At 39.4% G+C, this 144179-nt stretch overlaps 2 protein-coding genes across 6 annotated transcripts; both read left to right on the top strand.

Annotated features, from left to right (window-relative positions):
* The first annotated feature begins 4062 nt into the window (after positions 1-4062).
* On the top strand, positions 4063-7920 carry COX7A2 (cytochrome c oxidase subunit 7A2). Its single transcript, XM_068937568.1, has 4 exons — positions 4063-4259; positions 5161-5250; positions 6757-6841; positions 7705-7920. Exons 1-4 carry the CDS (start codon positions 4242-4244, stop codon positions 7755-7757), a joined length of 246 nt encoding a protein of 81 aa, XP_068793669.1. The 5' UTR covers positions 4063-4241; the 3' UTR covers positions 7758-7920.
* Positions 7921-27465: 19545 nt separating this feature from the next.
* Positions 27466-133749, top strand: COL12A1 (collagen type XII alpha 1 chain). 5 transcript variants are annotated; one of them, XM_068937562.1, is made up of 66 exons: positions 27466-27742; positions 30145-30252; positions 38930-39046; positions 39807-39950; positions 40817-40873; positions 41566-41829; positions 41941-42105; positions 42553-42726; positions 43538-43828; positions 44053-44655; positions 46111-46383; positions 48727-48999; positions 51276-51548; positions 62239-62508; positions 64407-64673; positions 65979-66171; positions 66840-66961; positions 69690-69839; positions 69919-70038; positions 70595-70759; positions 70941-71087; positions 71694-71833; positions 73020-73149; positions 73869-74014; positions 74297-74426; positions 75322-75461; positions 76224-76353; positions 78046-78185; positions 78452-78584; positions 78686-78712; positions 79029-79171; positions 81715-81844; positions 82692-82831; positions 84123-84252; positions 84969-85111; positions 86123-86252; positions 87148-87290; positions 88824-88953; positions 89152-89271; positions 89906-90052; positions 90856-90972; positions 91459-91605; positions 92080-92154; positions 92700-92839; positions 94809-94932; positions 95136-95279; positions 97819-97983; positions 98830-98868; positions 98970-99108; positions 101367-101509; positions 101887-101996; positions 109095-109244; positions 110408-110485; positions 111109-111195; positions 112221-112274; positions 112777-112872; positions 114355-114408; positions 116056-116109; positions 117290-117343; positions 118241-118312; positions 126224-126259; positions 126360-126426; positions 128064-128252; positions 129017-129085; positions 130122-130292; positions 132649-133749. In XM_068937562.1, the coding sequence occupies exons 2-66, from the start codon at positions 30180-30182 to the stop codon at positions 132828-132830; spliced, it is 9369 nt and encodes a 3122-aa protein (XP_068793663.1). In that variant the 5' UTR covers positions 27466-27742; positions 30145-30179; the 3' UTR covers positions 132831-133749. The 5 variants fall into 5 exon arrangements, with proteins under 5 accessions (XP_068793663.1, XP_068793665.1, XP_068793666.1 ...); XM_068937564.1 differs by having other exon boundaries at positions 131434-133749; XM_068937565.1 differs by lacking the exon at positions 132649-133749 and adding an exon at positions 130659-130792.
* The last annotated feature ends 10430 nt before the right edge of the window (positions 133750-144179 follow it).

The following is a 144179-nucleotide window of genomic DNA, read 5'->3' as shown; positions in this document are numbered from 1 at the left end:
GATTAGCATTTGGGCTGGCTTCAACAGCAGGCGTTACTGTGCTTTTCTCTCTGCGCTGCTTGCAGAGGGAAGATGAGGATTGCAGTGTATGTAGACACACGCGTGTCCAAGATTCAGTTGAAATGAGCATCTAGTGGAAAGACGTGATTAAGCCTAAAGCTGAACGTACATAGTTACTTTAAAAAAAAAAAAATGGGGGGGAGGAGGTTACTGATTGTAATGCAACCACTGAAGACAAAGAACAAGTTGTAACCATACAGCAATCTGGAGGTACTGCAAATGGCCCTGATCTTCAAAGTTTCTGGAACAAGAGTATAATTTCTGCTCCTCTTTCTTGAAAAAATAAAATCAAACCAATCTCATAAGGGTTTTGGATTGTGCATTGACCTAATCAGTGAGGGTTTAAAAAAAAAAAAAAAAAAAAAGTTCCACGTAAGTCTGAGTTGGAGACAGGCGGGAAGTGCAATGAAATAAATAGACTGAGTTTCTCAAATAGGAGCACAGAAATGGCTATCTGGTATTATCTGTGCTGAAAAGCCTTCTAGAAATTCTCGTGTTGCAAGTTAGAGGAAAAAAGTAAAAAATTCTATGCCAGTTTTGTTCCTGGCTCTCCTCTTCAGCAGCATGGTCAGTTTATGAAAGAGGCTTACATCCTAGTGCTTCTAACAGCATGAAAATGGAAACTAAGGCAGGAAGCCTGTTTCAGTGCCATGATCCTGACTTGGTGGCAAAATGTATTTCTTTTTCAGTATTAACTTTTCCTCAGATCAGCAGAGGTATTTTCATGTAAAAAGACCATAAACTCTAGCTCACAGAATCTGTTCTGATCAGCATAATTCTGTCCATGCCTAAATGTGAAGTCCAACCTTACTTGAAAGTTTTGATTTAGGCAGAAGTCCATTAAGGTATGGTCTGGTAAGAACTAGCAGCCTTATATGAGCTGAGTCACAAGCAAGAAACCACCTTCTTCTGAGCCTCCCACTTCAAACTCACTCAACCTGTGTTTTGAAATAAAGTAATACTGTAGGTTACTCTTGCCCATCATTTGAGTTTATGCCAACTGCTACTGCAAAAGTCCGAGATTGCTGTCAAAAATGATCTATTTCACTTCCTTTTGGAAATAAAATGAGTAGGTATAAAAGCGTGAGTCAATAATTATTGAAGCTCAGGAAGGTTTAAAAAAAAGTTTTAACTGATTTGAAACAAAGTGGGTGGAGATCTCTATTGCTGGGCCATGCTAGTGGAGAACTAAGTGACTGATTGCTCAGCATTGTTTAGACTTGGGCTGTTCTGGGCTTGGGAAAACACCTTAGAATTCCTAGTCAGCTGGTAAAGTCAAGGTCCTTTAATGTTAGGATGCGGCTGTGTAGTCTATGCAACTTGGTACTGCGGTAATACAGAGATTCTAGTTAGCTGCAGGTTACCCTCTTCAGAGCCACATCTAGCCGAGAGCAGACAGCTGCTTGCTGTTTTTTCAGCATGCTAACTCTGAAACAGCTGGACACTGAAAGCAGGCTGCCTGGGGCAAAATCCCAGAAGCCTGCTGCTTTTCTGTGTCTAGGCAATGTTTAAAGTAGTCTTTCCAAGGAAGCTATGGACTTGGTGTAACAATGTGGGAAATGCTGGGCATAAGTCCAAAACCCCCAAACGTTGAGGCTTACACTGTGATAAAAAGATAATATTGGCAAATTCTTTTATTGCAATGTTAGTATGTTAAACAACTCAAAATTACCTGGAAGCTGATTACACTAAGATAAAACATGGTATGTTTTCTTTCTTCACACACAATGCAGCCTTTAACTGGGGTAGTTAATTTTTTCTTGTGAACAAAGTATCAGTGGGCAGGCAAGGCTGAGGAGGAACCTTTAAAGAAAAAAACAAAGTCATTCTAACTCTTCCTGCTCTGCCTGAGGTTTCCGACTCCACGTTTGGGTTGAATGTTGACTCTGTTGTGTGGTTTTTTTCTGGCAGAGGATTCATCTACTTTCCTATGATCATTTTAAGAGGTAAAACCAATTTTTTTTTGGTGACACCTGGTTATTAGCTTACAGATTAACAGTCGCATTTTCATTCTTACTTGGACAAAACTGTTTGACAACCAGATTTTGATTAACAATTTCATTAATTTTCAATAAAATACATGCAAAAGTTACTCTAGCCTGTTAGGAACAGTAGCTGGTTTTCGCATCTTAGCTGAAATATTCTCACCCTGAGGTTGCAAGTTGTCATTTCTCTTCCTTTCCCTCAAGCTCACCTATTCATAAAATACTCAACGCTGAAGACACCAGCTGTGATTGCTCTGAACAGCCCTTTTGTAGCTTTGAAAACCCACATATTAAGCTTAAAGTAAGGCCTTTCTGATGTATTTTGAAAGGCAATAGCACTGAAGCACAGATTTGGACATAGCTGCGTATTGTCTACGCAGCAAAAATTATTAATTATTTCTCTCAGGGTTATGATCCGTTATTAGTAGTGTTTATAAATAACAGTATATGAAGATCAAAATATGAATATTGTATACATTCATAAGATGAATGCTTTGCAGAGTAATGAATGGAGAACTATTTTACAGTAGTAGTAATGTATTCTGTGTTACTCTATAATAGTACTGCTAGAGTGTTTGGAAACTATTTGTTAAACAATGAGTCCATGCTCCTCCTTTGTGACAGAACATCATTTTTCTCTACACTTATGCTTTCTAAATGGTATTTTTAATACTCCACTCAGCTAAGACTACACCTGTATACCTTTCTATCTTTGTGTTTTTAATTGCTTTCTTTTTAGGGCAGCTCATCAGACTGAAAAGTGCTGTGCTTTGAGATACGATTCTGGTTATTTCCGTACTAGGCTGAGCACTAATTTGCTGTGTTTGACACGTTTTTCACCATGAGGTTTGGCACCAGTGCAAAAGCAGTGCAATGTCAAAAACTTGAGTGTATTGCAACTGCAGCAAAGCCAGGAAATACCGTTCCTGACAGTGTCATATTTCAGTATGAAGCTGAAGCATGAGAAGATGCAATTATGGGGCTGGATCTGCAATGCAGAAGAAAAACAGGTTTCTCAAAACACTATTGCAAAGGTCAAATAGATTCTTCAAATAGGCCTGCATTTCATACAAATCTAGCACTACCTCACTGTCTGTTATCATAAATTGTCAATCATAAAATTGAAGTTAAGACTTTTTTTTCCCTTTCGTAGAGTATTAAGTATTCTTGTTAGAGAATGTGTTAGTTCCTTCTGTGTAGTGGCTCAGCAGGGGCTACCACATCTATCCCAAAGGATGTAAGAACCGCTCTACTGGATCAGCTCAAGGGTTGATCTAGCTTAGTGTCGTGCCTCCAGGCATGGCCAAAAGCGCTGTCAGTACAAAAAGAGCAAGCACATGGTTGTGCTTTCCTTGGCTACCCTTCCAGCCATCAGCAGGCCTGAAACTTTTAACCAAAGCAGATTTTTTTTAATCTTTAATAGCTTCGAGGGATATCTTTTTCATGAATTTGTCCAACAGCCCTTTAGGCCCGGTGGCAGTAGCTGGTATCTTCAATAACCCGTGGTGACAAGTTCCACGGTTGAGGCTAGTGGGAGGAGGAGGAGGAAATGCCTGTTCTGACCTGCCACTAGCTGACTTCGTTAGGGCCCTGCGCTTCTTGTTGCGTGAGGCAGTCACTGCTCCGGCCTCACCGCCTGCTGCCTTCCTGCGCTGGGGCTGGCAGCTGCAGCTAGCGGGGACTACGCGTCCCTCTGCGAGGATGCTTGTCTTCAGCATCTGTCCCAGGACTGAACTCAGAGCAGACCCGCAGCAAAGGGCGCTCAGACCCGAGGGGCTGCAGCCGAGGTTTCCTCACAGGAAGGTGCCGATTTGAAGCCTCCTTCTCCCGGCCCTGCCGTCATTACGGGGTTGGGGGGGGGGGGCCTCTTCCGACCTGGGGCGCTGGCTGTAATCACTATTTTACGGGGGAAAAAAAAAAACAGCGGAAAAACACAGAGGGGCTTCCACGCCCCCGCCCGCTCCTCTCTGAGGCAGCTACGCGCCGCCCGCCGCCGCCATCTTCCCCGGGGCCGGGCGGGGCCGGGCGGGGCCAGCCCCCTCCGCCGGAGGACCGACACGCCCCGCGGGGCGGCGCTCTAGGCGCGCCGCGCGGCCGCGTCACTGGTAGCAGCAGAAGGAGCGGGAGGGGGAGGGCTTCCGCTTCCGCTTCCTGTGCCCTTGCTGCCGGCGGGAGGTGACGGGACCAAGAGCCGCGATGTGGCCAAGGCTGCTGGTGGGAAGCGGGTCGGGGCGGGAGAGCGGTGCGTGTGCGCCGGGGGGGGGGGGCCCGCGGCCGCCCCCCGCGGCGCTGCCCCCCGGGGAGGGCGCGGTGGTGGCGGCGGCGGCGGCGACCTGCTCGGGGGGGGCTTTTCGGTTCTTGGCCCGGTTGCTGCGCGCAGTGATGGGTTTTAAGTACGTGGAGTGACGGGGGGGGTGGTAGTTTATCCCTGCGTCGGGGGTGTTAGTGTAACGTAAATTTGTTTCGTGTTCCTAAGTGTGGAGGGAGAATTTTTACAGCTTTTTTTTTTTTTTCCTTGCGGGGGGCAGAAGTGGGGGGAGATGACGCCTTATTCCGTTATTTGCGACCAGCATTTTCTGGAAGTGTATCCCGTTGTGGCGTTTTATTGGAGATAATTTTGGAATAAAAACATTTCCGTGAATGAGGGTCTTGACAGCTTAGAGGTACGGTTGATACTGAATTTCTGAGACATTAGGAACTACGTGTTTTTGGAGGCCTGTCCTGCGATAAAGAGTACCTCTGGGAGCTGACTACCGAAACAGATTCTAGCTTAGCATACAGCAGAATATCTTTATATGTTTTTTGTTATTGTTGTTGGGGCTTTTTTGGATCTGTTATGCTGCAGATTCGTAAATCTGCCCTTTCATATTGAAAGGAGTTTTTTTTTTTTTCCGTATTAGGCAACCAGACAATCAGTCTCTTATGCATCTGTTGGAAGATTGGTTTAAATTGAATCAATGTTGTTTTCTGAATTCTTTTGAAGAATCTCCCTTCTTTCTGTACTCTCTTTTTCCATCTTAATTTTGAAAGAAAATATTTTTGTTTTTACTGTCAGAAATATTAAATTACTGTTATTAAATTACTCGTCAGAAACACTATTTATCTTTTGTTTTAGGCCCTTCGCCAGATTTCCCAGAGGACCATAAGCACTGCTTCACGCAGGCAAATTGAAAACAGAGTTCCTGAGAAGCAGAAGCTTTTTCAGGTATTGAGTGAACACTGATAATGGAACATCAGTAGAGTAGTAAGGTTTGGTAGAACCTAATTGTGTGTTTTCTTTATTTAAAAAAGAAAACTACTGAAAGCTTGCTTCATGTCTTTGTCGAATTCTTGAATCAGTTGTATGACTACAGTGTTTGAAATCAGCAAAGCAAATTATTTTGTACAGAAATTAATAGTATTTGAAAATGCGTAACTTGTCCACTCTTTAGGGACTTTTACTCTGCGAGATGATTTAGTACCTGATTTTCTTATGAGCAGATGGTACTGTGCAAAGATACAGATTAAGTACTTCGAAGTGGGATGGGAGCTTATTTTCTAAGAACAAACAGAGAAAAACAGCAAGTGAGAGGATAGAAGTACAGTGAAAAATCAAACCTGCTGTCTAACAGATATGTTCATAGCTGATAGATGAACCTCATAATTCTTAATGAGAAGGTAGCAGTATTATATAGTTCTCAGTTATAAAAATAATAACGATCTTAAGAGATTGGATTCACTCCTAGAAAAATAATGAATCTTTAAAAATAATTTTTGAGACATCTCTTCCTAATTTGTAGGTTATCTCATGAGAACTGGTGGTTCTTCATATGCTAGAATGCTCAAGAGCATACTCAACAGCTGTAAGCCTTAGCCTGGAGCAGTAGCTTCCTACTGAGGATGGAGTAGGCTGGGCTTCAGCAAAGGGAAGGGGAAAAATGTGTTACAAGCCTTAGTTGAATAGGTTTTATGTCTTGTTGCTTTCCTTTCCCCTGAAAGAGAAGGCCAGTCTTCTTTAGATGCTACCTAAAGAGCACAGTGTTCATTGTGAGCTAACGGGGAGCAGGATACTGGCTATAGGTGAGGTCAGAGGTTCTTTTTCTGCCAGCAGGGTTCTCTTTGCGTATCTCTGGCTGACCACAAACTGTTTCTTCCTCTTGTCCCTTTCTTGTGTGATAGCAAGTTAAGCTGGGTCAGGACGCAGATCACCAGCACTAGACCCAGCCTTGAATTTCAGGGCAACCTAAGCTTGCTGGCAAGGGTAAAGATCATGTGGATCTAGTGTTTAGAGTGTTTAACTTGAGGTGGAGTGAAACAATTTTCTGTATGATACCAGGAAACTGGTGACAGCAGAGGCCCTTCCCCTTGCTGCCACAATTTTGTGTAGTAAGGGCTGGCTGTGCTGGAGACTGGGAAGTTTCTAGGGATAGTAATTACGCAGTGTGCACCTGTGGGGGCTGGCAACTGATGTCAGAAATGTTTAAGCATCCACCACATGCTGGTTTATAGTGCTGTTACTATACTTCCATAGCAAGTGGTCACCTGATACTGGAACAAAAACTTGAAAGACAAGGCTGAATCTCAAGTGAGGTTTTCAAGATTTTCAGTCTTTTGCGAGAAGGGAAGATAATTCTGGGAAGTAACTCTTGTTCAGGGTAGCTCCAGTTACATACAGTCAATATTGCAAGTACTGCATTTAAATACCATGGTTTTTTTCACTTGTTTCCATTAGGAGGATAATGGCATTCCAGTGCATCTTAAAGGTGGGGTAATGGATGCTTTGTTGTACAGAATCACCATGGGTATTACAGTTCTTGGTAAGGCTAATACCATAATGTTTATTATTTGGTGCAATCTCCAACATGCTGCTATTAAAATATTTACTCTTTGGTACATTTCTTCTCGAAATCACTTAGCCAATGCCTTCAGTCTGTTCCTTAGAACATGAAAAATGCTTTTTGTAGACAGAAATAAAGGACTGTGGACATTCTGTACTTTTTTTTTTTTTTTTAATTTAGCTTCTCATCTGAAGCCTTTTCTTCCCTGGCTGGTTGTACTATGCACTGAGTGCTCCTTCAGAATTCATATAGTATGTTAGGCAAAGCTAGAATTACTTAAGTAGTTTATTCTGAAAAGAGGTAAAATGTAATAATGTCACCTGTGCATCACCAGCCTGATTCTTCCTAGTGCAAGCTGAAGCTTTTATTACTAAAACTTTTTGTTGCTAACAGAATATATCCAAACTTTGTGATGTTTTCTGTTTAACACTTAGGTTGCTTATTATATGGATTTGTAATTGTCTCTAACATAACTATGTTGCTATAATGGATTTTGTTCGGTTACCTTAGGAATGAACAAACAATACTTCTGTGATTATCTGTGTAGCTTCTGTAAACATGAATTCACCCCTCTCCTCTCTTTTATTTTATTTTTTATTTTTTTCATGTTTAAGGCCTGTCTTTATTTTCACCTAGTCTACAGAGAGTTACTTAAGGTTTTCATTCCCTAAAAGCCAGTAAATGACTAAAAATAGTTGAGACGTGACTGTGGAAATATGTTGTGTCTGAATTACAGCTGCTTATTATCAATATTTCTTCAATGACAGACTGGGAAATGAATGTTGAGTAGAAACAAACAGTGTTTACCATTCTGAAAATATCTCTTCTGTCTCCTGCTTCAGGAACAGGCTATGTTCTGTATGAGCTGACTGTAGCTTCAATGCCCAAGAAATAGAAATGATTCCAGTCCAAGATGTCTTGGTGACTAGCTTCTCTTCGTCCAATTCCATGTGACTACGGTCGTGGCTTATACTTCTTACAAGCAGCTGACTTAATGTTTGGAATCACTATTTAACTGTAACATGTTAACTGCAATTAATAAAGCAGTTTTGACATTGCTTTGTGGTGGTCTGGATTGTATCAAATGTGTTCTACATTAGAGTGCGTTTTACTTTCATTAAACATATTGAACTGATCAACATGTAGATCTCTTAATTGTAGATACTGGCAAGAGCCTCTTTTCTTTGTATGTGGTTTATGTTAATTCCTCAAAAGTGAGTTGAATGCCCTGAATCCTCGTCAGAAGGTGATACTTTGTCTTTATTATAGTGACTTTATCTTCTAGCTTTAGTGGGGCAAACTGATCTTAAAATAACGATGGCAATTAGGTTAAACCTGCATCGAAATGAAGAATCCTCAGATGCTGAGGACATAATGATTATGCTGCATTGTTGCTGACAACTTCAGTTGCTGGAAGTTGACTGTAATATGCCTAGAAATAGAGGAATCTGCTTCCAGACCACCATGCCAAGGTGGCACTGCTGTTCTTTGCAGCTTCAGGGACTCAGAAGTATTCTCATTTGGACTCGGCACTTTCACCTATTGGATTTTTTTCAGTGGCTTTTGTCTAGTACAGCTTAATGGAATCTTGTTTTTGCTACAGAGAATGAGAACTTCGGAGTATGAAGGTATGTTTAGGTGAATGTTCATGTGTTTATCTGGCTGCGCATGAAATTGACATATGTATGTTTATCGTCTGTAAGTGTTAGTAATCTTCCAACATTGGTTCGTGTTTCAGAAGGCCAAAGCTGGGTTGTTTGTACTCGTTAGGGTAAGGAAAGCGATCAACTCTTTAGCATGAGACATGAAAGAAAGTCATAACTGGGAGAATTAGCGAGTCTTTTAGAGCAAATACTGAAATGGAGGAGAGGCACAGTATGTGTTAATTCTAGTTGTACAAGTGCAGTGCTAGAATTCTTCTGCCAGTTGAAAAGGTTTACGGTGAATCTATTAACTAGACAAATATTCTGGCAGTTGACTGCTTATTTGAGCTAGTCTGAATTAGGTGCTGTTAAACCAGAAAAACTGAAGATATTGAAAGCAATGCTTACTGAAACTCCAAATTTCTATTGAGCATTTTCTTCAGCTAATTTTTAATGCTCTCTTGGAGGAATTTTCTCCAGAATTCTCTGCCTCTGAAGAGAATGGCGGATAGGCTAAATCCTTAGAAAGAGCGCCTTTTTTGTCTACAAATTTTGGTCCTCTTCTGTGCTTTGGGAATGGGATTGTTCCATATCTGTAGGGCAGGAGTGGATCTAGCTGATTACTTCACTTAGCCTCGTGTATAGTTGGTTTCAAACAATCGTAGAGTAATTAAGGTTGGGAGGGACCTCTGAAAGTCAACTGGTCCAACCTTCTGTTCAAAGCAGAGTCACTTCAGATTTACACTGGGTTGCCCAGGGCCTTGGCCAGGCAAGTTTGGAATATCTCCAAGGATGGATATTTTACAACTTTGGTACAACTTGTTGCAATGTTTGACCATCCTTTCTGTGAAGAATATTTTTCCTCTTCTGAGTTACAGGAATACTTGCAGTTGTTAACATTTCTGTTACCACTTTAAAGAAAGTTACAATTAAATTTGACTAATTTGACTGAGACAGCCAAAAATTTTACAAACTGTAAATGAAAAGCGGGTATCTTTCAAACTGTCTAGTGTTCTAAGACCTTTCACAAAAAAATAGACAAAAGCTGCAGGCATGGCTGAGTTTATTTAGACTGTTGCTACTCCTTCATTTCTCTCTGTCAAAGACTGCTGCTCCCAAAGCTCAGTCAACACTATGGTTTGTATGAGTTCTCCTGTCTGCTCCAATGTAAATTTTGCTGGATCACTTCAAACACTTTGGCAGCAATGTGAACTATGTAGTTTATGCTAGGTTACTTGCCTTAGCAATGAAATGGTTAAGGAGCGCTTGCGTTGTCCATTTTACCAGCCCAGCTGTACCACAGCCCTCTGCATCTACCTAGGCACAGCACACAGCTGATAAAGCTAATAGTTGAACTGCAGATACGGTCAGTCATCCGCTTTCAGTGGCTGGGATGTGTTTATAGGCTTGCTAAGATACTGAGAACCACAAATGCAACTGGAGATCGGTCAGTGTGTTAACAAATAAATAAGAACTGGTGGTGGCCCAGAATTGGCCAGGGATACCTAGCGACAGCTATAAGCTGCTATCATGTATTTAGGAACAGTCCTTCTTTCTGAAGTAGATAATGATGTCAGTGAAAACGCCCACTGTATAAATCTGCTTCTAGGAAACATCTTTAAGTTGGTGGGTAGCACGGTGGGTATCGTTTGTAAACACACTTGTCATTAGCTACCGAGATGCCTCTGCTTCTTATCTTACTATTGGTTTGACTATTCCAATTACTGAGGAAGAGCATCTTCTGACAGAGAAGCAGTGTCTTTGTAGCCTTCCTCCCAAATTGCCATTTGGCGCTTCATTGTGTGCGGTTCAACTTGCTTTACTTCCATCAGTCACAGAAGTAATGGCTGGAGAAGCATTTGAAGGGGATTTCAATCTATCCCACACCATTAGATGCAAAGAAATGTTGGATCATGTTCCACAGGGTACATCTTGGAAACGCCATCCCTGTAGCCGTACACAGGATTTCCCCTGAGGTTGCTGTAGCAATTCTACAGATGGAAGTTTTTTTCTGGTGCAGGGAGGTTAGAGACATGTCAGGGTGGAATCGTGTATTTCAAATCAGTGTCTCCCTTTCTTTACTGTAATCTACAACAACAAAACAGTTATCTCTCCACTTTATCTCCTGGTTAGTCTGGTGTTGATTGCGGAGTCATGACAAATTAAAAACAGATCTTCCTTTAAAAAAAAAAAAAAAATTACCGAAATTGTGCTTTTTCTTTCTCCTCTCAAAGGAACGATGGGTTCTCCAAGATGTGAAAATAAGCAACAAATGCTAGCTTCTCACTGCAGTGCTATTTTAAGCCCCTTCTGGATTAAATTTTTTCTTTTATTTTTTAAATTTTTCGTTGCCATCCTGGTTAGCCCAAGTGTACCTACCTGTTCAAGTTGTGAGACAAAGTGGAAGGAAACTGCAAATGTACTGAAGAATTGTAGTAGAATTAAAAATCTTCAAAAGATGAGAATGGGGGAATATAACAGTAATTTCTGTGCATTGGTGGGACTAGCCAACTGCATGACTAAAAGAGTAAGAACTGCCTAGATAGATGTCTTCAGCAAAACATGTGGGACTCTTACGGTTTTTCATTGTAAGATGAACACTGATACCTACAAGAAAGAGAAGCCTCACAAACTGCACGTGAAGGAGTCTTTTTGTTCTCTGCAGCATTGGTAAGGCTTTTACTACTACAGCGTGTCCAGGGTTAGTAGCAAGATGCGGACCAAGTGGTGCGGATCTGGAAGGCAGCATCAGGAACGATCAGAGCCTTTAAAAAGCATGCATCCTTTCCCACTCACAGGAACTGAGGAATATTGTAAGAATAGCAATTGCTTTAGCAGTCTAGAATACATAAATCCTATGATGAGAAAGGCAGTAAAATGTGAATTTCTGCATGTGAGCTAAGCAGGGCATGCAGCTATCCTAGTTCTTATTTAGTAAGTCAAATCTCAGAGTCTGATATCTCATATGTGGCAACAGCTGTGAGCTGTGCTGCAGACAACAACCTTGGCAGGATGCTACGTGGGGTAAGTGCAAAACATGCTGGGCAAGAACAGGAAGATCTCAATAAGACAAAGTTACCAGAATATACAGATAGAGCCTTCTAATGTTCTTTAGGTAAAGCTAGACTTCATCAGAAGTCTTCAGATGACAAAAAGTTGCTTTGGAAAAGGTAAAGCTAGTAAACCCAAAACGTTTCCCCTTGAATCTTCTGCAGAGTGTGAGACTAGACCTGAGGTGGGCGGGAGAGCCGCTCGCACTGGCACGCTGTAGTTCAGCTATGTGATCACGGGGCGGCGTACGCAAACCGTGCTTGTGCTGCTGCTTCTGCCTTTTCCACTGCAGGAGCAGTAGGAGAGTGAAGTTAAACAAGACCCATGGTCAGCTGCTCAGCACTGTTTTCTAGGATTGCTCTACAAAGCTAAGGGAGGTACCTATCCCCTCTTTGGTCTGTAGATGTAAGTTATTGCAGGTGTACCCACATCGCAAGCTGCCAGAAGATGTAAACTCTGTGTGTATACTTCTCTAGGAAAGCAAGCAAAAAGAGAGCTATGCATCTTCTTCAGGGCTAGGAAATGGAAAGTGTTTGAAAATATCTGAAGGACTTACTTTCAGTGTTCCTATAGGTATTTCATGACTAGAAGACATTTAAGTAAGCAACATCTATTACTCCCTGCTAACTTGAAAAACGATAAATTTTAAAGAATAAAATGGTCAAGAATATGAAGTCACAAGTTTTTAACAATCAAATGCACTGTTATCAAAAATATAAAATTATCTATTCTGTTTATTTTTTTCTATTACTGTAGTGCGTAATTGCTAACCTTGAGCCTTTTCTTGAGTTAGGTATTGTACTGATGTAAACTATTGTTACCTTATGCAGGAAAGGTTTCTGACCTGTGCTTAGGCAATAGATGTATTTTTTTTCTCCCAAAGAGAGTGTGTCTGGTTTATGTAAACTTTATTTTTCACTTTCTATCATTAGTAATGGTAGCTGTAATTTTTGTGATGTTAGGCTTTAAATGTTGTGAAACCCTCTTGGTAGTGAAGTATGGGAATGCTCTCCTGGGGTCTCCTGAGCTTGATTGTTCTAAGTGTCACCCCTAAAATGAGGAGGAGATTTTCTGCATGATGGATTACTAGTACTCCCATCTATCCCACTTCCCTTGCCATCCTGTTTTTCCACTGTTTAACCTTTTAAACTTGCACAGCTTTCAGGTTAACAGAGAAAGCTTACTGGTGGGCCAGCTCTGGCGGAATGAAAAACATTGGTCATATCACTGTAAAAGAAGTGATTATCTGAATAACAAACAGACCTTAAAGAGATGAAAATGAAATGCTAACTATTGTAGTTATAGGTTAAACAATCCTTTCTGAGACCTCAGATGTACAGACCATGTTTTGCTTTCTCCATTAGGCAGGTAGCGCAGAACCATCTACTCTTTGAACAGTGCCCTGGGCTACATCTTCTTGGCTGCTGAATGTAACTGCAGTTCCAATTAGTCTGACACAGAAGAATTTTCTCAGTAAAAGTCTGAGGACAATAATAATATATAATATCGCAGCATCAGCTTCCTAAAAGAAACCTGAAAAAAGCTCACAACTCTCCTAAGTGACATGGAAAAAACAGAGAGAACTGTAAGCATATAATCTTATCTGTACTTGTTTTCTTTTCTCATATCTCAGAGTGAAAATGCTACTTTTCTGATGTTGCTCGTCTTGGTTATTGCTACTCTGAACAAGGAGAAGGAAGGCATGCTGAATTTATTTTGCCGTCTTTCTCGTTCAGCTCTCCTTCCTTACCTCCCCCAATCTTTCCTAATTTTGTTACATATCAGAGAGCATTGAGCAGGTTGACCTTCATAGTTGCTAATGTGAATCAGACTTCCAAAGACAGACAAAATCAATCTAATCAACCTGACCTGACCCTAAATAAGCTGTTTAGCTGATGAGTAAGTCAGAACCAACATATCTTTTCATGTGCCTGCTTGTGCAACCGTTTTTTTTTTTAAAGACGTTCCTTTTAGTAATAGCACCTTTTCTAGCCCAACTTGCCTGAGCTTTTTAATTTGTTTTTTCAGTCTTCAGTCAGTTCTACTGTAAAAATGGTGGCTTGTGCAGAAAAATCTGAAAAGAATCTCTTTTGGCTGTGCTGTACTATTCTTCTGAATGTGTGTATCAAGTCTTCAAATTCAAGGGGCAGAGCAGACAATCTGTGAGATGTTTGTGGTCTTGTCTCAATATTTCTCCAGATTTGCTCTTGCTATTTGCAGGTTTTCTATTAGACTAGCTTATCACGTTTCCCTGAGAAACATGCTAGGTTAAGCACACTCATATCTATTTTCTCAATAAAATATGTCCTTGCAAAAATAATTGGTCGAGGTTTATGTTTACAAATTTTGAGACAAGCTAAATTCACCTGGAGGGGCTGCTGATATGCTAGATAGAAGGATGCTGCATCACAGAATATCTGATCAGGCACTCTTGGTATCACTTCCACAGGGAATATCAGTATCCATACACAGTTCACTCAGTTCACAAAATATTCACTCCCATAGCTCATTGCCTGCCAGATCCCCTAGGGAAAATTGCCACAGAGGGATGAATCTATCTTTTGTGAATGTGTTTCTTTCTTTGAGTTCCCAGTTCACTAATTTGATTTTTAGAAAGGTAAGGGGTTTTTTTTTTGCCCCCTTCTGTCTGGTTTTGGCAGTGCATGTAATTCTCTTGTCTCTGCTTCCCATAATATTTTCTCACTATGGCCAGCTTTGGTATTTTCACTGGTGCAACTGTGTTACCAGCCTGTCTGTCCCTTGCCTTCTCAGGTCTTCGCTGGTTGCAGAAGAGACAAGATACTGTATGGTGGACATGGAAATAAAATGGAAAGTGATGATCAGATAAAATCAAATAATGTTTATGCTTTACATAGAGCAAAAGGTGGAAAGACCTACAGTAGGAAAGATAATACTGAAAAGGCTTGGAGGTTCAGGGTTGTTTAAATTAAGCCTTCCTAAATAGAATTATTACAAAATAAGTATGAAATAACCAACGTCACAGTACTATTTTAAAAGTATATTGCAGAACAGGTACTTGTTTCTCTCTGTGATCAACTGTTATTTAAATTTCTAAAGGAGAGGTAAAACAGAGATGAGTTGGATGTCTTGGGATATCTCACTGTAATAAAATGGTATCCTTATACTTAGAGCTTTATTAAGGAATATCTCTTCTTGAGGCTGGCTACGCAGTTCACCTGCAGATGCAGTTCCCTGTGATTTCACCAGGAGTAGCACAGAAGAGAGTTTTCCTTGAAAATAACGCTTCGGTATTCAATTCAGATACTTTAAATGTGCTCATGCAAAAGTGCTTCATCTGCCACAAAGATCCAGAAGCAACTCTCTCAATTTTTCTTTGGACTAAAAATTTTATAGAGCACTTTTCAGGGCCAAGAGGGCCAAGACCTGAAACATCAGCAAAAAATTAAATGATTGTAGGTGTCCACCTTTCATTTTGCACGGAGTTTTTCCCTTTTAACAAAGACAACTGGTAAGTTCTGGGCTGTGCAAGAACACAAATTTTTGATCTGGCCATAATGTTCTCACACCCAGGCTAAGATTCCTCTAAGAGTTTTTATGCGAATGTTCAGGTATCATTCTCACCACTGAGACTGTAACCTTATGCATAGATACTGAGAAATACTTTTTTTTTTTTTTGGGGGGGGGGGGGGAAGAGTGGGGAGATTCAGTCCTGCTAGAGCTTGTCTCAACTGTTGAGACAGGTTACTCCCAAGAATAGCTTCTCTTCCTGCCAGAAGTTCAAGGAATCGGTTCTGATGGCATCAAGACCTTTAAACAAGAACTTTAAACTACCATTCTTTAGCCAACTGGATTATATATGCTTGTTTAATACCAAAATGCTTCCATGTTGTTTCATCTCAATGTGAGCAATTATTCAGGATGACTAATGCCTTGGGACCTGAAGTTTATAATGGAAAGGCTGACACACACGTGCAATCTTATCTATCATAACACTATGCAAAAGGGATTTATATAATTAAAACATTTTAATGATCCCAGGGCAGAGTGGGAAAACTACACATTCCAAAGCAGTCAGGCCAACTTTGTTATCAAGGTTTATTCAGTGATCTCTTAGGAGCAGTAGGGCACGTTTTGCTAAATATAGTGTGGTGTGCTAATACGTGCTATGTGTGGAGCATTACATTGGGACCACTGCTTCGCAGAGCCACAGTGCAGTGACCTGGGACGTTGGTACACCTCCTTTTGGCTGAGAGTTTCAGAAATGACTGCCTAAACTTAGATTCCTAAATTCAAATTTAGGCATTTACATAAATAGCCTAACTTTTTAGAAGAACAATACCAAGAAACCCTCTTTTATGAAAATTACATAAATAATACAAAAAAATCCTATTACAAAAAGGAAAGACTAGTAGGACTTTATTACTTGCAGAAATAGTACTCAAAATATGTCTAGATTTTTGGGAAAAGAAGAGGGGAACGGTAACCTCTAGTTGCCCCACCTTAATTATGGGATGTAAATGCAATCTGTAAAAGGAAGTCACAAAACTCAAGAATCATGCAGGAGAGAGATTATCTGTCTGGACAATAAAGCTACATGTGATGTATTTTATCAAGCTAGATAGGGACCTCTGCCACAGTCTTTATCTCTCTGTTGGGGTCCGAGATCCAAAAGCAGATTGGCAGCGAGTAGAAGTCACTGTCATCAAAATGGCTTTTGGTCAATATCAGAAACGTTTGCTGGTTTCCTTCTGGTTCCCAGGAAATAGGTATTTATGTGAATAAACAGCAAAGCTTGGCACTAGCAGAGGACTTGGCTGGTAGAAATACCAGGAATAAATTAGTGTGAGAAAAAAGTACAAGTGCTCAAGTCATTTACCAAAACTTGGGCAGCTAGCACCGTCGCAGGCTATGTGATGCATTTGTGTGAGGCTGGTAAATGCAACACAGGACCTGCTGGAGACTCACAGCAGGGGCCAGGCAGGATGCCCGCGGCACCTCAGAGGACCCTAGGTGAGCGTGGCCCACTGAGTGCGTTCACTAGCTCTTCATCGACTGTTGTGGGAGTTTAGGCACTAGGCTCGCATGGACCTACTTCAGCGTGAGTATCTTAATCTGGAGCTGAACGCTGCCCGAGGTGACCATGCATGACAGAGCAATGGGCACAGCGGGCACGCTCAAGCAGCAAAGCTGCAGTGGCAGGGCACATGCCAGGGCGTGCACCCTCCATCTGCTTCTAATCTGTGGAGATTAGAGAAGGAGCTTCTGCCTTTTTCATTAGAAATAAAGGTCCCAACTTCTATGCCTAACGTAAAGAAAGGGACCTTATCCTGCAACCTCTGCTGCTCCCACCTGGGGAAGAAGATCATGAGGCAGCAAAGCCCTGTGTTGTGATGTCCTCAAGCAGCAGAGCACTTGGCCGAGGACTGACATGTGAGGTTTCCTAACTGAGCGTTTACACCCTAGGACAAGCAACAGTGAAGGATGGAAAGAAGCAGACAGTGGTGTTTCCAAATACAATTTGTGCCTAAAAAGCTATCTATTTGCTTAAAAATACTACACAGATGTTCTTCTTTGCTGTTTGTAAAACAGGTAAGAGACACTGAAGCTAGCAGCAAGCACATTTCTGCAGACAAGAATACGTTACAACAGAAGTCGAGACAATGCCAGAAACGAGGCATGTTCAATAAACGAGAGTGGCTAAAAACTAACAGAGTGGTGAGGCCAAATGGAAAGCATCCAAGAGAGTAGAGGAAAGGGCATATGAGAAGGGACATTTTAACAGCTTCCTGTGAAATCTCTCTGCAAAGCATAGAGGTGTTGATGCATGAGACACTCTAAGCTCCAGCAGGTGAAAGAGGCTGCCAGCAAAGAGTAGGTAGAAGCTTTCAAGTAACCTTGAAAAGCAAAACCTAAAAACAATTGTTTTCTGTTTACACAACAGAGTGCTTCTGATACTGAAGCACAGGGCAACATCTATTTATAATCCAAATAAATCTTATGTTCTGGTATTTGGAACTGTCAGCTTTCAACATATTGGGAAGTAGCAACCACAAGGCTGCCTTAAAAAATATTGAGTTAACTCTATATTGTTTCGTTCTGTGTATTTTTCACTTCATAGTCACTAGCCAGTTACAGTTTGTGTAAAAGAAACAAGTTTCTTTCTTAAGGGTTAGCTCATGCAGAGTTCACAAGTGTCCAGACAGCTGATGCCTAGGCAGGGCTTTTAATGTCTGCTAGTGAAGCTCAGGCCTGACTCTTTTTTTCAGAAACACCTGGAATTTCCATGCACATCAACAGCAATTTCCTGTGATATGTGATACATGCAAATAGAGCCCTGTAGGTCTTTGGAGAGCATATCTAGCCCAGGTTACCCAACTCCATGGGCCTGATGTGCCTCCTAGCTGTGTCCTGACCCAAGTTTTGCCTCTTGTGCATGCTCTTTTGTTCTTCTGATGCATGCCCAAAACTGCCAATCTGGATAACAAGACACTAGGGCGGGGGGGGGGAGCAGGGGGCACCAGGGTGTGCACTCACCCTGCAGTTTAGAACGGCCAAAAAATGTCATGACTGCAAGTGAGGATGTACTGTAGCAGCAAAGGGGTTTTTAGCAAGACTGGTGGGTAAACTGGTAGTAGTAACATGCAGGAAGCATTCTCCCAGTCCTGATTCTTTGCTCTCAGGCTTTGAGTTTGCAATGATGACAGTTAAGCTATCAATTTATTTTTCCTATTAAACTCACACTATTTTTTGTGGAACCATCAAAAGGTAGAGGCTTCTCTAGTGTTTTTTTTGCTAGATCATTTTTTCTTTCACTTCACAATACACTTTTTCTGGTTGCTGCGCTTATAGTCCAAATACGGACAAGACAAGAGTTACCTTAGACAAGTTTTGTCAGCCACTAGGAAGTGACTTCTGAAAATATATATGAGGTATATAGCATAAAGGGTTTACAGTGCACACCTCTGAAGTCTTGGTGTACTTTAAAAAATTGAGGATGGACTAAACTGCCTCTCAAGATCTTTTCCATGCTCATTTACTGTGGTCCTATGCATTCCTAATGGAATCACTTGTGAGGGTGTTTAAGTCACCGAATGTTTGTCTCACTGAACTGATAGGAAATTTTGGGTTGCCCTTTACACCTTCTAAACCTTCCAGGAAAGGTGCATATCAGGACCTCAGCAGAAGCTAAGTTCTCCTGCTCAGCAGCTGCTCTCTGACTTGCTCCTCAGCCAGGGGAATCATAGCACCCCCCTGCACTCAGAGCCTTTGATACTTGGAGAGAGAACAGCACCAGCATTCAACCTAATGAAGGAATTCAGCTTAGCTTCAGCTTAGCATAAGTGCCTAAAGTAGATGAAGCCTGCAGGCCTCAAGGTTGAACTGTCAAAGAACTTGAGAAACATCGCAGACGATGTGACATTGCTGATGACGTAACTGCAAAACCAACTGAAACTAGCTAACAAAGGTACAAAACTAGCTAATGAGGATACAAAGTAGAATGCAGGAAACAAGATGGGATGCACCCGGGTTGTGGTTGACCTTTGGAGAAGATAAGGGACTACGGGAAACAAGGACATGGCAAGCAGCTGGGGATGCAGGCCAGGACCTGTCAGAAGGAGACAGACACCAATCAGAAGGAAAGAGACACTGATCATAAAGAAAGAGACCACTGACTCAGTAAAAAAGATTGGAGGAGACCTTCACTGGCAGGAGGAGAAATAAATCTGCGAAGGGTATAATTACCCCAGAATAACTTGGTCTGGGGTCCCTCCCTGGAGGCGCCCAGCTCGAGCTGTTACTACGCTGTACTGTCATTTAAATAAATAATTAATTTTACTGTTACACATGCATAAGACTCTGCTCCTTGGAAACCTAGGGTCAAACTGTTTCCAGAACATTTGTTCAGTCTTAAAATCCCCTCTGCACCATAATTATTCCACTGTCTGCAAAAATGCATTCAGATCATTTATTAGCTAACAGAGGTTGAACTTTTAACGCCCTGTTAGAACTGGTTCTCCACTCAGGCATAAGCTTATCTTCTCCGTAAGTCTGCCTACCATACGCAGATCCTGCTGTCATAATAGATATTGATATTTTTTGATATTAGAAGTACTGATTCATGAAAGAGAATCTGCAAAATGTTCATATTCAGAACTTGGCATTGCATCATTTTAGATTTTGTTGCAAATTAATAGTGTGCTTCTTTGCAGGGAGTGACTATGCTTGAAGAGTTGAAGGATTACCAAACATAAGGCAACTGATGGCTTTTAACATTTTATCATGTGTTGAATGAAATTAGGTACTTAGAGGCTACTGCATTATAACATTCTGCAAGTAGCAGGTGGTGCCCAGTGACTCTTTTAAAGATTTTTTTTTAAACGGTCAGTTTCCTTGGTGGATCATCATTCTATCAGCAAGGAACCTTTACCTGTGAGGAGAGAAGTAACGCTTAGACCTGCATCCACAAGTTTCCGTGGCTGCTCCGTTACTGTGACTGGAACTGGAACTGTTAAGACGTAATGCGGTACTTGATAAATATATAGGATCTCTATTTGAGGTTAATTTCTTTTATTGCATTCCTTAATAAAGCAAAAGTTGCGCTGGCTTCACTGAGGAGTGTTTCCTAAATAGGAAGATCAGGATCGATTGTCTCTCTGAAATGCCTGTACACCAATGCACGCAGTATGGGGAATAAGCAGGAAGAGTTAGAGATCTGTGTGCGGTCGCAGGGCCATGATCTCATTGCGGTTACAGAGATATGGTGGGATAGTTCACATGACTGGGATGCTGTCATGGATGGCTATGTGCTTTTTAGGAAAGACAGGCCAGGAAGGCGAGGTGGTGGAGTTGCTCTTTATGTGAGGGAGCAACTCGAATGTATGGAGCTCTGCCTCGGGGTGGATGAAGAGCAAGTGGAGAGCTTATGGGTAAGGATTAAAGGGCAGGCTAACATGGGTGACACTGTTGTGGGGGTCTACTACAGGCCACCTGACCAGGAAGAGGAAGCCAATCAGGGCTTCTACAGACAGCTGGAAGTAGCCTCACGATCACAGGCTCTGGTTCTCATGGGAGACTTCAACCACCCTGACATCTGTTGGCAAGACAGCACAGCTAGGCACAAACAGTCAAAGAGGTTCCTGCAGAGCACTCATGGTAATTTCTTGACCCAGGTGGTGGAGAGGCCAACGAGGAGAGGTGCAATGCTAGACCTTGTACTAACGAACAAAGAAGGTCTAGTTGGAGAGGTGAAGGTTGGGGACAGCCTTGACTGCAGTGACTGCAGCGGCTGCAGGGTGGGGTTCAGGATCCTATGAGGAGGGAGCAGGGCAATGAGTAGGATTGCAACGCTGGACTTCAGGAGAGCTAACTTTGGCCTCTTCAGGGACCTACTTGAAGGAATGTCAGGGGGTAGGGCCCTAGAAGGAAGAGGGGTCCAAGAAAGCTGGTTAATCTTCAAGTATCACCTCCTCCAGGCTCAAGATCAAGTGCATCCCTCTGAGGAAGAAGTCCAGCAAAGCGGGCAGGAGACCTGCATGGATGAACAAGGAACTCCTGGCAAAACTCCAGCAGAAGAAGGAAGTCCACAGAATGTGGAAAAGGGGAGAGGCCACTTGGGAGGAATACAGGGACGTTGCCAGAGTGTGCAGGGATGCGACAAGGAAGGCTAGAGCCCAGTTGGAATTAAATCTGGCAAGAGATGTCCAGGACAACAAGAAGGGCTTCTTCAAATACATCATCAATAGCAAAAGGAAGACTAGGGAAAACGTGGGCCCGCTGCTGAATGGGGCGGGTGCCCTGGTAACAACGGATAGAGAGAAGGCAGAGTTATTGAATGCTGCCTTTGCTCCAGTCTTCACTGCTAAGGCCAGTCCTCAGGAATTCCAGACCTGGGGACAAGAGAGGAAGGCTGCAGAAAGGAAGACTCTCCCTTAGTGGAGGAGGATCAGGTTAGAGATCATTTGTCCAAACTTGACATCCACAAGTCCATGGGCCTTGACAGGATGCACCCACGAGTGCCGAGGGAGCTGGCGGATGTTATTGCTAGGCCACTCTCCATCATCTTGGAAAGGTCCTGGAGATCAGGAGAGGTGCCTGAGGCCGGGAAGAAAGCCAATGTCACCCCAGTCTTCCAAAAGGGCAAGAAGGAGGAGCCAGGAAACTCCAGGCCTGTCAGTCTCACCTCCATCCCGGGAAAGGGGATGGAACAGCTCCTCCTGGAGGTCCTCACTAAGCATCTGGAGGACAAGAAGGTGATCAGGAGTAGTCAGCATGGATTCCCCAAAAGGCAATCATGCTTGACCAATCTAATAGCCTTCTATGATGGAATGACTGGCTGGTAGATGAGGGGAGAGCAGTGGAGGTTGTCTACCTGGACTTCAGCATGGCTTTTGACACATCACATCCTCCTAGGTAAGCTCAGGAAGTGTGGGTTGGATGAGTGGACAGTGAGGTGGCTTGAGAACTAGCTGGATGAGCTCTGGCAGAGCTCAGAGGGTTGTGGTGAGTGGCACAGAGTCTAGTTGGAGGCCTGTGGCTAGTGGTGCCCCCCAGGGGTCAGTCCTGGGTCCAGTGTTGTTCAATATATTCATCGATGACCTGGAGGAAGGCACAGAGTGCACCCTCAGCAAGTTTGCTGATGATACTAAACTGGGGGGAGTGACTGACCCACCAGAAGACTGTGCTGCCCTTCAGAGGGACCTGGACAGGCTGGAGAGTTGGACAGAGAGGAACCTCATGAAATTCAACAAGGGGAAGTGCAGAGTTCTGCACCTAGGGAGGAATAACCCCACTCAGCAGTACAGGTTGGGGGCTGACCTGCTGGAAGGCAGCTCTGCAGGGAAGGACCTGGGAATCCTGGTGGATGACGAGTTAGGCATGAGGCAGCAATGTGCCCTTGTGGCCAAGAAGGCCAATGGTATCCTGGGGTGCATTAGGCAGAGTGTTGCCGGCAGGTGGAGGGAGGTGATCCTGCCCCTCTCCTCAGCCCTGGGGAGGCCTCCCCTGGAGTACTGTGTCCAGTTCTGGGCTCCCCAGGACAAGAGAGACATGGAGCTACCGGGGCAAGTCCAGCAGAGGGCTACAAAGATGATGAGGGGACTGGAGCATCTCTCCTCTGAAGAAAGGCTGAGAGAGCTGGGCCTGTTCAGCCTGGAGAAGAGAAGACTGAGAGGTGATCTCATCAATGTCTACAAGTATCTGAAGGGAGGATGTCAAGAGGATGATGATGCCCAGAGACAGGACAAGAGGCAACAGACACAAACTGAACCACAGGCAGTTCCATCTGAACATGAGGAGAAACTTCTTTCCTGTGAGGGTGACAGAGCACTGGCACAGGTTACCCAGAGAGGTAGTGGAGCCTCCATCCTTGGAGATATTCAGAGGCCATCTGGACACAATCCTGGTTAATGTGTCCTAAGTGACCCTGCTTGAGCAGGGAGGTTGGACTAGATGATCTCCAGAGGTCCCTTCCAACCTTGGCCATTCTGTGATTCTGTGATTCTTGTTGTGAAAAGATAAACCAGCTTATTTGAAACAAAGCAATGTAATTTATGAATGTTTTAACACAGAGCATATTTATGTGTTCATGGGAACATATAATTGCTGCCTTTAACTCTGATTTTTCCAATATTAAAGTAAAAAATGACTGCCTAAAGATTAACTGGGTTTTATAAGACTCCCAAATCACATTAGAAGACCAGTTCCTTTCTATTTATATCTCTGTTCTCGAATGCTTTATTTACTTTTCCAGTTTTGGTTATTTGGAGCCATGACCATTTTTTTACTTTCAAAGCATTACATGATGGGAAAATCAGTTATAGACTTTAAAGTGTAGAAATAAACAGTTACTAAGGAAAATGCACCTGGTGAGATAGATAACCATTTCATTGCTGTAACGCTCTCCAGGGACATTGCTTCCATATCAGTTCCAGTAAATGAGTGGATTTCAGACAGAACCAGTGCTGGCTGAGCACTGTTAATATGGGAAGCCGTTCTTCATAATGAGAGGTCAAACTAGTACTGCTCTCTGAATACCAGCTCTGAAATGAAATTATCCAAATAAACACCAGACTGAGTTCTTCTCATGCCATTGACTGGAAACCTGCCACAGAAGGCAGGGCCTGAGAGAAGCAGTTTGGTGTATTTTTTCCTTTTGCATTCTGTTAGCTTTATGATTGATTTAACAAGGGAGAAAAAGCTGATCCTTCATGCTGTGAGGACAGAATAGGCCTCCTTAATGACTCTACTAAGAAAATGTCTGATTTAGATACACTGTAGTGATAGATATGCCGCAGTGATAGACGGGCAAGTACTTCCTGGGTAAATTGTAGGTGATGTACTAGCAGAAGCACAGCTTTGCCTGTATAACAGTGCTTAAAGCTAAATCCATTCGTTGTTTAATGTTTGAAGGAATGACACATTTTTGGTTTCTTCTTCTGTGTAAAGCATATATACACATGCATGTATATATGAGTAAGGAATAGACACATGAAAAGCAGATACAATTGTCAGGAAGCCACAGAGGCAAAATCTAGTGTGATATCCACATGGAAAAAGATATCCGAGCTTTCACTACGCTGAAATGCAGAATGTCCTGTTTTACTTTGCCTTAGTGATACAGCCTGAGGAAATAGAAAAAGGTAACACAAGCACTAATTAGCTTAACTTGCTTTAGACCCCCAAAGCATTCATATTTTCTAAGAAATTCCTGCAAAATTACTCTCACACATCTATAGAAGAAATGAGAAATATTATTAAAAGTATAAGCATGAATTCAAATCTTGATTTTTGTATTTAAATTCTTCATTAAAGTTTCAATTGATTCAGTTTAAATAGCAAGGAAAATTGCAGCGCTGGAGTGCATGGTCTTAATGTGTTTAACACTTGTATAAGAAACAAGCAGACAGGAGAGTGTTAGTAAATGTTTATGCATTACAGAAATGCCTTCTGCATCACATATTATGCACTTAGGCTCTGAATGTACATAGCAACAGGGCTGATTAAAAACAACCCATTTTGCCTTTTAGTTATTGTGACATATGGAAGTACACATTTTAAATGCAATTCTTCAGTGTATTTTATGTGTAAAAGATCTTAGGAGGAGAGGAAATGGTTAGAATAAATAGTTAAAGAATGAAATCTTGCTCTCCTTGAAGTCAATGAATTATTTGCTCCTGCCATCTCTAAGCCTGATTTCACTCCAAGAAATTAAGCAAAGCCAGTCAGCTATGAGGAACAGGACATAGTCCTATATTAGCACCTAAGTTTATGAGGGCAAATTTTTGTACCTCTGAGAGACCCACTGATCACAGTGAGCCTCCACTCGTGTAAATCCAGTTGCAGAATTAGTACCAAATTATTTAAATATTTTAAAATAAATTTCCCAATAATTTAACTTTTATTTTAGGATAGAACAGTATGTATTTTCTTCTGTTCTTACCATATGCATTAACTGATTTTATCAATTAAGATAAAATCTTGGTCACCCTACAACAGAGAAATCCAGAACACATTTTAAAAAATATAGTCTTAGTGCACAAGTGATGAAAATATCTCGTTTGTATTAATTCACTTGCCATGGAAGTATATTTGAATATAATCCCTGACATCTATACTTCTAAAACTGCTGTTCCAGTGATGTACCAAATTTATATTGGTGCTCTTGGTGTGTTCACTCAAGAAATTAAATTAAAATACAAATCATCAAACGTTATGTCTTAGAGATATTGCCTTCGCGTATCAGATCTGGATAGAAATAAATTAACTTCTTTGTGCCAAAATGCTGAAAGGGAAACCCAGCTCAAAAGCTGGGCAGGGGGTTAATAGGTCAAAAGAATTTGAAAGTTTATCAGTGGGGGAGGTGTTGTCTTTGGAAAGTGCGTTTTATCAATACCAGACAGCTGAAACTCTGGCATGTCCCTAAGAGTAGCTGACTCACTTCCAAAGTGTCTGGAAATGTCAGCGCACGTCTTCCGGATATCACTTGCTTTTCGGCATTTGGGTTCTCATGAAGATAGCTGGACTATGACAGACGCAAGACAGCAGGATTCAGCTTAGGAGACATAAGACCTTCTGTCAGCATGTCCTTGATCTGCAGAAACGCACGCAGGAGCTGTGCCCCAGTCATTATCAATCTCTGCCAGCAGGCATTTCCACCCGACTGGACATTGACCTGATTGCTCGGAAATTCATGGCTGTGCATGGGGTCAATATACCACTAAAACCGTCTGGACCTCTTCCAAGTGCACTGCAGTGAAGCTTTAGTCCAGTCCTAAATTTTGCACTGAGACATCTCTCAGACCCCTTGTCTGCCCATTTGCCCTGTGCTCTTTATTTATTTATACATGCATTTATCACTTTGCCCCTTTGCGGGGTCAGATTTTGCCTAGTAGCGCGTCCCGGGGCGCATACCACGAGGGACCCCCTAGGACCAGGAGCCCCGCGGAAAGCTTCGCGCGGGAGAGGCCGCCCCCGCGCAGCCCCCGCGCAGCGCCGCGCACCTGCCTGCGGCCGCGGGGCCCCGCGATACCGCCAGGGGGCGCTGCCGCACCGCGGATGGCGCCGCCGCGCTGCCCCGACGGCGCGGCCGCCCCCGGCGCTGCGGCGCTGGAGGAGGGGGACGAGCGCAGGAGGCGTGTGGCGACAACGGCGTCAGACACCTACGGCTTTTTTTTTTTCCCCCGTTTTCTTTCCTCCCCTTTACCACCCTGTGTTCTGCCTGCACGCCTCTAATTTGCTGCGCGGGGCTGAGGGAGCAGCGTGCTCAGCTGGGACAGTGAAATCCCGTATTTTAATCCGGAGAGGTCCTGGAGGGGCCTCTTCCCACGAGCGTGTCATGAATCCGTGTGTGCCACTCCCGACGGGCGCGGGAGCAACCCCCGGTCCCCCTCGTACTGCTAACCCGAGGCAAGCCCCGGCGGAGGCGGCCGCGGGGTCCCCGCTTGGCCCCTGCCCGGGGAGCTGCCTCCTCCGTCCGTCGAGGCAGAAGGGCCCGGGCCCTGCCGTGTCCCCGCCGTCTCGTCCCGCTGCGGCAGCCGGGGCGCACCAGGCGCCTTGGCCGGGCACCCCGGGGCGAGCGGCTCCCCGCCGGTGCGCACGGCAGCAAGCCGCGCTCGGGGCTCCCGTCGGGCGGGGCGCCGGTTTCGGGAGACGCACTGGCTCTTTGGGGGGCAGCCGCTGGCAGACCGGCTCTCCCCATACCGCCGGCCGCGGAGCTCGGCGCGCAGCGCGGTGCCGCGCACTTTCCCCTCCCGTTTGCAGCGCGCCGGTTGCGGGCACCGGTGCCTGCCCCGATCCAGCCCCAGTGGCGCTTTCGTGTTTGAGGGGAAACACCTATGCGGCGAGCGAGGTGGGGATTTCACGCGCGTAGGCTAGAGAGGGTGAAGGCGAAACGAAATTGAATTGTATTAAAATCACTGTATCTAATTATTTAGTGCGTCCTTTTGGGGGGGCACTCCTGTGGCCGGGCTGTTCCTGGAATACCCCCCTCCCTCCCCCCATCCCCAGCGGTACCGGGGCTCCCAGCAGGAGCTTGCCCGGTGCTTCCCTGCGAGCGCCTCGGCAGGAGCCGCGCCGGGCGAGCCCCTTTCTGCGCTGTTCTCCCGCCGTGGTCCCCCCCCGCCCCCCTTCCCCCGGTCCCACCGGGCCCTGCCGCGCCGGGAGGGCGGCGGGGTGGTCCCTGGCACGGCGGGCCGGGCCCCTGCCCTCCGGGGCGCGCTGCCGCGGCGCCCGCCCGCCTCATGCCGCAGGAATGCGCCGAGGTATGCGCCAGTTTCCAGAAGTGGATCCCCTTCCTTGCTGGAGCAGAGGAGCGCATATATCATGCGGTGGCAGCAGTCCACCTTCCCTGCAGTTTCGTAACCGCTTACGAGGGTAAATTGAGAGTTGGGAACAGCCCTCTATTAAGTAGCAGATTGAGAAGAGGCTCTTCCCACTCGGAGAAGGCAAGTCTTCCCAGACGGACCCTCACGTTGGGAGCTACAGTCACCGAGGCGTCTCCTCCGCTCGCAGCTGCTGCCGCTGCTTTCTGCGCCGCCTTGCGCCGCCGCTGCTACTCGCTGCTCCCTCCACAAGGTGCCCCCGGAGCTTCATCCTTTCTCCTCCTCCCTCCATCCAGGTCCTACGGCTGCTGCTGCTGGCGCCGCTGGAGCCGCCGCCGGAGGAGCTGCCCCGCCACCGACCCCGGCACCCCGCTGCCGCCCGCAAGGTCTGTGCGAGCCCAGGAGCGGGGCCCCCTGCCCTCCTCCGCGCCCAGCCCTCTCGCCTTTCCCTATGTACCGCGTACGCCGAGAGATGCGCTCCAGGGCGCGAGTAGTAGCGGGGTGCGTGTGCATGTGCGTGTGCGTGCCGGGTGTGCCGCAGCCGTCGGGCACGGCGGTGGCAGGTGCCCGCGGGGGAGCGCGGCCGCGGAGGCTGCGCGGGAGCGCAGCGTGGGCACCCGGCGAGGTGTGCAAGCGCTGCTCCTTCTGGCAGGAGCGCTCTCTTCCCCTCCTCTGTGTATGTGCAGCTCCTTGGAAGTTCTTTCTCCTGCTCCTGATTTTTATGGCTTTGACAGCTAGTGGGTTTTTCTTTCTTTTATTTTTTTTTCCGTTTAGGTTATTTTTCTTTTCCTTCTCGAAAGTGTTAAACGTCGCTCGCTGCGCAGTTCGGAATTGCATTGGGTAGTTTTTGTGGTTGGAATTGGTGTGAGATTGGACTGGTAGTGGCGAAAGCACGCTTTTTTTTTTTTTTTAAGTGGTCCCTTAAGATCAAAGGTAAAGTCTTTAGTCCTACTACAAAGTCTGCTTTTGTCCCAGTAAAGCCAGGAGAGGACATCTGCTCTGCCACCTCTAGGAGTTCTTTCAAACGCCCAAGTTTGAGAGAAAGAAATGAAGTGTTGGCTAGGCGGTCAAACGAATGTTTTAGCCGAGAAGTTTTATTTCAGAAAAGAAAAAATGTGTATCAGGAATGGCAGTGTTGCAACTTCTAGATGCCTTTGTGCGATGGTTCATTTCTGGTGCTCTTCAAAAGGATCAAAAGATGGCACTCCAAGCCCACACAATATTTCCGGGACAAAAGTCCTTTTAAATGTTGAGTTTAAAAAAAATCCGTGAGCTCGCTGCAGAATGCTTTAAAGTGAATGTGCTCAGGGCTTGCCATTTCCCATGCGGAGCAGTGAAATGATTTTGGAGCTCTCAGGGACCATTTAATATTAATTTCGGTCATTCTTATGTTAGAGATGGGAACCCACTACGGTCAATATCACACTTCTTGTTACTGCGGGAGGTACCATTGAACGAAAACCATAGCTCAGTTGTTCTGCCGGCTCTTGGTAATTTTACTCACTGTAAGGCAGTTGACCAAGGCAACTGTATGCAGCGGTGCGGCGGACGCCTGTGAGCTTCGGTGCCAGTGGCTGAGAAGGGTATTCTTGGAATTTGGTAGCGTCTAACGGCTACTTATGCCTTGCTGTTCAGTTCTGTACATGGCAGGAAAATATATTCGTCTTCAGCTGTTTCTGAGGACCAGTGATTTATGTATTTTTGTTTTATTTTGCTTTTGGCACCTTCCCGATGAAATTTGTTGGCTAATTGCTTGTGGAGTTCTCTTTCCTCCAGTCTAATTATGATATATGATGCATTTATTACTTTATGCAAACAAATCACCCCTCTCCTACTTGTTGAGATTAAAAAAAAAAACTTTCATGTGTACGTAATAAGAGCTGTACATATGAGCTCTTACTTAGACAAAAAAATCATATGGCAGTTTTACCGGAGTAATTTGGAGTAGTTTGTTGTGAACCTTGAGTACATATATACATATATATATATAGCTGTAAAGATATCGCTGCTTGCAATTGGGAGCCACTAAATCGGCCTAACTCCCACCTATTTTGCCAGTCAACTTGCAGTGATCGTGAGACTCATTCTCCTGCCTACTTTTTATGGTGTATTTAAAACGCATTTTCTCTCAGAACGTGTAAATGAATTATCAGATGTTGAAACGTCGTGGCTAGACAGACGTTTCAGGTTTCAGTTGTGTGTTACACACACTTCTGCATAATCTATTTCAGTCCTTCAAGAAATGAAGAATTGCACATTCGTAGGCAGAACCCCTCAAAAAAAAAAAAGTTTTATTGCAGTTTCCAAACTGCCTTGAGACCACTAAAGCACAATTTACTAAGTGCTTCAGCAGTTATGAAAAAGGAGCCGAATAAAATCCCCAGCTGAAAGAGACATTTGGTTGATTCGGGGCAGCGGTGAGCCGCCAGCGAGCCATCGAGGGGCTCGGCGCTGCGCTGGCGGAGCGGCCCCGGCCCCGGCCCCGGGCAGCTGCCGGCGTCCCCCGACGTTAGGAACAAAGGGCGCGTTATTACGAGGCCAGACTCTCCGGTTAGTCACGGCGATCTGTCATAGTTTTGGACGGCTTTTCCAGTGGGAGAGGTTTTTAACCTGGTCGCGTGGGGGGAGGTGGTTGGGGGGGGGGTGTTGGGGATAAGCGAACAAAGCGGCGGCCACCCTTCCCCTGTTTTGTGTTTCATGAACACACCCACGCCGTCCTCTAACCCGTGCGTCTCGTCTCCTTCTTCTTCCTCCCTTTTTTGTTTCCCCCCCCCTCCAATGGCTGCAGATTCATTCATGTGGCTGTGACCCGGCAGGGCAGAGATGAAGACGGAGCTGTGCGCGGCGCTGGCGGCCCTGTGCGCGGCCGCCCTCCTCTCCTGCGCAGAGGCTGAAGGTAACCTCGCCCTCCCTGCCCCTTCGCGTTGGCTGACGAGCAGACCGGCCGGCCGCACTCTCAGCCGCCGCCTCCCTCCCGCCCTCCCTCCCTCCCCGTTTTTTTTTTTTGCGTGTAACTCCTGCACTTTCTCTCCTTCTCTCCTTCAGAGAAACGCCTCTCCTTCCTTGCCCAGCTCCTTCTGTGCTCTCTTCCCTCCAGCTACTCAGACAAACCGTAGCTCCCTCTCTCTGTCTCTCTGGTGTGCTGTCCACACCGCCACGGCAGCCAGGAGGCGGGCTGCGGGCCCACGACCGGCCCGGCCCGGCCCCGCGCAGCGCCCGCGCCCGCGGAGCAGCCCGCTGCCGCCGCCGCCGCCGCCGCGGCACAGGCGGCACCGCGCTTCCCGCCCCGGGGCCGCGCAGCGCGGGCGCGCACCCTGCTGGCTGTGAATGGCACTGTACAGTAGTATTGGGTTTGATCTGATTTAGAGAGAAAAAAAAAAAAAAAACACACACACGTACATACACACACAAAACAACCTAAAGCTTTAAAATAAAATACTCCAACACAGTCCGGCTCTCTGCGCCTGTGTGGTTTGTTCAGACTGGCCCTGAGCGGAGGCGTCGCTCGGGGTCTTCGTGGGGGCGGCCGCAGGCCTGGCCCCTGCCCGAGCCCGGGGGCCGCCACCGCCACCTCGCTTGGCTCTGCTAGGAGGCTGGTGGGGCCCCCACGCTGCCCTGGGGCAATGGCACCACCGCGACCTGCTCCCCAGGGCCTGCCCTGGCCGCCGGGGCTTGGCTGAGCTCTGGCACGCGTGTGGCGCCGTCTTCCGCAGAAAGGCCATTCTTCTTCTTCTTCTTCTTCTTCTTCCTCTTCTTCTTCTTCTTCTTCTTCTTCTTCTTCCTCCTCCTCTTGTGGGGCCCTGGCCCAGTCTTGCCAGAGATTCGGGTCCCCGGCAGCATCCTGCCTTCTGCGGCGGGGACAAAGGCCGGGAGAGAGCCGCGAGGTAGGACGGTGGAGCCCACCACGTGGCATGGCGCCTGCCGCTCAAAATGTGGCTCGAAATGACCTACCCCCCGAGGCATTTGCCTCCCTGATGGATTGACAGCAAGTATGAGGGTAACCTTGTTTATCTTCTTACATGTGAGCTGAATGGCTGTGGTAACCGTAATGGTATTTTTGTTAGCAGTATGTGCCAGGGAAAAAAAAGGTATGAGGCCCATCTTCATGGCCTGCTTTGTAATGGCTATATATGACCTTTGGGGCCTGACTCCGTATTAGGGTTAATCAAGCCTCTGGGGTTGAACTCGCCTAGATTTTTTGCAAAAGCAGAAGCCAGTTTCTGATAATTCAGTTTTTCCTTTCTCTTTCTCTATTGGATTGAAGCAAGTTCTCTGATGATGGCCTGCTGGGCTCCTCTCTGTATTTGGACGTGGTCGCCTTGGCTCATGGCTGCTAAAAGCGCAGCATCTAAGAGACTCCTCTGGGGTATTTCCTCCCACAGCAGCAGTGCTTGCTTGGGGCAGACAAACTTGAAATAGATTGGCTTTTTGGAAAGTATGACATTTCCACTAGCAGTATAACATCTGGTCACCCTAGGGGAGAAGTAGCCTGCTGCCTCCCCTCTCACGCTACATTGTTGTTGGCTGAAGAACCAGAAAGGTCATTTAAAGTCATTTCAGAGTTGCATTTGAAATGCAGGACCACTGCTCTAGCGAAAGCTGAAAAAATACATGGTTTTCAGGGAAGAAGAGAGTGAGTGTATTTGTGCACGCTTCCCCATTTTAGGAAGGATCTCATTCAGAGCTAGTCGTGTTGCTGTTGCCCTGCTCCATTGCAGTATGGACTGAATTAGTAGTAGTTTGAGTATTGTTATTGAAAGCTGTGAAAATATGTTTGGAGCAGCCCACAGTTGCATTATAATCATGACGCTAGATGCATTACCAGTCAAGCTGGCTAAGTTTGTTTAATTCTCATTTTGAGGCGTGGGCCTTTGTTAAGCAAAAGAATAGGTAAAGCCTGATCTTTTGAGTTGTACAGCAGTTGCCAATAGGACTGACAATACTCCACATTCAGAAATTTCTATTTAATAAAATACTTAATCTACAGTAGTCAGCTTTCCAAAATAAATTTTTCATAGCTCAAGAGTTTTGAAGTAAGAGGAATATGACGTGCAGTGAGAAATAGTGGTGCTGAAAATAGGACATCAAAACTTGGATTACCTTAGGATTTACTCTTGCAAAAACTATAGAGCTTTCTATAGAGCTTTTTCAGGCTTTTTTTTTTTTTTTTCCCTCACTAAACTGGTCATCCTTCTGCACTGTTTTAACTTTGTTCTTCAGTTTTGCATCATTTTGTAAACTGCATGCTGGATCTTTCTTACTTTAGTTCTGGTCTCACTACAACTGAAAACCTGTCTACAGAACTGAAGTTCTCCTGTGGATGTCTGTCCCTTTAGTCTGTTACTCCAACCTTCACCTCATGCTGTGGTGCAGTCCTTTCCCCATCATTCCTGAGTCAGGCTGCTGGCGTCAATACAGATATATGACTGGTGCTTCTTTTGTGCATTTCTTCTTCCCTTTTTTTCATGACTCTCCATGTGGTTTTCACCAGAGATGCAATTTGAATTTTGTTTCCCTGAGATATAGGTAGACACTTGCTGAGATGAAAAAGGGAGAGGAGGAAAAGAAGGGAGAGGACCAGTTGATATGATAAAGGCTGTAGGTGTGGGCTGGGAAGGTGGAGTGAACGCAAAGGGAGGGAAGAACATAGATTTTCAGTTTTTCTGCCCTCCTCCAGCCTTTATTTTTCAGTCTCCCTGGGAGTAGATCTGATATTGATGCTCACAGATTCCTGAATACTCCATAATTAAACTATTTTTTCATCAGTATCACAGCTACTCTGTGGTCCTTCATGACAGCAGTGCTCTGTTGCTGTTGGCAAGGACAGTGAGCTACAGTAATGGCGACAGAGCTTTCCTACAGAAATAATCCAATGCAAGGATTTATATTTGGACATTTACTGTAGCAGTAAGGAGCATAAAACCAACCAAAGTCTGAATACTTCCATGGCATTTTGCTGGGGAAGTTGTTCATTCACCCTGGACAAGGAAGCCAATTCAGTTTTCAGGCTCTGCGTTTTGCTGTTTTCAGTGGAATTCTACTTCTTCTATTTTGCTGTCTTTCTGATTTCTGTACTTGCAGCTTTAACTTCTCGTGCATGATGCTATAGCTTATGATCTGTTTGTTTCTTGTCCCTTTAGTCCAGCACTGTAATACTCCACTGCATTCCATGTATATCTTTGTGTCAAGGATATTCTTTTTTGTCACAGTTTGTTTTCCACCTGTGATCACAAAAAGCAAGGGGAAATCTATATCCTTCAGACAGATAAGAATGCTTTCATTTTTTAGTCATAGTTAAGCCAAGTAGATTGGTATGTGAATAACCTGTTAGTTATGATCTCAAGGTAGTGCTGTTATGGTATCATGGCTTAGGTAGTGTATTGTGTTTAGTGATACAGAGGGGTTTCCAAAGGCCCAGAAAAGGAATGAGAACATTGGTTCTGAGTGACTTTTAGGCCTTCCTTTGTGCGTCTAAAATTTCTTTCCATGGCATTTTAATTAGTAACACATTCTATTTCTGATCCCACTGAACGTTTGAAAGTCTGACTCTTCAGCTTTTTAGGAAATGATTCGGACCTAGAAAAGTCTGTTTTCTAGACTGGAAGGAGAGCATCACTGAGCAAGGTATATGGCCTTTGTGTAGTTCAGGGCCTCATGTTGAAAAAATAAAATCTATCTTCAAGACATGCAATACAGTAAGTGACAAATAATTGCAGCACTGCAGTTATAGAGGAGTAAAAAGTTTTTCATGTGTTGAATACATTAATTTTCGTAGACTAAATGGTTCAGAGATTATCCAGGATAGCTGAAACTTTTCAAATTATTCACCTATTTGACTTTGGATCTGGTTGGTGGGACCTTTATTTCACTACCAGTTGATATCTGATCTCTGTCTTTTGAGAAATCAGTTGTTGATTTCCAAGTTCCTAAAGAGAGATTGACTGCCTTGCAGTGGAATCTTATAGATTTGACTGTGAAAGTACAATCTGTGTATTCATGAGGGTGATTTATAAGTCCCTGTTTTTCCTACTGCTAATTAGAAGCAAAGCGTTTGTGTGTGTGTATATAGAGACACATATGCACGTATATGCATATATATGCACAAACATGCCTAAAATTCTGTAAATATTCACGCATGCAGTGTGTGCATATATATATATACAATTGTATTGTTACATATGCCTTGATAAACATATTAAAAATGAAATGTTTTCAAAGTATACTCATGTGAGTTACCTTGTATTTTGAAGAAATTGTATATACATATATACAATTTAAAAAGTGCAAGCATACAGATAACAATGTTTTTGTGTTGTGATTGGCAATGAATATCTAACAAGGCTGAGAAGTTCCTCATTACTACGTTGCTGGGTTGCAACTCATTCTTTCTCTCAATCGGACTGGCAACACTGACGCCGAAGGAGCTTGACTGGGATGGTGATGTAGCTACTTGTGTCAACACAAATTCATGCCATATATCAAGAAAAGAGTAAATGAGGAATATTGGCATCTCTCATCCTCAGCCGGGCTTATCTCAGTGAGACCAAGAATGGGCTTATTCTTCAACTTCTGTGGTCTGCTCGCCTGTTAATTTACATACTAATTATAGCGTTTTTTTCCCAGTGATGGAATTACAGATTTTGTCTCACATAGGGATTGTGGATGGCAGCTACTTCCAAATTATATCATTTTAAAGTCTGATTTTAGATTAAAATTTCTTGATCTCCTGATCATTTTTTCTTCTATCTTATTAGATATTCATTGAGGTCCTGAAGCAGACACACTGTGTTATCTGTAAAAAGCTGTAGTTTTTTATGCATTAGGTTTGTATTACCAGTTAAGTAATACAAGCTAGTATAAGATGTACATAAGAAAAATACCTTGCTCTATATTTTTTATTTCAGAAAATATACTGCTATTATATATGTATATAATGCAAAGAGTCGCAATGAATTAAATATGTTATGTCTGTTTTTTTTTTTTTCCTTTTGTGATATATGAGATAGGATATACAATGAAGGAAATTATAATAGTTCTAAAAGCGGTGGAAGTTAATGTTATGGAAATATTGGTTACTGGTATTGTCATACAACAATTTTTCTGCTTCACTGGAAGCTTGTAGGGGAACCATACATTTCTGTGCATCATAAGTGAAATCAGTGACTTCTGTGCCTGACTTAGCTTAGTCTGTGTCCAGGCATGAAGTTCCATGACTTAAGGAAGTAAATGTGGTTTGAAGTCTGTTCTATCTCACCACTCCTAAGCAAAATGTGCATTTCCTCTCTTGCCTTCTCCCCAGCATTTTAACTCACTAGCCTCTATTTTAATGCTATAATACCACCACATGTTATAGTCGTGATCCCGTACCTTGACAAGTCCACGAGAGGTTGGTCATTGATTTTGGTGGACACAGGATCAGGATGATCAACACTATCTCTACACTGTAGGTGTATGTGCAACCTCACTTGCTTGAGCAGCCTTCCGTCAAGATTACTTGCTTGAGTAAAGCTGTGCGCATACTTAAGCCTTTGCAGAACGAGAGTTTTAAGGCTTGTGCCTTTAATGGGACAAACTGCCATCATTACCAGGGCGTTCTGTTCCTAGAAGTCTGATCTGCATCCATATTGCAGCTATATTATTTTTCCAGTGGTTCATTCGCTTGCAGAAGAAGAATTTTAATAAGGCTGAGTAACAGTTACCTGTCTGATTATCACAATAAGATTTTTATCATCTGAATATTTTGCTGTACTTCAGATTAACTTAATACTCAGTCGTGTGACCATGGTTTGATCTTGATCCTGCAGCCAGTTTCACATGGGTGAAGCCTGGTCCATGGATGTTTATGAGGCTCTGTATGAGTATGAAAAGCTCATAAGCCAGAGAAATCTCTTATCACCCGAATAGCATTCATCCAGAAGATGTTTGATGACATTGGATCCAAATCTGTTTTTTTTTACTCGGGCAAAGTTCCTTTTGGGATTTCAATGGGAGAAACATTTAGTGCTTTATTTCAATAAGCCGCAGGATGAGAACAAATGCATTTAAACTGCAGCAATGAAGATTCAGGCTAGGCGTCAGGAATACCCTTACGATGGTAGAGGAAGTGAGTCATTGGAGTAGATCCTAGGGGAAGGCGGTGGACTTTCCGACAGTGGAGGTCTTTAAGAATGATTTGAGCAAACATGTCAGGAATGACATGGGATGGCTGATCTTGTCTTGGTCATGGGATGAACTAGGGGACTTCTAAGGTCCTCTGCATCACTCTCGTTCTACAAGGCTACGAATGCATGGACGAAAGGATACATTAATTATATATCGATGTACTGTTCTTTCTAACTGCCAAGATTCACATTTGAATTTTCATAACATGGATTAAAATCCTTTAAAATGTTAAAGACTTTTCCTCACAGTCAGTTTTTCAGTTTATCTGGAATCCGGTCATTTGGATATCAACAAGTTGGGCTGCTGCTGTCCTACAGCAGTTAAAGCCTAAAGTCTCTGCTGCAACAGGTCAATTTACTTGCAAGGTTGGTGGCGCTATTTTTTCCATGTACTGAATTTTTTTTAAAGCATGCTCAGGTCAGTTGTCTCTGCCTTTGCATTAAATTTGTCCTGAGCCATTGCTACTGAAACAATATTTTATAATGATATTCTTAGTACCTAGATGTATTTTACTATTAACACCTGTTGCATGATTTTGATACTAAGTAACTACCTTGCTTTTTCTAGCAATGTGATTATAGTAAACAGAATGATGAATAAACTGTGCATGAAGCTTAATGTTCTAATCTCACTGCCTGTGTATGGACAGTAGGAAAAATAACATTTGCTCCAGTACTAGCGTATCTGTTATATCAGTATTACAAAGCCATATTATCCTATGGTTGGAAACAACAGTAAATTTAAAAGCAAAAAGAATGCCTATGCAATTTATTTTATTTTCAATTATTTTGAGCTCAACCTGACTTATTGTAATTGTACAGTGTTTTATCACAAGTACACATTCTAGCATTTGTTTCTTTATCTGCTCTTTAAATTATGTTGAAAAACAAAGCAACCAATCATATCTGAGATTTGGTGGAGATCTTCCATGAAGCAGAGAAGATCTGACTATTAAAAAATGCCTGCAAAACAGTCTAAAGTAGTTAAGGAAAGTATGGCTGAATCTAATCTTACTTTGTAGACCCATCAGTAATATATAATACACCTACCATGCACTGACAGTGAGTCAGTAAAATACTGCATGAATAAGCATGACAATTTTACAAAGAGAATATCATTATAAAATATTTATGAAACGTCTTTGTGCAATGAACCTTGTACATGGAGGCTTTTGTCCATCGTGGGAAGCTAAAAAAATAATAATCAACATTTTCTGTACATATGCATGATGCTGCAAAATAGCGTATGTAAACTATTTCTTTCTGTACTGTTCAGTTACTCCTGTCATCAGCTCCTACAAGTTTTATTTGCAGTCATTTGTTCAGATCACTGGTGCCCTCTTTGCTGTTTTCTATAAATTCTGTGAATAAATGTCCATAAATATACTTTGATGTTGTCTTTTCGTAATTAACCATTGTGTTGTATGGAACCATACTGGCATTTTATGTTAAAATGCCACTACTAGTATGGGTACACCTGCTGCAAAGGGAACATGGAAAGAGGTTTACACCTTGGAAATTGTACAGCAATTTGGTGTAAACAGGTAGAATCTTGCTTTTGTGATTTTTTGCATCGGCTCAAATATTTTAGCAAATTGCAACCATTACTAAGTATTAACCCCTTAATTCCTGAGCTCTTTGCAGCCATAAGCAAAGTATGTCACTTTAGTGGCTTCTAGGAACGAAGGGGTGGAGCTCTCAGTATTTTGAAATAAAATGATACATCAATATATCATTATTGCCAATATACATTTTACATGTATATTCATATCTGAACCCCAACAGAAATTGTTTTACTGAACATTAAATCCTCAATCATTCTCTGTATCCGTAAAAGTATTTTTCTCTGCCAAGTTTCTAGATTCAGTGAAACGTAATTGATAAGAAATATGACTACGCAGAGACTATCTTAAAAAGCTGATTTCTTTGCTGTCAAATTCTTTGCTGTCTAATTAAGAAGAGTACTGTGTCCTCAATGTTCTAAATGATCTCATGGTGTTGTAAGCAGGTTGTGATTTGGCATGCTTGTATGAATTGCACCCAGCATGTACAAAAATTCCTTTAATTGTTATGTGAAACGTTTGCATATGTGGTGATTATCTGTGAACTCATTGTACATGTATCCAAATGTGTTTTCTATTGTGCTTGATTTTGCTGGCCATTCTTGAATGTCTTGGCAACTCAAGAAACATATGTTCTGTGCTGTCCTCTGTAATGCGTATACTCTTTGATGTTTTGTCATATTTCATCAGCTTTTATTTTACTCTTTTCCAACAACATATTTGTATATTTGTTGGAAACAAATTTATGCAAAGACAATTGTAGTAAGCTTTGCTCAACATTATTTTATTTATTCATTTGCCAAAGCTTGTTCAAACTTTTAAACATCTACCCGGTATAAATCTTTTGCAGTTAATCCACCGTCAGACTTGAATTTTACAATTATAGATGAACATAATGTTCAAATGTCATGGAAAAGGCCACCTGATGCAATAGTGGGTTACAGGATAACGGTGGTCCCTACAAATGGTGAGCTCTATAAAATTCTGTTACAGTATTAAATCTTTTAAAAACATGTTTATTTTTACTTGTATCTAAGTTAGGTGTTTGAGCAGATGTTAACATCTTTCTCAGCTTTCTTATGGAGTGTGTGTAGCAGCAAAGGGCATACAGGAGGAAACTGTGGTTGTTTCAGGAAAAGAGTTTTTCTTATCAGCTTTTGCTCTTTGGAGCTGCAAGTAGTTTTGGATGCATTTCCATTGGAAGGAACAAGAAGAAGGTAGAATCATCACTTTGCTCCTCTTCTGTGCTCTTTCCTTAAAATTAGGAAATTATATTGTATTTCCTTTGAGTACTTTTCCCAAGGGAAATATTGCATATTAGGTAATGAAGCAGTGATGTCACATGCCTTCTGATAATGGTTATGTTAGACACCCATTATTCCATTACCCTTAGAGAAATAATCAGTGTAGTAGTGATACTGGATCAGAATTGGACCATGATTTGTATTAGGATAGTGCGTTTTGTATGTGCATTTTGGGTTTCAATTTCCTGGAATTTATTGAACATTTAATTCACTAATTTTGTTCATTATTGAAAACAAGTTTAGTTTTAAGTTTAATGTTTCAAAATTCATATTTTAGTGAGGAGGAAAGCATATCATTCTAAAGTTGTCATTGAGTATTTAGATAGATCGTTTTCTGTTGCTTTTTTCTGTGATTATGAGAAACTTGTCATTTATATTACTGGACTGAAACACTGCACTAACTTTTTTACATGTTTATTGTAGATGGACCTACTAAAGAATTTACTCTTTCACCTAGTACTACCCAAACTGTCCTATCAGATCTTATACCTGATATAGAGTACGTTGTATCAATAGCTTCATATGATGAGAGAGAGGAGAGTCTACCTGTTTTTGGTCAACTGACAAGTAAGTACGTGCAATAAGTTAGAAAGCCAAATAACACAACTAAGCAGTCATTCATAGAACTTAGCTTTGTTCCGGTTTCCTGACAAAATTTTGATATGTACCTAAGCGCTGATCAAATAAATGCAAAATCAGCTTTTTTTTTTTTTTTTTCCATTAAGCATAATTCCTGGTAGGAGCAAAGATAATTTATGGGAGATAAGAGGAGACTAGCAACCCATACAGAATTCTTTGCAGGAGGCCACTGGTTTTCTTGAACAAAACCTACTTTGTATGAACTGCCTCTGCTAAAGTCTAAAGAAAGGCTATAGTTGATCTCAGTAAAAAATTAATCAGCTCAGATTTCTGTGCAGAAAAAATTTAATTACTTTATCAGATGATATAATGCGACACAATATATAGGTATAATAAAATATGATATTGAAATTTGTGTGGTTCATATTTAATAATTGTAATTTAATCACAGTAGACTATCTTCAATAATACGTTTTGTTTCTGACTTTGTCTCAGACTTCTCAAACAGGAAAATTAATTATGATGAGTTTCCGTATGTGTTAGAGAGGGGTAATATTGATAGTACATCCAGGGACATTGTAATTCATTTTCAGGAAAATACTTAGAGATACATAAGCGCAGAGAATTTATTTTTAATTATTCCTTTTTCTTTATTTTGTATTGCCTTGAGTATTATGTTGTTAAATCTACAAGTATAGATGATGTAGTCATAACTTGCATTTATGTATTCACATTCTGAGGCTTGTCAGGTTTGTTTGCCTAATTCTTTGTACATTTTTCATCTTTGATGTTAATACATTTAATCTATAGTCTCATTTTCTCCATTAATCCTGTCTGTATTGTGCTTTGTACAGTTCAGACAGGTGGTCCAGGAATACCAGAGGAAAAGAAGGTTGAGACTCAGTTACAAAGTAAGATATTTTGTCTTTCACCTCACCTGACGTTTTAGATTTAATTGAGGGCTAGCTCCAAACCCCACAAAGTTCAACTCTGTCCCTGTGTTACTGAGCAATAAAATTCTATTAACTTTTAAACTTATCTAGGCTTAAGAAAACTTGAGAAGAGACTGGAATGGAAGGAATTTGTAGCTGCATTGTAGGAATGAGGTGCAAAGCTGGTAATGAAGCTTTGCAACCCCATGCAACCCCGTGAATGTCTCTGTCCTATTAACAACAGGCATTGCACTGCAGATACAAAGCACTGCAGAAGAACCCGTGCAGCTATTATGGGGCGATAAAGATGGACAGAAGAAGTGATCGCAAAATCAAGTGTTCCCATAACATCAAACTTTCACAAAATTATGTATATGAGTTGTCATCTGCTGTGGGATAACAGTTCTCATGGAATATATTAAGAGGTGTTTCAAAATTGGCTTCCTGGGTGATAGTTCTCTTTTCGTATTGGCAGCTAAAAGGCCTCTATGGGTATTTACCTAGGTGAACAGTGCTTCACCAAGTAAGATATTTCAGAAAAGAATACCAGTCTATTCAGTGTCTGTTTGTTCTGTTTTTTACTTACTAAGTTTCTGTCAGACATATCTCATAGACTTGTAAGCAGGCAATTGCTCATCTGCTAACATACATATATTTTTTTTGTGTTCCAGGATGTTCCATAAGTGCAGTGACAGATTTAGTTTTCCTGGTAGATGGTTCTTGGAGTGTAGGAAGAAATAACTTCAGATATATTGTGGACTTCATGGTTGCCCTTGTATCAGCTTTTGACATTGGGGAGGAAAAGACAAGAGTTGGAGTTGTTCAGTACAGTTCAGATACAAGAACAGAGTTCAACTTAAATCAGTATTTCAGAAGAAGTGATCTTATTGATGCAATTAAAAGGATACCTTACAAAGGTGGCAATACAATGACAGGTACAAATTTCTCACATTCGTGTTTATGCAGCATTTCATCTTATACTTGAAATTTGATTTAAAACCTGTTTATTTCATACCTAAAAACACATCTTGTGTTGTTGTTTTTAGGTGAAGCTATTGATTACCTAGTTAAAAACACCTTTACTGAGTCTGCTGGAGCAAGAAAAGGCTTTCCCAAAGTAGCAATTGTCATTACGGATGGAAAAGCTCAAGATGAAGTTGAAATCCCTGCAAGAGAGCTTCGCAACATAGGAGTTGAAGTTTTTTCTTTAGGTACGTTGAGATTTATTTAATGCTTGAAGTATTAGCATTCCTGTAGCAGTAAGTTACACATTTTGCAGATTGAGGATTTTCAGGTTTGCTTATACCACTCTTTCCATGTGTATGCCTTAAAGTGGGCCCTTTGCACTCTTCTGTGTGGAATATACCAGTTGTGTTAAATTGATAGTAATTTTGCAGCTCTTACATGGAGGATAAGAAGGAACTGGCAGACACAGTTTGACACTTGGCATTATTGAACATACCACACTAGTCCCTAGGTTGAAGGTGTAGTATATGAACTCTTTGCATTAACTTTTGTTTTTTAGTTTGGTTATTGACAATGACAGAACTGAATTCAACTCAACTTTACCGCAGGGTATTCTGATACTTTAAGAATACAATCACGAATGTCTGTGTTTTATGGCCACTTAAAACAATGCTGTTTACTGCAACTTTTAGGAATTAAAGCAGCAGATGCAAAAGAACTCAAGCTAATCGCATCTCAGCCTTCCCTGAAGCATGTTTTCAATGTGGCTAATTTTGATGGAATTACGGATATACAGAATGAAATTATCTTGCAAGTGTGCTCTGGTGTTGACGAACAGCTTGGTGAATTGGTTAGTGGAGAAGAAGGTGAGATACTTTATGCAAATGTATTTATTGACTTCAGCTTATTCAGACGCATGCATTCTTTTTTCTATTTCCGAAGTTCAATCAGTCGCCGAATTTAGCCAGTGTAGAAATCCAGTTTCAGCATTGCACATTTAAGTGTGGGAGGACAGAATGTGTGACATCATTGAGTAGATGTGGAATAGCTCCCTTATTCCACAGTTCCTAGGGCAACACAGTAATTTTCAGTTATCAGGGTCTAATACTGACAATTTGGGCATAGGCTTCACTTCTAGGGAAAAGTATACCAAAAAGAAAAATCTATTTATTTAGTGAAGGGACAGAAGATGTTAAGAATCAAGAGTGAAAAGTGGAGAATGCTGAGAAAACACAGCTGCCAAGCATGTATCTTGCAGCTTTCTGTCCCTGAAAGACTCTAAGTAACTAGTTCTTCCTTGCCCAAAACAGCAGCGGGGATAACTTCATTGTCATAGTGCTCTGCCCAGTTCTCTACTTCTCCACAATGTCTGCCATGTTACTGTGGGTGTAGCTTTCACTTCTGCTTGAAACAGTACTAGCGCAAGGCAGCTTTTCCCCTGGAACGTCTGTGACACTCTGTGGGGGGAACATATGCACTATTTATATTTCTGATATCTCCCTGCTGCCTGACCATTTGGACTCTTCTGTAATTCAGTTGTGTTTACTTATGCTAAAAATATCTGTGATTTTTAATAAAGAGAAAATAATTAAGTAAATTTATTTCTGAAAATTTTTCAGAAATAAAAAAGTGGAAGAAAATCTTTATAATTGCATTTAATATTTTGATTTCTTTCAGTGGTGGAGCCTCCTTCAAATCTAGTGGCTGCTCAGATATCCTCAAAATCTGTTAGAATCACTTGGGATCCATCTTCAAGCCAAGTAACTGGCTATAGGGTGCAGTTCATTCCAATGATAGCTGGTGGAAAACAACATGCGCTGAATGTGGGGCCTCAGACTACTGCTCTGAATGTAAAAGATCTTTCTCCAGACACAGAGTATCAAATCAATGTTTATGCAATGAAAGGACTGACCCCCAGTGAGCCAATAACTATAATGGAAAAAACACAACAAGTAAAAGTTCAAGTAGGTGAGTTAGCAACTGCTATATTATTTTCATACAGCAGCTTTTTCCTGTTTAAACCTCTGACACTTCCTTTAATATCGTGCCTTTACTGATTCTAAGGAACAACTTTACGTAGAGTGGTTTATTTACTTTATAAGTAAGTGGCTATTATTCAGGAACTGCAGGTGCAGTTGAAATGCCTTTGCTGTTGCGTACCTGTTTACAGCGGTGATTCTTTTTCTTTACAGAATGCTCACGTGGTGTGGATGTAAAAGCTGATGTTGTGTTTTTAGTGGATGGCTCCTACAGCATTGGTATCGCCAATTTTGTTAAAGTAAGAGCCTTTTTGGAAGTGTTAGTTAAAAGCTTTGAGATATCACCTCGCAAAGTACAGATAAGTCTTGTCCAGTACAGCAGAGATCCCCATATGGAGTTTTCTTTGAACAGATTCAACAGAGTGGAAGATATAATTCAGGCTATTAACACCTTCCCCTACAGAGGTGGATCTACCAACACAGGCAAAGCGATGACATATGTGAGGGAGAAAGTATTTGTTACCAGCAAAGGATCAAGACCAAATGTGCCAAGAGTCATGATTCTTATTACTGATGGAAAATCATCAGATGCTTTTAAAGAACCTGCAGTAAAGCTGAGAGATGCAGATGTAGAAATATTTGCAGTCGGTGTGAAGGATGCAGTGCGTACAGAGTTAGAGGCAATTGCTTCACCTCCTGCTGAAACCCATGTTTACACAGTGGAAGATTTTGATGCTTTCCAAAGAATATCATTTGAACTCACACAGTCTGTCTGCCTACGGATTGAACAGGAACTGGCTGCTATAAGGAAAAAATGTAAGTAACAACTATTACTTAGGGAAATGCAAAAGACGCAGAGAAAATAATTTGAACAAGGTTTTATTGTTATAGTTACATACAACAGTTGATGCTGATGAAATCGACCATGTATAAATGATAATTTTAATAGCTGGGGATCGGGTTCTCATTTTCAGTCATACTGAAAGCAATGGGGGAAGATTAGTGGAGAAATGGAGACGAAAACAATTACTGGAGAAGTATTTTTCTTTCCTCCCCTTTTAGGTGTCTAGGAAATTATTAGTGTATGTCAATCTGGAGTGACCTCAGTGGATGTGCTCTGCTTTACACTGCTGTAAAGGAGATTCAGTTATATCTTCATGAGTCAAGTGGTTACTTACTAGGGCCATTCTCCTTTAGCTGTCCAAAATGAGGTAGCTAGTCTAAGCTTGTCTTTTAGAATTTTAGAGGCAATGGAGTAAAGCTGCCACCTTGAAAGGGTAATTTGATTAATTTTTAGGGTGAAATGAAGGGCCCTCTGAAACTGGCCATCTGTCCTCATCAACTGTATAGATGGGCTTAGACAAGACAATTTTAGACGGCTAATGTGAGGTGAGATTAATCTCATCCTAACTGTAAAGTCTGAAATGAATTAGCACATGAAAGTCTTCAAAAGCTTCCAAATATAGTGGAGCTCAGTTACTGTCTAATATTTAAGGGATGTGTAGATGACTAGCTTTTGGTCAGCTAAAATTACTTATGATTAGTTGCACCCTCAGTGCCCGTACTTGCATTTAGTAGAACACTAACACTGAATAGCCCCAGCATTGAAACCCCCACTCTCTTTAAAAATAAGCCTTTTGTTTCAGGATAGCTTTGAGGAACAAACCAGCAAAGCAGCCTTTGTTTTAGAGGGCTCAAGCAGTCTTAACATCCCCACTGTTAGGCTGACTAGGCCAACCAAAACAAGCCTGGGATGTCAGGTTTGTGTTTGTGCCTCATGTCAAGTTCCTTGTTTCTCCTTCTAAATCCATTCCTGAAAAAATACTGGGATTCACTTTGTGCTATTCCTAATTTAGCTCTGCAAAAAACCAAGGATTCTGGGTTCCCACTGAGAGCATAATGTTATTGCTGTTCATGGGACATACAAAAGAGAGGAACCAACTTGATTATCAGTTTCTAAATTAAGTAAGTTTTCAGATCTGAAAAGAGCAAATTTTTTTTAGATGATCTGCTCTCATTTGATCTAGAAATTACTGAGTTGGTGCTTCTACTCATTGTTATATGATCTGAGACAACCTAGATATGATCTTCATGAAATTTGATAGCTATAAGCAAGTATGGAAAACAACTATTGTGGCACGTACAACAAAATATCTATTCATTCAGAATAAATCAAGTAATTGAGGGATGTTTTTGGCTTATTTTAGAGATTTTGTGTTAAAAAATATTCTAGCAAGTATGCCTCATCTGTGCATTTTTATTTCCATACAGCTTACATACCTGCAAAGAATATGGTATTTTCTGATGTAACATCTGACAGTTTCAAAGTGAGCTGGTCTCCAGCTGGATCTGAAGTTTTGTCTTATCTCATTAAATATAAAGTAGCTGTCGGTGGAGATGAATTCATTGTTTCCGTACCAGCTTCAAGTAGTAGCTCAGTTCTCACCAACTTACTACCTGAGACTACTTATGCAGTCAGTGTGATTGCTGAATATGAAGATGGTGATGGCCCTCCCTTGGATGGAGAGGAAACCACTTTAGAAGGTACACTTTCCATTACTCACAGACACAAAAAAATCATGCGTTTAAGGAAGAATTTCCTTAGTTGAGAGAATATGTGCACGCGGAACAACCAGCTGGTGTGGAGAAGCTGTACTGGTATGGGGGATGAGAATAAACATCACTGGCTTTGAATATGTTTAGTAAAGATACAAAATTCCAATAATAGGCCAACATTAAATTGTTAAGATTGGATTTTATTTTCCGTAAAAGTCAGCTGAATGCCGTATTTCTCTGCAGTAGCCTCTTTTCTAATGAAGTGTGGCACTGTAAATAATAAATTCATTGGCATGTATTAATATACACTTAATAATTATGAGTATCACACAGGGAATCCATGTTGACTTTAATACATTTAAAATCAAGCATGTAACTATATAGTTTGCTGTATCTACATCTGTAACTTACATTAATAGAAATTCTGTTTTTATATCCCATAGCCTTATAGGAGGCTTAGTTTTTAGTCAGCTTTTTCTCATCAGGACTTCATGGGTCAGACTCCTATAACTCTTACTGATTCAAAACTTTCAGTGACGCCAGTTGGAGTTTATGTGAGCAATGCCTATAAGTTTAGGCATGGTAGCAGGACTCTTTCTTGGAAGAGTTGCCAAGATGCACTTCCACTAATTTAAAGGAGAAGGGTCTCAGTAAATTTGATTTTCTATTTCAGTAGTTGGATACTCGGTCCAGTCTAATCCATGCTTTTTTTATTATCAATGCGTTCTTTTTCATTAGTCTATGCTGTCATTTTTGACTTTTGGTGATGTAAATGATTCCAGGGAAGCAAAAGAAATAGCGTGGAAATTTGTTAATTGGTCTTTCCTCTTAGGATTGATAAAAATACACATTTATAAAACAGCTTAGTTTGGATGGTAAGTTTGGGAGATAACGGTTTTGCTGGTGGTGTGCATATTTCCATGACTGCAGCAGTCAGAATGTTTTTGCCACACATAACTTTCCCTAAGGAAAACAGATGAGTTATTGGCTGATAGAATATGTGACTTGTAAATGTAAGGGACAGGAGAAGGAGCAGCTTTAATAACAATAAACAGTATTCCTATATTGTAACTGCTGCACATTAAATAATTGTAGGCATCTTGATCCGATGAAATCCAAATGTGTCTGAGAAGACCAACTTCTTCTAAAATCATGTAGATGTCGGCATCTCTCCATGCAGATCTGGCTAACAATTTGGGTTACTTCTTGGCAACTAATGTTGGCTTTAGGTTTTTAAAGAGTTTTAAAAGTAGCATTGTGATTGTGATCAGTGGAAAACAAAGTTATTTTCTTTAAAACTGGGATTATTAATTGCTCCACTCTTAATAGGTCCGTGACTGAACACCAAAGAACAATATTTCTAGCATATGATATTCCAATTTAATTATACTCTGTGTAGATAGGAACTATGAAAACCAAAAGCTTTTTTGCCTAAAAGATAATTCGCTTATTTCAAGGCAATTTTTAATACCTTTGATTTTGATGTATGGGGGAGGAGTTAAATCCTGCTTTGGTGTCCCCATTGAGTTCATTATGAAATGGCCTGAGCTGTAGCCATATTTTTTGTAAAGGAGCAGGCTAGGTTAAAAGGTACACCATGTTTTTTTCTTGCCCGCTAGGATAACAAGCTATTACTTGCCTTTAAGGTGGAGACTTTATTCAGAATTCTTTTTTTAAACTCATATTGCAGTGAATGTATTCTGGTTGGGAAAATTTAACTTAAAGAAATGAAATTACTTTGGAAGGTTTTTTCCTGTTGCGTTTACCTTAGTTGTTTCTTTAAAGTTGGAGGGTTGCCTGTGTGCAGTCAGATGCATCTGACAACTGTTTATAAATGGAGATGATGCAAAAGCAAATGGCCACAACGTGAAACCTCTAAGATTTCCTGTGTTCAGATGTTTCCTCACAGTGTGCCCAGATGTCCCTTATACAGTTCAGTTCTACTGTTGCTGTTAAACAATATCAGACTATCTGAGTTGCAGAAGTGGTTGTATAAACTGGGATTAATGTACTTTTGGGGACAACTTTGCTACACTGCTGCTTGTAACTCTGGCTCTAAATGTTCAGAAATGTCTAATGGTTTGACTTTACCTTAAAAACAGTGGGAGGGCACTATGATTTGCACCCCATGTCTGGTAACCAAACCCACAGAAGGTATATATTGTTGTCCATCCAAAATCTGACACTGCAGAAGTGCAAGTCACTTTTTATAACGTTAAGCTGTGGTTTTGGCGATAGGATGAATTAATAGAATGGTTAGAGTGGTTTCACTTCAGATACTGCTTGATTGAAGGCAAATATTTACAAATTATGTATGTGTATCTTTTGTAGTTAAAGGTGCTCCTCGAAACTTAAAGATAACAGATGAAACTACTGATAGCTTTATAGTTAGCTGGACTCCAGCCCCAGGGAACGTTCTGCGGTACAGGCTTGTATATCGACCGCTTACCGGAGGAGAAAGGAGACAAGTGACTGTTTCATCAAATGAAAGATCAACTACTCTACAGAACTTGATTCCAGATACAAGATATGAAGTGTCTGTGATTCCTGAGTATCAGTCTGGGCCTGGGAATTCGCTGAATGGATATGCAAAAACTGATGAAGGTACACGATCAATGCCATGAATGTAGTACGCTTGAGAAGAGCTCCCTTCATGTTGACATATTCGTACTGAAAAGAGAATAACCCCTATAGAGAGTCTCTTTTTGGCCTTACGCGTTATCGCAGCTGAACAGGGATTTACAAAATTAGTCAAGCCTAATTGAGAGGTAGCCTGGATAAAGAATCTACCATTTTGTTTAATTAATTGTCCTCATGGTTCTTCATATTGTCCCTGTAATATATTATGTTTCTTTTAGCGAGTTCAGGCCCAGTTTCCACTTTATTCTGAGTGAGAAGCAAGGAAAGAATTACACATTTAATTTACTAAAGTTATCACTCTAGTTTTGGCTTTTGCTTAGATAGAAAACATGTGGTCTAATACGGTGTTATACCATCAAAGGAAACTAATAACCAAGGTTATTCCTTTAAAAAGTATAATACCACGGTACAAGTCACTGTAAGATGCTCAGGGCATGGAGCATATTTTATTCACTGTTTGCATTTCATCATGGGTAATTGTGACCTGTTTTTGACTGGGGACCGTTATAATACAAATCATAAAAAACAAGATATGCACAAAATCGGCCTTAAGGTTCAAAACTTCAAGGTTTCTCTGTGATACGAAAGATAGTATGTCTGAGTGGAACTTAAGAGATTTCCCAGCACTGCTGAGGCTTCTCATCAAGAACTGAATACGAAGTATTACTGAAGAATTTAATTTCTTTCTTTTACTCTGTTGTATGTTTGATGTCATGATATACAGATACAGTCTTAAAATTCCAAAGCCGTCCAATACAGGATGTGCATGGACATTTGTAGAACTGCATAGCTTTTCTTTGTCTGCCTTTTTAAGTCTATTTTTTTTTTAATATTCATCTAATTACATTGTATATGCGTACATATACCCCTGTCTGTTTACCCAGATAACAGATATTACTTTTAAACCCTAACAAACAGCTATTTAACCTATTTAACCACTTGCTACTACAAACAGAGGGAAAGTGGTCTTCAAGATGTGAATCTTAAACATTTGCTAAACTAGCCAATTAAGTTGAAAAATCTCATCCTTCATAGGGTCACGCCTTATTAAAAGAGAAAGGAAATCTGTCGAGTGCAGAGACGTTACGAATGTTCTGACCATTGGTGAAACTTCATTCAGATTTTATATGTTATTAGCAACCAGAGAAACTATCATCAGAAAGAACTCTACGGAAAGCCATACTTTGTTGATTTTCCTATATTTTAGTCACTGATGGTCTTTGATTTGATTCTGCAGCCAGTGACTTCAGCATGGAACTTGGCATGTTATTCAGGTGTTAGTATCAAGGTGTTCCAGGACTGAGCCTGTAGTTTTAATAGGAAAAAAAAAGAACAGAATGACTTTGTTGGACATGTGGGCCTAAGAACGAGGGGGGAAGGAACTGTACAATCCTAAATACAGTAAAATTATACTATACTAGTGCTAGTCTGGGCTATTCAGGAATTATTTTTTCTGCATTAAGTCCTATGTTGTGGTAATTTAAAAAATAAACCACTTCATAAAATGCTTAGAAGCACTAATTTACCCTGCTCCAGAGAGGACTTTTTAAGAAGCTGATCTCAGGTGATACGAGGAAAAAACTTAATGCTATCAAGTTATTTTGTTTTGATCTGAGTGGTTAACATGAGAAGTGTTTCTTCTTTATCCAGAAGGGGTCATGCCAATGAAATCAGTAAAGCCTGGCACATTTTTTTTTTAATAAGGAGCGCTTGTAGGAGCAGAAAATATGCAATAAAAATTGCTAGCTATTTTAAGCCTAACTCCTGCTCCTAGGAATAGCAACAGTAAATGAAGTTCTTTTTTTTTCTCTCCTACTGGCTGCATAGTCAAATTAAAAGCAGGATGCACGTCCCTTAATTAAATGCCTTGGCTCAATCCTTGCAGTCCTTATTGGCACTCCAATGCAGTCCTTATTGCAGTCCAATGGCAAAACCATTGTTGACACAACTGGCAGTAAAAACTGCTGGATATTGCCCTAGACTTTTATGTGCTTTTCCCAGCAGCAGATAAGAGTTTGATGTATTTATTTTTAAACAAAATGAAATAGCTTTAGAATATTCAAAATACATTACAGAGAAGTTATTTAGTTTTTTCAGAATTTGAGTTCCTCACAGAAGCCTTTTCAAAAATTCCACAGAAAAGGTCTGACAAGATGCTATTTCTGTTACAATACTAATAATTAAAAACCAAGAAATGAAGCTTACCTCAACTTTTTTTCAACATCTTTTGACATGGGCAGTCCGAGGAAATCCGAGAAATCTGAGAGTTTCTGATGCTACAACATCAACAATGAAGCTGTCTTGGAGTGCTGCTCCTGGCAAAGTGCAGCAGTACTTTATAACCTATACACCAGTCGCAGGAGGGGAAACTAAGGAAGTGACTGTGAAAGGTGACACTACCTCTAAAGTGCTGAGAGGCTTAGACCAAGGCACTAGGTATGCGTTGACTGTGTCTGCCTTGTATGCCTCTGGAGCAGGAGATGCCCTTTCCGGAGAGGGAGAAACACTTGAAGGTAATTATTTCTTGTTTCTGTACAATCATTCATTCATTTGGTCACTGTTTAGGTGCCTTAAAGTGTACTATCTTCCTTCTTGAGAATTCTGTAAAAATAAATGTGTGAATGAAAAGTAGGCACAAAGACATTCTCCTGCTTTATAGGGATTTTCCAAAGTTAATGTCCACCACAGAAAAGACTGGGGTCCTCCACTGGCTGTGAAGGAGAATCTAGGCCTCTTGAGAAAGGGTATTATCACAAGCACCAACCTAACGTGACTGTACTTCCACAGCAGCCTCTATGAAACATTCTTTCTTGCAACTTTCAATTTCTGAGTAGTTTTAGTGGCAGACTGCTCTTAATGTAACAGAGTTCGTTAATGGAGTTAAAACACCTTGTCTATTTTGAAACCTACAGGGTTTCTACGGTACTGAAACTGAAAGGTGTTCAGGGACTGTTTTTGTATTAGAGAAGCAACATCTGGACTAGGCATAGGAGTAATGAAACATATCCTGCTTTTGAATAACAAGAGTAAGAATGTGGAACTGAACATTAACAGAACGCTGGCAAGAGCGTAAGTAGGCACCAGAGATTTTCTTATAAGGACGGGAAGCTGCTGTCATTCTGCCGTCAAGTGGGGAATTTCCCAGACTTCCACGTTGTTGTTCTCTGTGAACATTCTCATTGTCATCTGTTAATTGTCAGAGGATAGAAAAAGCTGCCTGTTAGGCCATGAAAGGAAGAGTGACTGCGCTGACCAGGTATGTATTGCTAATGTCTGATGTTCCAGCTTTGTAGGCACAGTGCTTGGAAACATCTTGCAAATGAATTATGTGGAAATAAAACTCCTCCATTGGCACTAATAGAGTTATAGTACAGATATACTTGGTTCTTAGTTCATCCATGAGTTTAACTTTTTGTTAAAAAAAACAACAAACAGAAAAACCCTTCTAAATAGAAAATTTTAGAAAGTCAATATGGTCTTTATGGATTGCATTCATCCCACTAAAATGTAGGCATCTATACACCTGTTACATCTGTAACACCTCAAGGAGGTGGTTAGTCCAATCTGAGATCTTATTTTTCCTTTGAAGGATCATATCTCTGTCCATTGACTATAGCAGGAGCAACTGAGAGTTAAGCACCAAAAAGCCCTCACCTAAGTCTCAGACCACAGGCCAGCTGACTCGCTTTCTGTGACAGCTGCACCCTGTATAAATGTGTGAGGCAATGTCAGGCAGCTCTCAATTCATACTGAAAGCGCCCTAACTCCCTAGCTTTCAGTTCCAGTAGATGCTGTCCGAGCCTTTTTCACTCTTTATGTTGAATCTGAGCCTCCAGGAATGCAAAAGTTTTGCTCTCAGAACAACAGCAGGCAAGATGGAGACTCAGGCCTTGCATGAGACTAGACAGATTTGAGACCCAGACCTTGCTTCTTGAAATCTATATACATTTTGCATTAGACTGCCGTTAGGAAAAAGAGGCCTACTAGTAGGTACCAGAAGCATAAGCCTTCTTCCCTGCTCTCAAACCAAATGCCCTAGCTATTAGTCCAGAGGCTGTCTCTCTCTTGCTTGCTTGTTTCCTGGCTGCAAAGCTAAACAGACTAAATCCCAGCTGGACAGAGGAGCCTGACATCCCCTTTTTGTGCTGGTCTCCTGAAAACATTATTCTCTGTATTAAAACTCTCTATTAAATTTTTCTTGACTAGATTAAATATTAACAAGAGTAGATACGGATGTCAGTCATTGCTTGATGATCAAAGGTAAAGAACAGAATACAAATGTCAATTTGCATAATAGCAGAGGCCTAAACCATACCCTATCATGGTGTTTCTTCATAAACACTCATCTCGTATTTCAGTAACAATCATATCTGCAGTTTCATATGATAATACAAATACTTGAATTAGACCAAGACGTTTTGGGCATGTCCATAGATGTTTTAAAAAATTGTCTAACTGATGGTAGGAAAGAATATATATTAAAATACATGTAGGGCAATATTTCACTGTATGGCCTCCTCATTGGAGGATAAGGAGACAAAACCTGTGAGGAAGAGCAGAAAATTAAGAATAAAAGGACTGTAGTTTTGGAACTGAAAGATAACATTCAGAATTCAAAGCTAAGAATAGAAGTTGAGTTGAAAAAAGAAGTCATGTTGCCTGTGAGGCTAAGATGAATATGGTGGTGAATCTGAGACTCAGCTGACAAGTTATACCAGTCATTGAAGTGAAAACTTGACTAGCCATGAGCTGAAATAACTTGTCTGACTGGTGCTGGGAATGGGACAGATCTTTACTCCTGGAGAAATAAACTTATCAACAGTAATGACAAAAAAGCTATGAAAGGAAGCATAAAAAAGTGTTTAATAATTCAGATAGTTTTTGCATGAACCATAGCTTCTGGGAAACAAAATAGTAGGGTGAATTTTTTTCATTGCCAAAAGCACTGAAGCACTGAGTAGTTAAGCATTTTCCTGTATGAGGAATCCCAGTGAGGCTTACTTGATGTCTTCACCATATGAATTCTCACCAAACCTCTTCAGTCAGTTGTGCCATGGTTGCTGGCTACTTCAGTTCCTCATCATATCAAGAGCTAGGATAGAGTTTGCCTTTCAAACTTGGACGGCTATTAGTTTTTGGAATCGATACGTAGTCTAAGAGAAATCAGTTTGGGCGTAGTGAACATTTCAGCACTAACAGAAGAGTGAGAAAAGAGACAGTAGCCTCTCCAGTGATTGTACAGTCGAGTGGCGGGAGATGAAAAATCCCAACTCTCAAACGTGTATGGAATTTTACAGAATCATCAAGTGGTCCCCTGTGAATAAGGGTATAGACAAACATTCTTACTGCCTTCAGTAAAGATTTATTTTGCACTGGATGTAGTAAGAGAGCTCACAGGGTGAGTTACTGTATCTTGGTTGCAGAGGTGGCAGCCTTCAGCAGAGAGAGAACAACTAACCCCTAGGGCCAGTAATTTATTAAACTGCTCTAACGTGATCTGCCAGAAAACGTCTGCCCAGGCTTTCAGTGCAGGTCTTTCAGTTATGTATGTTGTCTCCAAAATATTTTGGAGCAGTTACTAATTGCTCTTTGGAGTTCCTCCTCTTCCTTCCCTTTGCAGCACACAGTAGTTCTGTAGCGTTTTCAGATGGCTTGCCGATTTCAGGATACTCAGGAAAATCAGTCTGCACAAAAACAACAATCACTCTGTATAGTTGCTGTCCTTTACCAGCTAGGTACTCTCTGCTTCTCTTTTTATTTTTCTTGTATGATAAGTCAATGCTTGCCTTACTGTTTATCCTCATAAAACAGAGGGGGCAAATTTTTCCCCAAGGAACTCTGGATAATCTCTTCTATAAAATGTTTGCATAACTATCTGGTCCAGCCCAAAGATAACACATGCCAGAGGATCAGAATTTTATGAGTTATTCACAGACAGCACAATATAGAAAATTTAGCAAATGAGTAATTAGAAATTGAGAGTGCTGTTGCATACTGTACAGGTAGTTGTTATGCGGAGAGAATGGGTTTATATCTTCTTTGTCTTTGGGGAGTAGGAAAAGGAAACGATGTTCTTGCCTCCCTGTTGGAGGAAGAAACTAGTGTGCTTTACTTCTCCAGTAATCTAGATTTTAGGAAATTTATAGTGCTCTAATCTTTTGTAGAGCTTCTTTCAGCCACTAACTGACTTCGTCTGCAGTTTTGAAGTACCATCCAGAGGTGAAAGTTCTGGAGCTTTATATTTCATACTGCGTTAAACATAACTGCACACTCAAAATATGAGCTGTAGAAAACTCCCTGCTTTTATCGTCTTGCTTTCAAAAGTGCATGGTGATCCATCACTAGGCAGTTTTGGTTGGAGCCCTTCTCTAAAGGTGCCGTAGACAACTTTTCCTCAGACAGAGTTTGTTGGCTTTGATTTCTCTCAGCTCACACAAAGACATAGAAAGTGCTGAAGTAAATGAAATCAATGCAGACTGTCATTCACCATTTGACCAAACAAGGCTTGTGGCAACCGGGGGAGCTAAACAAATCAGCTCTGATCGTTATTTCTGATGGCATTAGATAAAGATTGAGGAACAAGAAACATGTACAGAAATGCCTCGAGGAAAACTCTTCTCTCTTACCCCAAACATCACAAACAACCCATTTGGCTTTCAGTTTTTTTGTCACATGATCTTATCCAAATCATCATGTAGCAGAAGTAAAATACAAGGATAGAGATGGTAAGGTCAGGAGCGGAAAGGCAACAGAGGGCTAGCCGTTTGCAAGAGCTACTGTGTTTCTAATCTGTTTTCTCCTCGGAGAGGCAGCAGTAAGAGCAAGTCTGGCCCGAATTTCATTTTCTGCCCGAAGGCATGTTCTCAGATGAAAAGAACATACTGTACGCTAGCTGCTAAGTAGATTAACTTTTATAATTTGCAGTTATGTTAAAGAAAAACAAATTCATTGTGAGATCAGTCAATCTACACAGAAATGTTTAGTCATTGTATATCATTTGGTCTGTAAACTTTGAAAGCTGTAGGTCTATTTTCTGAGTGTCCTTTTGCTGGCAGATATATATTTTCAGAACAGCCTTATTTCAATTACTGGCTCTGAGGTCACCTGCATTAGAACGCTAAAGCAGGGGAGTTCGTTACCATTTTAAACATGAATTTCAGAGAAATTCAGCAAAAAAAAGCCTTTTTTTCTCGGAACAAGATACAGTGGTCAGTTTCCCGTCTTGCTTGTACTGAGAAATTTTGAAGCATTTCCACCGGTATCAGTAAAGTTCCTGGGCTGGAGTGTAAGTAGGCACAGCTCTTTTGGAATAAATGAACCTGCTGATCTACGTTAGCAGAGATGTCATCCCATTTCATTTCTTACCTTTGCGCATTTTAGTATAAACGACAATGGTGTAGTTTACAGTATTCATGAGAGAAATTTCAGAGGGAATTATGTCATAGTCCTTTTGCCTTTAGAAAGAGAATCTTTATGTTTGAGTGATATGGGCCCCAACCTGCCATCCTATTTGACAACGAGTGGCTATTTATGCTGGGAGAATTGGGCTGTACTAAAACAATGTATTAGAGGAAAAAGTTGTCATGGACTGAGTCACTTTTTAGTTCCAAGTTATTTTCTGTTGTGTGCATTTTTTAGAGCTTAAGTTTGAGGATTTTGTGTGTGTGTATATTGGAGGGGGGGGGGGGCAAGCAGTCCCTTTTTTTGGCTAGAAAATGACTACTAGTTCTGTGGTAAATAAATGATTTCTTTTTGCTGTTTCTATAGCAACATAAGAATGCTTTAGAAAAGAATGACCTCCTACAGGCAGAACAGTACAAGGTCAAGTGACATTTTCTTACAATGAGGTTTTTAGCATATCATAGGAGCTTTACGTAATGTTCAAACTGCATAGTGCTTCTTCCGTCCAGACTGAAACAAGGCCTCAGTGTTTTCAGGAGATTTCCTACTGTTTCATGCATTTTTAAAATGATACATTCCAAAATTTTTGAGTATGACATTTGAAAGTAACCTTTGAGAATCTTTGGAATATTATCTTAGTTTTATGTAGGAAATGAAATATTTTCCAGAAAAAAAAATCAACCTGGAGGAAGATTGAATGAATAACAAAAATATGTGATGATTAACTAATTAACTGTGGAACAGATAGATAAGATATTAATGGGGTTGAATATGACCTCTTGTTGGATTTATCTTAGAGCAGGGACTCTCTGACCAAACACTCTCTGTCTTGGAATCAGAACTCTCCCGGTTGTCATCGTCTCACTTTTTGCCATTCCCAAAAGCATAAGAGCAAGAAACCTGTTCCAACAGGGTCAAGTGAGCATACACTTTGGGCAACAAGCCCTTCAGGAAACTGGACTGTTCTCTACACCACTTCCACATCCTCTCTAGCACAGAAAGTGTGACTGAAGGGCTGTTACTCCAGGAGTACTCAGCTGCTTTGCAGCCCTGCAGAGAGGGTATCAGCTGACCGAAGTGGTTGCCTCCTCTGATGCTAAGGAGAGTTTGACCACTGCAGACAATGCTGAAGCGATTCTGCCACCAGTCTCTTCTGATGAGCACACTTGGATCCTCCTCTGTGGTGATCTAGTCTGCTGACTTAATGGAGATATTCCTGATCCAGCTGTAAACAAGACAAAACTCAGGCCATAACATTTTGGTATCTTCAAGATACAAACCCTCCCTTCAAGAGAGGACTTATTTATTTAGTTGATTCTGACCTTTTAAGATACTGGCTTAGATCAATGCTGTGTTTAACCTGAATGAAATATGGCTCTGCGTGACGTTTACAGCTGCAAATTAATCTTGAAAGCTGATTTAAGAGCATATACAGAAAATTGTTTAAACTTTGGGCCCAAACTGAATGTACAGTGAAGTAAGCTGGAGTTATGTAAATGTTTCTGAGGGAAGAAGCTATTTGAATAAGGCCTTTTGATTTTTATGAATGTCAACATTTTAATTATAGCTGATTCACGGCCTTGTGTTCGGTGGCAACAGTGATTGCTGGAGGGCTATGGGAAGTGAGCCAAGTGAGCACGGGAAAACTACTTTAATATGATATTGTGTCTCTGGCATGCTATAATGGAAAAACTTAATATGGAAACAAGACACTTGCGAAGGTCCAGAACTGGGTGTAAGAGCACCTGTCTGAAAGTTACTAAATTGATTTTTTGAGAGTGTGTCTGCACTGAGTGATGGTAGAGATATACAAGTTATTGTAAACAGATTGAAATTCGGAGCTAAAGATTACGCAAGAGAATCTGATAGCCTGAAAGAGGTGACTGTCTTGCTTGCCTAGGCAGTATTTGACTTGTCTGTGCAAGAGCTTTGTTTCGTTATGTGCATACTCACCAAGGCTTATGGCTATGCTTACACCAGTTGGTTTGGTACTTCAGAGCATCACAGAACTGATGCCTAATTACCGGATAATTTTCAAAAAACATCTGCTTCCTCACATGCTGATGACGTGGGGGCTATTTGAAGTGAATGGGCATACTTTAGCTTCCATTCCAAGTCAGAAAAAACAGGATTCTTTTGAAGGTTAACCACTTACCAGCCAGACAGCCGCTACTTTTCTTTCTTACAGTGGGCATTGTCTTTCCACTTTCCGTATCCATCCTGTTTAAATAAGCAGGCAAGAAGCAGACGCGCAACAAGCATTTCTGAACATGTGCACGGAGGAACAGAATACCTATTACAGTAGTAGATATTCTGGGATACATAAGCAAAGTAACTAGGTACTTGCAAATTTTCAATTTAAATCCAAAGGAAAAATATCTCCTAGGTTTAATGATATGCTTGCTAGTCACTGCATTATACCGGTATTATTTTGGAGCTTAAATACATTTTTGACTCTGAGTGTAGAAGCTTAGATGATACTTGGTGGAATTCTAATAGTTAAGGAATTATAGTTTGTCTGCATCTTCAACACACCTGTCTCCTAATGTAAAAACACTTGTGTGAGGTTCTGGTGAAACACAAAAAAGCTGTCAGTGAACTTCCACCTCACACATGAGATGCAAATCAAGTTAGTGTGTTATGTTAAATAAATGTTCTCTGTTGCAGTATAACATATAAAAAGTCTAATTTCCCTTAGTAGGTAAGTTGTCTTGTCAGCAGTTTCCAACTATTTGAAGTCAAAAGTTTCCGTTTAGTTCTAGTGGTTTGGTAGGAATCCCAGTCCGTTTTCCCTCTCTTACCTTGCCTTATACAAAGATATATTTAGTTTCAAAGTATATTTTTTTCAAAACTACCGTATTACAATAACTGGTGTACGTTACAGTCCATTCCGAACAAATTACTTCCCTCTGTTTTTTAATGACATCAGTAATGACTTAATCAATAATGATTTTAAATACGCAGTTATTTTTGCAGTGTTTCCAACACATATCATTAGCTGTAGTGTCCAAGGACAGACTTGCAAAAAATTGCGCTGTGGTAGCAGATAGTTTAAAGCTGAAATCATGTTGTGGCAGAGCCATGTTTTAAAGTAGCCAAAATAAAGTGACTTGTATATTTATATTACATTAAAATATGGAAAGAAAGGTTTTTATTGTGAGACATCTGTGCATTCTATCAAGTTAGGTTTTCCATATTTTTTCCATTTGAATTGCCCTGATTTTTTTTTTATTATATGAAAATGCCAAGATTTGGGAGTAGAAGCTTAAGAGTAGACAGAAAAATTGGGGTAATTTACTTTTGAAGATAAATCCTTTTTCAGGCTTCCAGGAAAATTGGTCTTTGGAGTTAAGATTTTGCCCTGGCTTTCATTTAATGCAGTCACCGAATTCAATTAGACTGCATGAAGAGTGAGCTGAATTGGGCCTTTTCGTTATAGCCTTTTCACTCTATGTAACTGCTCTTTTTGTAAAATTATAAATAATTCAACTTTACCAAAAGCCTTATATCTGACAATCTTTTTTTGAAAAGAAGATGCCATAAATTGTGCTAATTTATATTATCAGGGTAGAAATCAGTATGAAGAGTAAACTTGTAAGAGCTGATGTAAAAGTTCCAGAAAAACACCATGAGACATCGCAGGATTATGGATTGGATGGAGTTAAAAAAATGAACACAACACAAAGCAATTATGTTATGTGCTCTATTAGCTATATTTGATAGGGTCAGCTAGATGATTAAAGTGGTACCCTCTGATTCTGTAATCTGTGAATGTGATGAATCTTTGTTTTATTGACATTGCTGTTGCAATGGGTTGATTCTAATTTCTATTCATCATTAAGTCAAGTGAGATTCACTGTCTCAGAGTTAATGAGGTTGTGCTGGCAACGGGATCATTTCAAAATGAAGCCTCTATATAGGTAGCCCTGATCATTCCAGTGGATTATATATGAAAGTGTTGTAGATTTGAGGTGGAGCTGAAAGACGAATATGAAAACTGGAAACGCAGTACATGACTTTAGGCAACCTGTGGCTTAGTCTTAAATTGAAACTGCTCCAGGCTTCTGAAGACAGTGGGATCTGTGCCTGAGATGAGCCTGAGCAGTGGAAATCGGGTAGGTATTCTGAATTTCTATCTGTTCAAAGCATTTTGAATCAGATCCTGTGGTTGCTGCAGTATAATATAAGGATCTATTTTTATCGGTACAGGTGAAACTTAACTGTGATGCCATGAGACCACCTCAAGTGTTTAGGTCCTCATGCTAAGCACTCTCTCAGGAATGTCCTGTACAGTAAGAAAGGCCACAGAGAATGCACACACAAAAAATAATGTTTCTGTGTGGATATGGATCTGGTTTTGCATATGTCTTTGGCAAATTTTGCTACAGTGAGGCCATTGCGTTACAACCAACAGTCAGTGCTTCTTTCCTGCCAGCAAAAGCCAGCCACTGTAACAGGAAAATGGAACATATGTTATAAGTGTATGTTAAACATTAAACGGAGGCACTGCTATTTTTGTACCACTTTAGGCCAATAAGCGGCATTTTTAAGCAGTGGAATTACTCTGGTGCATTAGATGAGGCTCACTCATCTAGCTGACAGCTTCTGTGTTTCACAAGCTAATGAGCTGTGTCCTTTTTCCAGGTTGGTTAGAGCTAACTATAGGGAGGAAAGAAATGCAAGTCTTACTACAGCAAAGGTGGGGACTGTGTTCTACTGAACCACTTTGTGCTGTAAACACGCTGCAGATCGGTTGTAAACAGATAGAATGAAATAGCTGATAGTTCTGGTAAGCAGTGTTCAGGGAGATAAGTGAGACTGGTAGGGCAGCAGCCAAACGCATAATTCTCATATGGTAGAAGGACGACAGCTGAAAGCAGCGGCACATCCCACCTGAGTGATATATGATATGGGCAAACAATGTACTGTTCTTAATTCGGGATTAGAGAAGAAGATGACATGAGGATGGCAAAGATGCACTAAAAACAACTAAAACGACTTAATTATTACATTCAGTAATGACGCATTCAGTTAGCTTTACCCCCAAGTATGCTCTCAGGTGTAGAAATTCTATTGATTACGATTAGATCTTTCTTTTTTTCTTTACAAACAAGCCCAAAATGTAAATGTTTGAATGTATTTCTCATTGATCAGTAGACTGTGGCTTATTCTTGGTAACTACAAAAATTCATCTTTTAGCTGTGGAAAAAAGCTTTAAAGATCTCTGAAGGATCTCATATGGTATACAGATTTCCGTGTATAAATGTGAGCACAGCTATTTGTGGAGGGTGTAAACATAAAGATATGTGGTATAAGAATAGTAATACTACATAAAACGATGAGATCCTCGGTGAACTTGAAAGTACTGTTTTAACTTGGATAAAAGTCTTCTTTATTTGCCTTCAGGAAAATTATACGCATCTGAGGATGAAGATGGACAAATGCAGGAAAATTATGTAATTAGGAGTTAAAACGAACCTAAGTGAGCTGCAGCACATTTAAGCACTGGCTTCCTTCTAAGTCTTTAGTTAATACTGCTTTTATTTTGCAAATTTTAAGCTAAAGGGCTGAGTATCTTGCATTGTAGGTGATAGGATTATTTATAGTTTAAAGTTATCTTTAAGTATTTTGCTGCATGAAGCCTTCAGTTTTCTCCTAGAACTACAAATGTATTTCACTGGAACTAGCGTTGATGTGAAAAGTTTGATTCCACTCTTATGATTGTTTTCTTTTCCATTTGTACTTTACTCTAACTTTTACTCTTTGTGTCTTAGTGACAGTTTATTGTTTCCTTTCTTGCAGAACGTGGTTCACCTCGTAATTTGGTTACCACAGACATAACTGACACTACAGTTGGGTTATCATGGACCCCAGCTCCAGGAACAGTTCTTGATTATAGGATAGTATGGAAATCACTTTATGATGACACAATGGGAGAGAAGAGAGTTCCTGGAAATACAGTGGATGCTGTACTGGAAGGCTTGGAGCCAGAGACTAAGTACAGGATTTCGGTGTATGCAACCTACAGCAGTGGAGAGGGAGACCCTGTAGAAGGAGAAGCTTTTACTGATGGTGAGTATTGCCATCACCTGTAACGTTCCGTTCTTGACAAAAAACCCACATATTTTATTTTTCTTTGTTTTGTGTAAGCCTCCTCCAAACAAGATCCCATCTCAAATCAAAGAATTCTGGCTTTTTATTTGGCCATTAAAAAAAAAAAAAAGGATGTCTTCTATGTCTTGTAGACTTGGATTCAGCAAGAATTACTCATATCAGTCAGTGATTTGTGCTGTGATTTTGTCTGAAAGTTAATACGAAGCCAGCCTCTCATAGATAGGGCTGCTGGAAATAATCTCTGTATGGCTGCTGGAAAGGAGGTGGAAGAAACACTATGGGTAGAGTAAGGAGGAAAGGTGGGATAAAAATTCCCATAGAATCGATTTCCTTTTCATGTTATTTTGCTTTCCACTCTTCATAGTCCTCATACAGATGCTCAGGGAGTGATTTTAATGTTTGCTATTTACCTTTCCTGCGGCTCCTCTTTTTTGTTATGTGTTAGCGCATTAGGTAGTAGTAGTCAAAGTTGGCTGAAGCGTCTCCAACAGTGCAGGCAGACTGAGAAACACTGAGAGACCAGGGGTAGCTTGTTGCTGCATAGCAAGAATCAATAAGTACAGGAGCTGGAACGAGTGATTGAAGGAAAGGTCCCAGGAGGGACCTTTGATGTTCTGCTCTTCCCTGAAGAGGGTATGTGAAGATAAAGTCTGAGGGAGTGCTCTGAGGAAGCATCATGCATACTTTATCTGTTCTTATACTCTTTCCTAGGCGTCTATTTTTGGCTACTGTTGGAGGCAGGCTTCTGGGCTAGGAGAACCTTTGTCTTTGACCCAGTGTAGACACTCTTAAGGACTCACAGGAGCAGTAATTGCTGCCATTGGTAACAGCTGTCTCCCTCTCATCCAGAGCAGACTGCTGTCCCACATACCCTCCTCCTGTCTGCAAGAACAGCAGCATTAGCTGTCCTGCCTTTTCCAAACTAAGTAGGCAGCTTAGCCATATAATCTGTTGCTTCTCTCAGTCTGCTGCCTGAGGAAACTCTGCCAGGCCTATCAATAGACCCAGACATGATTTTAACTAACATTACCTCTTTTCTGGTGCAAGCACAACTAGAAATTCTCCATTCCTAAGACTGGGAGAGGTTACTGTAGCCTGCAGAGTCTACCTTACCGTGTGATGAAATACGGACTGATGCTGGCATGCCAAGAAGGTTCTGTCTTGCCAAAATCTAGATGGCTTATTCCAGCTGACAGCCAGCATTACATACCTTTCATTTCACTTTAGATCTTTTGTAACATTTGTACAGTCTGGAATATGTTTTAGAAGCTGAGTGCTGCAATTTGTAGAGAAAATACTTTGTTTTTCCATTGGCTCATTTCAGCACCGTTACTATCCTACAATTAGTGGTGAGTGACTTTCCAAAGGCTTGGAAAATCTGTTGTATGGAGCCCAACGCCCAGGAGTTTAGATATTTACCAGTATCTTATCAGATCTTTAAACTCTAAACTTAGAAAATCTTAACTCTTTGCAGCATTTTGTCTGTGAAACAGCAACAGCTATATAATTTATCACTTTTACTTAAGAGTATTGAATCCATTACTTAATAGATTACAGAAAAGTGTTTCTTCATAAAGGTCCTAGTTATGCTTTGTGTCATTCATTGCATAACTTATCCTTCACCCTTTTTTTCTTTGTAGTAGAAAGCAGGTTTGTTTGTTTAATACATTAAAATTATAAAAGAAATAAACTACGGCCTCTGAAGTCCTCTTGCGTCCTTCTCCTCACTGAAATACTGTAATTTTAAAGGCAGCCATGGATTTTTTTAATACAACTGAATGAATTTTGTAGGCATGCATTTTAATATATCTTTGTCTGACAAAGTAAACATTTATCTGTATTTTTCCACTGAAAAGTGTCACCAAATGCCAGGACTGTGACAGTAGACAACGAGACAGAGCATACAATGAGAGTTACATGGCAGCCATCACCTGGAAAAGTCTTATCTTACCGTGTTTACTACCGACCACGGAGTGGGGGAAGGCAGATGTTTGGAAGAGTGAATGCTCCTGCCACAAGCATAGTGTTAAAGCGACTTAAGCCTCAAACTACATATGACCTCAGTGTTGTTCCAATTTATGATTTTGGACAAGGAAAATCAAGGAAAGCAGAAGGAACAACGGGTATGTATCGTATATTGTACATGATTTGATAGTGAAAGTTTTGTGTTTAGAAACAGTAATCACAATAAGTAGAAAAGCTATAGTGGAGTCTACCAAGATAAGGAATTAGCAGAAAATTTAAAGAAATTGTTAAAGGCTGAGGTCAGAGTTCGATTTGTCGGAAATTTCACTCATAGCATGGCCTGAGCACAACTTTTTGCTATTTGATGCTGAGGGTGTATCTCTAGTTCAGAATGCTGGACTTGTTTCTAAACAATGTCCTCAGAAATTAATGAAAAGTTTAGTATTTCTGGTGGCTTGTGAGGAAGACAGTATTTTTTAGAAGACTATTTCATCACGTGTTGTCAGTCATGTCACAATTTGCTGTGATATTTTCTATATGGGACTACACTTCAGATTTACACAAATCAAAAGTGATGCATAGGCTGGCAGCGTGATTGTTAAACACTATGGTCTGTGCGTACTGACCTGTGTACTGGGTAGACATTCGTTTTTGGGTAAAGTTGCTCTTGACCTAAAAACCTCAAGCCATTTGGCTGTTATTCCTCTTAAGAATTATTTATTGACATACTTCTACACCTGTGGTTGGTGAAGTTGCTTGAGTTGCCAGGCCCTGAGCAAATAAAAGGAGAGGACTGTTGTCAGGACCTTTTCTACGAAAGGGGCCTGCTTTCACCACCTCTTTTTGGACCAAGAGGGCTCTGAGGAGAAAGCAGCTTGAAAGGTGATGTTTATGATGAAGTACTGGTTGGCTGTGACTTTTGTCTGCAGTAAATTTTTTGACTTTGGTTTGAGAGGAAGCTTTCTTGGTTTCTCTCTTGGTTTGTATAGCCCACCTACTTGGATCCACTTAAAAGAGAGAAAGCTAGTCTAAACTGGTCAAGTAGTCTTTCTCTGTAATTAATAGAGAAAGTAGGTGTCAACCTACCTGACAGCCCACCTCCTGTCAACATTTATTGTAAGATCTGATGGATGTTTAAGACAGGTGAGATGAATTATTGTCTTATCTTTCTGTCTCTTGACTGTAGAGGGAGCACTGATAACAGACTTTGCCTACATACCTAACTTTTAGCTAGCAAGGTGCAGTGAATCTCATCTTTCATATCTTGATACTTGTGTTCCTGTCAAAGGAAAGGCACATAGAGTTTAGGATTTTTTTTTTTTAAATATGTACCATAAATTTAACAAAATTCATAGTTAATTAAACCACTAATACTGAATTTGCTTTTGGATTTTTGCATTCAATAATACTACTTGTTTTTTTCATAAGCAGACCTGATTTAAATCTTCTTTTCATTCTTGCAGCCTCTCCCTTTAAGCCACCTAGAAATCTGAGAACTTCTGATTCTACTATGTCAAGTTTCCGAGTAACCTGGGAGCCAGCTCCAGGGCAAGTGAAGGGTTACAAAGTAACTTTCCACCCTACTGAAGATGATAGAAGCCTTGGAGAATTAATAGTTGGGCCCTATGACAGCACAGTGGTATTAGAAGAGCTTAGGTATGGATAATAATTACTTTTTTTTTTTGATGTTAGCTTATCATGGTCCAGGATTGGAATGCCTTGCAAAATCTACTATAAGTAAGGAAGTATTTATGGCAATAAGCTGTGAGAACATTGTCATGCAATCTTTGAAAGGCACCTAACAGGACTCTTTCTGAGATTATCCCTGTCATTTGTGGTGGTCTCGTGGGAAGTAAAGGAGGCAGAGATGTGGGCAGAGGCAGCATTCACATATGGGAGAGCTAATGGGACGCTGGAGGAGAAAGCTGGGATTTCTGAAGTTTCTCCCCAAAGTTCTTTACTTAATATTAAACATGTCTGATTTAGTTCTGGATCAATTTTTTTAGAGGGTTGGATTTATAAAGTGGGCTTCAGAGCATGTCAAAATTTTTTTATGAATTGTGTGCATGTAAGCTGATTATATTAAAAATAGGACCATGAAAAGTCTTAAATGACTTGAACAAAAATACTCTGTAAGTACAGGTCTAGAACCAGCTATTAAATTGTCAGAGTTTCATGGCTTCAGTGGAAGAACTGGTCTTTGAGTTTTGCATTTTTGCGCCTTATTTTCTGTGGAGTAGAACTGTGAAGATTTTGTAAGTGAAGTGTCAGCATTTAGCTAGCCAAGTGGCTTTAGTTACAGTACATTTGCTTAACTATTGCAGGGCAGGAACTACCTATAAGGTAAATGTTTTTGGAATGTTTGAAGGAGGAGAGAGCAGCCCACTGGTTGGACAAGAGATGACCACCCTTTCAGACACTACTTCGGAGCCATTTCTATCTAGAGGTAAACATGATTGAATTGAAGAAAATGTGGCCTTGGATTTTGGATAAAAAAGACTAAAAGAGTTTCTCAGCATTTCCTTATCATTTTTCTAATGCACATACATATTTATTTACAGGATTCAGGGTACTCCCTTCCCTGATGGTACAACCTCTGGTCTGAAATGACCACAAAGTATGCCCCGTTTCATGATTCTAGTCCTCTACCCCCTTTAGATGATCTTACAAAGATAATAACTCATGCAAGCCATGTTTACTGATCACTCAAAGCCAGCTGCATAGCATTTGCAAGCCATCCACATCTGTGTTAAATCACATAAGGTCAAATTCTTGAACAGAGATCATGGCTCATCTAGAGGGGTGTTCACAGGAGTGGAACAAAGAATTTAAAGCAGATTTTTAGCCCTTTGCTTGTCCTTACACGGTGACTTTTCCTTTTTAGACTAAGATATAATAAATATATAATGGGCAAAGATTTGATAGCTGGGGAAATCTCAGAGTTATCATGTGTTGTTTAGATTTATATGCAGCATAACCATTATTTAGCTACTTTTACTATAGAGTAAAAGTATACTTTTACTCCCATACTATAGATGGAAGAGAGTTAGCACAGAAATACAATTGCTGAGTATTCTCCGCTATCTATTCGGCAGTTTCTCCTTGTGGAGCTGAACTTTCCGACCAAAGTATTTGTGATTCTTATGATAACCACCCTCTGTGTGGGTAATGGGCCTTTGCAAATGAATTGAACAGCTGTGCCCACCATACTTTTGGAAAATACTAGGCAAATAGAGTTTCAGGGCTTAGTCCTCCTTCATGGAAGGTGTCAAGAACTTACCTGCAGCACACCTTTGCTTCTTAATAGGCAAGCATACAGATAGAAGTGCAGACCTTTCTCCTGTGGCATTTCAAGCTTTGCATAACCATCAGAGAGAACAGAGAATCTGTTAAGGAGGAAGAACCTAATTGCAAAGGCCTTTCAGAGTTAATTAAAGAAAAAAAAGGTTTCTAACTGTTAAGTACAGCATTCGGTTGACCCTATATTCTTTTATCTTAACTACTTTGATGCCCTCTTTCCACACCAGGCTGTGTAAAAATACTACCCTTGTGAAACTTTTATTGACAACATTTTTAGAAACTTTTAAAGTTATTGCAATCCTACTCAGTCTAATACGATAGAGTAGAACTGAGAAAAAATACATAACAGGCCATCAGTGACATTTGAGTAAAACTGTAGTAATTCTGGCAGAAAATTAATTACACCTAGTGGTTTATTATTTTTTATTACTGCAGCTGTCATTTCTTCTCTCAGTGTTATAATCTTTAAGCTAATTTGTTTTAATAATGCATGGATTTGAGTCACAGTTAATGTGAAAAATGAATTTTATATCTGGGACTGTAAATGTAATAGTACATTATATATTAATAGGGGGGAAAATTACCCTAGGTCTGGTGCCTTTGCTAGAATTTTCCATTTGGGGAACTATGGTAGTTGGAAGAAAAATAAAAGTCAAAATAGCTTAACTGTTGTATCATGTATAAAGCTAACATTAACTTCCATATTAAAGTTATGCATGCAATTTTTTGAACTAACATGGTTTTACTTAAACCCTACTCCCTATCTATTTTATTGTCCTGATTAAAGACTAGATCTATATTTTCTATGCAGAAGAGGATCATGCTTTTAACCCCCAGGTACATGGAATAGTTATATTCATGAGTCTGCAGTGTTGGATCAATTATGTGGAACATATATGAAATCACAATATCTTTCAACTGTGATGAGTGTGGCTGATTTTTCTCAATGGGATTTCTTCCATATAAAGACCAGAAGCTCTGATGGCAGGAAGCCAGAAAATTTGCAGCTGGTAACACAATCTCCAGGAAAAGAGAGAGAGCAAGGATTTTTTTTTTTCTTTTCGAAATGGCTGCTGATAAAATCATTGTGTCTTTCTGCATTGTATAAATATTTTGTGATTTTTCTTGTGATGAAAACAATATGATACATATTTTATTCTGTAATTTGTAAACTGAAGATATCTGAAATAACTTCCTACCTTTTCAGAACGTTGCAGCTTTATATAAATGTTCTTGTCACCTCTATATCTCTTGACCTGTGTTTATGTTTGCATATCTCCTTCTAAATTGTATTCTCTCTTTCCTGTATGCGCAAACTTCTGTACCATCTATATTGCTATGTCTTTTCCCCTGCAAATTCAGAAATGCTAATTGATTTGAAAGTGATTGTAACATATGCTATTAATTCTACTACTATACAGTTGAAAATTGAGCATTAATTTAGCCATCCATAGCTATACAGTAAATACTGTGAATTTGGATAATCTAATAATGCTCACTGCTATGTCAGTGGTTAGCTTCGTAGTCTTTTACAAACCCCCAGGAATCTGAAATCAAGTTAGCAACCGTCTCTAAGGACCAAAAGAGATAATGACATGACAATAGGGAAGAGCACTTCAGTGATCTTATACATTTTAGAAGTGTTACTCCTGAAAGGATACATGCATGAAAAATTTATACAGCTTTTGCCATGGAACAAGTGACTAGTGTGCATAATGTTCACAAATAGGTCATACTTGACAGAGTGCCAGTGAATAAAACTAGAGACATTTTGGAAGCTAACTCATGACATATGTCATATAAAAGAGGTTGGGGAAAGAAAACTATCATGGTTTGATGTAGCTAAGGTTATATTTTTCTGGTTGATGTGGCAGGTTTAGAATGTAGAACCAGAGCTGAAGCTGATATCGTGCTGCTGGTGGATGGCTCATGGAGTATTGGGCGACCCAATTTTAAAACTATCAGGAACTTCATTGCCCGTATTGTTGAAGTTTTTGATATCGGTCCTGACAAAGTACAGATTGGTAAGTCCTTTTATGTCTGAGGGAAACTGAGGTGAGCTGCTGCATGACCACTTAACCAAGTAATAATGGCCTCTTTCAGGTCTTGCACAGTATAGTGGAGATCCCAGGACAGAATGGAATCTCAATGCTTACAGAACCAAGCAGGCTTTGTTGGAGGCTGTAGCCAACTTACCATACAAAGGAGGCAATACTCTAACGGGTATGTAACACTTCCAGAATTTTCCTTAAGCTGCATTAAAAAAATTTTAGTAGTTGATCCCAGTATTGTTCAGTAAGCTTAAATTTGTTCATGATCAAAGGGGCTTAGAGTTCACTTCAGGTATGTCTGGGTGAGAACAGGCATAGCATGTGGCCGTATATTCTTAGCAGAAATCTGGGGAAATATGGTGGAGGAGACCTTGGGTGTTGATGAGCTGGAGGATTGCTGTTTGGCATATGAGAAGAAGAAAAGGCAGTTGCGTGTCAGGGTTGGGGTGAAGACAAAGTGAGAACCCAGAAGGGAGGCTACAGGGAACCAGATAGGAGGGTAATGTATAAAAGGTAAGAGATCAGAGACCTCGAAAGGGCTGAAATGGTGCCAGTTACTGGTAAGGGTAGATGATGGACTTCAGCTGGATTCTGAGTGGTCCTTGAAGGAAGTAAACTGTGGAATTATATTGTCAGAGTGAAATGACCAGGATGAAATATTCTCCTTTACCGTGACTGTATGTTTAAAATAGTGTATAGTGATGGTTATCTCCTTTATATCATGCTAGGAATGGCCTTGGATTTCATCTTGAAGAACAACTTCAAACAAGATGTAGGCTTAAGACCCAGAGCTCGCAAAATTGGTGTTCTCATCACTGATGGCAAATCACAAGATGATGTAGTCACCCCTTCAAGAAGACTCAGAGATGAGGGAGTGGAACTTTATGCAATTGGTAAGTACTGTATGAAGAGGTGGTCTGAGTTACCACGATACGCTAACTGTATGCAGAAGTGGAAAGATACATAAGTACCTAAAAGAGAATTCAAAGAATGTGTTCAGAGGGTTATGTTCATGGCATTATGTATCATGGCCACTGTTTCTAACATGATTCGTTCTCATGTCTTCTCTGTAAGGTATTAAAAATGCCGATGAAAATGAATTGAAGCAGATTGCAACGGATCCAGATGACATCCATGCTTACAATGTTGCAGATTTCTCCTTCCTGGCTAGCATTGTTGATGATGTAACCACAAATCTGTGTAACAGTGTGAAAGGGCCAGGTACATCACATATTCTAACTAATTCATCCTCTTTCCATTTATGTGTTTGATTTGCTAATTACTTTTCATTACTTTCTGGGAACACTATGTAGCTCTGGGCTGTTTTTTCAGCTGCCGGTCTAAGGAAGTTGTACAGACCACCTGGACTACCCACAGGGGTTCTTCCTTTCCTTTCAACAATGGCTGTGTTATACCTAACACAGCATGACATGGCTGGACAAGCCTGCCCTTTTCCCAGAGTCAGGAAATATGTTGCTCAGTTTGTCACCTTTTTGCTCAGTCTGGCAAGTTCTTTGATGATACTCATTCAATAAAGACAATTTTAGCAGCTCTGCTCTTTTAAAGTGTAAGGGTCTGACAGCTCGGAACCAACGCCTGGCATGGAAGAACACTCATGTTACCTCTTGGTCCTCCAGGGACATGAGGGTGTGATGGTGAGCTGTCTGTGCACACAGTTGTTTTAAGGGTTTCCTGAGGAAACAGAAACATAAGCAAATACCTCAATTGTTTGTTTTTTAAAAACATGTTTATGTGGTTGTAAGTCACATTTTTATTCTTGATGACATGGCAATAAATTAATGAATTTTAATTTGTTTCCACTTGTAGGTGATTTGCCACCTCCCTCTAACCTAGTTATTTCAGAAGTAACACCTCGTTCTTTCAGACTGAGATGGACTCCACCTGCTGAGAGTGTCGATAGATACAGGGTTGAATATTACCCTGCCTCTGGAGGCAGACCCCAACAGGTTAGTGCTGTATGTTCTTCTCTAACATTGTCCGTGATAACCTTGGACTTTTGCATCGTGGTAATACCATTCTGAAGTTTGTGCTTATTAGGCTGTGTGTGTTATAACAGTAAATGAAAAAAGGCTTCTAAGGTCAATAACAACATGTTTTGTAAACCATAAACAAAATCACAAAAATAAGGAGCAGACTTTGTTTTAAAATCAATAATCTAGGAATAAAAGATATATTTTTAAAAATATGTGAATGATATTTTCTAGTAATTCCTTTCTGTTCATATTCTATTGTCTTATGTTGGTTTAAATGAGTCTGCAGTGGAAATTTTCTGAGCATACTCACAGGTAGGCTCACTTTTCCAGTTAATAAAGAAAAAGGCAGTGGGTGATGTGGGTTGTGAGGTCGTGTTTAGATGAGTGTTATATGGTAGTACTTTGGAGAATGTGCTTAGGCGCAGATTCAAACTCTAAATGCATATGGTCAAGCTCGTCTTGTGGTTATTACGTCTCTACACAGAGAGCCAATAGCAGACAACCCTTGATACTAGGCAGTCTGGATTGCTCATCAGGAAGGATGACAGGAGAATGAAGTTAGGCACCTCTGCATGCCTAACTTGGAATGTACCACCTCTGAATGTGGATTTTAAGTCCTAACTCAGATTTGACTCATTGGAAGTTTTGTCTTAGTAAATCATGACCTCAGGATTTGGCCTACGACTAGATTTGGAGCAGCCATTCCAATGGACGCTGGCTTTACAGCTTGACTGTCTGCTACCATTTCTATTCTGCAAGGTGTTGCTAATGGCATGTGCTGTAACCACTTAGATTACCCTGGGTGTTTAACTACTCTTTCCAAAGTGGTAACATATATCCATGTCACTTTCCCCATGTTCACGTCGCTGAGTAGCATATAAGCGCGCACCATAGGTGAAAGCAGGCTGCACAGTGAGTAATGCTAGATATATCTAGCCCTGTTGAAAACAAGTGTCTGCCTGAGCTTTCCCTGCAGTTTGGTTTGCAAGAGTAATGGTATACTGTAAGACAAAAGACATAGAAGATTAAGACCATACTTATTTTTAGTTCTATACCATTGATTTCTGAAGATTTTCACAAGGAATTAATTTTTTGTTAGAGATAAGGTTATAGATGCATTTGTTGTACACTTTGTTAACATTGCTTCTATTTTGTGTAGTTTTATGTAAGTCGGATGGAAACTACGACAGTTCTGAAAGATCTGAAACCTGAAACGGAATATGTTGTTAACGTATTTTCTGTGGTAGAAGACGAAAGCAGTGAACCTCTAATCGGGAGGGAAACAACTTGTAAGTTAGAACTGCAATGTGAATACCGTATTAACAACCAATTTGATATATGGAGGACCATCCAATGGAAGTTTTAGCACTATAAGCTTTTTCCTTAGAGGAAACAAAATTTTTAATTGGAATACCAAACTGTGTTGTGGTACACTGGTCATTCAGATTTTGGCTGAAAAACCGTAGCAAAGAGAAACTGTGGTGGTAAAAACGTTTGTCCCAACTTTGGCCCCCTTCCAGGCTTACAAAGACTGCTGTATAAGCCTTCTTAGCCTAGAGCAGTAGAGATGAATTACAGGATGGAGTTTATAAATTCCAGAAACGTTATCCTATATAGACCTGTATTCATTCAAAAATTCCTGCTGTTAGCAGCCAGACTGTTATATGAAATTTATTCTAATTTTGTCAGATTAACAGAAATGTAGTTCTACACAATTGCATCATTTCTATGTTGAGAGACATAGCTTAACTATTATGTTTCTACTGTCAGCTCTCTATGTTATTGATGTTAGGTATATTGATATTGAATGCAACATAGAGCGACTTTCCTGCCTCTCACAGAATATTGAATGTTATTGAATTCATCTCCCTACTTTCACTTCTCTTTCTAATGTGCATGTGCTCTGTTCTCAATGGTACTACCTGTTTTGTGAAATATGAAGGATGAAGAGGGTACAAGTAGTAAAATGGTAATGAAAATAAATTAATATATATTTTTTATTTGACAGTGCCAATCTCTTCAGTTAGAAACCTGCATGTTTATGACATTGGATCAACTTCTATGCGAGTGAGATGGGAGCCTCTCACTGGAGCTACTGGTTATTTATTAACATATGAACCTGTGAATGCCACAGTCCCAGCTACAGAGAAAGAAGTAAGATAATTTGTCTTCACTTCCTGTACTCTGCTAAAACAAAATTAAGAAAAACCAATAGATTTGCTTCATACATCTAACAGTCAAAGGAGACTGGCATCTACTATTTGAAGTGCTGTGTGAACTCACTTGGGATGTTGTATACAATGACATCAGTTAGGAAGCTGTAAATATACTACAAATCTCACAAACAAAATTCCCTTTAACTTAAATCATTGTTTGCTTTTCTGCCTCCACTTTCTTTAGTTTTTAAACATGGTGTACTTTTTTTTTCATGTGCAGATGCGTGTTGGACCATCAGTGAATGAGGTTCAGCTGGTAGACCTTATCCCTAATACTGAATACACTTTAACTGCTTATGTATTATTTGGCGATATCACCAGTGATCCACTTACCTCCCAGGAAGTGACATGTATGGACATCTTGATTTTTACTTCAGCAACATTTAACTTGCATTTTATTTCATGCAACTTTTTTGTTTTGTTTAGAAGACCATCTTTTCCCTGTTTTGTGCATTGCACACTACTCTTATGTTTCCAAGGGGTTCTGAAAGAAATTTCAATGAAAACGAACCAATTCTTAAAAGAGGAACAAAAGTTTTTTTTCCTAGAATTATGAAGAAAGTTGAATAATGAAAAAAGTTGATTTGGCAGTCTCTAGGTTGTGATATTTTAAAAGGGATTCAATTTAGGTTGCATTATTAACTTCTAGGAACCTTATTCCTGAATTCAGAGGGGCTCACTTAAGTATGGAGAATCCATGGGTCCCCAGGTATTAATAAACTTTGAAAAGTTAGGTGTGAAGAAGGAAGCATACTGTACCAAGGGAAAGACTGATAGAAATGTGGCTTCCTTTTGTATACCTTTCCTCAAACGTCTAACATTTCCTCCTGCCACAGGAAACATGCCAACATGTTTCTGGGCTAAATGTACTCCCTATGGTTATTCTTATGTTCTTAAACAACGTTAAGCCCTTAAGTGGACATGAAAAGGTGGTTTAATTTGATTGTCACCAAAAGTAACATTCTTAAAGAAAGAGCTCTGATACTTTGAAAAGTATTGTGCTCGTAATTTACAAAGCTGAGCCTACTGTAGTTTTTAGCAATTTTGCTGGTTGCTGGGACAATAAGTTCTTAACCTGTCCTCCTGGTCTTAACCATTTGATGGCCAGAGCAATGAACTACCTGGAAAGTTACTGCAGCCTTTTTAATTAAATGCATGAAAATAATTAATTTAATTCCTTCTGTGAGAGACTTATACCTCTCTTGTGAGTAACACTTTCACTTACTACTATCATTGTTTTTGCAGTACCTTTACCTGGACCAAGAGGCTTAACAGTTAGGGATGTTACTCACAGCAGCATGAATGTCCTTTGGGATCCTGCCCCAGGCAAAGTTCGAAAATACATCCTAAGATACAAACAAGCTGAAGAAGCTGACATAAAGGAGGTAAAGAAAAGGAATATTTTTGCAAGTACTTGAAGCGAGTTTTATTTTGAGAAGCTGGATTATTAAAATGATATTAAAAGTAATACTAGAAGTCCTCACTGAGAACAGAGAACACCAGATCTTGGTGACTGCCGTCAAGAAAGGGTACTGATGTAAACTTGGGCTGGGATTCTTCACATACTCCCCTCCTTTTCATAAAGAGAGGGAAAAAGCCTCAAACTTACTAGTGAATTCTCCTGTGTTTTGATAAATAGCCATTTCTGCTCCATGACTGTTAGTATGCCGAACTTTAAGACAGCTTACAATTAGGAGGACATGAATGTGGATTAAAGGCATGTTAGCACCTTTCCTCACTGACACCACGTGAGTGAGCATTGTTACAGATGCCTTTCTCTGAGTTATGTGCAAGTTTTCCATAATTGCACTGCTAGAAGTTAATCAACTCTTTTGAGGATTAAATGTGTTTTTACAAGGGAATGAGAACTTTCTGGAGATGCGGTTTGCATCCTCATTTCAAAAATGAATGAAGCAGTGAAACAGTCAGAAGTAGCTTACTTGTAACTGAGACAATGGCACTTGTAACTCCACAATGGCAGTTACTAGATAGACCCTCAACATCCAAGAGTAAATGTAGGGAAAAATGGTAAAATTTAGTGCAAAATGCTTTACTCTTTTTCAGCACAGGACTTTCTATGATTTAATTAAATGCAGGGTCATTTATAGAACAATTTATAATTCTTAAGTCATTATTTTTATTCCTAGGTGGAAATTGACAGATCCAAAACCAGTGCAACTCTTTCTGACCTTTCCTCCCAAACATTGTATAATGTAAAAGTTGTTGCTGTATATGATGAAGGAGAATCACTACCAATATCTACAGAAGCTGTAACTCGTAAGTTTTCCTAATAACTCTGCTTTTAGATATTTTTATCTTAGATTCATTTAAGGAGTGTGTGTTGCAATATATTACTGTGTTTAGGTGGAAACGGAGTTTCATCTGTTCAATCTGAGGGATGTTTTACTTGTATTTGTAGCATTATTTGCAGTGTAATCCTGGGCATCTTTGGGAATCTCAGATGAGGTCAGCAGCTTTTTGCAGTAAACACTGAACCTGCAGTCTATAGAGAAGGAACAGACCAACAACTGAAAAAATATTTGATGTGTTTAGATGCTGAAGGAGGAAAGTAGAGGTAGAATTAACAAGAGATTATGAGAGTAGGAGAAAGGTTTAGCAGGTCTGTGAAGTTACTTAAATCTAGGGGAGTGAATAGGAAGCTAGGGAAAGTGCTAGACAGTTAGAGAGATTTGATCTTGCTTCTAACACAAGATTTTTTTTTTTTATCAAAGAATGCTAAGCTAGCCTATACTTTTAGAGATACCTTACTCAGGTAATTGTAAAGGCAGCCTTTCAGTCATCACAACAGACAGAGACAAGGAGAGGATATTGAATGGATAGTAAGACCAAATCTCCAGAAAAGAGAGTTGATTCAGACCGAAAAGAAAAAGTTGATATTGGAGAAGCCTTCATCCTGATCTAGGCTTATAGTATAAGAAGAGAGCTAGAATAGATATGATCAATGTTACTTTATCACTAACCCCACTCTGAAGTAAAAAAAAAAGAAAGCATACTCTCTTTTTTTATTTCTTCTTGATTTTTCATTTTGTAGCCTGGTGTATTTGAAAATGTTTATGAGATTTTTTTGCTTGCTTTTCTATAAGCCTGTTCTATACCTGTATTTTTATGTGAGTGTATGTGTAAGTAAAAAGAGGAAGGCACTGTCAAATAAATTATTTTTAGTTTAGGTCTGTAGTTTTACCCACTGCTTGTGGGAGTGAGTCTCAGGCCTTATTCAGTTCTGGGACTGTTCTTGCTCCTGCATAATGGTGGGGATTAGCTCTTGTAGTTGAACCTATTTATCTAAGGGAGAGTGGCCCATGCTCCGATCTCATATAAGAATTTGAATGTTTGGACTGAGGGAGAGCGATAGAGAGAGTGAGAAGATTAATGGGGAAAAATAGGCTTCTCCAGGAGATGGAGAACCTGATTGTAATTTTTATCTCTCCTTTGCCTTTTAGAGGCACCCATTTCTTTCCAGTGACTATAACCCTTTGCCTCCCTAACCTAAAGTTAACCTCTGTGAATTCCATGCTATCTTTCTAAAAAAATGGTGTGATTCAACCATGGATTATTTGGCTTATATAAGAAATTTTAATATTGCGGTGAAACTCATGCAAGCTGAGGGCTAAGGGGTGGTGGTGGGGCCATAATTACTCCTTTTGACTGCACAGTGTAGGGTCTGGGATTTCAGCTGTTTTGAATAGACATAAATTCACCAGTCTGTAGAGCTATGTCTGTTTTATTAGGCGATGACTTAGTGATATAAAATTGTGGAGGATGACTTGCTTAGTGTAGCTGCTGGGTTATACTACAGGATTTTATTGCAGTCATTAGAAACATAGTAACTGACAGCTGAAACTTCTCCAGAAACTATCTTCTGAATTATTTATCTGAGCAATTCTTTGGTTTAACTGTATTCATTCTGTAGTTACATTTTGTGGAGTATTTTTCCTTTGCTCATAATAGAGCCTGTACCAGCACCAGCCAATCTCAGAATCACAGATGTAACCAAGCATAGTTTTAGAGGAACTTGGGATCATGGAGCTCCAGATGTCTCTCTGTATCGAATAACCTGGGGACCCTATGGAAGACCAGAAAAACAGGAGGTAAGAATGGATGGCCACTGGAGGATTTTAGGGACAGTCTCTCAGATTTTAAAATCAAAAATGTAATTAATAAACAGCTTATGTCTGGCAAGCATTCTTTTTGTGCTCCCTGGAAATTCTGTAAGAAGACCTAGAATACAGAGTTAGAGTTGCAGCCAACTGTACTGACGTTACTGGGTAAAAGGTTACTCATTTCTTTTTTCCTCTCTCTCTCTCTCTCTCTCTCTCTCTCTCTTTTTTTTTTTTTTTTTTTAATTCTCCACAAGACCATCTTAAATGGTGATGAGAATAGTTTGGTCTTTGAAAATCTGAATCCAGATACATTATACGATGTCTCAGTTACTGCCATCTATCCTGATGAATCAGAAAGTGATGACCTGATTGGCAGTGAACGGACATGTAAGTAATTTAAGGGTTTCTTCATTTTGTTATTCATAGTTATTAAATCAGAAGGCATACACATGCAAGAGTTCTGAAAACTCTTTCTGCCTTTTTTCTAGTACCCTTGGTGCCTATAACCACACAAGGTAAGAACCTGAATTTCCAGGTATGGTATTATTAAAGAAAGTCTATAGCTACCTTTTTCTAAAATGAGCAGAATGTTGACATTAAAAAGCTGAGATTATTTAATAAACATTATTGTGTATTTAGAGGAATGCTAACCACTAGATTACCACGTTTGTTATTTTACAAACATTACAGTTTATGTTGACTTGTTCTTATTTTTAATACATTCTGCTTTTGGTGGGACATTCATGCATCCCTAAAAATGTGAGTGCAGTGTTTGTCTGTGTTTTTTAACTTGAATTATATGTTCATTCTTTGCTTTACTACCCTTCTTAGCCCCAAAGAGTGGCCCACGAAACCTTCAGGTGTACAATGCAACTTCACACAGTTTGACTGTGAAGTGGGATCCGGCCAGTGGTCGAGTACAGAGATACAGGATCATTTACCAGCCCATCAGTGGGGATGGCCCTGAACAGTCGGTAATTAATTCTGAAATGCTGTAGTTATTAAACCTTGTAAGGTAGTTGTGCAAATTAAACCTTGGGCTAATTTATTTCCAAAGCACAACAGTGCATATATCAATCTTCTTTTAGGGGAAAATTTATATTTATAGTAAATATGTATATGTTACCACCTTTTTCTTTCTTGCTTTTCACCTTCAAGACAATATGTTCTGTATGGAGCAAAAACTAACTTTGGATACAGCCCATTTTCTTGAAAATCATATAATTATAACCAGAATAAAATTAAAATCTTTGAGCAAAAAAATCTATCAGCACATTAGATCACAAGTCACAGAAATACATTTATCACAACAGTCAGTGATATGAAGTAGCATCACTACTTCCATAGTCAAGAGTTTGTCATTTTTTTCACAGTGCACTTCATGCGCTCTCAGAGCAGCTTTGCCATGGATCATAGTGTGGACAGCTGAGAATTGTATATTATCCTGTCTTATCACACTAGGGACAGAATAACCAACAAGAAGTGGCAGTTGCAAAAACTAATCCGTGGGAAACATATTTTAGGGAAGTGTTTAAGGTATTTTAGTGTCTTTTAATATGATTGAACAGCTGTAATGATGGGAGAATACCAGCCAGCTTTCCCTGGATCATCAGCGTGAGTTGTGTAGACTGCTGGTGGTCTAAGCAACATAGCCTGGGAACAGTAATGCAGTCAGCCTCTTTATCAAAAATGTGTGCTACTTTAAAATGCCCTATTCTGCAGTCGGAGGCTGTTGCGGTTACTGCCGTGTGACTCACAGGAAGAGTCTCAGAAGAAAACCACACATATTTTGCTTGTTACTGTAATCTGAGATCCTACATGTTCAGAAGCATATCTAGGCATGTTTACTTCAGAATTGGTTGGATATTTACACACCCATTTCTACTGTCTTCTGAGCAGCATGCATTTGAGTTGAAGTAAAATCTTTTTTAAAATTCAAACCAATACTATTAAGAAAAAATTTATTTGAGAAAGGCCTAGAGATAGCCACAAACAACTAACAGGTAATTTTTTTGACAATCAGTGCAATTCTAGTGAGAATTAGCGAGAAGTAGCAGCAGTCATGTTATGAGCCAGATGTGATCAGTCATTGCTGAAGTGAAAAAAGAAATAATGGGCATTCTGTGGAAATATGTGTAGTGACACAGGACATGGAATGGACTTAATTGTTCTCAGCTAGATAGAAAGCCGAGCAATAGCAGTCAGTGAAGACGCCTCTGTTCTGAGGAGAGCACCCAGAATATTCATGCTCTGTTTATGAAGTGTTAATCTCTATCTGCAAATGATTCTTAGTCATATGACAGCAATTTCTTGTCCCCTTCTTTATGATTTGATTAAATTGTTGTTGCTGGAGAAACTATAGCAGTGTCCCCACTGGAATATTTAAAACGGAATTTCCAAAAGGTTTTATTGCTCTGTAACACTGGTTTGACATCTGGTGGCCTTGGGACCAGGAGAGAGCAAAGGTGATTTGAAGACAGGTCTGCAAAATCTGCATACCAGACTTCTGAGACCGTCATGGTCATTTGGGGTCAGATTTTGAAAGGCATGTAGACAGTAAAATGTGGAGACTGCCATGATGTGATGCTAAAAACATGTATGCTTTGAACTGAACGTTGGACACTTGCATACAAATAAAGTTTCCTGATAAATTAAAAACATCTAATTCTAATGGAATGTGAAGGTGTACAAATGCTTACTCATTATCAGAATTCTTTATTCTTGATGCATTTTGAGTGTTATGACATAAACACATCAGTTGAATAGGCTTTGAAAATATTCAGATAGTCCAAAAAAAGAAAAAAGATGCCCTTAAGCAAGGGCAAAATTCCCAAGTGCACATGTTCTGAGTGTTATTCTCAATGCACTGTAAATCTGTTCCTTGGTGGGGATTGTGATACATGGTTATCAGAATGGTTGTCACCTAGTTATATGTTGAAGTAAAGTTGAAATGAAAGATGTAAAATACTTTTAGACTCTTAACAAAAGCATTTTAGAGCAGTTACTCAAGCAACATACTACAACATGCATGAAATCAAGGAGAAACAATGTTGCTATTGCACAAAATGTGTGTCAGAGATCCGCAGATTGTTGTAAATTACTCCATCCTTGCATTATGGGTGAGAGTGAAGCCTAAGAAGCCCAATGCAAAGTCTACCAAAGAGAATAAAAGACTTACTAAACTCAATATGATATAGTCAGAGGCAGTGTGAAAAAACAGCTCTGTGCTGGCACAAAATAGACTGATAGTTCATATGTAATTGTGGTTATATGCAAATTTAGAAGTCTTAAAAAATACTGACTTTGTGTTGCTAGACTCTGTCTAAATTAGCTAAAATGGATATTTACTGAATATTACTATCGTTCAATGTCTACTGCCAGTTGCAGTCACAAGAGTTTTGCACTGTGTGACAAGTCCTGATGTTTTCTGCTCTGTATCAAATAGTTACATTCTTGACTATAATAGTAAGACTTAGCATAAAGGGGATGTTAATCTTTTTGTTTTGTCCTATCGCAGACTATGGTTGGAGGGCGGCAGAATAGTGTAGTTATACAGAAGCTGCAGCCTGACACACCATATGCTATAACCGTGTCATCAATGTATGCGGATGGCGAAGGGGGACGAATGACAGGCCGAGGCAGAACCAGTAAGTAACTTGTTGTGAGCTCCTTGTTAAGTGTGAAACAGTGCTGATGTATTGCTTTTCAGATTAGCTGAGACAGATTTCCTACGGTAAAGTTCATCCCATTTATATTAGTCATTTGTCTTTGGAGAGGTTTCGCGTATCTAAGGTAAATAAGAGTTCCTACCAGTCTAATCACTCTAGAGACACCATGGACCACTAGCTTAGACTAGATGTCCAGTGTTTAAGACTAAGAGAAACCCTAATGCTACTATGGAACTTTTTCCTCGCTTCAATCTCTTTGTCTCTTATGCCACGGTTTAGAAAACATCTTAAAGTATCTAAAGGCATGTTGACTCTCATAGGTGTGCTGTTAAGTATAAGTTTACTACTTTTCGGTTCACAGACTGACCTTCACAGTGTGCGCTTTGAGCCTGTACTATTTTATGATGATAGTGTTGTTTTTATATTCCTATAGAAAGTACTAAGTGATTTGCTACCATATACGCTTTGGGCATAGAATATAAAGGTACTATTAATTCATTTGTATTTGGCTTACTTTTGAGCCTGCTATGGAAAATCAGATACAGGCATGTGCCTGGTGAGAAATTAGAGAAAATAGTCCTAATGAACTCATTGTTTTAATTCTAAAATGTCCAGAAAGAAACTTTTTTTAACTGTATTTAATATTCCTGATGCTGTTGGATGGGGCTGATGAGTTCTGATTAATGAAGACGAATAACATTTAACATGAATGATTAAACCTGTTATTTTTTAAATTTCATAATAATACATGGCACAGTCATGATCTGACAGCACCTGTGAGAGAATGTGACCCCACATTTCTGACAGCTTCGTTGATCTATTTCAGAACCTCTCACCACTGTGAAGAACTTGCGAGTTTATGACCCAACCACCAGTACTCTGAGTGTTCGATGGGATCATGCTGAAGGAAGTCCTCGCCAATACAAAGTGTTTTATGTACCTACAGCTGGAGGTTCTGAAGAAATGGTAAATCCTTCTTGTGGATCTCACTGGCTGTCTCAGATAAACAGCAGCCTGTGATTCCACTGACAGAAATGTTGTGGACTGAAGTGGGGGCTTATTTGCCTGTACACTGGCTGTTTTCTGTTCTTAGCCATCCTGGAGCAAATGCAGAGCATCTACATGAAAGCCAGCAACTTCCATACGTAATACCAATGTTTAATTTGATATATTAGACCTTCAGTGATTAGTTCTTAGTACAGGCAGTTGATACCAGAGTTTTATGTCTGTTCATTCTTAGGGCAAGGTATGTGGGTATAAAGCTGATTTCAGGGTTGCAAAGGGCTATGAGGTCAGGAGACCTCATTTCTACTTATTTTTACTGCTAACTAGTCATGTGGCTGTAAGCAGTTACCTAGGCTGATATTTTCTAAAGCAGAAAAATCCACATGGGTGTCTTATTACAGTCTTCTAAAATGACTTAACTACTAAAGGGCTAAAACAATTTTGTAAATGCGTTTGGATTGCCCTCGTTGCAGATTGGGAAAATATTATTCTTTCCTACTTAGGCTTAATTTTCTACAGCTGTACAATTTGATGTGCCTGTGAAATGAGGAGTACATCACTTAGAAATATTTCAAAAAGCATCTAGAGAGCTACTGATGATAAGTATTCTTTAAATGCTAAAGAGTCTTACTTGTTAGCATGAGGTGCTTATTACTTCCTGTCATTGGCATATTTTAGTTTTATGTAATGTTTATTTGATTTAGAAAGTGACTTCTTAATGTCTCTGAGCTGCTAAATAATTGTCCTTAGAGAGATCACTGTAGAGTCTGTTACTGATAGTAGTAGAACAAGCGCTGGACCCAAAAGTGAAGAACATCTGTAAGAGATTGGGTAGGAGAGCATAGGATTTAACAGACACTGCCTAAGACAGAACTTTCTTGAAGGCCAATTCCAGAAGACAGCCTATACTCTGTTACTTCAAGTTTCAAATACATTCTTCTTTGGTAAAGATTTTGTCATATCCAGTCTAGAAATGAGATGTGGTGGAGGGCATGCTTGTTGAAGGAGAGGGGACTGCAATCTAGCATGCTGGACTATAAGGTTACAACTATATTCAGGGATGTAAGTAATAACAAGATATATATTTGAACTTGTATTAAGCTGAATCTAACTTGATGCTGATTTGTGGGGTTAGTAATTAAGTATAGAATAATCTAAAATCAGTATCAACAGTAAGAGAGAGATGAAAAAGCTAAGCTTTTATGTACTTTATGTAAATGCCATCCCCCTATCTTTCTTTTTGTATCTGTAGACCACAGTACCAGGGAACACAAACTATGTCATCCTGAGGACTCTTGAGTCCAACACACCTTACACTGTTACTGTGGTTCCAGTTTTCTCAGAAGGGGATGGCGGACGTACGTCTGACACTGGAAGAACTTGTAAGTAAAACAGTCCTTTTCAATACGATGTTAGGACTTCTCTGTGAGTGACTCAAATCATGAGAAGTTGAGGAGTTCTGATTTATTTTACATCAACTATTGAAGTTTTCTTTTCCCCCCCAAGCTAAGGCATCAGTGTAAGAAACTCCATTTACCCACTGGGTTGTGGTTGTAGCTCTGTAACTCACACAGTTTTCTTTGCTTATTCAGATAGAGGCTTTCTGTTCATTTAACTTAGGAAAGCTCAGCTCTGTGCTGTGCAGCTGACTTACTGTTTACGTCCACACAAGAGCAAAGCTGTAGTTCTAGTGCCAGTAGCAATACTGGTGAACAAATGGCAAGTACTGGTGTTAATCCATGTTGACGTCCGTCCATGCCATGTCCTTAAAATTTTCTGAATGCCAGCATAAGTCGAAATGTGTGTTTTGTGACTACTTTTCTTACATGGCTAATTAGGCAACACCAGTGTGGTAACACAGTATTATAATCACACCTTCAGTGTGCAGCCTAAACATATGCACTTTGCTGCGTGACAAGGGTGTTTGTAATGACTAATAACTGATTTTCTTAGATTCATAGATTTGAGGGTAACACCAGTAATGTATGTATCTTGGGCGGATGAACTTTTCAGTTGCTTTTTTGTAAATTCAAGTGGAAACAGATCATTCTTAAGTAAAAAGCTTTGTGAAACTTAATTTAAATTATCCTTGATCTAGTGGAGAGAGGAACACCAAGAAACATTCAAGTTTATAACCCCACACCAAACAGCATGAATGTCCGATGGGAGCCTGCTCCAGGTCCAGTACAACAATACAGAATTAATTACTCTCCACTATCTGGCCCAAGGCCGTCAGAATCTGTAAGTAATTTAGTTTTTATACTATTCCTTAAAAAAGTAGGTGGAGCTTTTTGCTTCCTTCAATGAGTGTAGAATGGTAGTAATGATCTGAAGCCAACTATCTGCCGACTAGTGTCCCTACTGAAAGCATAGTGCCTAGAAGAAATTATTCCATTGTAAATAGATGGTTAATTTAGTGAAATAAAAGAAACAAGTCTTTCCTATTTTAAAGCTGAGGATTGAGGGTTGGGTATCCTTTACCATATTTCAGGTAAAAAGTGAGTTAAAATAAAACCTTTTTTGAATATAAGAGAAGGAAACAACAACTGTTTATTAGGAAATGGTTAATTATGAAACTCAAGTTTTTGTGGTTTTAGCACTAAACCATCTATTTACCTCAAATCATTAGCGTTTAAGTAGGACTTCGTGAGCAGTGAAATCTGAATATCAGAATGAGTACAAATTTGCTCTCCACGTGTATTATAAGAGGTCTTGGATTTGTGTAGAAATGGGTACAGTCTTAGAACTAGACCTGTGAAGGTACTCATACAAAATATACACCCATATGGTACATGTGGAGATGGATCTGTTTACATGTATTAAAGTGTTAGAATTTTTAATGACACATTCACATCTGTAAAGTGTACCTGTATAATCCTTCACACACAAGTGGGAACCTGTCTGTTGTTACCTGTTAGGAAATGTCCTTCATATGTCAGTGAACCATGATAGAATTTACTTTTTTATTTGGGTTACTGAATGTTTCTTCTTTTTTCTGTTTTCATGTAAAATGTGAAAAATAACAACTCTATTTGAAGAATGAGAACTCCTTATGTGTTTGCCAATCTTTTGTAGCACCTGCTGTTGAAATTTTATCAATATTAATTGATTATTTTAAACTTGTATTATTTTTCTCAGAAAATACATGTTCGGGTTCCCAAATTTTCTTTATTTCATTCAAATTTCTCATTCTAACAAGACATTGTATGAACTGAAGTTTTTTTATGCAGGTTCCTTTTGTTTCCATTGTAGATTGTGGTACCAGCCAACACTCGTGATGTGATGCTGGAGCGCTTGACTCCTGACACAGCTTACTCAATAAATATTATAGCTCTGTATGCAGATGGAGAAGGAAATCCAAGCGAAGCACAGGGAAGAACATGTAAGAGGCAATACTTCCTTTGGGAAATCTATGTCAAGATTTGGTGTATTAAGAATTTAGAAAGTTGGTTACAATCACAAATAGTGTAAGCCATTCAGTGCAACTCTGAGATCAGTGCAACTGAATTATGGCTGAAACTGTTTATAGGCCTTTCTGGAAGGGAGCTGTTGTTATGTTATCTGGCAATTGTGGCACAAGCATAATCACTGAACTCACTTTCGTGTGTGAAATAAATCTAATTTCAACATACGTGTTTGAGAGTGCAAAAACTGTTCTTTAAAATTTAATTGCAGCTAAATACCTAATTGTCTTTCCGAAAGCAAATAGCACATTAAGATGGGTAGAATTTGCTGTTAACAGAAAAAAAATTATTGTACTTCATGTTTTGTGTCTTACAAAATAATTGTGTATGTGGATGTCCCCAGATGTTTGTTTCTCTGGAGTTGCCTAAACACCAAAACCTCTTTGTTACAACTTAGCTTGCAGGATCTGAGTATGCATGGTGTATTTCAAATTCATTCAAGAAATAATGTGTTGAGAACTTATCTATGGCATTCATATGCCACCCCTCTTTTGCTGCCTCTGTGCCTTCTTTATTATATCCCCAAATGCGTGTGAAATATATTTATATAGATATTTATATAGATGCTCATCTTCCACGTCCCTTCAATGTTCTCTCCTTTCCATTCTGCTCCGGTTCTTCTAGTTAAGGTCCTATTTCTATTTAAGACCTTCAGGTAGTGCTGTATTATCAACTAAATATGCCTGTATATGCTTATTCTAGGTTTCAGAAGCACCTTTAGCTTCTGCTCTAGGGCAATACCTGAATCAGTTAGAGTTACGCTGGACTGGAGGAATCGTGCTTTATATAGCATTCTGTATTTTCTTTCTTTAGTGCCTCGCAGTGGGCCAAGGAATGTGAGGGTATTTGATGAGACCACAAACAGCCTTTCTGTACAATGGGACCATGCTGATGGACCAGTCCAGCAATACAGAATCATTTATTCACCCACTGTGGGAGATCCCATAGACGAATATGTAAGCTCTGTGATTCCTTAATAAATACTGAGATGTTTTCAGTTTGTTTAGGCTACAGAAAGAAAAATATACCTGTTCTACATGTAGCATACGTTGGCTGCTTTATGGGTGGTTTGGTCATTGTTGTTTAAGAGTCACTGATGCTGGTAAGCCATGGTTTGTTTAAAACAGTTTGTTTCACAATGTTGGAGTGCATAAACAGTTTAATGAACCAAGCCAGGTGTAAAATAATGTTAAAAGTGTGAGTCGTCATTAATCAGAAGGCTTTGAGCAGAACCTGCTTCCCACATTTAGTTCAAACACTTTGCTATGGTGAATAGCCATTACTTCATATTCTATTCAATATGAAGTCATTGTGCTAAGATATAGAATAAATATAAGTCTGCAGTTTATAAATTGAAGTGAGCTGGCCAAGTTGGTTTAACTGAGAAAGCAGTGGTAACTTTGATTCAGCATCTAACTTACTTTCAAAATGTTCAGTATGAATTTTAAGTGTTTGTGTTTAATTTCCTGCAGCTTAATCGTAGCACAAGTTAATCTGATGTTTATAAAATTCTCTGAGTGTTTATAGCAAAGCCAAACTTAGATCCCATAGAGGTCAATGGCAGAATTCCTGCTGACTGCCGCCAGCCAAAATTCAACATGGAGAGCACCACCTAAATGCTGCTATCGCTTATATAGTGTTGTGTAGGACATACTGAAAGTTCACTGGTTGAAAATTCCCTTCTGAAACTGTTTTTCAGTGGAGGAACGTGTTTTAAACACACATAGCTTTTCTGCAGAAAATGTTGGACATTTCATAAAAACAGCAAGTCTCAAACAACTGAAAATTTTTGTCAGTTAATAATGGAAAATGTTGGCTGGGGCATGCTTTAGAGATACCTTGAGATACTTTCTGCAGTTTCAATGCTATATGGCCTTTTTATGGAGCAGCTTGGCTTTTTAGATTATACCTAACTTTTGGTTATAAGGGAGCTATAGCGCATAGCTGCCACAGGAAGCTGTTGGTTGCGTAAATAGGCAAGTTTTTACATACTAAAATATTTAAGGCTTCCTTCTTAGTTACTGCTGTTTCTGTTAGGAAAATGATGTCCTGATTTGAGGACGATGAAGAACCAACAATGAAACTGATGAGTAGTGTGAATGGCTTTGCCTTCCCACCTCATTTCGGGAGCTTTTTCTTCTCTTTTTCTGTCTCTGAACACATCATCGCAACTTTCCCCTTTCTATGAGGGAACAGTACTGAAATCTAGGTGAGGAATGGCAGCGACTTACTCTGGTGTGAGGGTAGGGACCAAAGAGTCAATTTGCATTATATTTTTACGCCAGCCACAGTGTTTTATATTTTAAAGCAGCACGTGCTTGTATTTGTTCATGGGCTGTAACCATTAAGATACACTGAGTGATTTTATCTACAGTGGACATAATAAAAAGTGCTAGGTGTTGAACACATTTTTAGTTCCAGTTACTGTCGTTATTGGTCAATTGCCGTGCTATGGGCATATTTACCTCTATTTCTCTCATATGTTCTAGACAACAGTTCCCGGGATAAGAAATAATGTGATACTACAGCCGCTGCAGTCAGATACACCATATAAAATTACTGTTGTGGCTGTGTATGAAGATGGAGACGGTGGACAAGTGACTGGAAATGGAAGAACTGGTAATTTGATTTATTACTTTGTATTCTTTTTTAAATTTAAGATATAGATTGCTTGAGCACTCCAACATTGTTAAGGTCTCATTATGCTAGTAATGTGTCTAATATGATTCTTTCCCTACAGAGTTAAGTTATAAGTTTATAGAGGTTGAAAAACAGTCACTACTCTAATTAATTAGAGTATTTTTTCTTTCTTTTCAGTTGGCCTACTTCCTCCTCAGAACATGTATATATCTGATGAATGGTACACACGATTCAGAGTTTCCTGGGATCCTTCACCATCCCCTGTTTTGGGCTATAAAATTGTGTATAAACCAGTGGGTAAGGAAACCTGTTCATTGTGAAGAGAGCGCTTTCAGAATAGTGAATGGATAATGGGAGATCAGAATAGAAATCAGGTGTATAGTGAAAACATTCGTGATAAACGATTTATTTATTTCTATTGTTTACTGGATTTGATGCAAGCTTAGGTCTTCTTATTACCAGTATTTCATAAGAAGTACAATCTACTAAATACAGTGTTTCATCCGTTCAATTACAGAGAATAAATTGCATAGTTGAGATTTCATGTGGTGTCTAGATAAAGTTCTGGATCAGACTTGATTTTCCTCTCATTAATACCTCTTGTCCTTCTGGGGATATGGGCTGGTGTATGTGAGATGAGTGTTGGACAGGCATTTTGGAATTAAGGTCCTTCAAAACTTTTGTTTTATGAGAGAATGGAATGATAAACATAGCTTTCTAGAAATTAAATTAAACACAAATATTGCACAGTAGTTTGTGAACCTTTGTGTGTTCTGTTTGCAGTAGTCTTACATGCTAAAATTAGACAATTTAAGAAATGATTTTTTTTGTTTTAATAAACAAGACTAACAATTAAAGACATTAAATAAAGCCGATAATTTTCTAGCTCATCTAATCGTTAGTCTTCTCCTCTTGCTTCCCTTCATTTAAGGTTCAAATGAGCCAATGGAGGTTTTTGTTGGAGAAGTGACTTCCTACACCCTGCATAACCTGTCTCCCAGTACTACTTATGATGTGAATGTTTATGCCCAGTATGACTCTGGAATGAGCATACCTTTGACAGATCAAGGCACTACCTGTAAGTCAAAATGATTTTGTTATAGTCATGCTAGATTCATAGGCTGATCTGAGATAATGTTGATTGAAGAGAGGATTTTTAAGGCTGGTTGTTAGAAGGTCTGAATATGGCAATGCTTTTTACTTGTCCATGATGTAGGTATTAAAAAATTAAGCTTGGATAATGTAAATATCGTTTTTAGTAATATTTATATGATACAAAATTTTCTAGTGCGACTCCTAAAATTTTATTTAGCTATGGTTGGGGCCAATCTTGAATTGTGTACTGCAGAATCAAACCATGCCGTGCAGGTTTAGGCTTTTTGCTGCCTCTGATCATGTCTCACAAGAATGTCCAGTGATTGAAACTTAACCATTTCAGTAGGGAATGATTTTGTTGATGACCTCAGTAAATAAGCTTCTAAAAATTCTTACATTCAAGACGAATTAAACATCCAGACTTTTGTTGACTCAGTGCGTTTTTTTTCCATACTGCTGTTAAGTATAAAGAGATGGACTCTGGCTTTCAGATGTCTCTTATTTTATGAAGAACTCCATTTGCTTAGTACAAAAACACATAAAATGGATTATTACCTAATAGGAAAAGGTTATCAGCCTTTGGATCTTTATAAATAGCTAGGCATTTGTAAGGCATAACAGAAAATAAAGAGATTTGACTAGAACTGCTTTTTTCATCTATGAATATTTAAAAAAATCAAGTTATGGACCAGCACTACTAATATAATTTTCATTTTGACCTTCTTCATTAAACATCCATTACATAATATTTCCGACAGGGTAGTTTATCTGTTTTTCCATTTACAGTGTATTTGAATGTCAGTGATCTAACAAGCTACAAAGTGGGTTGGGATACTTTCTGTATCCGATGGTCAGCTCATCGATCAGCAACTTCCTATAGACTAAAGCTAAATCCAGCTGATGGTAAGTGTATTTTGTTTTTTGATTTTTCTGGGAACAAAACTGTTTTATTTCGGTGGTGGCACCTTGTATTTAGTATGGTGGCAAGACTCCACCAGAAGTCATGCTGCATGTGGTTGAACTTTAAAACTCTGAACACAGACTATTTTTCTAGTGGTGAAAAAGCTGCAAGAGGGAGTTAATGCTGCTTATTGTAATGTTACCTTTCATTAACGGGAATCTGCTAGTTACCACAGTTCTACATGGAGAATAATCGCTCTCCGGTATGCTCCAGGGTGCAGAGTTCTCACAGCAAAATCTTGTCTCAGAAAGGCTTTTAAAATTTCCTTTTTAAAGAGCCTGTTTTTAAAGGCTGCTTTTTAAAGACTGCGGTCCAGTCTATTCCACCCTCCTCCCTAGAGGTCTCTTAATTTCTATGCTTATTTACACGTATATTAAAAGGGAAATACTATCTTCTAACAGTCTTTCAATTGGGCTTGATTTTAACAGGATCCAGAGGACAAGAAATCACAGTACGTGGATCAGAAACGAGCCACTGTTTTACTGGCCTGTCACCAGACACAGAATACAATGCTACCGTCTTTGTTCAGACCCCTAACCTTGAGGGACCTCCAGTCTCTCTGAGGGAGCACACAGGTAGATAACAGATACCGTGAACCTTAAGTTTTGGCTACAGAACTTGTCTTCTTTTGACTGTTGAACTTGTCTTGTTCTGAAATGCCTTTCAGTACTCCCAAGTAATCTTTCCTCTTCCTCTGATTGTAATGTCAGCTGGAGTTTGCGAGGGAAGGAGAGAAATTCTTATGCTTTTCTTCAACCTAAGTATTTCCTTGCATTTAGATGAGAAAATGGGAAGCAGTGTCGGAGTGGGCCGTTACTCAGCTTATGTAAAGTTGTTCCTCTGTTATAATTGAAGTCATGTACCTTTGTGATAAGCAGTTATAATTTCATTACTTTTGTAACACAGGAAATTTTTCTTTGCTAATTTTACATTGCATCGGTCAGTAAGAAAGAGTTTGATTCTTTCTTCAGTAATATAAAACATAATCTAGAGTTTTTCCTTAAATGAAAGAATTAATATAGGGTCAAAAAATGTTTATTTTCTTTCAGTCCTCAAACCTACAGAAGCACCAACACTGCCGCCTACGCCTCCTCCACCTCCTACAATCCCTCCAGCTCGGGATGGTATGTTTATTTGTAGATTTATTCAATATTTTTACATAGCTGCTGCACTACTTCAGGGTTTAATTCTGTTTTTCATAAGTTGAAACAGATTTAAAGCTAGCACTACCTGATAGGTAATGAAGTTTGAGACCTATTTCCTAATGCCGTCCATTCACTGTAGAGTTTATATTATCCTAGGTTAGGATAACAAGATGCATAGATTTGGGGGAAAAAAATCATGATATTTATAGCTTTGCATCAAATTTATGAGCCTTGCCTTCAGAGGACATATTTTATATTGATTGCTCAGAAAAAATGGCATTTAAAACATTTGTATTTGCTTCTTGAGCAAATTTTATTTGAAATTTTGTAATAAATGTGTTTGTGTTGGGTATAGGCGACCTGCCAGATCTACTGCATGATAATAGAAGTTCGCTGAATATTTGTCCCTCCTGAATTTTCAAATTTTGAAATAATCTATCTCCTTTATTCCACAGTGTATGAATAATGATGATTCCACAGCTATGAATGATACGGTTTAAGTGTTCCTTTTCTTTATCTTTCAGTATGTAGAGGTGCCAAAGCAGACATAGTATTCTTGACTGACGCTTCCTGGAGTATTGGTGATGATAACTTCAACAAAGTAGTGAAATTTGTTTTTAATACAGTAGGAGCCTTTGACTTGATTAATCCTTCTGGAATCCAGGTGGGTGTGTTATTCCCCTTGAGTACATTTTGGAGGGAAACTAAAAATGAAGCTGAATCATTGAAGTCACGTGTGAATTTTCCTTTCTTTAGGACTTCTGCCAGTTTTTTTATTGGATTGTTGCACAGTGCATGTGTATGTGTGTGTGCGTGTGTAAGGATATGTGAAGTCTATGGGGTGTTCTGTAAATACAAAGAGAATCCACTCTGTCCCGAGAAGTTACTATTCTGAATGATAAAAGTTGAAGGAGCCTGTGGGAATCCTACAGGCAGAGAAACTGGGGTGATGTATCTTTAGCTTCATGCTTTTGTTTCTTTGTATAAGGCATTAACACTGACCTGCTGCCTAGTTGTTATAAATTAGTTTTCATCTGTGTCATATTAGAAATCAGTTTTGAAGACAGAGTAAGCTTTGAGAGGGGGTTATATTTTAGTTTCTCAACTCAAGAAAGGAATCTTGTGTGTGGAAGAGTTCAGCTGGCTTGCCATTAGCCTCATCCGATCTGGCTGCCTAGAATCCCACTGCAGTAGGTAGGTAGAACCTGTTTGAGATAGGCACTTCCAGAGGTCAGTTCATCCCATCGTAAAGATAGATAAAATGAGTCCACTCCACAGTGGGCCTTGTGAAAGTATGGAGAAAAGTTAGTCCTGTGAATGAATTAATGCATCGTTAAAAAGTAAACAGTAATAGCTAATGAGGAATAGAATTTCAGGATTTCTGGGCCGATCGTGGCTCTGACAGAGCCCTTTTTTGGGAGACTTCTTACTGTAAGCCTTCCACCATCACCATTTTTCTCCTGCTTGTGGGAAGTTGGATGAGAGTGCTGCCTAGGGCCCCATAAATATCTCTTTCACTAGAGGAAGTGACTGACATGAGACAATTACTTAAAAAGCATTTCTGGAGCATTGCAATGATCTGCAGATGCAATACAATTTCCTTGGTTAGAAGGCTGAAGGGGATTTTTGTAGAAGAGTGTTTTTTCTAGTAACTGTAGAAGCTATTTATATTGCTCATGAACTACCTTTCCTCTTCCAGGCAGATCTTTAGACCTTTGCTTCCCCATCTTTAACTCTTTGGGCATATTTTTGAGGAAAAGGGACTCCTCATGCTCTGCTTTGTCTCAGAAATTCTTTGTCCTTTCTGGCTCTAATATGCGGTCAATAGCTTTCCTTTCCATTTGTTTGTTTGGTTTTTATAATTTTCTTCCTGCAAATTTCTATTAGTCCCAAGTCTAGAGATGGAGAATGCCTGATATAGGGGGCAGAGAAAAGTAACTGTTAACATTTAGAAAAATATTTGTCACATGCCTCTTGAGTTAGCTGTGGCATTCTCAGTTCTTCATCTTAGATATTAATAATTAAAAAAGGGAATTTTACTTCACTAAATGGGAAGCTATACATACAGAGAGATATCCATGCAGAATCAAATGAGTATGGTGCTGTAATACTGTAATTGAAACAGAATATGTGAAAGGAGCAACATGAAATAATGTATATTATATCTGAATTTAAAGAATGATTTCAGAATAAGTGTTCAGTGGTTGTATTCCAAGAGTTCAGGCAAGAAAGTATACAATTTTTTATGTAGCCAACTTCACTGGCGTTGTCACATAAATTGTTAAATTCCTTTCCGTTTCTTAAAAAAAAGGCAAAAGTTTTGTAGACAGTATACACCTGCTCTGAAGCAGAGAACAGGTACTTTGTCTTTCATCATAATTATAGCAGATAACTAATCATACCTATTTAAGTCCTTATCATATTTTATCCACTAAGGAGAAAGAATGAAAAAAGTATTGTATGTACACAGCTGTGAGGATATCTATGTATATAAATATGCTTGTGTGTGCATATACGTATATAAGGATTAATTATTTAATGCTTACTGATCTTCTGTAATACGTATTTCATTAGAGAGAGCTTCTCTGAACACAGAGGTGTGAGACTGAACACTGTGTTACTTTCCATTTCAGGTTTCATTTGTGCAGTACAGTGATGAGGCAAAATCTGAATTTAAACTGAATACATTTGATGATAAGGCCCAGGCCCTTGGAGCTCTTCAAAATGTTCAGTACAGAGGTGGAAATACGCGGACAGGTAATTTTCAGCTCTAATCATATTTCTTTAGAATAAATTGTTTCTGGAAACTGCCTCATTATCCTAGCATTGCATGGCAGAAGGTTTAGGTTTTTATGTCCTTCTGTTTTAGTGTTGTGGCTATCATCCTTTCAAGGTAAAGTAATGGATTTATATTCTTGTGGATAACATGGCTGACTCCTTATTCATTGTGCGCTTTGCAGGCAAAGCCCTCACATTTATCAAAGAAAAGGTGTTGACTTGGGAGAGTGGCATGAGGCGAGGTGTTCCCAAGGTACTCGTTGTTGTCACAGATGGTCGATCGCAGGATGAGGTGAGGAAAGCAGCAACGGTCATACAGCATTCTGGTAAGCAATTCACAGTACCTAGCTGTTTCATTTCCTTAAGTGTGAAGCAATACAGTTTACAAGTGGTGTGTCAATTATCTGAGAATTCTTTATTCATCATTTATGGACTAGAAACGTGTGTTTGGAATGGCTCAAAACTATTTTAAGAATTTAGATTCCGTGGGCCAGACTTGCTCCTTTTTCTCTCTCCTCTCTGGAAATGGATCTGGCTTCCAAAGGCTTTCAGGGAATTCCTCGTGTACGTCATTTAGTAGAGCTGCCTTTCAATCACTTCTTCTTCCTCCTTGCTGTTTAGTAGAGCAGGCTTTCAACCACTTCCTCTTCCTCCTTGCTGTGTAGACTCCAGGATCATTATGAAGTGGCACTCCATTCTGGTGCTCTTAAGGTACTGGGCCTGGTTTTTTTGAGTTTCAAGCTGTGGCTGGCATAAGCTAGAGGAGCTTCAGTTAAAGGAACAGCTATTGCTGGAGCTGGATCTGAATGGAGTCCTTCAACACCTTCCAAGTTGAGAAACATTGCACTGCCTCTTTAAATTTCCTGAACGTGACTTATGTGTGACTGAGGATCTGTTCCTTCCCCTGCTGTGACTAGCCTCTCCTGAGATCACCCAGCAGGTCTACATTTTAGTGTATGAACCACCTGGAGTTCAGTTCCATGAGTAAGAACATGATATACGTCCTTACAGACATCACAGACTTGTAGGGCTTAGAGCAGACTACAAGTCGTCATCATGTTCATCTCTCTGATCTGAAGGTATCAACTCTATCTAGATTACTCCTAAAAATGTTTGGCTGACCTATTCATAAAAACATCTACAGTCTCCCTGGATAATCTGCTTCAGTGCTTAACTACACTTGTAGTTGAAAAGTTTTTCTTCACATCCCACTTAAGTGTATCTTGAAGCTAATGAAATTGCTTTTTTTTCTTTTCATGTCCCTAATTAATCAGGAAAGCAACTGATCACTATCCACCTTGTAACAGACTTTCATATTTCAAGCCTGTTGTCACTTCCTGTCTCCGTCTTTTCTTTTTCTAGACTAAATAAACCCTTTTCCTTCAACCTTCTTTGTTGATCAGGTTTTCCAAAACTCTTATCATTTTTGGTATCCTCTTTCCTGGCTTCAGTTTCTTTGCATCTTGAATGTAACACCCAAGACTGGACATAGTATTTCAGCCAAGGCCTCACCAATATTGGCTAGAAAGGAATAAATTATCTCTCATCACTTATGTGTGTCTGTTAATATACCCTAGAATGACATTTGCCTTTTTTGTAACAGCACCCGTTGTTCATTCATAGTCAATTTGTCATCAAGAACACCTTTTAAATTTTTCTCTGATGTATTGCTGGCTAACTAGTTTTTCCACATTTTATATGCATATATTTCATTTTTCTTCAGGCTAACAGTTGTATTTAGACAATCTCACCTTTGTTATCTTTCCATCTGTGGATCTCTATTGTGTAATTACTGCTGTGAGAGCAGCTTATGAAGATACACTTGTTTTAACTTTGACTTAGCTTGTCTGTGCAGCTTCTTGTCACTGAAATTTTGTGGGAGATTTTGATATTTAGTGTTGAATTCTGCAGAGACATTTTTTCTTCCCTGTTTTTTGGTATGGCAAAGAGAGGACAAATTATCAAGAGGAGGATTAGGCAGGAGAGAGGAAAGAAAGAAATGAGTCAGAAAGACGATTTTGTAAAGGCTAGAAGATAACAGGAAACTATAACTTGACATAAAAGGCCACTGGAAGCTATTATAAAGATTTGAAAAGGAAAATCACTCTGACAAAGGAAGATTATACCTTTACTTCTGGTGATATATGGTTAAATTCTAGGGGCTGGATTCTTCTCATTCAACTTTAGACATCTAACTACTCAATGTCTGGCCTGAGCTGGTCATCTAGGGTCCTTTTGTGGTCACTGAGAAGAGCAACAAATGGGTATCTACAGAACACAGCTTTGCCTATCTTGAAGTAAGCATCTTGGGGAGGTGAGATGAGCTGCATTCTGAATCTGTCTCTGTCTGATGATTTTAGGGGAAGCCTAAACAGCTAGCTTAGGCTTACTGTTAATTTGGAAGGTAAAAATTGGTGACTTGAACCCCACCCTAAGAGCAAGGAGGGAAACAGAGAAACATGAAAAGCAGGAGGTGGTAAGAGGTAAAAGATCAGATAACTGTAGATAGTGTGCACAGAGATTTTCGACACAGAATGGATCTGAGATACTGTAGAGTGGAGAAGATGATTGTGCATTTTGTGTGAAAGGGACTATGGAGCCAGGCCTGTGAGCATGGATAATGCCCAACAGCAGTCAATGAAAGGAGGAGGATGAAGTTTGAAAGAAAGATGCAAAAATCAATTTAATCCAACCTGAACTTTGACAAAGCGAAAGGATGTCCAGAATATATGCTCATAAAGAACGTCAGATGCAAAACTAGGTAGAGCATGAGAAGTCAATGACAGAGATGTTTTGTGAAATATTGACCTGGAAAATGGTAATGTGAATTTACTACATTTTGCATTATGAGTGCTACTTTTACAGGTTTCAGTGTCTTTGTGGTCGGTGTGGCTGATGTGGATTACAATGAGCTGGCCAAGATTGCCAGCAAGCCCAGTGAGCGTCACGTATTTATTGTTGATGACTTTGATGCCTTTGAAAAGATTCAGGATAACCTGCTTACTTTTGTGTGCGAGACAGCTACCTCAAGTGAGTAACAGACAATGTTTTCCCTTGTCCCCAAATTAGTACATTTGCTTACATCGTGCTACAGTTGTCATCCCATTTACAGTTCTTCAAAACAAGTGTTCATACAGAAAAATAAAGTTTTGCTATAATTACACATAGTTTGAGAGAGAAAGTTATTATTTTTATTTTGAATTAGTTATTATATTTTATGTAATCGTATTTCACGTTTCAAGATTCTGGTGTATCAAAAAGAGAGTAACGGTCACTAAGAAGTGTGCTTTAGGAGGAAGTAGAATAATGCCTAGTGAGACATGACAGGTCTCTTCCTTACCACTGATCTGGGCTCATTTAGAGGTACAGCTGAAGTTTGTGATGTCGTTTTAAAATTATCTAAATTAAAGTCCAGTTGTTTACTCGTGGCAAAAATGAAAAATTCTCAGGCCTGTCATGTGCAACTATGCTTCACCCTTACTGCTTCATCTGCAGGCTAGCCCTATAAATCTGCAGTTTTTCCTTGTGAATCTGACAGCTAATATGCAGCCTGACTCATGCATTAAATATCCATGGAAAGACTGTGTCATTGTGTCTATTTCTTCTTATGAATTGCACTCTTAAAATATTCTTCGGGTTCGTTTATTATTCCCTACAATTTGTCATGGTAGAAATATCTTACTGGAAGTAGTAAGTAAAGATTTTAGCAGTTCATCTACTGCAGAACAGAATACAGGATGGCAAATGTAACAAAAATTGTCTGATAATTAATAAGAGTGCAGCTTTTCAGATAACAAAACTTTCTGAAGTATGTACATATTCATATCATGTTAGGTTTTATTAGTTTGAATTTACATGTTGTTTCATTTCTTGTAGCTTGTCCTCTTATTTACTTGGAGGGATACACTTCACCCGGTAAGGAACAGTCTATAATATTTTGGCATAGGTTCATTTATGTCATTTCCCACAGCTGCTCTACAGTGTTTTTTTTTTTTCTTTCCCCTCCTGATTTAAAGGCTTCAAGATGCTGGAATCATATAACCTAACAGAGAAGCATTTTGCTTCTGTACAAGGTGTATCACTGGAATCAGGCTCCTTCCCAAGCTATGTAGCGTATAGGCTCCACAAAAATGCTTTTGTCAGCCAGCCAGTACGGTAAGTTGTCTGCTTAAACTGTTTTCCTGGAAGACTCATATTAGGGCAAGCAGGTGGAGAATGACTAATAGAGTTTATAGCTAGTGTCATTAGTATCTTATAGAAGATGTATTTTTTTGATGTTCTTTTCGCTGAACTCCAAGAAATATACTCCAAGAACATCTGTCATTGTTCTCATTAAATGTTAGTCTTTTTCTTCCTTTGTGATCTGCTCATTATTAATCCAGCTGCTTGTTGTTCCTTTTTTAAGAGTATGCTTCTTAACCATTTAAAACAATTCAAGTTATATGTAATCAGTATAATCTACAGTTTGGCCTGAGGCAATTGAACAACAGCCTCTTTCATACAAAGAACTCCATATTGCCAGATGGAAATCATATCAGTTTGGAGGGATAAGTACCACTTTCTGCAGAGGCATCATACTGCACTAAGCAGCACGCTGATCTCATCAACGTGGGGTAGTTTCTTCTCTAGTTGTGTTGCTGTATTTGGCAAATGGAGTGTAGTCTTCAAGGGCCTGTAGTCCTAGTGCTTGATTATGGAGTCATTCTTTGTTCTTCGTGGTATATGCAGTCATTCTTTTCAACCATCACAAAAAAAAAAAAAAAAGAAGCAGAGTTAGCTTGATTAAGAGGAGTATAGTGGTAGCGGAAGAACAGTTATCTTCCTCATGTCTCTTTATGTCTATTCCTCTCCTACCTTCTTCAGTATGTTTCAGAAAAGTCATACCGAGTCAAAAGAGATGCCTAGAGCTAGCCCATTACTCCTATTAGTTTAAGGAGGTTTAGACATTTTTTCATATAAACTTTCAAAAACTTCTGTTATCCTATGAGATTGGGTAAAAATCAGATCACATGTACAGGAACTGAGATGTATGAAGAATTAATATCCTTTTGCTAGTTTTCTCAGCTTACAACTATAAAAGTTTAGGAAATGAGGACTTTTTGTCTTCTTTGACAGGCTAGTATAGTTTTGGGTGTGAAAGATCCCAGACAGTCTGGATTTTTACAGCCTAGGGAAGTGCAGATAATTCCAGTTAGTGGGACGCTGTTTTGCAGTTCTGTTATATTAATATAAATCTTGCGTTTAGCAGGATAAGTAAGATGATTAAGAGATGATAAAAAGGCAGAGTTTCTGTTTATTTTAATTTTTAAAATGTTACGATACATATTCTATTGTCTGCTGTAAGAGGTGGAGTAGACTTGTCAGAGTATTCCTGGCACCTCCTTTTCTTGAGGAGCCAGAAAATAGTACTCACTTTAGACTAAGGCAGCAAGGCATAAAGGGTTCTGATCCTGGTGGCAGTTGTTTTCATATCCGAGATAACTTGGTATGAGAGTTATAGACAGTGTTGCTGTGTCTACTTTATTATTTTATTTCTTGCACTGTCCTGTGTGGTGTTGTTGACTTACTTAATGATATGATTATTATTGCAGGATGTCTCTAACTATATGGATGCATGAGCTATGCCCAAAAAACAGAGCAACTTCTCTATTAATGTGAAGGTTTCTCTGTCTGTGTTCATAAGGCCAAATTGCCCTCTAAGTCTGCAGAAGTGCCAGTATATTGGCTAAGGAGAAACAGAATTTACACCTTTTTTTGCAGCTCCCTTCCTGTATTTTCCCTCCTTCAGAATATACTAGTGGGCCATTTGATACATATTTTTATTTACTCCTGGCTTTCTATCTTTTTAATGTCTAACAGTCTGAACATTACAAACCTCCAAGAGTCAACGATAGATGAAGTGGAGCCCAAATACCTCACCCATTTCAGGGAATACATTAAGAATCTATCTATCTCCTTCATTGTACCTGTGCTGTGCTGCCAGCACAGTCAAGGGCAGTGTTTTCTGTTGCTTGGCTGTCTAAAATGGGCCAGGTGAAAAAATAATAAAGCTAAGATCTTTCTTTTTTCCATACTAATCATCAAGGAATTTAAAATATGTGTAGTTTATGGTGAATCTTGCCACCAGAATGCATCTCTAAGACCTCTTGCTCGCACTGGCTGTCCCCATAGCCATGGATGTAACTATGGACTCAAAGATAGGCCATGAGTTCATTATAGGAAATCACAAAATGATTTTTATCACGTAGTTCTTTTCTATTTGATGGGGCAGTTGAAATGGTCAGTTCTGTTAAACACTGTGATTCTCCATTACTCTTAAGTCTTTTCTTTGAAAAAGAGCAAATGATGAAGATCTTGTTTATTTTTCTCGTGTGTTTTTGATGTGAAAAAATGTCCTCATGTTCTCTTAACAGGGAGATTCACCCAGAGGGATTGCCGCAGGCTTACACTATCATTATGTTATTCCGCCTTCTGCCAGAATCGCCCAACGAGCCTTTTGCAGTTTGGCAGATTACAGACAGAGATTACAAGCCACAAGTTGGAGTGGTGCTTGATCGTAAGAATGATTATGCTTATTGAACAGAGAATTTATACTTTATAAAGTTACTTTTCATGCATTCTTTCCAAATCATTCCAAAGCCAAAGCATTTTTACATGTCAAAGGGATTATATGCTTTTGTTTTACAAGAATTTTTTTACTTTGTACTTCAATTAATTATTCAACTAAGAATAATTCAACTAATCTATGTCTTGACTTTGTTATTACCTCTAAAACCAGAGGAATGTACATCTACGCAGTTACGGGCCTGTAAAATCATCTATAATCCATGTTTACGCAACTGGATGGTGCAGTATATTTTAACCGAGTGTATCTTAGGATAGTGATTTCAGTAGTACATCTTAAATGAAATGTATTATCTTCATTTGTTGCAGCTGCCAGCAAAGTGTTGTCATTCTTTAACAAGGATACAAGGGGAGAGGTTCAAACTGTAACTTTTGATAATGATGAAGTAAAGAAAATCTTTTATGGAAGCTTCCACAAGGTAAAGGATTGAAATTATGAATGTTATTTTGTGAAGTGCTGTTCTTTGAAACAAAAGACTAGCAAACAGAAGCTAGAGTCAGTTATATCTACTCTCTGTAAGTTGATAGAGAGACTTACAGATTACATAAAACAAAATCTCTGAAGTTGTAGCTCTTCTTTGGTTATGGATTTAAAGGCCTACTCTGAACTCAACATAAGAGATGATTTTCTGGAGATGTGATGTAAGTGGAGAAATATATCGGAACAAGACATTATAGCCTAATTCCTGGCATATGAAAGAGGAAGAATAAAAGATAAACCTGAAAAGAGGAAAAGGAAGCTATGATGTCAAAAGATTGGAGGGGAGTGCAATGATTTGGAATCATTCAGAGAAGAGGAAGATAAGGCCACAGAGAGTAAGCAGCTATGATAGTGTAGATGAAGGCAGGGAGACAAGTTTGGAAGATAAATAGCCTATTGAATAAGATGTATATGTTTAATATACACAATGCATTTGTATATATGTATATATTTACATATATAAATATTTTATATATGTATATATAGAGTACATGTGCGTGCTTATTGATATCTGGGTTAGAGTATTCATGTAAGTGAAGTATTTAGAATGAAACTCTAGTTTTTTGAACTGTCAAAGCCTAGATGGTTAGTGTATTGTTGGCTTTAGAATCACTGTGTCTAAAGTATTCAAAAACATTTAGCGGAGAATATTCTATTAACTGAGGAAGCAACAATAATGAGAAAGAGCACATAATGGATCATATAAGCTACTTGCATGTATATTTCAGGGTATATGAGGGGAGAGTAGTGGATGTTGTCTACCTGGACTTCAGTAAGGCTTTTGACACTATCTCCCATCACATCCTCACAGGCAAGCTCAGGAAGTGTGGGCTAGATGAGTGGATGGTGAGGTGGATGGAGAACTGGCTGGATGGCCGAGCTCAGAGGGTTGTGGTCAGTGGCGCAGAGTCAAGTTGGAGGCCTGTGGCTAGTGGTGCCCCCCAGGGGTCAGTCCTGGGCCCAGTCTTGTTCAATGTATTCATCAGTGACCTGGAGGAAGGGACAGAGTGCACCCTCAGCAAGTTTGCTGATGATACTAAACTGGGGGGAGTGACTGACCCACCAGAAGACTGTGCTGCCCTTCAGAGGGACCTGGACAGGCTGGAGAGCTGGGCAGAGAGGAACCTCATGAAATTCAACAAGGGGAAGTGCAGAGTTCTGCACTTAGGGAGGAATAACCCCACTCAGCAGTACAGGTTGGGGGTTGACCTGCTGGAAGGCAGCTCTGCAGGGAAGGACCTGGGAGTCCTGGTGGATGACAAGTCAGGTATGAGGCAGCAATGTGCCCTTGTGGCCAAGAAGGCCAATGGTCTCCTGGGGTGCATGAGGCAGAGTGTCGCCAGGTGGAGGGAGGTGATCCTGCCCCTCTCCTCAGCCCTGGGGAGGCCTCCCCTGGAGTACTGTGTCCAGTTCTGGGCTCCCCAGGACAAGAGAGACATGGAGCTACCGGGGCAAGTCCAGCAGAGGGCTACAAAGATGATGAGGGGACTGGAGCATCTCTCCTCTGAAGAAAGGCTGAGAGAGCCTGGGCCTGTTCAGCCTGGAGAAGAGAAGACTGAGAGGTGATCTCATCAATGTCTACAAGTATCTGAAGGGAGGATGTCAAGAGGATGATGATGCCCAGTGACAGGATAAGAGGCAACAGACACAAACTGAACCACAGGCAGTTCCATCTGAACATGAGGAGAAACTTCTTTGCTGTGAGGGTGACAGAGCACTGGCACAGGTTACCCAGAGAGGTAGTGGAGCCTCCATCCTTGGAGATATTCAGAGGCCATCTGGACACAACCCTGGTTAATGTGCCCTAAGTGACCCTGCTTGAGCAGGGAGGTTGGACTAGATGATCTCCAGAGGTCCCTTCCAACCTTGGCCATTCTGTGATTCTGTGGTATTTTTGAGTTAGATTTATTATTAGTCTGCTACCTTGCATCAGGATATCTATCCTTATCACCACCTTTTAATGCAAATGTAGCAGTTCCTAGCTGTATCCTTAGTCAAGTGATCTAAAAGTTTGTTTACACAAAGTTAGGTGCTCTTTGGTGAAGCTGTGCTCTCTGTAGGACTTAAGCTCAGACAGTTGACAAGAAAAGTGCTTTCATTGGTAGAATGGAACAATAAAGTATGGAGAATCTGATTTCTGTTCTCCTATCTGCAACACATTCAGTCTGATTTTCTGCTAGTTCATTCACTTCTTTGTACCTCATCCTTCCTTTTTGATAGCACTGTTAGGTGTAAAGCCTTCTCAGAGTAGCAGATGAAATGATCATATATATACACTAAATATCATTATATTCATTATTTAATTTAGTAAATATGCAGAATGAGTGGACATGCAAATGCCACTGTTCTTGCTTATTAGGAATGGCGTCAGTACTCTACATTAACTGAATAAGATATCTGGGTTAGAGTATTCCTGTAAGTGAAGTATTTAGAATGAAACTCTAGTTTTTTGAACTGTCAAAGCCTAGATGGCTAGTGAAATCTTTACAGGTTACTGCATCTGCAGGAAATTATGATAGCTTTGTGCTTGCTTTTATAATTTTATGTACTCAATTATGAGTACATAACTTGATCCTGCCAGACTTGCTTTCCTCTAGCCATTGAGAGGTGCTTGATTCAGACTAAACATTAGTCTAAAAACACAAATTTAAAAATATTTTCCTGTTGCATTAATCATGAATATTTAGGGCAAGAACAAATGTGAGTTGCAATTGCAACATTTTCAGTCAGTTGAAATGCATATGCTTATGTTTTCCTTTATCTCCCTTATGTTTAGTTTAGTTTTCTTCTGATGACTAAATATGGCCGCAGTATACCGTTTGTTTTCTTTATGATACCCTCTCCTGCATGACTAGTCACAGCCAGCATGCCTTTAAGGATACTGATAAGAGGTTGCTTCTGTTGACTTGCTGGTGCCAGAGAGCACATTGGACACCTAGCTCTGCTACAGCTGAAAGTGGTGAAAGCTGGTGCCAGCTTTCTAATGTGCTGAGACTTGATCTCTTTGAAACACTGATGACTACAAAAATCATTCAATATTATAAAAGCTATTGTTTTCTTCAGAATTTGAGAAACAGAAGATAATTCCCCAAAGTATTCCTAGATCATGTCCAATTGCTTTTGTGAACACCTGCATTAGCCTCTGTTTTGTCCTTGGCATTTGGCTCTTTGCCTTTTTTTGTCTGATAGCTCGGTAGGACAACTGAATTTTCAGGAGATGTGTTAATCTACTGGAGTGAGAAAAGTTGCTAATAAAGGCTAGAATAAGTACTGTTTTGGTGCACAAGTGGAGCCATTCTTATTGCCAGGAAGTAATGTTAAAACATAGAACAGCATTTAGCATGCCTCATTCTAGTTGTCAGTTTAAGAGCTGAGACTTCCCTTCTCAAGGACTACAGAGTTCTTCAGGTGAGTGGTGTGAAGCTCTCTACGTGCTGTACTGCCAGCAGTATGTTTTAAGCGCCCACTGGTGATCTCATTGACACTCATATTTTCCCTTGTAGGTTTCTCTAAATGCAATAGAGCTGAGCAGAATTCTCTGATAACACTTAAAATAAAGATCTGGTTATTAATTGGAGCAAACCCCCCAACCCCAGCAGCACTGGCAATTACATTTAAGTGCTTGCTACACTTGTTGGTGAAAAGCAATTAAAGAGAAAGTAAATAGCCAGAATTTTATATTATTTTCATTTTAAATACACTCATACGTATAACCGGAAAGCAATGCAAAGATGTAGAATGGTGTTGAGGAGTAGCAACCATTTGCAAAATATATTAAAACTCTGGAATTGTGAACACTTGGTCATGAAACTATTTCTTAAGCAACACTGAACCATGTATCTTTTTTTTTAGTGCAATGGGCTAATTCTCTTCTTCTTTTCCGTGAAAAGATACAAAAGTTCATATTTTGATATTACTAAAAGTAACTGGGATAGCCATGATTTAAATAGCTGTATTTAGGACCTTACAGCATGTAGCTAAGAGCAGACTCCTCTGGACTCTCTCCAGAATGATTACTGAGATTGCTGTATGACTCATGTTGCTAATGATAACATCATGGGACTCCCCAGCTCATGTGCTGGGAAAGCCTTATGCATCAGCCATGTTGATTAGCTCCTAATAAAGGTTAATAGGAGTTACAGCTGCATGAGAGAAGGAAAATAAGATTACCACATTTCAAAGGGCAGTTTGGCAGTTTCTCCTACCATCAAAGAAATGACAAATCTTTAAAATACAAGAAGATGTTTTCCACAATGTCAAACATTTTTGTGGTTTTCATTCGATGACTTACTGGCTCATTCAGTGATGCCCGGTTAACTACACCTAACTGTGCAGGAAAATTTACTTTGGCATACTTGAATGCTTTGCGTAGCATAGCTATGGTGAAAGTTGTTGAATCTGGCAAGTCCCATAGGAAAAATCCTGACTCCCTGAGACAGCCATTAAACTTATAACTGAATGTTTTGGAGAGACGGACAGCTTCTACTTTCTTACTGCTTACCATGGTAGACGTCCTTTTAGTTTGCAGTTTTGTGATAGTCAGCCACAGGAAATTTGGTAATGAACATATGTCTTTCTGTTGATGTACATATGGGATAAAAGTTTGCTTAGCTTATTGATGTGGTTCATTTAGAAGTAGATCAGAAGACTGTCAAACTTTGTTTTAGAGGGATCCAGGGAGAGACTCAAATGTATTTTCTTTCTTGAAAGCTAAGCGCCATCTAGCATGAGAAATAGTCATTAATGATACTTTATACTAGTACGTTAGAAACTGGAGAAAATGTTTGTTAAAGTTGTTTTGTTGAAAACAGAATGCAAAGATGTTTTATTTACTATTAACACTAAATACACATTTGAATTAGAGTTATTTCTGGGCCATGAAATTTAAATGGAATTCGTGGTGTTAAATGAGCAGTGAGCTTAAGAGAGATTATCAATAACTTGGGAGAATTCTGCTTATTTTTTACTGTACTGAGTCACTTCTTACTTTGGATAGGTAGATGATGGTCAGTCATTGCTGGTTGAATATTTTCAAGTTGATGTTCCCATTCAGTATTCTGAAATAGTTTCCCCTCTCCTAAGTTTTATGTGCAAATGAAAATGGAGTAATATGCACGTCTGCAGATGTATTGTTTGTCTTATGTTATTTGTTGCCAATAGTTAACATTCCGATAGAAAGACTTGCCTGTTAAGTACCTTTAAAAATTAGTAAATTACAGTGGTGATGAGTTTAAACTGTTCAGTGCAGTCATTAACCAGTAAAATGCAGCCGCATAATCAAATGGCTGAATATATGATGTATAAATGATGACGAACTTAAAATTTTTGGTATGATGATTATTGTTTCATTTTGGGGGAAGTTTGATTTGCAGTCCCAAAATATACTGTGGACACACTCAGTTGTCTTTCCAGTTGTTTCTTATCTGGTTAATGAACGATGTTTTGAATGCTAATTAGAAAAAAACCCACCCTTATAGAGAGCACTAAGAATTAAACCGTGATGCCAACTGAATTTAAGATGACAAAAAATAAGGGCAGTTTCAAAAGTCCTTGCGTGTAATGCTTAAGGAGTTTGAGATAAGCTGTGCTGATGCCTTGGAGACAACTCCACATGGGAAAATATTTAGTATGGAAAAAAACCAAATTCTCAGGAGATAGTTCAGCACTTGTTGACTCAGGACATTTAAGGGAATTTCTGTTCTTTCAACTTTATGCCAATTTTTAAAAGTAGTCATCAAATAGCAGTGTGTTTCTGGAGGGTTATGTGCTGTGATAACAGAAGCCTTTGAATATAAACATGTACTTCAAGGATTGTTTACTGATGATCTTAACACTTTAATATTTAAAAAATTATATAGATCTTATATGTTGTATAGAGGATACATACAGTATGTAAGGTATATAAAAACACTGAAGCCTTTCTGTTGCCTGAAGATGTTCTTCCATCAACCGCCTATTAGATTCACTAAAATCTCAGACAAATGTCAGGCTTTTTTTTTTTCTTGGAGAGTCCTGAAGGTCTTCTGTTTTCATGGATATGTAGGAAATTCACTTGCATAACTTTCATTAGCATAATGGCAGTGACCTCGTCAAGTCCTTTGCCCACTTTGAATGAGCAATAGATTCTCCTTTTGTTTTATTCATACATGCTCTGCTATTTAATCCTGTGCAGTCACAGCAGGATAAATCACTGTATTTCCTATGAGATTTTAGAATGGTAACCTTTACTTCAAACCCAATTTCTTTTGTTTTTCTCTTTAAAATTTACTATATTTTCCCAAAACATTACTTTCTCTTTTCCTTGTAAACTTTCCGTTTTCTGCAGCCATTATTTTCTCCCTGCTTAGTTTCTCTTATTTCTAATAATTAATCTCTTCCTCTTCTTCCCTGTTTCCCCCTATTTTGGCATATATTTTTGTAGCCAGATTTCTTTCTTGGTAATTTCTCTCTTGCCTCTCCTGTGATTTTGTCTTTTTCCGGGCAGGCTTCTCTGCTCCCTTCCTTCATCTCTATATAACTAATGCCTCTGGTTGAGTCATCTATGGAAATTGAATCCTGGATCCTTGGATCTGAAACAATCTACGCTCTGAGCTACAGACAGACTCTATTAGCAAGTGGGCAGTCACAGGCTCATAAACCTCTTGTGTGGTCCCAGCCATCAGAAGAGGACAAGAAAGGCTTATATTCACCTCCTCTCACAAATTCTTTTTAATTTTGACTTTTATTCCATCATAAAGCAATTTTCAGGCAAGCTTTTTTTAAATAGTTCATTGTAGTATTACATTTTTATATTAAATATTACTTATTAGCTATGCCTATGTATTCATCTTAAAAGCCCTTCAAGGAATTTTAAAGAAGTAACTAATGTAGTAGGCTTCACTTAAATTAGAATTTTTCTCTCCCTTGAAAGTAAAGCAGAATTTCTAGAAAGCAAACTTAAAACCATATTACAGAAACCGACAAATACTGTTAAAGGTGATATATGCCTATGTGGTTTTGGTCAACTCTCTAAATATTACATTAAACCCTTTTGCAGGTCCATATTGTTGTAACTTCATCAAATGTTAAGATTTACATTGACTGCAGTGAAATATTGGAGAAACCGATTAAAGAGGCTGGAAACGTCACAACTGATGGCTATGAAATACTTGGGAAACTTCTGAAAGGTGACCGGAGATCAGCAACAGTAAGCAATAAACGTTAATCTGTTTATTAATGCACTCTCTTGACATTTTCTGAAAAGAGAGATTAGAGATTAGGGATTGCTGAGAAACTAGTGCTGCGTATGAACCTTCCAAGTGTCTGTATTGCAAAACCCGATGTACTCACCTGAGAAGTTTGGTCATTCTTTTGACAGTCTCTTGGTCTAGCAGAATTACAAGAACAAAAATCAAATGGCTGAAAGTTAAAGACAGAAAAATGCAGACAGGAGGGGAAATGTTTTTCTTTTAATAGGGAGATGGAACCATTTGGAATCATTTACTGTGTATTCTCCATCACTGGAAATCTTTAAATGAAAATTACTTTGTTTTCCTAAAGTAGTTTTTTCGATGAACATATTTTAATTCTGGCAAGTCCTATGGTCTTTCCTAGACTGGATGATCACAGTGGTCCCTTCTGGCTTTATGTTCTGTAAACCTATGATGAAAAAATGGCTGCTGCTATGAAAGGCATATAATTATCTTGATAGATTCACTGTATTGAATGTGTAATCAGTGCTATTACTCAGGCTTCATATTAGAAGACCTAAGTCTGAACTACGATCCATGTACGCAGACCATAACACCTGAAAAAGTTTCTTGGTGAACACATATGTTTGCCTGTATGTATCAAACTTTGTGGCTATGAGGGTGGAAAAAAAAAAGAGAGAAAACTGTTTTTACCATACAGTCTATCTAATGTCCCCACTTCAGCCTTTCTGTAAAACTATTCCCGGCTGATGTCAATGGAAAGTTTCATACATGAATCTGGGTTAATATATGACCCAAGGATTGCAGTCCTTAGAGCTGGTCCAGATGTTCTCTAGCCAGATTTCATGTTGAAGTGCGCAGGCATTCAGCAGATGTAGAAGTTCATCTGTGTTGGTCATTAAGTATTGTGAAATATTTATTGGGTCACTTTATACGGTTACCTTTTGCCCCAGAAGGGGAGCAAGCATCAGTGCTTGAGGTTGGTTCTAGCCTTAAGTAGGCTTATTTTTAATTTTTTACTTTATTTTTAATTAATTTTAAACATATTTTTGTTATTATTGTCAAAAAAGAAGTGAAAATGTGATACTAGGTTTTATAAATAACGTCTCTTGTACCTTTAACTGATCAAGATATGAAGCTGTTTGCTTTTCTTTTACAGTTTGAAATCCAGAATTTTGACATTGTATGTAGTCCAGTTTGGACTAGCAGGGACAGATGCTGTGACCTTCCTTCTATGGTATGTATAAATGAACTGGAGTCTGTTCAGAAAATCATATTAATAACAGATTGAACAATTGCAGTGTTAATCTGATATTATACCTACTGATGACAACACATTTGAATTATGCTTCTCAGAGCAGCTGGTAAACAACACTGTATTTCGAAGTTTTGTGCCTGAGAGAAGAAGATTCAAGTATGTTAGAATGAGTCCCTTAGGAATGGTGGAAAAAACGTCAGTTATCTTTTGTATTTCAGTGATATTTAACATCCTAGGAATTATGAACGGAATAGCTGTATTATTTTTTTATTTCATCTGTTGTTAGATCGCCCTTCAAAAAGTAGCTAGTTTTAACAACAGAAATTGCATATGATTTCGTTTTTGCCTGTGGCTTTGCTGTTGGTGTCTTATATTTTTCTTTTATCTTCTCATATTTTCTCCCAGAGGTTATAATTTGCTAAAAATATAAAAAGTCCTGCAGAAAAAAATTTGAAAAGCAGTCTTCAGCTGTGAGTTCTACTGTACTTGAAAATAGTTGGGATAATAGAGAATCTTGCTGTTATTATTGTAAAAAAGAAAAGTAGGCTACCACCAAATACTTTTCTTTAAAAGGACAGTAATTATCGTGATTGAATTTTCAGAGGGATGAAGCAAAATGTCCAGCTCTTCCAAATGCTTGTACCTGTACTCAAGACAGTGTTGGACCCCCAGGACCTCCTGGACCAGCTGTAAGGAACTAATTAATGATTTTCTAGATTTTAAATTTATCATGGTACTTTTGTGTTGATCAAAGTGAAAAGAGAGAGTTTTGATTTGAGCAGACAGCATTAAAACCAGGTGCTTTTCTTCAGTGTCTATCTTAGGGAAAGTTTGATACTCCTGTTCTTGTGTTCCGCTAGTAAGTGGAAACCGCCACTCAGTTAATTTATGATTTTGTGAAACAAAGGTCAGTCAGAGAGACGGCTGCCATCAACAGGTTCATAACATCATATTATTCTGTTCTCTTTCCTTCTTAGTTCAGAATACAATTGGGCAGCTCCTGCCACCTATACTTGTCTATGTAACGATCTTTTTTGCGTATTTTCACTTTACTCGCTGTGACTAGCTCCTCATTGTTTGACAGTTTGGAAAATCTGGCCCAAACTCAGCTTGCATTTTTCACACAAGGTATTTTTGTGTATGAATGTACAAATATTTTTCCTAAATACAGAGTCAGAATTTCACTCCAAGAAAAGACTCTACTTTGTCAGGGAAAGAAATTAGTTACTTTTTTTTTTAATGCGGAGAGATAGTACTCTATTGAACGGACATGCTCCTACCAGTTGCTTTAAAGGTAAGGGAGTTATATTCAGCCCAGTAGTCCTACTTCAAAGCTACCAACAAATGCTGTATCAGGCATATGAAGCCTGTTTAAGTGGCCTGGCAGTCTACTGGAGAGGTAGGCAGTGATTTTGAGGGTTACTCTGTCTCAGAAAACTGGATATAAATTACATGAATTTGTATCTGCAAAGACAAAAATGATAAAAATAGTTAAAGGGCTGAATTGGCAAGGCTGAAGTCGATGTGGTTTACTGAAGTCCTGATGCATCGTTTATTCTTACTTTAGTACTGTTGGCATTGTGATCTACACACTTCAAAAGTTTGTACTTTGACATAGAAATTTGATATAGGAATAAAGAGAGTTCATAGCGCACACTGGTAAGATGTGCCCTTGCCTGTATAAAATACATTTCTTTCCAAATATTCAATTTAGGGTGGCCCAGGTGCTAAAGGTCCCAGAGGTGAAAGGGGTTTGACCGGATCATCTGTAAGTATCTTTCTGCAATAGATCTATCATGTTGTGACATACTTACCTGTATGAAGATTAGTATGCTGAATTCTATCTTGTGCTAAGAATGGGGATTATAAAAATTTAATTGGAAATACAGCTATATGTTTTTTATGTGCAGTCTATCTATTTAAGACTATATAAGCAGCCTAAAAGGCATTGACCCCACATAAGGAAACTAGATCGCATATATGAGGGTGGAAATATACACCCTGCAGCATTGTTCTCTTCTGTACAGAGAAGACAGCTATGCTTCCAGTTAACACTGCCAGAAAGCTTGTGTTGGGCTGAGACTTCCAACTTGACTCAGAGAATAGCTTGTGAAAAGATACAGCATTTGAATAGAAGCAGCTTCCGGGATATAGCCTATTTTGAAGTGTCAGTGTGTCTCCAGGGTGCTGACTTACCCTAAAGTGCCTAACTCAAAAGATTTTGCAGAAGAGGTTGTAGTTTTAAATCTTGTTTTATTTTCTGCTTTAAGGGGCCACCTGGTCCTCGTGGTGAGACAGGTCCTCCTGGGCCTCAAGGTCCGCCAGGTCCGCAGGGCCCCAATGGGCTGTCAATCCCAGGAGAACCGGTGAGTGGCCGTGGGGAGTGTGGGTGACACTGTGTGCAGAGACAGAGCTGTCAGCAGGGGCAAAGGTCTCAGGAAGAGGCTGGCAACTTTGCCCTAATGCTCTTTTTCCTCTCTAACACAGGAACCTTATAAAACAAGTCTCTTTCAGTACAATAACATCATCTATCCTATGCCTATGAAGGGACAGGGAGTGAGTGCTGAGTGATGCGCGTTGTGTTACAGCATTTTTTCTGTTACAGTTTTTCTGTATAGTTCTTAGGACTGTGGCTCCTAGGACTCAAAAGTCTAGGGCTCAAAACTATCATAGGCATACAAACATAGCCCCGAGTTTCTTGGCGGGCTTTCTTGCTAAAAGCATGTGTATTTTAGTAAAGCCTACTTCTGATTTAAGGTACATGCCTTCAAGCCAGAGTAACGCTATTAGTACTGGTGAAGTTTTGCTAGATTCAGGTGTATTTTAATAAATAATCAGAAAGAGTTTGTTAACCAGTATAGATGCTTTTCATTTTTCAGTTGTAAACTAGGAGGTTGCTTCACCAAAATGGCCTAGAGACACCAAACAGCATGAAATGCTAAATGTGTTCTTTTCACATGTAGAATATAATAAATATTTTTATTTATCACATGCATTTTGAAAGCCTTTGAAGAATGAAAGCACCAATAAAACCAACGTATTGCTTGGAACTTATTATTAGTATAAATAAGTTACAAGGCCGCTTCTGAGTCATATAATTTTGTTTTTCATATCAATTTACAATTTACATTTGGAGGCTGTGTTTATAAATTGCTAGATGATTCATATGTCATTAGCAGTTATTAATGCTGAGTTATCTAGCAAGCCACTGCTGAAAATAAGTATTGTGGTGCCAAATCTAGCTCATGTGGGTTAGACTATTCATATAAACCATAACCCTGTAGTATATGTGGAATGCAGACAGGTTGCGAAAGGCAGTACATTATTTCTTTGTGTGCTTCCACATTTCCTGTCCTAGAAATGCGTAATGCCTTTTAGACAGTGGGCTAGAGAAAAACTGTGACATCTTAAGAAGACCAAGCTTTTACGTTCTTCCTTGATGTAGCAGTTCCATTCCCCAGTTGAGAAGGATGAGGATCGATAGGAGAAAATATGTAATCCTTCCCTGCTTCACCTGTGAAGACATTAATATTGTTTTACAGTCTCTCTTACTGAAAACTCTATATCACTTATCAAAATATCTGCCCCTCCCCCAAAATATCTTTTTGTTTATATTTTTAATATGTCAGCCAGTCTTCTTGCATTTGCAAATGCCTATGAAATGATCATTATTACTTCACTGAAGAAATAAATATATCTTAGTTTTTTCCATAATACACATTTGGTTTATGGATTTCTTAGTTTAGGTATTTTGCAGTAATTATCTTGTGTGCATTTACATGGATTAGTTATTTTGCTATTCTGTTCTGTAATTCAGACTCTCTAATAATCATCTCTGCACACTGTAGGGGCGTCAAGGAATGAAAGGTGATGCTGGCCAGCCTGGGCTACCAGGGCGATCGGTAAGTTGATTCTTAGATAAGAATCTTACGTCACTTAGCATATTCCTAATGTAGGTTGGCTGATAGACAGCTGTCTCTGACATCACCAAGAGTCATAGACTCTTTTCAGAGCTTCCTAAGCACTAGTTTTGGAAACATATTTAGCTTACGTTTAGGCATTTGAAATGTGGGAAATACTAAATCTTTCAAAATAGAGAAAGATTAAAAGAACAGCTGCACTATGTCAGACCAAATGTCCATCTAGCCAGTCATGAACACATGGGAAAAGACCCATGGATTAGGAAAAGTACACTGATACTTCCCCTGGAAGGCCTCAACTTCTGACCACCTATGGTTTAGTGTCTTTGTGAAGTAGAGGTTACAAAACCTTTACTGAACTCTTCTTTAACAATGTTACCTAATTATTTTTTGAAATCATTCTTTTGGAGCTGAAATTATCTTGGGACAGTGAGTTACACAATTATATGCTTAACTATATGCTTTGTGAAATAAGAAAACAATATAAATTTCATTTACTTGCAGGATTCTATATTGTAAAGTAGGATTAAATTTTGTGGAAAAAAAACTAAGAGTTTTTGGATAATCAGCCAACAAGCTGTTTTTCAGGTCTGAGAGGTTTGGTGTGTTTTTTTTTTTTTTGAAATCTGTATGAAAAGCTAGGGTAATGTGATCAGTAGATTATAGGTTTACTATCTAAGGTCACCCTCTGCCCATGTGCTGACATAACTAATCTTCCTCAGTTACTTATATTGTCCTTCATTTTATTGAGGATGTAAAAATTATATGAGAGTTGCCTAAGTGGTCTTGTGGATATAGCTTCATATATCAAAGGAGGTCAGTTATGGCCCAGGATCCTCATATTCCTTACCTGTTTTATTAGCCCTTGTAACTATGAGGAATATACATTTAGGCAGTAGGAATGTCCTGTACAAAGTAATGCTGCATTTAAGTGACGGTGGGATGAGGAAAAAAAGAGGAAAAAGTGGACCACGTGATATAAAAAGACTGTTCAATATCTGATTCTTATAATAAGGGTATTGATCCTGCAGGGTGCTGAGTGAAATCATTCCTGGGTGTCTTCTGATGTGGTCTGTCTAATTTTAGCATTTAATCTTAACCCAGAAGCTACGAAGAAGAGAAGCAGAGAATTTAGAATCTGCAAGATATCTGCAGCAGATTGTTAAAAAAATAGAAGAATAGTGTAAAAGGAGGAAAGAATAATAAAGCAAGACTCTATTTTTTTTTTTTCTTCAGAAATTCTTTTCTGAGGGATAACTGCAGCAAGACTTTCGTTCCGGGTGTTAAAGGATTAGCTGACACTTAAGCCATACTTGAAAAGGCAATGAAAAGGATATATCTGTTTTTTGATAATAGGACTGAAAATTCTTTTTGAAGTTAAATTGTGGGTTGGTAAGAGAGGAGAGGAAAACTGCAGTAAAAAATAAAGTGAGGATGAAATAAAAAGTAGAGTTGTATCATGTATATGGAATAACTGATTTCTCCCAAAGATCTGTTTTATTTTTGTATTGCCAAAAAGCAACGTTGAAGGCAATTGGATGTTTAAACGTGTACGACTGTGCTGGAAGGGTTAGCGTAGCAGATATTTTCTCCATCTTGGATACAGTTTATCATTTGTCTTCCCTCTAGGGAACCCCAGGTTTACCTGGTCCACCTGGCCCAATGGGACCTCCAGGAGAAAGGGTAAGGTTTCCTCGGTTTATCTCGTTAAAGGATCAAATAATGGCTTTTTTTTCTTTATCATAGCTTTCTGTTTTCAAATGCTTTGTAGAAAACACCTAACCTGGAGAAGTAAAAGTAGAAGGACTGGAAAATATTGGAGGTGAAAGCCTCCCCTGATAGCCATAGGGTAGCCACAGCCAGTTTCTGCTGACTAGGTTGTCAGATGCTTGCACACGTAGAGAGTGGTAAGCCCACTGCGCAGGGCTCTGCTGAGCCACTCACCCCTGCTGTCTTCCACATACTGTCACTGCTGGCAGGAACCCCTTGGAGCTCTACTGGTCTCGATGTTTGGGAGATGTCACATCCCTAAAGACTCTATCTGTGCTCCTACTGGGAAGGACAAGTTTGCTCCTTAGCCTTTGTTTGGAGCCAAAAACTTTTCTTTGAATGGGGGATTCTGAAATGTCCTCACAATGAAGGGAATGCTCACAGATATTTTATTGTGGAGCTGTTGAAATCACCTTCTAGGCACATCTCTTTTATGTTCACAGTGGCACATCATCCTTGAGACGTCTGAACCAGTGACTTAGCTTGACAGCCAAAATTAATTGATGACATATGCCTTTATAGTTATCCTTTAGTGGGATTTGATAGCCAGAAATGAAGACACAGCATCATGTGATATCCACTTGCCAAAGAACATACCAGAGCATGGGTCATCAGTGGACCATAAATGTTTGTTTGAGAAGGCTGTATTAGATTACTGAAATAGAGTTTCTCAGCATGTCTTCCTGTAGGGGGTGTATCTGAGAGGGAGGTGTTCTGTTGTTCTTCGTTTGTTGAAGTAGGAACCTCAGATTTTCCAGCTAATCTGTGAGCAGAGAGAACAGCAATAAGGACAGTCTTCCTCTTCTGTGACAGAACAACATTTCCTTTTCTCAGATAGTGTTGAGAGGGACTCACTCCATCTTCAATTAATCAACAGCACCTGAACATCTTCTAAATTTGCTGAAGTCCACTGTTTGATAGATAGCCTTCCCATTAGAAGGTATTAGCTGTGGTAGCTACTTTGAGATAAGTTTTAAAATATATGCTAGTAGTAATTAGAAGTATGGCAATTATGTAATCTTAAGGACCATTTTAATCAGAGGATTGTTACAATCTTAGGTTAATCTTCACTCATGTTTTCATTTTTGAATAGGGTTTCACAGGAAAAGATGGTCCCACAGGTCCAAGAGGTCCACCAGGACCAGCGGTAAATATTATTTTGTCCTCGTATACACTGAAATGAGAGACATGAGCCAAAAGAGAGCCAAACTGACATTTTCACTTTCTGTGAAATATGAAATGGATCCTTTATATAATATCAAACAGATCTGAAAACCTTTCAGTAAAAGGTGAACAGAGAGCTGTGTAAAACGTGGATTCACAAACATCGTGAGAGTTTAATGCTGCTGTCAGTTGGCTTTACCCCCTTGACTTCCAGTGGTTTCTAAGCTGACTTCTGCCAGCGTAAACAAGAGAAGAACCAGTTTGCCTGGTTCTTTGGTCATGAACTTGGAATACATAGCTTGATCTACTGAAACTAAGCACCTTATTGCCTGTGGTCTGGAGAAAATAGCCTCTGTCAATAATACAAATAATTGTTTCCTGACAAGAATTTTTGAAAATTAGTCTTTTTCTTAAAAATCTAATTCATTGTATTATGTGTGGCCGTGTTAGAGGAGGTGTTGGTCTTTTATTTGCTCACAAATCACTAAAATTCATTTTATGGGCTCACTGTTGTGAACTTTTACACGGATCACAGACTTGCTACGCAAAGTGAGAAGGCCCAACTGTCTGATACTTGTTTAGGAAGCCCTCATTAAGAGCCATACCCAAAACATGCAGGCACTCTCTGCATCTTTTGATTCTGAAATGCCTTTAGAATTGTGATGTTTTGTAGAAGAACATGTTTCCACAAAGAAACAAAATCTTTTTTCTGGAGGAAAGTTTTCGAATATGATGTGTACCTAACAGAAGAAAAAACTGATATGAGGCATTTTTGGTATTGCTCTGCGCTCATTAATACCACAGCAAGTTTCTTATCAGACAACTGCTCTTAGACTGTTGTGGGTCGCCACAATTCCCTTTACATGTCTTTCTGCTGTAGGGTGCCCCAGGAGTTCCAGGAGTTGCTGGCCCAAGTGGAAAACCAGGGAAGCCAGGAGATCGTGGAACACCAGTAAGATAGTGATACATATATAGTATCAATTTTAAAATTACATTCTCTCCGTTGGTGAATATAAGACTTACCCTTGCGTTAAATACTTACCTCACACTTATGACAGTGGTTAATACAGTGGAGCTGACCTAAGACTGCAAGGCTTCTTTCAAACAGTTTTGTTTTTACAGCATGTCTTTTTGCTCAGTTTAATAGTTAGGGCTGGAAATTGTGGTCACTGGTTTCTACTAAAAAGATTGTACACTGTTATGTGCCAAGATATATATTTTTACACTGTATAAGCATGAAGAGCTGGGTCAGCAAAATGACTGGAAAGTCTCTATATTTGTGTGTGTGTGTGTAGTAAAAAAGTGGTGTGCTGCTGAAGGTGGAAAATCTTTGATAATGTTATACGATCACTTTTGGCTAGCAAATGTTTGGAGTTTTAACACTATGATTTTGAAATCATCTGAGAACTGTGGGTTCTATACAGACCTCTAAAGTTAAAGTGCATGTTGGATGGGGAGAAAGAGCAGAAGGTGCAGCCTCCCACCAGCACTTTCAGGAGAAATTTAAATTGATTTATCTTACAGCATCTCTGAGAAATTACATTTGAGTCAGGAGCGAGGGTAGCAACTGAAAGGGGAAGTCATTCATTTTTGTACCGTATCATTTGGAAATCAGTCAGAATTTTCCATCCCACTTCAAAGTCACTGTGTATACAACAGCTGGATAGTTTGGAGGCATATATAGTAGGCTGGCAGCTTGATGATTATGAGCTATAAGATCCCAGGAGCACCTGGAAGCTGGATCGTTTTCATATGTGCACTGAATTCTGCCTGCACTTGTGAGCCTATAAATCCCATTTGTCCTTGCAGAAGAGGGCACTGGGTCTCTTAGGAAGGAACTGAAGCTTTTCTACCTTTAGACATTGCTAATGTGATATTCCTGCCGAGTCACATGATTGATGGATGTAGCTGTGCCAGGCATAGGGTGCTGTGGTTTGTTCCCAAGACAGGTGTCCCGGTGTAGTGGTGAAGATCTTTTGCAGGTAACTAACGTGAAAAGGAAGGAAATTTGACTTCAAGCCTAGTTCCAAAGCTTTTGCAAAGCAAAGCAGTCAATCTCTATCCGAGCACCATGTGCAAGTTCTCCTACATTCTAATCGTAAGACTTCCTTTCAGTTAGAACACAATTTTTTTCAGTTATTCCACTTTCTTGTAATGTGACACTGTGCATCGTATTTACTATTTCTTATGTTTCTAGAACATATCTCAGCAGGAATTCTGGCCTGCACCTTGCACAGATGTTTTTATCAGACTCCTGGTGGACAGAATTTCAACAGTCTCCTTTGTGTCCAGTGATAGAATTGCCAAAGGTGCAGCCTAATGGCCAAATGCAACTTTCAGTGTTCTTAATGATAGTCCAGACCTGCCTGCGTTTGTAACTTCCTGCCACGGAGAAAGATAGTGAGGCTTTGCATTGCCTCTGGTAAATAGGAGGAGAAAACAATTTGTGACTAGATCCTGACATTTTTCTTCTGCTTGAGCAATCTGTAGTGATAGTACTACAGCACAGGTCAGGTGACAGACCCCTGCAAAGCAAGGAACATTACACCCCAGGCCAAAGATATACAAAGTTATAGGCAAATTTTGAGGAGCCTTGGTGTTGCTAAGACATTCCCAGTGAATGCAGTCAATTGAAGTTCTTTCCTGATGTGTTAAATACCATTAATGTGCGAAGCTAAGGCAGACCACACCACTAACATGGCTGTAAACGTTTCTCCACTGTGATATATGTACCTATATTAAAAAGAGTTGTTACCTGAAGGGTTAACTGAATTTTCATAGGAAATAGGAAATTTGAACCTGTAATCGGTTCATAAGTACTTCCAAGAGAAACCTGTGGAAGTTTTCAGTATAGTAAGAAAACAACTGGGAAAGAAACACAAATGAATCAGTAGTCTATTGAGAACCGAGGACTGTCTATCTTAGAAGAGGCTACAACATTTGTTTAGTTTGATAAATAGAGGTTGAGAAAGAATTTGATAGTTGTCCATAAATATATGCAGCCAGAAAAGTTAGAAAGAGTCATTAAGCTAAAAGGGGATGCTGGCTCAGGAAGAAACAGATATACATTTTATGTGAAAAAAAATTAGCCTGGGAAATAGAAGATTTTGGACTATCAGAGAAGAAAAGTTCTGGTACTGTTGTTTTATAGGTGTGAAAGCGCAAACAGTACTGGGATGGTTAGGTAGACTGAGTCCTTTTAAGATGGAACTCTCTTGTTATAAAACGGACTCTGCGAAATGGTGTTTGTGACAACAGGATCTAGCTTTCTTGGTCTAGAAGGGCCCCAGGAAATATGCAAGACATTTATGTTTTATGTATACAATTCCATTAGATTGATGCTTCCAGGACTTAACAGACTGTGAAAACCTTTAGAGCATAATCCTATGCACATTAGGGAGAGGTCTATTCTGATGTAAATGCTGTTCTTGAGCATTATCCCTTCTCTGCCAGCAGGTATCCATTGATCTTGCATCCATCTATGCAGAGATCCTCTCCAAAGAGGTTCTCAAAGAGATGGTGTTTGGGAGCAGCAAACTGATGGTTCCTGTGGAGGGAAAACATTCTTTCAAGGAAAACAATCAAGCTCATTGTCTTTTAAATAAAAAAGCAAACCTTTTATTTTGTCCTCCTTCAGCTGCAGAACCTTGCTACAGCTCCAGCCTTCATCCCACAGCTCAGAAAAATCCCACATGCAGCAAAAACTAGCATTTCCTCACACTGACCCCAAGTGACTCCCTCATCACAGGCTATCAACAAACTAGAATGTCAGCAGCAGCTGCTGCTTCTCACAATGTTGGCAGTTGACTAAATTGAACGTTTTTGTCTATTAAAAGAAAATAAAGTGAAATTTAAGGAGAATATATCCAAGTGGGAGGAAGATGCAAATAACAACTCAGTAACTGCAATTGTAATTATTTTTTGGAAATCACAGTTCTAAAACATCTAGATGGAAAACAAACTTTGTCATTAACATAGTGCCAGTTTGTCTCTAATCTTTAAGTTTTAAAATTAATTAAGAACAGCCCCCTACGTTTCCAATCATAAGGCTAAATCTGTGTATCTTTGCAAGGTAGCAAATGGGAGAATGAGGCTTGCTTGATTTCAATGAATTGACTGACTATGTATAGTTTATACTTAGTGAATGGCCTTTACATTCTTTTAGCTGGCGGACCTCTGTTGGCGGCACTTTGGGGCAATGTTGTGCCTTGTTACTACAGCAACTTCTTTTCTGATCAGCACGGCTTTTGGCTGAAATCAGCCTCACGAATTTTTCTTGACCGGTCAGCAAGGATATTTCCAGAAATAGTATATAGGATTGGAATATTTTAAGTTTGCTTCCGTTTTTTTCTCTTCTGTGTAGAGCTATCTTGTGTGCATGCTCTAGCAAATGAAATCATCGGAACAGGATGTTTTAAGTAAATATTAGAGCATTGCCAGCACAGTAAACCAGAAATGAGCGTTTGATTTGTGTATGTACTAATAATCTAATTTCTAATGCTTATGCTTATCTAGTGAAGGAACAAGAGATGCAGTATATGATTTATTTCCAGTCAAAACAACACAAGGTTGTACTACGAAAGCCTTGCAAAGAATGAGCAGTTATAATAACTCTGTGCTCAGCAGATAATTTCAAATAAATATGCTTTCAGACAATGCCAGAAATTGCCAAATTGCAACCGAAAGAGAAGTATCATCACTGACAAATCATTTTTTAATGATGTTTTCCCAAATTTTTGTATTGCAGACTAGTGAAAGTGAAAAAACTGACTACTGGCTTGTGGGTATTTTAGAAAGATGCGATAGTTTATGGCTGACACTTTAATGTCCATTGAATTGAGAGTCAAATTACATCTCTTTTAGAGTTTTGGTACATCAGCATTTGACATACTGTTAGTTATTAAAGACTGAGAGATAATAATGCCGTAAGTGTTTTTCTGATGGTTTTAATTGCTACAGTTTATTTACGTTGCTATGGCATTTACAAGTCCCTGGTCTCTTTCAGCACTTGGATCTGCTAGGCTAGGACTGAAGGACAAACCTTTTCCCTGTGGAATTCACAGAGTAAGAAAAGGTGCAGGTGAAAGAGTACCAGAGAGAAGGGAGAGAATATCCATCAGTTTGACGGGCAATAGACTTTTGATTCTTCATAGGTATATTGGGTGCATATTAGTAAGTGGCTAGTATTTTGCAAATTAGTGGCATAATTTATTCTAGGGGCACATATGCCATATTGGTGTGGCCATTCTGGATCTTTCATTTGAGTCTGTACAATTAATTTCACATGAACAAGCTGTCAGGCAGGAAGCTGCAATGCAGATAAGCCATGTGCCGAGTACTAACTCATGGATGGATGAGCTGCCTTGTATTTTCTGTGGAGTGCCATGAGAAGGTGTATGCATCACTACTGCTGAGAAGCTCAGCGCACTAAGTTCACACCCTGAGATGTACCCCATGGGAATTTGTTTGCCCAGAACTTTGATGGAGTTTGTGAAACAGTGCCGCTGCATTCAATTCGTATCCAGCTACACTGTGACCTCAGTGGAATGATTTGTTGTCTTGAGTTGTTGAAATTATTTGTGGGTACTGTAGGAATGTTATGAAAAACAGCTACAGCCCACACTTAGCATTTGCTTTGTTAATGGCGATAAACAGGCTTCTTAAAGAGATACTGAGCATTAAAAAGTGGTAATACTTAGGATGTATGTGTAACTATGTGGAGAGCCATGCAGAGCAGCAGATGACTGAACTGGTCTTTCACCTTTGAAATATGTCGTACATTCAAACTGTAATTTAGGCTACAAGTGAAAATGTGTTTGAACTTGTACTAGCCCCTTTTTGCTCAGCTAGCAAAGCTCCTGTGCTCTTTGGACACTTTATGGCAGGTGAATTTAGGATAGATTTTTAGGACTCAGCTGTGGCCTAACTCTGCTTCTATTGAAGTCATCTGTAAAACTTACACTGGCCACCTCAGGAGCCATAGTTTAAGCCAAAGTTTTGTTTATATCACCCTCAAATTTGGCGCATATATGTGGCATTTGCCACAGTGAGGATTCAAGAGCATTGGAAGGGCTAGTCATGACAGCTTTCTAAACATCTCTTGCAACAAATGCAGTTTTTTTCCTTCCTTTTTAACTTTGATATCCAAACTAAAAGAATAGGTTTAAAACATTTTGCAGATTTTCAGATTTTTCAAAGGGTGACTTAATGGCTAAAATCAATGACCATGTATCTGATTTTCTGCTTATTTTAAACGGGCATCTGCAATTTTTACTGTGGCCAAAACTGTGTCAAACAGACCAAAGCAAACTATAAACATCCTTCTGAGATCATTGTTGTCTATTTTGAAAATCTTTAAAAATACACCAATTCAAGCATCATCATTACATTTTCCTAGGAAATTATGGTTTATTCTATCTTGGCACTTTTCTGTGCTGACAGTGGAATGCAAACATAAGGCTAAAGTCTCAAAACATTGTGTGGGAGGTGCGCACACAAAATTTTGTCTGTAGAGCAGATTGTGTGCACGTATTTCTAGTTCAGCATCTAAAAACATCTTTATAGTATATCTTATGCTTTTCTAACAATAAAGACATACATATTTACATATGAGATTCAATCCTTTTGGTTGGTCTCTGATATAGTATTCTGAACAACCCCCCCCCCCCCAAAAGAAAAAAAAAAACAAAAAACCCGTAACAACCGCTAGGATGTTCAAAGGCAAATGGAAATTGCTGTTAGACAAAAGTTAGCTCTTGGCAAATGTTAATAATTATAAAGCACCTCAAACTGAGACTACTATGAGACTATTGTAAGGCTAGAAATGTTTGAGAATTAGCAGAGAAGGTGTCATTATAAAGAGAGTAAGAACTTAAAGGTGTCTTTCTCTGTCTTATGTGACATCTGTGCATAGTGCTTTTTTCCTTAGCACAGCCTGTTTCTTTCTTGTGGGTTCAAGGAGACAGCTGTCCTAGGTAGACATCTACTTTTCTTCCTCATTTATCTTCTTTGATGATGATTTGGGCTAAGGCTTAAAATTAAAGTCACATATAATTCACACAAAAGGCACCATAAAACACACATGCTTCACCATTTACAGAAGTGTGATGCTAGAAATACAGCTTTCAAATTTCCAGTGTGCGCCCAGTGTCAAAATGCGCTAGCTTCTTTGACCCTAATTTGAGTTTCTTCTTAAGATCTTTTTCTTCACCATCTGCTAGTGTGTTTGATGATGCACAAAAAATGGCTGCGTGTTCAGTCTCTTCTGGCACTTTCTGTAGCCTCTGAAATGTAAAATTCAAGGAGGACCTTGTCTGTCCTCTTGAAGGAGTCAAAAAGCTTTCTAAAATTGCAGATCTCAGACCGATATGTAGGGTAGAATAACAGAATCCTGCAGTTGTTTTGTTACTGAATTTCCATGAAATAAGCAGTTCTATCAGAGCATTGCTGAAAAAGGTTTAATATAAGACAAGGATGAAGAATGAGGAACATGATAAAAACAAGAATGTCATTTATCCAGAATTATGTGACAATCTTTTCTGTAGTGTTTCATAGCATCTTCTGCAATTCTATTTTGATCATTTTGCATATCCTTTAGACGGGTGAGTAATAGGAAGATTCAGCCAGCAAGAGTGATAAGTAAGAGATGTTCCTCCTAAAATGATGTTGCTCCTTTGTTGATGTGTTTAAAATGACATTGTTGAGAATATAAGCTTACTCCAGAAAGCTTGGAGAAAAATAGGCATATAACTCGTCTAGGAAAGTACAGAAAGACCAGGCAGAATCAGAGGCATATTTCTTATTTGATTAAATTTGATCACTATGGCTACCACAGTGAATGTATTATCTAAAAAGGATAGACTTTGCAAGAAAGTAAGCTGGTCTAGCCTGAATAACTAGAGTTTGTCAGGAAAACAAGATAACCATTTTATGACAACTTTTGAAATTTGTAATGTTTACCTTGTCCTTATGAAAATTCTGTGAAAGCATTTTTAAAAAGTTTTCACATTAGAAAATATTTGGACATCCAAAATAATTAATGATGTGATGTTCCAATACTACACTATTGGCAGGCGGGAAACTTAGTTCAAGTCACTGTTTTGCCTAATTTGGAGTAGGGTCTTTTGTCTCTCATAAATACTCTGGCCATTAGGTTGTCAGTTCAGTCTATCTCCAGATCCTTCTCTTGGCTAAGCTTTTCTGAACTGTCTGAAAAAATAAATGTTAATTAGGCCAGAGAGGGACTGAGTGCGTAGTGTGGTGAAGAAATTTACTTTTGATGTCAGAAGTAAACGTCTCCCTGTGCTGTGACCTGGGCAGCACAGGGACTAGAGCCTGCATCTCCTATATTCCAGGACTGCCCTGACCCTAGAATGTTTAGGCCTTTTTGTCCTGAGACTCTTCCCAGCCTTGAGATGCTTTCTTCTGATGAATGCACTTTTCAGGCCAAAAACTGTGTGTTACTTAGTGAAGAGTTCCCAACCATTAATGGACATAATTTAGTGTATTAAGTGTTCTGTAAAGTATTTTTTTTTGTTAAATAAAGCAAAAAAACATCTGTGGCACAGTTTTGCATATCTATATTATGCTTAAATGTCTGTTTTACCTAATTTCCAGTAGAGAAAGCTCTATCTAGTGCCTGAGGGACCTGGTAGATTTCTTCATCTGTCTGTATATAATTCTGCTAACCAGCAGCTCTGAAGAATAAGATTTAGAACGTTCTTCTCTGTGTGTGTGTGCGTGTGTGTCTCTTTACCCCCATAGCACTATTTCTGCTTTGATCCCTCTGTGTTTGTGTCCCTGAGCAAATATGTTGCTGTATATTTTGATGAATGAACTAATAGTGGGGATATATTTATTTTAGGGTTCACCTGGCGTGAAGGGAGAAAAAGGTGACAGAGTAAGTCTGCTTTAAAGTCAATTTCTCATCTTTTTAATAAAACATAGTCTCTTTCAAAGCACAGACACTTGCTAATGAAACATTTGTTTTGATTATTTAGGGAGACATTGCTTCGCAGAACATGATGCGAGCGGTTGCAAGACAAGTCTGTGAACAACTGATAAATGGTAAACACTGTTGCTTTCTTTGTGCTTCATATCCCTGCTTTACTAGTGTGCTTGTTAAAAAGAGAAAAGAACAGTTTGAATTTAAGATGAAGGATATCAGCCACAAAGCATAACAAGAGCTTGTGTGATGTTGTAGCTGTCCGTGCCACTGGCTTAGCGGGGAAAAGAATCCAGCGCTAAATCATTGCCAGATCTAAATGGCTAGCTTGACCATGAATGGCCATGGCTAGCTGTGACCTTTGGAAATACACAGGCGAGTCCAATACCCACTACAAGGCAAGTGATCTTCGTGTTGTCCATCTGGTCAAAGCTTACCTTTTCTGTGCCATAAAATTAGTATCCATTTTCTCATTAATTATGTCATAATCTTCCAGAGGAGGGAATATGCAAGGAAAAGGATACTTGCTGCAGATGCTTTACTAGTGAGAAATGTCAGATGGTCTTTGGGTAAATAGTGTGCACAGAATCAGCTGTGGTATGCAAGTAAAAGTGAAATTACTTTGGACAAGGATTCCAAATTAAATTTCAGTCCTCTGCTGCCACACAGGGGGTAGTTACAGAGTACAGCTCTGCATCCCATGGAAGTGTTCTCTGCAGAGGCTCTTTCTCTCTGTCCCTGAGGCAGTGCTTTTGCTACTAGCAGGCTTGCCAAGGAAGACAGAGCCAAATGTGCCCATAAATTGTTCCTAAAAATTAATGCTGTCTCTGTAATAAGGGCAAAGTGCTGGTAAGATCTTGATTCTTTGTTTTCTTTTGATGAACAGAAATAACTTTTGGATCACTGAGTGAGTGTGCGAAGGTAGGGAGGACAGTTTGTCCTTTAGAATATCTGCAGTGGCTGTTTTTACAGCATGTCTAATTCATTAGCCGGCACACAGAAAGAAAAGCACAATCATGAAAGTGTACTAGGCTTACGAGTAAGAATGTATTCTCTGAGGTCACTTAGCTTCTCTTTTTTTGATCAACCTTGTATTTTTTCATATTCAGCTCATCTCTTCAGAGTTTAGGGCATGATTTGCACATTACACTACTGATTAGGAAGGGCTAGATGTGCCCCTCCCTTCCCCTGCCCTAATTAAGGGCTCTTTTCTGCCAAGCTACACTGATCAAAGATACCTTTCTGTGGAAATGAAATTCACCTACGTGCTGAAGGCCAGCACAAGCCTATGCATCCTGCATAGTTCGTAGACTGTGCGCTTGCTGCTCTACGCAGAGGTTATCCTGAATTCCTTGTAACTTCTGAGAGTACATGGAAATGTGATCCTCTTCACTGTTTGAAGCGTAACAAGTCCTTTCTGTTCTTCAGAGGAGAGACAACCTTTGACTAGAGCTTTGAGAGCAAGAATGTTGTAAACAAGCACTTATTTTCTGACTTATAACTACTTTAACGTTAATTTTTTGATACTGTCTGTTTCCAGAATTCCCCTTTACCCTTCTCCCATCCCTCCTCCATTTATTTTCAGCCTGCTTATTAGACATTCATCTTAACTCACCCTAAATCATCTGTACCGATTCACCACTAATTATTTGGACAGAACAAGGAGAAGATTAATGAAAAGGGATACCTCTTTATTCCTTCCCACTGCAATAAAAGTTTTTCACATGTTTTTACTGAAGCATTTTCTTTTCTTTTCAAGGCCAAATGAGCCGATTCAATCAGATGCTGAATCAAATCCCGAATGATTATTATTCAAACCGTAACCAGCCAGGGCCACCAGGACCACCTGGTCCCCCAGGAGCTGCTGGGACAAGAGGAGAGCCTGGACCTGGAGGAAGACCAGGGTTTCCAGGACCGCCTGGTGTCCAAGGACCACCTGGTGAAAGAGGTGAGTAATGCCTAGAGCAGCTGTGTATTTCAGTGTGAACATAGTGCAGAGGCTGCCAGGGGAGCAGTGTGATCCCTTTACCATGTCAGACTAGGAAGCACATACCTACCAGCTCAGCTGGATTGCTTGGAGGACACTGATGTAGTGGAGGAAAGATCGGTTACATCAGTTTGTATCTATAGTGCTTTCCTCTGTCTCTCTCTTGCTCACGTTTCATGAAACCCAAGACAGGGTAAAGTCAAAAGAATTAGGACTCCGTCTTTGGCCCTTTGCACTTTTCTGATAAAGGGAAGCAACTCTAAACCAGGTTTAACTGGTGGGCAAATTTATTTTCTGGCTGTATTGGCTCACTGCAATGACGTGAAGTAGCTGTACTGAACTATTATGTGGCCTCTGCTTATTCCAGCTGCTCTGCTGTGGCATAGGCTTAAAGTATGCAAGGTTGAAATTACCTTCCTGTTTGTTGTTTAACGTAATAAAGTTTTGCGGTGGTTTAACCGTCTCAAAGCTTTCTCTGTGTTTTGAGAAAGCTTATTCACACTAAATGATTTCTGCATCCTACTTTATTTTGAGGTTATTTATATCCAAATTAAGTATTTCCTCAAATATACATTTAGGCATCTGTGTACAATAAGGTTTGACCAGCCCTAGTCCGTTAAATAATTGGAACTAAATATTGAAATCAATCAGAGAACATGAAGAAATATTTCTTGATGCAGTTTCCTTCCTTTGGTTTTTACATTTTTTTTTTTTTAATTCTGTAGGAATGCCTGGAGAGAAAGGTGAAAGAGGGACTGGATCTCAAGGCCCACGAGGTTTGCCGGGGCCACCTGGTAAATATTTCTTGTTTTAATTAAAGTTGGGTTACAGAAAAGTAGAGGAAAAAGGCAGCATTTTTTCATAGCGAACTACATTGCTTATGGCCACTAAACATACATCATTCTGTGCACTTCATGTTTTTGACGTGTATTAGAATATAATGAAAATCTCTATAACAATGGGCAATTTAAAAGGATTGTTGGATGTGGCCAGTAGATACATATCTGGTATGTTTGCTTGTGTGAAAATGGATTTCATGAGAATACATTGGCCAAATACTTAATGGATATTTTTGCAAGTTTTGGCTGATTTACTTTTGGAATATCTAATTCCATTTTTAGTTATATTTGTCATTATACTTTGTCCTAGAACTATGAAATATTCCATGATACAGAGTTACCAGATGGTAGCCTGATGATTTGACCATTGCTTTCGCTGTTTGTGTCATGTACTTTTGTTCACTGATGCCTTGGCAGAAATCAGCTGCATTATTTGTTTCTACTTTTAGTTTACAAGGCTAAACATGACTTTTTATTGCAGGATCCATAAGATGTTTGCAGCAAATTGTAGCTCCAGTTACTTGAAGCTTTATATTTCTGCTAACCATAATACAACCTGTTCCAAGAAAAACATTACCTCATCTACCCTAGGGCTTCAGAGTAGCAGAATTAATGTACTCTTATATTTTAATTGAAATCCAGTGTGCTTGTCTAATCTAGTAGTTTCCCTTGAGATCTTCATATCTTACACAGAGTGGAAATAAACCAGAGAATTCATTGATGTTGCTAACTTGGCTCAAACCTTGCTAAATCAATTTCTGTGAATAAATCCTTAAATAAGCCACACACAGGGAAGCAACTAATGATGAGTCATATTTCTGCTTTTCTTTTATTTTTCTTTCCGTTGACCCCCATACAGCAACAAAGTGCGAGTGTTTTCTCACCAAAGACATAGACTGGACTGTGTAGTCTAGACAGCAGTAATGTTAGCTATTTTATCAAGCTGTCTCTTAAAGAAAACAACCTCCCCACCTTTCAATTCTAAAATTAGGTCCACAAGGAGAATCTAGAACTGGCCCACCAGGCTCCACAGGATCCCGAGGACCCCCGGGGCCACCAGGTCGTCCTGGAAATGCGGGTATTCGAGGTCCCCCAGGGCCACCAGGGTATTGTGATTCATCCCAGTGTGCTAGCATCCCTTACAATGGCCAAGGATTCCCAGGTATGTTATCAACAACTTAACCGCTATTTGTGCTAAATAACCTTCACAGATGTGGCTGTTCATATTGAATTGCTTTACATGAGGCAGTCCTGCTAGCCTGGGCATACTGAATCAGGGAACGGTTGCAACAAGCAGGCCTGCCTCACTGTAACCTGCAGGTATATGAGCAGCCATTTAGATTTTGATACATATTTACTTGAAGGGATATGTGGTTCAACTTAAATAGGAAGTAGTAACTAAATGTTTCAGTCTTTTTTTTTTTTTTAACATAGAAGGTTAGTAGTTGATAATGTTGCTCATAGGATTTAAGTGACTGTTTTCTTCTTCTTTTTCTCCCCCCTCCCCACCCTTTCCAATTGTCTTCAGAACAAGGTTGAATTCTCCATGTTTCTCTTGAAAAATAAAAAGAATGCTGTGGTTGGCAATTTCCGTGTCTCTCTTTTTGAGCCATGTCAGGATTATTTATACAAAATTGATACCTGAAATCAAAATTTTCCACAAAGGAAATCCGTTCCATGATACAGTGCAGACAACTGAAAAACAACACTGTCCTACAATTTCTACCGAGTTAAACTGCCTGGAGTCTCTGATTAGCCCTGGGTCATATCAGCCTTCCACTCTGAAGTAGCTCAAAACAGTGACCTTTTGGAATCAGTATAAAGGGTGACAGCGGCCACCAATTTGTGACTGAGAAGGCATTAACATATTTTACATGGGGATCCTGCAGGACCACAGTATTGTTAACAAATTAATATGTATGCATTGCAACATCTCAAAATTAGTGTATGTGATACTACTATTGGATATGGTTTGCTATTAGTGTATTGTGCATGTACCCATGAAAAGAACAACAACAAAATATATATATATATATATATATATGTACACAATTGCAGACTCGGTGCTGCTGGTTAAAGAGCTAGGTGTTTATGCAGATCTCAGGCAAAATTCTGATTTAAATGGAAAAGAAAGAAAATTGTACCTGTGATTCAGCAGTGATCTCCTTTCTAGTAAGCAGCTATGTATACATATATAAATATATGCCTATGAGTTAACTGTTATGTATTTATTTGGATGAAAGTATGTTTTTGCAAATCAGTTTGACTGTTAAAAGACTAACATCATCTTTGACCTGTTTCAGGTTTCGGCTAACACATTTTCTAAGTCGCCAGTGCTGCTTACAGTTTGAATACATGAAAATCCTGTTTCTGAGATGTTTGCGCACGTGCTTATTAGAAAATGAGTCCGTATGGATATTTCACCACGGATATGGTTTTTGAACCATGTTGTCTCATGGAATGGGGAAATTCTTTTACTAACATAACTCGTGAATGAGATAGAGGACAGTGATATCAATTCATTAAGCCTGTTGCATTTCAATAATCAAGTAGACAGTCTTTCTTTTTTTTAAAAAGCCCCAACTCTTCAAAAGCCTCAGTGATGAAGGAGGCTTATAAAACTACTAACCAGCAAAGGTAATGCCATTAGAAGAGACAGATTTAACCTAGTAAATGAAAACTGACTTGTGTAAATAGTAAACTAATTGTGGCTTGTAAATGATTTGTATGGGATTGTATCCACTAAAATCTGTTAACAACTCTTCATGATGCTTCTGCATAAAAGCCTGCTGCTGCTTGCTAGATGCCAGAATAACATCTTTGACAACTTATGAAATCTACCTGTCTGTTGCTTGTTACCAACATGTCTGAATTGGGGCATGTGCCTTTTTTGTATATGTAATCTTGTTGGATTCTGTAACTGCAGATATAAATACAAAAGTTTTATAATTATTTTTTTTTTCTGTTTTGCTGTAGTTTTTGGTGTTCCTGAAGCACCAGCTGTAACTCGGTTTGTTACGAGGAACAGCACCAGAAAGTGATATGTACTGTATATTGCCGCTGGTGATAGTTACATGTACACTTATTTTCCCATTCTCAGAGAAAATTAGTAAATGCCAAACCCACTCGTTCATTTTATCTGCTCCCTTGTGCTCTTTTGATTACATAGTCTAAGGTAAAGTCCAGTACTTGGATTTACTGAAGTAGCTGTAAAATAATATTTTTATTTGATTTGCTTTTTTTAACAACAGTTGATCCCTTGCATACATTAAGATTCATTCTGCAATGTTTTGTGTATTATAAGTACAAAGCCATTCAAAATTAATTTTTACCTTTTACTGCCAGAAACGTTTCATGAACAAAACTGAAAAAGAACCCAGTGAATTATTAATTTATATATTTATTATATAGAAATAAGATTGGACTAACATTTTTAGACAAACTAACTTTCATTGTATTTGTGGATTCAAAGACTTGCAATAATTATAATGTTCAATCGGACAACTATTTTCAACCAGAATCATACGTGCCTGAAAGTGGACCCTATCAGCCTGAAGGTGAACCCTTCATAGTACCTATGGAGTCAGAAAGGAGAGAGGACGAGTATGAGGACTATGGAGTTGAAATGCATTCACCAGAATACCCTGAACACATGCGCTGGAAAAGATCGCTGTCAAGAAATGCAAAAACAGAACAGTAAAGATTTGTGTCTTGTTTTGGTTTTTTTGGTTGGTGGTTTTTGTTCTTGCTGTGCTTGCATATGCAGATACACATGGGGAGAGTGCATCTTTTCTTTTGCAATATAGCTTTCTGTTTTTTTTCAAATCAGACATGCACCCCTTTTGTAGGAGTATCTTGCTTATGTGGGAATAGCAATGTATGTAACTAGAGATTTCATACTGCTCTGGAAATGCTTGTAAAATACTTCTGCTTAGAGTGGCTGCCTACAAGTTAATATGTGCATTCAGTTATCCCAGTAATGCATTGTCATTAAAATAATGTAAAAAAAAAACCAATCCAACACAAAAAAAAAACCCAAAAAACCAAAACAAAAATAACCACAGAGCTACTGCAAGTTTTTAAGGACTGTTTGCTTTAGCTCTACGTTTTTGTTCTTTTTCAAATGCATGTTTGCATTTCAGTCAGATCACAGGTCTGCATTATCTAGTTAAATAAGAAAGAAGCAAAAAATTCCTCTCCTTCCAGTATCATTGTCATTTTCTTCTATTCTTAGTTACACTTTACAGAGCATATACTGCTCTTATACATCTCCTTTAACAACCACAGACATTAAGTGATGTAGCTAAAATCATTGTATCAACTGGATACAGTTTAATAATGCCTTAAATCTCCTTGTTTTTAGACACATTAACATTTATGCCAAATTGCAGTCAATCCTGCAGAGATGGAATTGCATGTTTGTGTTGTATATTTAGTATGGATTTTTTTTCAGAATACAATGTTTCTTAGTTACCAAAAGCAGTTGGAAATTGTTTGCAAGACTATGGATATAGAATTGCTGCTTTTATATTGTAACTGCAAATTGTGAATTTCACTGCCTTATATTATTTATTTCTGAAACGAAAGAGGCATTTTTCAATAAAACTACTGAAAATTTATGCGTGTCTGTTGATTTCTTGAAAGGCACTATGAGGCTTCCTATCTCTAAGGTGCTCAACATGGTGTGTGTGTATACTGTTAGTTTTCTTTATTCAGTCTTTCAGAAATGTCAAGTATCAAAATCATCTCTAATGGGACTAGTGTTAAAATAGGTATTTGGGCTGTGGTACCTAGAAGTGGGTAGATGAAAGTGGGAGAGATTTCCACTTTCTGAGTCATGGCTATGACTCCTGACAACATTCAGTCCGCAAGGCGTTTGGCGAAGAAAATCAGAGAGACTCCGAGCTCCAGTTGCTGTCTTTTGTTGGGTTTCTAGGGGATGGGTGTAGCAGGAGAGACTTTTTTCACTTCAGGAACTACTCAGACTACCTCATGTAGCTAAAGCCATGCCAACTTCTAATTCCTCATCACAGAATGTTTGAGTTTGGAAGGAACCTCTGGAGATCATCTAGTCCAACCCCCCCTGGCTCAAGCAGGGTCCTCTAGAGCACATTGCCCAGGACTGTATGCAGATGACTTTTGAATATCTCCAAGGATGGAAGCTCCACAACCTCTCTGGACAATCTGTTCCAGTGCTCAGTCACCCTCACAGTAAAGAAGTTTTTCCTCATGTTCACATGGAACTGCCTGTGTTGCAGTTTGTACCTGTTGCCTGTGATCCTATCTCTGGGCACTGCTGTGGCCATGACAGTACTGAGTTCAGTACTGACAAATGGCTTGCCCAAGTAAAGTACTTGTGTGTCTGGTGTTTGCTGAGCTTTCTTGGTGGGGATCATCCTGCTAATTCTACATGAGCTGGCTACCTGCATAGTAGGTCATCTCTACGTGCCCAACCTTTGATCAAGTTGATGGCTGTAGTGTAGCTATATCCAGAGAAGGCAAGAAGGGTAAACTGGAAAACAACAACAGGAGCGGAATAGAGTCAGCGAACCAGAAGAATCACTTGCCAAATGAGGAGGAGTAGACTGGTAGTGATTCCCATGGTCCTTCCTAACCGTGGTGTCCTGGAGGCCTGTCTTCAAAACAGAAGTGGCTGTCATCATACCACCCGGAGCAAACCCTTCTGACGTCAGTGCAGAAGCTGCCACGGCATTTCTCAAGATCACGCAGGACATCTGTCACGGAAGTGAAACTGGGTGTGCAGGCTGGCTTCCTGACCACTGCATGCTCCTTTCTCCGTACTGGCGACTATATGGTGAATATTAATGTCCACAAATTGCAGTTATACAACTTCATAGATTGTCTAACTGGCCACCAGTGAAATGAAATCCAAACAAATGGCGTTTAAAAGAGTGCCTGTTATTGCAGCCGTTTGTCTTTTAGACTATAAGAGAATAATTCTGGGCTGAACAGAGGAACATTTAAAGGAAAATCAAAGGCATTGTTTCTTTATTTTTTCTTCTAGTTGCCGAGAGTTATGCATCAAAAATATGTCCTGCAGCTCGGTGTGCAATAAAGAAATGCATGTGTCTGGCAGAAAAAAAAGGCTGGCAGGCATTTGGAGGAGTGATTAAAATGTTTCTCTGACCTGTATTTAAAAATAAAGACATCTTGCACCGGTCCCCGCTCTGTCTTTTTCTGGCATTAAGTGTCTCCCTAGGACAAACTTAACCAGATGCCCATATCTTCATAAAAAGATTCCTTTCCGTTTTCCAAACAAAGTTTTACAGAGAGAATATCTTATTTAAAGCACATAGTTTAAATAATTTTTCTAATTCTTTGCAAAATATAGCCAACGCCTGCCAACCACCTTATATTCTTAATGTTCTTTACTGATGTCAGTCTTAATAGAGGTGCCGTGATTTGGTTATCAGAGGACCTGAAATATTTAAATATTCAATAAAGCTCAGCCTATTGGTAGCCAGTGCATTTTTAATGGCAAAACTCTGCTTACAAATCTGTAGGGTGGATGTCAGATCTAGGATGTGTCCTTCCTGAAGGTACCGAATCACAAGTAGCAGTATGAATCAAGACCATCTCCGAACTTGAGATGAGCATTTAGATTTCAGAAAAAACACCCCCAAATGTGTGTAACATTTCTTTCACCTGTGCCACAAAGCTTAATTGAGGCAGCCTTCTGCTGGCAGCCCATTTTAGAGCAAAAAGGACTTCACTGGCTCATCCAGAAATCTGAAGAAATTACTTGAAGTGTTTGGCCAGCATGTAAATGAGCGTTTACTGATGGAGGCCAACAGGGAAGAATAACTCATTTCCAAGAACTCTGAGGGGGGGAATAACTCTCAGGGGGGTATTGATAACACTTCTGGGAAAGGTGTGGTGAAGCAGAGCCAAGCAACTCCTGGAGAAATACAGATGCAAAGCAAATACAAACAAGTTTGAGTTCCTGAATATCTCATGCACAAGTGAACAATTTACAGAGCCTGACAATTTTAAAGAAGGAAATTGTTTAAAAGCTCACTTCTGATTGTTTATGCATTTTCTCTCCTTTTGGCAAAAACTGCGGATATGAACAAGCAGCTGGGAGAGGACTGCTGCACATTTAAAGTTAGGACTGAGCATTGCAGGGAGGATCTTAGTGAAAATGGTAACAGTCTTTCTCTGTGTCCTGTAGACATTTGCACAGAAAGAAATTCTTTGCATTCCAGATAATATGGATAGGAAAACTGCACAAATACCCTGGCACTGTTTCTGATTTACAAAGGCTAAATATTATGGTAGTGTGTCACTGTTGAGATCTCTGTGTGAGAATAATAGGCATAACGAAGCAAAAGTAGGCTGTGTAAAGAGCCTTATTTGAAAGAGTTCATCCTTTCATTTTTTTTCTGTTGCGGTTCTGGGTTTGAATGCCCTAGAACTAACTACACAAAGAGATAATTATAAAAGAAGAATACAAAGGGACATTGATTGATTTTATTAGGCACAAAGAGTTTCAATCAACAGTATTAACAGTTGCTCTTTGTTTCCATGAAGGCCCTTTATGAAGAAAAGAATTGGTATATCAGTGATACTACTACGAATGGGTCTATATAGATCCTAAAGGCAGTAAATCACCTTAGCAAGTTCCCAAAATAAATTCCACTGTGGAGAACTCATTCAAGGAGTCACATAGTCTTTGAAGTTATTCCCTGCATTTATGAAGCAAAATAATGTATTGAGATTTTTTGACTGCAACTCAAAGTTAGAAATGACACAGTACCACACCTTTTGGGAAAACGTGGAAACACTAATTATTTTCACGTCAGCTTTTGAAAATAAAAATGCATATATTTATAGTCTTTTACTTTAGATATCCCATTGAGAATACTGATATGAAGGTAGTTGTATTTCAGGTCTGCAAAGCAGAAAGATCAGACTAACTTGTAGCCATCAATAAGATACAGTTTATAACACAAGTTTTTCTTCCTTCAGTATTCTGGAAAAGATTACATATTTTTCCCTTGACTAACTCATTAAAGATATACAGGCATCACTTTCATGCCCTGGAAAAAGAGATGGGAACGAACAGAAATTCGCTTTGAAGAATTCTCCACAGCTGCAAATTTCTTAGTTGACATCCTCTTAAAAAGAGTGGACTCAGGCAGTAGTTTGGTGCTGCATATGATTTGGGCTTCTGAAAATGAGAAATGGTCATTTGCATTTTCACTGAATTCTTCTCCTCTGTTGTTGGCTTAATGTTTCCATTCCATTGTTTTTGTTCTTTTGTGCCATGTATGAGATAGCTGAGCTCATTGTCACAAGTTGCATCCCAGATAGATAGTCATTCACAAATGCAGAGTGAAATCCTGCCTCCTAAACGATCAGCTATGTTTTTTCACTGACTTTAGAGAGGTTGAGCTTATAGCCTTACCTTCATTCAAAAAAACTAGACTGTAAGGTGGGAGATGTAGAAAGCCCTTAACAATACAATATTTATTTGTTTTTTTAAGGAGGAAAAGTAGCAAGCTCCTTTGGAGCTGTGACCCAGATCCTGCTCTCAGTGACATTCCTGGACCAGCATTGTTATTCTGAATTTCTTCATTCTTGAAAAATGCAGGATTTTTTTTCCAGACTGTTCTTATGGAATAGTTTAGTGCCCATTTTGACTTCCACCACCTTCTCATTTCTTTATAGCCCGTCCAGGGTACCTCAAAGGTTTCGGTCATGACCACTGGCTTTTCTGTGTGTGGCTCATATTTATTGCTCCCTGGAGTCATGCAAGCTGCTAACTGGGTTTTCAAGCATTGCTAAAGATTTGGGGATATGACACTTCTGAGTGCTCAATTTGAAATACCAGTTGATCCCTTATTTTCAGAAGGTGCTGCACCTGTAATAACTTGAATCCTTTCACCCGCCTCAAGTTATCTTCTGAGTTACTGCTTAGCTGTCATGGAAATCATGAGCACAGATTCTTTTAAATTCTTTTGAAAAGATTATTTGTACAATATTAAATACTGAACAAGATATAAGGACAGAGAAGAAATAAGATACCTCCTGTCTTTCATTTTCATAGCATGTTATCCCTGTAAAGTTCTTAAGTTAAAAATACTGAAGGAGATGGATTTTCTTCCTACAGCTGTAATAAAAGTAGAAAAGCTTCAGATGCTCAGGAAATACCGGAAAGGGGAAAAGAAAAGAAGTTTTTTCCATTCAAGATGGCACCTAGCCAGAGACTTCTGCCATAAACTTAACCAGAGTTATTGGTTTCTGAAGTAGTACAAAAATAAAGACATTTTTAAGTTACCAACTCCCGTACTGATGATGACAAAAGTGTTCCTGTCTTGGATAAGCAAGAGTATATAAAACTGCTAAATACCTTGAATAAGAATGTTTTTACAGCTGCCAAACTGAAGCAAATGTGAGATGTTTATCAGCTATAATGACCTACAGTTTATGTCTCGTAGCAACCACCCTTGGAAAGTTGCAACATACTTTTTAATGCTTGCAGCTTTTGGTTCCTTTCATGACCGTAACAGAGAAAATTAATCAAAGTTACTGTACCCCTTACAGTACCCTGTTTTCTGTTTATCGGTTATGCCTACATTTAATTCTCTGCACAACCCTTACCTTCTTTCACATCGCCTTTCCTTCCTGTCCTTCACATGGTGCTGCCCTGTGCTCAGCCCTCCTGTGCGGCAGCGCCTGGAGTCGTGTGCACGGTCCGGGGTTCCCCCCGGGTCCAAGACAGACGGGACAAGCTGGAGCGAGTCCAGCCGAGGGTCACCATGCACTCTGCGTGACACATATTTTGCTATTGTATGACTTAAGTCCAAAACTGTAAAGTGGGGTTTAGGAATAGAGTTTTAGGATACCTTATGGTTGAAACTTGTGTAAGTATTGACCTTTTCAAGTCGCTGTGTATCTTTTCATACTGTTAGTCCAGTAGGTACTCTTATTGCTTTTATACTACTATTGTACCAGATTAACAAGCAGGAAGCCTTCTTGGCAGATATTAAGGTTTTCTTACATGTGGTCACAGGTATCAATTACCATGGGAGATGGTTCAAGTCATGTTTTTTATCCCAGAGCTATTTCTAATCCATATGCAAGAGAAACAAAACCAGTACTTTTTCTGTCTGCTGGAAGACAGTGAAAAAAATACTGATTTAACTTTAGTAGATTTTATTTTTAACTTTGATTTACATTATGGGTAAATAACTGAATATATATGATCATAACCAAGGTTTGAACTGGAAAGAAAACCAGTATTCCTTAAAAATACTCTAAGCAGTATAATTTTTGTGTATACATGCATGTACATACATTCATGCATATACACACCCACTTACAGAAAAGGGAAGGTTTTTTTTTTTTGTCTTTTATTCAAAGACAAAGATTCTTTCTCCAGTTACTGAACTTTAGCTGATTTATCCCGAAAAAGCCAAAAAGGAAGCCTGGGCTGGTATCCATCCCTACATGTTTATCCTTAAGATTTCAGTTCTAGAAATTCTGTTGACGTGAGAAATGTCAGCATAACATCAAATATAGGGGAATCCGCAGACTTGTTTTCTTTGGCAGTTCCACAGAATACCATGAATACTCTGTGTTGTTATCTGGCAATGCCCTTGTGTACAGTATATCTGACAGAAAACTCCTTTAGACTGCAAAAACCCAGCCAGCCCATCCTCCAAGGTAGCAATCTGAGGTTATATTTCTCAGTCTCGTTAACTGATCTCTCTTTTCAGTAGCAACAGAAGTCAAAACAATACCAAACATCTCATATATGATGTGCTGCATTTCTCAAAGATGTCAAAAAGATGTATTTTTCCTCTACGACATTTGCTTCCCCCAAAACAATCTGAGAGAATTGCTAGTGACGCAGTAAAGCTTTCAGGAATTTGAAGAGAAAAAGTTTTTAGTGTATGATAATGACTAACAGTTTTACTTTAGACACTGGCATAAGATCAAAGTGTTTCTAGGGTTCAGATAGCCATACCATAGTGCTTGTTTTAAAAGTCACTGAAGTATGTGTACAGCTGAAAATAGACCAATTATTAAAGCTAGTATGGCCCAAAGTGAGTTGCCACCCCGTAGGTCAAGGAAGCCAGGTAGAGAAACTATCTTGTTCAAAAACTCTGTACTCCCACAGGACCCCAGATCGCTCCCATTCCTTTCTAAATGTATGTTAATGCTAATTAAAAACAGAAAGGGGAAAGCAGTGCTAATCGTATTCCAAAAGTATCCTCAGTGCTTCTGAAGAATTAGCATGGGCCCCAGCACGGAGCTATCATCAGTGCACTGAGTACATTATCAGTGGGCTGTGACAATAAGGAATTTCAGAGAAAAAGGAATTTTTAGAAAAATATGGACCTGGACTACGTCTTCATTTAATTACTTTAAAATACAGGCTCTTTCTCCAGCCTAAATGGGAGAAGGTTTCTAATTTATTCTTGCGTAAGTAGATAAAATCATGGAGAGGAAAAAGAATTCACAAGCTGAGACTCCTAATGTCTTGGCCCAACAAAGTTTTAGCTCCTCTCTCAGTGTGGATCACAGGGCTGACACGTATCCTTGATCCTGACAGGTTTAGCATGAAGAATTAAGGCAAAGATCAAATGTGATGGATCAAAGGGGAAAACGCATAGGGAAACCTCCAATTGCAGTCACCAGCTGATGTGATCTTGTGGCTATGCTTTCTCCTGGAGTACACTGGGAGGAAATGTGAGCCATTAAGGGTAGAAGAAAGCTTACTCTTTCTTGAAGAGGGAAAGAGAAAGGGGATTGAAACTAACAGTTCTTTCTTTGAGAGAAAAAAAGATACAAGAAACTCTTCCATAATGAGTTCCCACATTCAAACTCCATCTACTTCTGGCCACCCCAGAAAGTTAGATGATGTGCTCATTTTCATAAGGACCTGAGCCTTCTCGACCAAAAGAATGCGGCTTTAAGAGTGGCCAGTTTCTGACTGCTACTTCTTCTGGCCCACACATACGGCATAGGTTCTGCTGTACATGCCTGTAAACTGAAATCTCATTCCATTAGTTTGTCTGCTTACAGACAGTAGACCCCAACAGGATCTCACCTGCTTAATTAGGTACTTCATCTTTTAGCTTGTGCACCGAAATTTTAATTTTTTAGTGACACACTTCTAAAATTAGTATCAAAATTTTCTGCAAAGTCAGGAGAAAGGTGCATGTGCCTTAGCAAGCCTCCAGGAGTGGATCAGTCTGTGACATATGAGAACCTAAATTTAAGGATTTGCATATGCAAGTGTGCAGGACTCCTTGGCTTCAGTGATCAACATAGCAGAACAACAAAACTTGTCTAATGTTGCCCTGCATGAGGGAAAGGCCAAAAGCTCTGTGTTATCAGGAAAGCCATCACTACATAAGTGGAGAAAGTGGTTAAGAAATTGGACCCAAAGATAAGAGCTTATCTTTTTGATAGGATTTATTAGGAATTAGTTAAATCCATATCTTTAATGTTCAGGTGCCTTATGCGAGCTTATCCCATACTGCCAGAGCTCACAAGGGTAAATTAATCTTAGAGATCTTCCTTGTAGAGGACATGATGTATCCTTTAAGAAGAGGAATTTCTAATGAAAGCAATATGTTCTGTGAGCGGGCTGTGAAGTATCTCAGTCCTCAGTTGTTGACGCAGTTCATGCCTATACATAAATATAATCCACTGGCCCTCTGTGGTATTTTCTTGAAGACTAGCGTGCAAACACAGTCTCTCTAGGTGACTAAATCCAGTATTCCAGCATTCTTACCCTTCGAGAGATTCCTCATTTTCTCATGAGAATCTTCCTTGCTGCAGTTTAATCCCTTTTCATAACCATACATATACATACTCTTCAGCACAGCCCTTTACAGATTTGAAGACTGTTTTTCAACCTTTTCTTCATCTGGCTAGGAAAGCCATGGTCTTAATCTTTCCTCTATTCCTGGAGACCTGAGCACTGTCATTGCCCTCCTCTGGTGTTTGTCCAGCTGATCCACATTTCTAAATGTGATGACTAAAAGTGGATTCATTTTTCCAGCTAAGTGGAAGTATTTCTATTTTTTAACTGAATTTCCTTCAGCGGAGTGCAGCCTAGCGCAGGCCGTGCCCTCACCTGCAGTCACAGCCCCACGGGCTAAGTGCAGCAGCAGCGCTGGGGTTTGTGGAGAGGCCCATCGGCAGTGATGGACCTAGCGCAGGTCCCTCCAAGGGGTTGAAAGGAGCGAAAGAAGCCAGGGCTGGGGCAGGGCTGGAGACGGACAAAACTATTGTTGGGATTTTTTTCAGATCTGTTGGGAAAAAAAAAATGAGGAAGATTGTAGCTGATCATCTAGAGAAAGTACAAAAACCACAAGTTACTGGGACAACACCTTTAACAAAAGAACCTACCACCCCTTTATGTTAGATACACTTTTTGCATATTATAAATCTGTAGTCATTAGAACAAAGAGGTGATTGAGATTTTTCTTCAAATGGGAATATATAAAGAAATGTAACTAAAGATTGCTGTTCTCTGCTTTCTGCACCAGTTTGCAGAAATACTAACTGCAAATGGCGAATGAATATGAACTACAGCTGTTTATTTATTTATTTATTTATAAATAGATATTTCTCTTTGGAATTTAGACTTAAACAGAAAGACATTAAAAGGAGGCATAGACAATAATCTTTCAGCCAAGGACTGGTTGGATCAGACATTGCCTGTGTTGTAGGCAATGTTGCAGGTTTCCTGAAAGAAAGGTTTTCTTTGACTATCCTGCATGAGAAAATTACTTCAGTTATGTGACATTGACTCAGTTCATTTGCAATACGTCTCAACTTCAGTCTAATTGCATTACTCAGATTTTCATCTAATAATTCTGAATTCTTCCCTTGAATGAAAAAATTTGTTTTTCCTTTCAGATTTCTGAATCATTCTGTCTCTTATCCAAAGCTATATGGGTAGTAGCCAGATACTACAGCCAAATATGGCTAGGTAGCACAGGAACAGCTTTTCGTGTTTTTCGGAGTAGTAATGTCATGCATTTTAACAGATTCATCTTGTACATTAAAGTATATGAAAAAATTATGCTATCTATCTTAAAGAAAAATATATTATGCTTGTAAAATACCCCTTCTTAGAAGTACCTTTAGGATCATCTTGTGAAATGTGGTGAAGTTTAGTCTGAAGTTAGCGACGTTAGACTTGGAAAGATATATGTATAGATGGAAGGGCAGTTTAGTTTTAGGTGCAGTAATAGATCTTACCCAGGAGCGCTCAGGAAAGATAGGACCTCCGTTATTTTTATTACCTGTTAGCAGTCTTTATCAGACTTCCTGCATGTACTCTAATGCTTCACAAATGTATGTAAGTCAGAACACGGCATTTTATTTTTAAGATAACTCACAACACCAAGGGTTTCAGAAAAATATTGTTAGGTAGAAAGGAATGTTCTTGGGATGCCTAGATGCTATACTACATGTTCAAATAGGAAAGCCCAGTCAATTGTTCTTTCAGAATCCCACAAGAGCAAAATAATTTAAATTTCCCACATGGAATGACTTATTATCACATTTTCCCTGGTTTTGCATTTTATGTAAACAGAGTAAATAGAATGAAGTACATTATGATAAAATGTGCTGTGTGATTCAGGAGATTATGTTCACTGTCATGTCTTGATGTGGTTAAGTCTTTTATTTATTTAATCTATTTTGCTTTTGTAGTTTTAAGAATGGTCTCAGCTGCAGTAGCTGAGGAAGTTCTCATTGTAGTATCAAGTGTACTACCTTTTGTTCCCATTTAAAGTTCGTCCAGCTTTTATCTGTTAAATCTGATAGGATTTTTGCTGCTTTTCCTTAGAATCATCTGCAGAAGTGTACATATTTCTAAAGCTGCATGAATCAATTCAGCTTTGGCAGTCAAAACTTAAAATCATAATTTCTCGTCTTGCTAATATGTAGTTTTTTGGCACATTTTCTGGCAACATCCCCACAGCATTGGATTACCGTCATCCTATAATGTTATTAGCACTGAGCATCGTGCTGTAGAAAAAGTCACATCCCAGCACGG

This window comes from Struthio camelus, chromosome 3 (assembly GCF_040807025.1).
Source record: "Struthio camelus isolate bStrCam1 chromosome 3, bStrCam1.hap1, whole genome shotgun sequence".
Lineage (NCBI taxonomy): Eukaryota > Metazoa > Chordata > Aves > Struthioniformes > Struthionidae > Struthio > Struthio camelus.
This window is presented reverse-complemented; position numbering and strand designations above follow the sequence as displayed.

Coding starts and splice junctions, on each gene's coding strand:
- COX7A2 (XM_068937568.1), top strand. Junction 5,251..6,756: donor AGAAGCAGAAGCTTTTTCAG/GTATTGAGTGAA, acceptor TGTTTCCATTAG/GAGGATAATGGCATTCCAGT. Junction 6,842..7,704: donor CATGGGTATTACAGTTCTTG/GTAAGGCTAATA, acceptor CTCCTGCTTCAG/GAACAGGCTATGTTCTGTAT.
- COL12A1 (XM_068937562.1), top strand. CDS start 30,180: ATGAAGACGGAGCTGTGCGCGGCGCTGGCGGCCCTGTGCGCGGCCGCC. Junction 71,088..71,693: donor TAACAGTGTGAAAGGGCCAG/GTACATCACATA, acceptor TTCCACTTGTAG/GTGATTTGCCACCTCCCTCT. Junction 85,112..86,122: donor GCCCAAGGCCGTCAGAATCT/GTAAGTAATTTA, acceptor TTTCCATTGTAG/ATTGTGGTACCAGCCAACAC.